At 51.9% G+C, this 131047-nt stretch overlaps 3 protein-coding genes, 1 long non-coding RNA gene and 2 pseudogenes across 7 annotated transcripts; 3 read left to right on the forward strand and 3 right to left on the reverse strand.

The window, feature by feature from the left end:
- Positions 1-3916: 3916 nt before the first annotated feature.
- NOS2 (nitric oxide synthase 2) lies at positions 3917-44387 on the forward strand. Of its 2 annotated transcripts, XM_070482726.1 has the most exons (27): positions 3917-4055; positions 5227-5400; positions 13068-13152; positions 13919-14041; positions 15342-15490; positions 18542-18704; positions 19499-19590; positions 20542-20683; positions 20775-20914; positions 22273-22447; positions 22543-22644; positions 25811-26005; positions 29617-29699; positions 30086-30230; positions 31137-31241; positions 32195-32244; positions 32622-32796; positions 33621-33753; positions 34644-34722; positions 35492-35673; positions 37910-38073; positions 39074-39281; positions 40904-40991; positions 41456-41577; positions 41906-42054; positions 43015-43209; positions 43799-44387. In XM_070482726.1, the coding sequence occupies exons 2-27, from the start codon at positions 5291-5293 to the stop codon at positions 43916-43918; spliced, it is 3474 nt and encodes a 1157-aa protein (XP_070338827.1). In that variant the 5' UTR covers positions 3917-4055; positions 5227-5290; the 3' UTR covers positions 43919-44387. The 2 variants fall into 2 exon arrangements, with proteins under 2 accessions (XP_070338827.1, XP_070338826.1); XM_070482725.1 differs by lacking the exons at positions 3917-4055; positions 5227-5400 and adding an exon at positions 9746-10126.
- Positions 44388-53076: 8689 nt separating this feature from the next.
- LOC106844536 (uncharacterized) lies at positions 53077-58811 on the reverse strand. The gene is made up of 6 exons (XR_011493692.1): positions 56771-58811; positions 56418-56509; positions 55397-55474; positions 54368-54477; positions 53967-54142; positions 53077-53528 (listed from the first exon to the last, which is right to left on the reverse strand). It is a non-coding gene; the product is annotated as an uncharacterized lncRNA (long non-coding RNA).
- Positions 58812-82113: 23302 nt separating this feature from the next.
- LOC106844598 (galectin-9B-like) lies at positions 82114-94423 on the forward strand. 3 transcript variants are annotated; one of them, XM_070482729.1, is made up of 8 exons: positions 82114-82261; positions 84584-84675; positions 85614-85812; positions 86646-86756; positions 90292-90342; positions 91453-91541; positions 91678-91840; positions 92040-93329. In XM_070482729.1, exons 1-8 carry the CDS (start codon positions 82226-82228, stop codon positions 92076-92078), a joined length of 780 nt encoding a protein of 259 aa, XP_070338830.1. In that variant the 5' UTR covers positions 82114-82225; the 3' UTR covers positions 92079-93329. The 3 variants fall into 3 exon arrangements, with proteins under 3 accessions (XP_070338830.1, XP_070338829.1, XP_070338828.1); XM_070482727.1 differs by lacking the exon at positions 92040-93329 and adding an exon at positions 93650-94423 and having other exon boundaries at positions 82119-82261; XM_070482728.1 differs by lacking the exons at positions 90292-90342; positions 92040-93329 and adding an exon at positions 93650-94423 and having other exon boundaries at positions 82115-82261.
- Positions 94424-96391: 1968 nt separating this feature from the next.
- On the reverse strand, positions 96392-102905 carry LOC123276174 (nitric oxide synthase, inducible-like; annotated as a pseudogene).
- Positions 102906-109072: 6167 nt separating this feature from the next.
- LOC106844597 (galectin-9B-like) lies at positions 109073-121390 on the forward strand. Its single transcript, XM_014862127.3, has 8 exons — positions 109073-109207; positions 111588-111679; positions 112648-112849; positions 113681-113791; positions 117312-117362; positions 118463-118551; positions 118690-118852; positions 120612-121390. The coding sequence occupies exons 1-8, from the start codon at positions 109169-109171 to the stop codon at positions 120756-120758; spliced, it is 894 nt and encodes a 297-aa protein (XP_014717613.3). The 5' UTR covers positions 109073-109168; the 3' UTR covers positions 120759-121390.
- Positions 121391-123330: 1940 nt separating this feature from the next.
- LOC106844537 (nitric oxide synthase, inducible-like) overlaps positions 123331-131047 on the reverse strand; it is an 8878-nt pseudogene continuing 1161 nt past the window's right edge.

Raw genomic sequence — 131047 nt, forward strand, 5'->3', positions numbered from 1 at the left:
GTCCTCATGGAGCTCAGGGTGCAGTGAAGGGTGGCCCTCCTTCCCTCACTGTTATGAGTATTCTGGAAGTGAGGAGGACAAGGGCTGTGTCTTCGGGATCACGACTTTGCCCACCATCGTGTTGAGTTTTGCCTAACAGGTACCCCAAAAACACATGCATAGGAAGAACCTGCCTTTGGAGGCTGACAGTTTTAGGTTCAAATCTCAGCTCTGCCCCTCACTCCCTGGGAGACTCAGGCAAGTCTGTTTCCCTCTCTGAACTTCAGATTCCTCCTCTGTAAGTTAGAAACAATGGTAACACTCTCAGAGGTGGATTAAACTGTAGACACATATAAACGCCTTGCTTAGCAAATGTTCTCTCTGATCATTGTTTTTGTAGAAAGAGCTTCAAAGCTGCTAACTCCCAAGGGCCTCCCAGAGCTGAACCATCTCCACAATCTGGCATAGGGACAGATGAACTTTATCTGATGGAAAATCAGTGCTAGAATCGTGAGGCTGAGAAATTCCAGCGCTGGTTGCTATCGGCATGGCGCCCGCGATGGGCCAGTAATGAAGCAAGGGGGGCATTTCCCCACAGCAGCTTTGCAACCTCCATCCCCACCCCCGAGGGGCCCACCTGTCCCCTGCCTGCCCTTGAAGGTACTCTGATTTCTCCTCGGCAGCATTCACCTGCCACATCCATCATCAGAAGAGGCCCAGGAATGCAACCCGTTGGGTGAGCAGGGCCAAACATGAGGCAGCCACACAGGCCCAGAAAGCCATAGGACGTGCAGGGAGGGAAATCCATGAGAACCTCCAGGACAGGGGCCAGCCCTGGACCCTGCAGACTAGAGCTCTGGGGCCCTAGACAGCCGGCCCACTGTTTGGCCCCATCCAGAGGCTGCCTACTGTGTGACCATGGAGAATCTCTTAACCTCTCTGTGTGTCACAATCCTTTCTGCTGTTTTTACTCCTCTCTTCACCGTTAGCCAGGTGAGAGAGTCTGGGGACAGTGGTGATGCTTACGTACAACACTGTGAATAGACTAAAAACTGCTGAAGTGTACATTTTAAAACAGTTTAAATGGTGAATTTTATGTTACGTGAGTTTTATCTCAATTAAAAAATGTAAATGAGGGGCCTGCCGGTGGCGCAGCGGTTTAGGTTGTGCGCTCTGCTTTGGCGGTCCAGGGTTCACCAGTTCGCATCCCAGGTGTGGCCCTACACACCGCTTATCAAGCCATGCTGTGGCAGGCATCCCATATATAGACTAGAGGAAGATGGGCACAGATGTTAGCTCAGGGCCAGTCTGCCTCAAAAAAAAAAAAAAAGTGAATGTAATGTTACAGAGAGACAGAGAATTGGGAATTTAAAAGCAGCTGTCTGTGGTGGAGTACTGACCCATCCGAGGAAGGGTAATTTGGAAGGCAGGTCATGTCACCTGCTTGCTCTTTGTCAAAAGGTAAACTATTATTCTCTGGCCCACAGCAGGGACCAAAAATTCTTACTTGGCTGCCTTTCAGCTCACAGCATTCTCTTGTGTCTTATTTACTCACTTTACCTTGGCCACCATTTGTCGTGTGGAAAGTTGGGCCTGGAGACGCAAGGTCGTTTTTCTGAGGTCACCCAGAAGCTCAGAAGTGGAGCTGTCACTAGAACCCAGGACCTGTCAGGCTAACTGCAGCCATGGCCTCAAAGCCTGGTGCTCAGCTTGGACAGTAACTGCTGATCCAGCTCCTGCCACGGGCCAACAACACCGCCGTTGGCAGGTGCTGGGTTACAGCCAGGCCCGAGGTGACATGGCAGCCTTGAAGCTCAGGATGCGAATGGGAGCAGAATGCAAAGGAGCAGGGAAAGGAAACGAAGAGTTACCCTGCACCAGGCACTTCAGAGGCCCTTTGATGGGTACCACTCATCATTCATTCATTCAGCCAATGCTTCCAGAGTGCCCACTCTGTGCCAGTCAGTGGGTGTTCGGGACATTGGGTGGTGAGGACAGCATGATCTGTACCCCCAAGGGCTCATGACTTAGTGGGGACACAGTCAGGAGAGCTGGGTTCCTGCCTGGCTCTGCTACAGATTCACTTGAAGTCTATACGCCTCAGTTTCCACACCTGTCTGCAGGATGAGGAATCAAAGAAGGCAATGGACCCAGGCAGCGGGGCAGCTGTGAGCACCACACGCTTCAGGGGGCCGTGTAAGGGGAGGCCTCTTGCAGAATTAAGCTGACAACAAGATAATGAGGACATGGAGGCAGTGCCCAGAACCTGCATCTGGGAGCGGCCCTGTTCGTTGGGGGCAGGAGCATCTAAGTGAGCGAGCCGGGCACCAGCCTCAAGGGAGGAGCAATACACACACCCTGGGATTTCACTGCCCCTTTATCCAAAGCCAGACTGTCATATGTTTCACAAATCAAATCACTGAATAACTGCATTTTCTGAAGCAAAACCAATCAGCTGTTCTGATGCCAAGAGATATGATTCTAGAGGAACCCTCATAGGGTTGTTAGAGGAGTTAAAGGAGTTAATACATGTATTTGCTGCAAGTATAGCCAGAATACGTGGAAGCAGTTACAGGGAATAGAAGTTAGGGTGAGGCAAACTCCTAATCATCCCTCAAAACCCTGCCCTGCTGTCCTCTCCTCTGTGAACCTTCCCTGAACAACACCAATTCAGCTATGTCAGCCATGCCTTCCCTCCATCACTGCTTGTATCGCTCTGTACTCTAATTATCCATTCTTTTCTCTGAGCTTTGCACTCCCTGAGCCCTGGGACTCTGTATCTTTCCTCAAGCAGTATTGGTTTCCCTGAACTGAACTGGCTCAAGCATGAGAAAACGATGGCTTTGATATGTTGACACTCATTGCAATCCACTCCTACTTTTCATTCATTCATTCATTCACTCCACAAAGGTCTTTGAGCTCCTATCTGTGACTTTTTTATGACTCAGTTTGTCTCTCCTAGATAAATTCAATCCATGATAAGGCTGCATTTATTTTGGGAAAGACAGGAAGGAAAGGAATGGATGGTGACAGTGATGTGCTAGGATGGTGAGACCAGGGGTGGTTTTTTCCCTCTCTTTTTGCTCCTCTCTAACGTAGCTGTTATTTTACTCTAATAATGGAACAATTCATACCATATAGGAATACTGTATTTGCAGCACTATAGCAAACGGAATTATAGGAAATTATAATTTTCCATATAAGAAGTTACAATTTCTATTAGAAGAGAGGAACATTTTCCTGGTAGAAAATAATTCTGCTTGCCATTCTACCCTAGCTTACTGAGAGCTGGAGGGTGAGACATTAGTCACACCAACTGCTGGGAGGTCTCTCTGTGCCAATGGCTTTCCTTCCCTTCCCAAAACCTCAAGCCGAATATTTCAGGGCCCTGTTTGGAACGCTGACGTCATCCAGCATCACCAGCCTTCCGTAACCTGGGCATTTTCCAGTGTGTTCCATACTGTCAATATTGCCCAGCTTCCTGAACTACTGCCACAAACTAGAAAACTGAGAGGCTGGACAGGAATTAACCAGGGAGCACCCCGCTGAGGAAAAAAAAAAAATCCCCCAGATGCTGAAAGGGAGGCCATGTGACAGTTCAACAGAACCTGGCTCCCTGGTGACTCCCTTGTTGGACCCACCACCCTGCTGACAAGTTGCCCTTGGCCCGGGACCAGGAAGAGGTGAGTTTACTGGGGATGCACTGCGTGGAGTGATGTAACAGGCTCAAGTCAGACACAGGTCAGGAGTCCCAGTCATAAGCTAGCTAACCGCACACCCAGCTGGGGACACTCCCTTTGGAAACAAAAAAGTGACCTTTATGCAAAAACAGCTCCCTGGATGGCACGGGGTGGGTATAAATACTTCTTCGCTGCCTGTGTGATCATAACTTTATAGTGGCTTGAAGACTGAGGCTCCCCGGCCCCCGAGAACTCAGCGTTGCTGGTTTGAAACCTCTCAGCCACCTTTGGCGAAGGGACCAGGCAGTTCTAGGCTGTCCCGAAGTTCTCAAGGTGCACGTTTCCCTGCAGTTTGCGCGTCCACACCCTGCAGAGGCAGGGTAGGCCAGCTGCGAGGTGAGTTGTCTTCATTTCGGGGGAAGCTGCTGTTTTGAGTGGGTTTTGTTTCTTCCTGTTTGCGAAGGCTCAGAAAACTGTGGGGATATTCTGCCTCCAGAGATAAACTGGTAGAAATTCTAAGACATGCCAACACAAGGCTTGGGCCATTTGAACTGGCCATCTTATTCAGATTGTTTTTTCGGCAAAATTTGCTGTGGCTGCTGCATTTTGAGGAAAAACGTTTTGGAAAATTCAGACTGGAGAGTAGGGAGTGATCTGCAAAGAACTGTTTTTAATATAGATTATCCTATCCAGTCCTTATAACATGCACCTCTCTCCTCCCAAACAAATTCTGTTAAGATGGATATTACTAAGCCCATTTTAAGGATGAAAAAATGAGTCCCAGTTGAATAACTGGATCCAGGTCATGTAACTAGTAGAGCCAGGATTTGAACCCAGATTTGGGGGGCTCCAGGATTCTTATATGGGCCCCATCACTGCCCTGCCTTCCAGTGCAAATGGTGTCCCCATTGCAGAGGTGTGCTGGGGGCAAGCCCAGGCCAGACCCAGGCCTCCGCTTAGCTCTCCTTTTTCGTCTTTAGAAAAGATGATCTTGAATATTGAGAGTGGAGTGCATTTTTTTCACAAATAATTATTTCCCTGTTCCCCCCTCCCCAAATAATAAAAAAGAAACAGATGGTCAAGTTGATAACAATTGCAAAATCTTAAAAGAAAGGCAGCTATAACTTGAGTGCTTTCTCCAATGACAGGCATAAATGACGGTTGCTAATAAGAGCTGCTGGAAGCGATGTTGCAGGGCCAGGCCAAGGCGCCCATGTGTCAGTGACCAGAGGCTCCTGCCCCATCACCTGGGGTCAGCAGTGAAGCTGGCCGGGTCAGGTGGGCCAGCAGGTTCCACTAAGGAGGCTCACAGCGGATGCTTTGTCCTTGTGGGTCCAGTGTTCGCCCTTTAGATTGTTATGACTTTGCAGAATTAAAGTCTATGTCCGTAGGATCCCCAAATCCAGCCCCAAAATAGGGACAGAGGTTGCAAAGCATCGATGAGGTGGCTGATCAAGACCTATGTTCACTTTTGCACTGCTTCCTCGGTAAACCAACCGTACCGAGAAGGCCCAGTTCTGTAAACTCTTCCTCAACCTTCCGTCGCTATCTCCTTCTCTTTCCTCAGCCCCACAGCGAAGAATCTCCGAGTTCAAATCCAGACAAGTGACCTGCTTTGCATAGCCACAGAGATGGCCTGTCCCTGGAAGTTTCTGTTTAAGGCCAAATTCAACCAGTATGACTTGACTGAAGAAATGGACCTCAACAACAACGTGTGGAAGAGCACCCAGGCGCCCTCCAGGTAAGCTGCTCCCCGCTGCCACCTGCTCTTGTGTCCTCTCGGCTGCCATCCTCCACTCTCTGCCGACAACTCAGAAGTCCTCTCTTTGCCCCTGGCTTGTCACTGGAAGTCTGATCTTGCCGTTTGCTTCTTGGACGTCCCTCTTGGAATCTGATGTAGCCATTATTTATTGGGCACCTCGCTGCACCTGACACTATGTGAGGAAGGAAGGGACATGGCCCAGTCCTGGCCCTCAATGAGCTTGGAATCTCTGGGAGAAGAATATGGGAGGCGAATATGGAATACCTAACTTGGGAATGGGAGGCAGTGGAGGCCAGTGGTTAGAACCAGGAGGCATCCCGGCTGATGCCTGTTCTGATTCACCAGTGCAAATGCCTTGCTAGTTATTAGACATTTTGAATACCAACCTACTGAAGAGTACCAGGATGTTAGATAGACTTTATCCAAGCCCGGTGCTGTCTCTCACCGGCTGTGTGACCTAGGGCAAGTTAACCTCTCTGAGCCCCAGGTGTTCTCATCTGCAGGATGGGGACACCAATGGGAACCTCCTCGTGGCATGTTGTGGATGAAATGAGAGTGTGCCTGTAATGCACTTTGCAGTGTGCCCGCACAGAGCAGGCGCCCAATCTGCGTTCCGGTTTATTACAGTTGATGTAGCGCGCACTCTGTGCCGGGGCTATACAGGGCGCTTCACGCGCATTGCCTCTCAACGGATCTCCACGGCGGCTCTGTGAAGTGTGAGCTGTTGTCTCATCCTGCAGATGAGGAAATAGAAGCTCTAAGAGGAGGGTGACTTCCTCCGTCACATGACTGGTAATTACAGAGGTGGAATTTGAACCCCTCGTTTGTAGGAGGAGCAAGCGGGAGGCAGAACTGGGAGAACTAGTCAGCCGACCAACCAGTCTGCGGACAGGCTTCCAGAACATGCTAGAAGGGTTCACAGCCTCGGACTGGAGGTTGAGGCTTGCCCAAGTGGAAAGACAACTCCATCTGCAAGAACATGAAACCATGAATGGAAGTAGAGGCCCGGTCCACACAAGGCCGCCCCACAGCCCCAGTGAAGCCTGTCCTGGGGACCGCAGTGGGCAGGGTGCTCCCTGGAGGTGGGCAGCATGACAGACAGAGGTGGCAGGAAAGCAGCAGAAAACGAGAATGGGCTTGGGGATAAGCAGCTGGCTTTGCCGTTTAATAGCCCTGTGGCCTTTGGCAAGTCCCCCAGCCTCTGAGCCTCAGTTTCCCTGTCTGTCAGAAGGGAGTAGTAATGCCTATCTCCTGGGGTGGTGGCAAGACTGAAATGAATTTTCACATGTAAACAGCTTAGCACCATGCCTGGCAGAGACTAGCTGCTCAATAAATGGCACTGTGGCAGGTGTCATCATTGCTATTGCTGTTGGCAGCTAGGATGGGGTTGGGCACCTTAAACAGTCCCCTCTAAGGGCGTCACAGAAGGGAGTGGGCCCGGTGTGGCCTTGGAGGAGGGGTAGAATGTGGAGAGGTGAGGAGAGGTGGTGCAGACACTTCGGGAAGGGGGTGAGGGGCAAAAGCTCAGAGGCAGAAGCCAGCATGACTGTGCTTGGGCCTGGCATGCGGTAGGGGCCGTGGGTAGGGGGCGGGGATAGGAGACGCAAGGCCAGAGCACGCATGGCTTGAACACAGAGTAGGGGACGTGGACTTGCCCTGCTTGGTATCAGGGAGCCATCGTAGATGCCTCAGTGAGACAGATCAGGTGTGGTGTGAGCGTTGAACTGGAGGAGAGAATGTTTAAAGCCTGATGGTGTGGGCTGTAGTGGCCCAGAGACCGAGAGAGGAGAACACAGGGTTGGACGGCCTCTGACTTCCTCCTGGTACTTCTGATTTGAAAGCTGCAGGCTGCCGGTGGCCTCACCGCTCCTCCCAGGATCTTGAGAGGGCTTGAACCCCAGGAATCTGCTTTGGCTCTTCTCGGTCACCAAGTCATACATCCCTTCCCTGGCTTCACCTCACCATTGCAGCCCCTGCTGGCTGGCCTCCCCAGGTGCAGTGCCCCACACTGGCTCTGACTTCTCTCATTCCAACTTGACTTCTAGCAAGTCATGCTGTTGCTCTAGAGTCTGCAGTAGCTCCCCATCACCTGTCACCACACTGAGGCTTGATTGCAGGGTTGTTTCTGCATGATCACCCTTCGCAGACAGAGGGCCCATCCACCTGCCCGGCCCAGCCTTCCTCGGTTTCCCAGTGCCTGTACACAGCACATTCCTCTCTTGACTCATCCAGACCCAATCCCTCCCCTACCTTTTGGGGATCATCCTGAACCCCACCTTCCCCCAGCCCCTACAGTGTGGCCTGCAGCCTTTCTCCCTGAATCCCACACCCTCTAATAGCACCAATGGCTATTCCTGACTTGTGTTTTCCAACCATTCAGGAGACCTGAGCTCAGACCCCAGGCAGGGCCCTGAGCTGTAGGTTGGCCTGAGGCAAACCAGCTGACTTGACCCATCTTTTTAAGCTTGAGCGGACTGGCGGAAGTGCTCAGTCAGATTTTAGAGTCATGGAGAGAAAATACCATGCATTAATCCATTTAACCCTCCCAACAGTCCGTGAAGAAGGGACTTTTGTTATCCTCCTGCTGTAGCGATGAGGATACCGTAGGCTAGAGAGTTGAAGTAATTTTTAAGACCTCACAGTTAGCAAATGACAGAGCCGGAGTGAAACCCGGCGGTCTAGCTCACAACCGCTACACTGGGCTGCCACACTTTTGGTCCTGGGCAGGTTCCAGCCCATGAACAGTTATTGGCTGAGGGCTCCTCACCTGGCACTGTGCTGGGTGTCACTGTCAATGAAGTCCTTCCGTTTATCAATTAGGTAAACAATAAATGGAGCCATTTATTAATTGCATACACAGCAGCTAAAAATAAGAGAGAATGTTTATAAAGTCCTTATTACCGTGTCAGTTATGAGGCAGAAACTATTGTCATCCCTATTTCACAAGGTTGAGTGATTTACTCAGTCAAGGTCAATATCCGGAAAGAGGTGGAGCTGAGGTTTGAACCAAAGCCAGACTCACACCTCCCAGCCCTGGATGGGCTCTCCCTGCAGGCCTACTCTGTGTCTGGGAGGGGATGCGGGAAATGATGCCTTCCCATCTGGTTTGGGCCAGAGTCCATGGACAATGTGACGCTAAAGAGCTCCAGACATCGGAGTGAGGGGGGAGACAGAGGTAGACAGGAGGTGACAGGAGACTGCGGCTGCACTAGGATCTCTTCTGGGGCTCCTGTGGGGTGCCTGGCCTGGCTGTAGTGTGGGGAGGAGTGAGGTGGGAGAAAGCTTTCAGGAGGAGGTAGGCCCAGCTGGACTGCACCCTCCAGCTGGGGGGGCTGTGTGTGGGGAAGACGCTAGTGGAAGAGGAAGCAGCAGTACAAAGGGGATTTTATCCTGAAAGCAACAGGGGCCAATTAATATATTTTGATTTTAAAAAGTAATTTTCAAATCCAATCAGGTGTAATAAGACCAAAAACCGATTATAGGTGACTCATGATGCTATATGTCATGAAAACAAATGATTAGGAAGTGAACATGGTGTCTGTGTGTGTGTGTGTGTTTTAGAGATAAAGGCAAATGTTGGGAACATCTGGGTGAAGATAGATGGAATTCGGAACAAAGCTGAGAGGGGTTGCAGTTGGCTCAGAATAAATATGTACCCTCCTTCATTCCACTGGAATTTGGGTTTGGGATGAAACGTGCTGGAGTATGTCCAGGAGGGCTCCCTGTGCTCTGAGGCCCAGGGCTGCTGCCCTGCCCGTCTGGACCCTAGGAGTTGTCCTGTTCCCAGTGTCCAGAGCAACAAATAGATGGAGCACAGTCAGCAGGTCCCGTGCCTTCCAGGTAGCAAGGACCAGGAGGCTGGAAGGGACCTGAGGGGGCTTCTGGTCCAACCGCCCCCCCCCACATCTCCCACTAAAAGTCACCTGCAGCCCTGAGCTTTCTTTGGCTTTCTTTCTGGAATCACACTGAACACGCAAAACAGAAATAGCATTCCCTGGGGCAGCCTGCGAGGTGAGAGAGTTTGGGCTGTGGCCCTGGGGCTACTGTGTGGCCTTGGGCAAGATCTTTAACCTCTCTGGGTTCCCCAGTTTTCTGCTCCATAAAGTGGGGATAACAATATAGACTTGCCTTCTTGACCGGATTTAGTAAAGGGTGGATGAAATAGACAGGAAAGTTTGTTTGTACACTATAAAGCACTGTACAATGGGAGTTATTATTATGATCGTTATTGTTATTTCATGGGGAAAAACAAACCCCAGGCCGGGTGTACTTGTGCCGGGGTCTTAGCCCAGAGAAAGTCACGCGGCAACCAAAAGGCAGACTTCCCTGGAACTCGCGCTGTGGGCCGCTGGGTGTGGGGGGCCGGGGACGACATCGAGGAAAGAGCAGGCGCGGGGCCAGGCGCGCCCGGCCGGGCCAGGTGGCCGCCCGGGGGGCCGACACTCTGGCCCCGGGCCGGGTGTGGGATGAAGCCGAATCCAGTCCGCCTCTCTGGCTCGCTCCGCCCCGGGGTGGGGGCTGCGGGGTCCGGCGGCGATAAAGCGGCCGGCGCGGCGCGCGGAGCGAGGCGCCCTTGGAGCAGCGCCTGCGCCGGGGCCATGCGCGAGGGCCTGGGCGCGGCGTGTGAGGCCGCCTGGCCCCGACTCTGCCGGCTCCTCCGTAGAATCCTCCGGCCACAGAGCACCTGCGGTCGCCGCCGAGCCAGGTACTCCCGCCGGGTCCGGGCTGGGAGGGAGGCGCGCGGCTCCGCGCTGGGACCGCGCTCGAACCGCGCGCGGCGCTGTTTCTGAGCCTAGGCTTTCCCTGACAACCTGAGGGTTGGAATATTCGCTCTGTAGGATTCCGATGAAGACTTAAGTATTGTCCTCGTTCAGAACGCATAGGAGGTTGCACTTCAGTAGCCACCAAGACCCAGAGAAGCCCCACATGCACCCACGAGAGGCGTCTATGCAGGCTGGTGTAGGACTTGTGGATGTTTGAGCACTTGGGAGCTTTCTAGATTTTTCAGCACCGGGGCTGCTACACCCTTTAGGACAGATATGCTTAAGAGAGCAAAGAGGTTCTTGTTTGACAAATAAGACCCATTTCCCAGAGTGCCTCCTCGCCCCCCACCCTTGGTGTATGGAGAGGTATCGCACAGGAGCGGGACCCATAGGGGCATCAGGCCCCCAGGTCGGCCCCCAAGCCAGCCACAGACCGCAGCTCTGACCTCAGCGTCTTGTGTCGCTCAGGGGCTTGTGGATAGTTGTGGGGCTAAGCAAGCACCACACTCCAGCACCCTTTTTGATGGCACGTCCTTAAGGGTCCTCCATTTCCAGGAAGGACCAAGCGGGACCGCGCACGGCCATAGGTTTAGCCAAACCGCATGAGCATCTGGATAGATGAAGCAATAATTTGTCACTAAGTATCCAGATCCTTAATACACTCACCTGGCTTCTGGTCACCTTATCTCCCAGCAGCTAACCCAAAGAAATCCGCTAGGTGGGGGAGAAAGGGGACTGGGCATAGCTTTGTTTATTCATTTTTCAAATTAAAAAAATGTTCCCAATTATGAAAGGAATTCACGGTTACTGTGAAAAGTTGGAAAATGCGGGCAAATGTAAAGAAAAATTCAAATTGCCCCTGATCTTATCACGTGAGGCTAGTCGCTGTTAACATTCACTGGCATTTCCCTCAAGGGATTTTCTGTGCTTTCATACACATACACGCATGCACACACACGCACGCACACACACACACACAGCCAGCTGCAGACCATGTACACCGTTTGAGGCGTTATTTATAATGGTGGAGAAACTGGACACAATCTAAATATCCAGCCATAGGTAATGGGCTCAGGCTCACTATGGTCCATCTATATAGTGGATTTTCAGGTAGCTTTTTAATATTTGGGGGCAATAGTTATGTTAAGTGTACAAAGACACTGTTTCTCAATCTAAATGTCACTGTGGACCATGAGCTTCTCAAATTCTCCAGTTCTCTGGCCAGAAGTGAGAGGAAGGAAAAACAAACACAGTGGGTTTGGGGTGAGGGGTGACGATACTGAGGACCCCAGCCTCAAAACACCATCCTTTTTCAGCAGCCCCATGATGACCATTCAGCCGTGGCTTATCTGTTCTGAATGTTCAGATTACCCTATATTGGCTTTTTTTCTGGTGGGGCACACCAGTCAGAGGGGTAATGAAAGGTGGTCACATTTTCTCCAACTTGGAAGAACCTACCAACAGATTTTTAAAATGATTGAGAGTGCAGCAAGAATGGTACAGCAAGAACAATTTTTACACTAGCTACATAAATTTGGAAAATTTAGTATTTAAAAAGATGACATTTGTAAGTGAGGGCACTTCACAGGGCTGCTGAATCACTTGATTCAGAGAGAAGTTGCTTTCCAATACGTGCTTATGTTCTCTTAAAGGGACACTATGTCTTTATAGTTATAAGTCATTTAATGCTATGATATGATGTATATAGTTAATTGTAGAGTCATTACTTTTTCCAATAATAAAAGCAATATATGTTCATTTGTCATATTCCAACACCACAGATAGGCATACAGCAGAAAATGAGAGACCCTTGTAATATTCTCTGACTCCCTTTCCCATTGGTGTGCACATGTGTGCAGGCACACCCCAGAAATACTACAAAGAACATGGGGTGCAACAGCTTCCATACTAAAATGGCCCATAGTGCGATTAGCCCGCAGAGGAGGCGTGTTGTGGGGTGTCACTCTTGGAGGGGTGCTCACGGGGATGTGGCTGGGAGGAGTCCCACAGCTTCTCTTCTCTGTAGCACTTGTCAGGAGAGCGAACCTGAAATCCCAAACCAGAACCAAAGGGTTCTGAGTGGCTTCAGACTGTTAGGGCTTTTCCCTCTTCAAAGGACAGGCTAAATTCTTTAAATCTGTTGTTTGAAGGTAAATATAATGAATATGTCTTGTTAAAGAGTTTTGTCTTCCAGAAATAGTTCCTGAGATATTTATGGATGACATGACATCTCAGTCTTTTTTTGAAATGATGGCGGGGCTGGGAGAGTAGAATTGAAACAAGATTGGCCGTGGGTTGACAATTGTTTAACTGGGTTGAATCTGGGTGAAGGGCCCGTGGGGGTTTATTTCACTGTTCTCCCTACCTGTATGTGCTTAACATTTTCCATAATAAAAACTTAGAACAAGTAAAGAAACCAAGATAAATCAAGCGCTTTAAATAAAAAAGCTTAATTCCCCCCAAATGAGTGGGTAGCGGGCAGTGCTGCTGGCCTGGGAGGGCAGGGTTGAAGGAGCCCACGCAGCCCTGTGCCACATTTGTACCTAGCTTTTGAGGGGGCATCTTCCCAGGGCTTCTGTGGCTTACCCTTTGGGCTGCTGGCTTGCCTCAGCTCCCCTTGTGTCTTTTGGCTTTGGACGGGGGAAGCAAGAGAAGAAGAGAAGCAGGGAGGGCGGTGATGGTGCAGAGATTGGATCTGACCGACTGGCCTCCTCCCCCCTGACCCCCAAACGCACATCCTCCTTGACTGGAAGCCATGAAATTCACTCCCACCCTCTGGACCTGAGTTCCCACATCCATCCAATGGGGGATTGGCAGACGGGGCTCCAAGATCCCTCGCTGCCGTCAGATACTCCATCTCATGATAACTGTTTCCTTTCACAGTTCAGTGACACAGGATGACCCCAAGGGTCACAGCCTCGGCAAGCACAGGAATGAGTCCCTGCAGCCCGTCACCGGAATGGCAAAGGTCAGTGAGTCACACGGGTATGGGAAGCCCCTTCCTCCCTCTCCCAGGCAGATGCAGGCTGAGCATCCTGGTGGAAGCTGGGGTCTGGGCAGTGAGTAGAGACCTGGCGGGCTCAAGGGCAGTGAGGAAGGGCTTTGAGAGAGCGGGATGACCCATGATGATTAGGAGTGGTGGCCCCAAGGTGCACTGGCCCCTGGGTGACTTGCCTATGTGGGCTGGCAGGCATGGGTGAGAGGAGACCATCCGTGGAGCCAGAGGTAGGACGCTCCAAAATAATGCCCAACTCAGCCACTGAGCCTTCAGTCCTGGCCCCCAGCCTCTAGCCCACTGGTCCCATCTTCCCTGAGTGCTTTGCACCTCACTGTTCCAGAGAGACGGGCAGAGAAGCGGGTGGGAGAGAAGAAGCTTTTCACATCTGGAGTGTCTCCGTGGAAGGCAGTGGTATACTCTTCCTGGTCCTGATTTCAGTTCACAGCAGTGTTGGCTGTGACAGCAGTCTCCCTTGCATCTAACCTTAGTCCCCCCTGTTGCAGTTCCTCTGAGGGAGCATTTGGCAGGGTGTTGGGTGAGGAGAGAAGCCTGGCCGGTGGCCCAGGCACCTGGAGCTCTTAGCAGGCACTGGCCCAGGTGGCCAGGTTGCCAGGAAGGGAGGAGGGACATGAATGGACACTCCAACCGCCCACAGCTCCGCACCCCACCCAAAGCCAAAGCAGGGCCCAGGGGCCTGGGGTTGGAGGCATTTGGACCGTGGTTTTTCCCTCTCTAGAAGTCTCCAGAATCCCTGGTCAAGCTGGATGTGCCCCCCTCGGCCTGCCCACGGCATGTGAGGATCAAAAACTGGGGTAACGGGATGACTTTCGAGGACATGCTTCACCGCGAGGCCAATGGGGTGAGCAGTCTTGGGCTTGAGGGAGAGCCACCTGGGTCCCAAGCTGGTGAAAGCATCAGGGCCCTTGGTCAATCGAACGGATGTCCCCCTGGGCAAACCACACAGTCATCTGCTTGGGCAAAGGGTGCTGGGAACAGAGATGGAGGTTCCTCACAAATGACAGTAGGAAGTAAATGATGTCAACGCCCTGTTAACCCCTCTAATGGATAATGGCTAATCCAGAAAGTGAGATAAATCATTGCAGGAACAAATTCATTCTTTCTCAGAGGGACAGATTCCAGCATAGTGTCGGGGAGAATTTTCTAAGAGAACTGCTCAAATCTGGACTGAACTACGTCAGGAGATAGGGAGCTCCCTGTCACTAGAAGGACTCGAGGGCCGTTTGATAGTGAGATTGGAAAGGGGTCCAAGTGTCCAGTGAGTAGTTGGATTAAGTGCACTTTAAGACTCCTTCCTATCTTCTGAGTTTCTTTTTTTTTTTTTTCGAGGAAGATTAGCCCTGACCTGACATCTGCTGCCAATCCTCCTCTGTTTGCTGAGGAAGACTGGCTCTGAGCTAACATCTATACCCATCTTCCTCTACTTTATATGTGGGACGCTACCACAGCATGGCTTGCTAAGTGGTGCCATGTCCGCACCCAGGGTCCGAACTTGCTAACCCGGGGCCACCAAAGTGGAACGTGTGCACTTAACCACTGTGCCACCGGGCCAGCCCCATGAATTTCTTATTCTAACTTTAGAGTGCATTCTATGATTGTAAAATGGGAAACAATTGAAAATTTCAAGCCCGTGAAAGCAGATTTCCCACACCTTCCAGAAATTACCACAGTCAACATTTGGGTGTACTTCCTTCCAGTATTTTTTCTGTACCATCCTCTGACTTTGGGGTTTGCACCCTTTCAATTCATTTTGGCCAAACACCGATAAGTGTTCCCGGGAGCCACATCAGCCTCTTTCAATGAGAAAGTAGTTGAGATGTTTCCAGGGATCGAGTTGTTGACTTTGCTCTGGTCTGGGGCCAGCTGGGGAGGAGGGCCAGAGACTGAGCCCAGGGTCAGGGAGCAACCCCAGCTCGCACCCACTGGGGTTCAGCCAGCAGAAGAGAGGAGGTCTGGGAGGGGAGAAAGCCTGGTGGACCCCAAGGAGGAGGTGCCACAGGGGTGGAGAGGGGCATCAGGGAGCCGGAGCAGCTGGAGTAGAAGGAGGTGGCCAGGAGAGCTGGCCCCGGAGGAGGATGGCTGTCGACACCTGTGCCGAGTAGCCAAGCAGCCCGCCTCACTGCCTGCCTCTCTCTTTCCAGGAGGTCGCTTGCAAGTCCAAGTCTTGCCTGGCAGCCGTCATGAACCCCAAAAGTATGACCAGAGGGCCCAGGGACAAGCCTACACCCCCAGATGAGCTTCTACCTCACGCTATCCAATTTGTCAACCAGTATTACAACTCCTTCAAAGAGTAAGGCTCGCTTCCTGCAGGCTGACTGCCTCCCCCTTCCCTGAGCTCTCCTTTCTCCAGCCGCTTCCCTCTGCCCCTAGACCCCTTTCCTTCCTGGACTCACAGTGCATCCAGGGCTGCAGCATAGTTTTCCAAGGGAAAAGAGCCTGGAACAGGTTCTCACAATCATGAGACAAAGAGGTGTAGTGATGGTGGTTAAAGTGTGGGTTGGGAGTATAAGGGAGTTTGAATCCTGGCTCCACCAGTAACCAGTCCGTGTCCTTAGGAAGCCTGTTTACCCTCTCTGTGCCTCAACTTTCTCATCTGTAAAAGGGGGGATGATAGAACCTGGGTTGTAAGATTGCTGTGAGGATCACATTGTGTCCTGGCGCAGAGTCACCTCGACCATGAATTGATGTGCACTCTTGTTATGAAATGTGTGAGATAGAAGGGACCTTCAAGACCACCTAGCCAAGCCCTCCTCCTACAGGTGTGAACAGCAAAGCCCAGTGACATACCTGAGGTCATCCAGCCCCAGCTAGAATCCAGGCCGCTTGACTTGAAGAGGGCAGGCTGTGCTCTTTGCTCTGAACTCTGTGGGCTTCTATATTCATGGATTTCATAAAATATATGGCTATTAATTTAGCCCAACTTTAAAATAAAAATACACAAGGGGATCATATGTCAGGATGGCCGAGGGAATGGCGTTGCTGTTTTGTGGGCGGGGAGGGCAGTGTGGCCTTTATGGTGCAGCCCCCCACAGCACTTCGTTGCATGAAGTGAGCCACAGAAGTGCATCTGGGACCCCCTTGGCGGGAGGAGTGGGTCCTGGTGATACCACATCCCCTCTGCTCTGAGCCTACGGTGTCTGAGCTGGGAGAGACCTTGGGTCTTGACTTAGAAAGAGGCTCTTATCTTTGAGGGCCGTTGATCGTCAGCCCTGGTGGCATAGGAGAGTCACCTGAAGACCTTGCAAAATACTGATGCCAGTGTCCCCTGGGCCAAGGGCGTCAGGGTCTCAGGAATTGGGGCGGGGCAGACATCCCTGTTCTTGAGAAGCTCCCTGGGCGATTCTAATGTCCAGCCGGATTGACAGCCCTGGGGGTTGCCTGCCGTGTGTGCTGTGTAACTAGAAGCTCTGCAGAAGTGCTTTGTGACTGGGAACTTCAAGATCCTTGGGTGTTCAGCTCAGTGTTGACTGATGAGCCTTTCGGGGTCCAGGAATTTGTTGATGGACTTCATTGGGCCGCAGTATTGATGCTAACACTGAATGCTAAGTATGTTCTGGGTCCTAAGTGCCTTAGACATAATAGTCACTGCAAGTCTGTGAGATTGGTACCATTATTGTCCTCCCCATCTTACAGGCAAGGAAACTGAAGCCCATGGAGGAGATGTAACTTGCTCAGAGTCACACCTTCTGAAGTCCCAGAGCTGGGTCTTGAACCCAAATAGTCTGGCACCAGAACTCCTGCTTCAACCGCCATGTTCTAGCATCCAGCTCTTTGACCCTGAAGGTTCCTGACCCCAGGCTGGTCAGGACCTGGGAGGTCCTGCTGGTGTTTGGAAGGCGGTTGGGTGGGTGTTAGCCCAGGAGGCTCCAGGGCTGCTCTTGGTGGCTGTTCAAACCCATTTGCTTCTCACAGAGGGAAGTTCTTTCTTACGTGGTCACGTGTTCACACTACTGAGTGGTGGAGGCATCAGTGTTCTGGTGATCACCACTGTTTTCAGGCTTGGATGCGGAGTGGGGAGTAATTCTAGAAGCTTTGTTTGGGGAGAGAGGGCTTCCAGTGGTGCAGCAGCATCAGCCTCACCCAGTGGGTCCTTATGCCAGGAGTGTCCTTGAAGATAGATAGTGTCAAGTGTTTTGTCTTTGAGCTTTTTTCTTTAATCAACGAAGAGCTGTCAAGACACTCTTCATCCACAGAAAGGGCATTTTGTTCTGAGTTGTCCACTCTTCTTAATCAGGAGTTCGTTCCTTAAATAGTTTTGTTTGTTGCCATTTCAGAAGTCTTTGGTGGTGATTGGAAATCTCAAGGTCGCTCTGTGTGTGTGTGTGTGTGTGTGTGTTTCAAAGTCTTTCTGATTGAATCCCTCCCTGTGGGATATTTCTGAAGTCTGGGAGGGGAGAGGGGAAGCCAGTTGAGAAATCCTATATGGAATTGCGGCTGCGGTGCAGAGGTTGAGAAATAACCCGCTGTACAGACCACGCTGCCTAGGGCTCCTCCTTGAGCAGGCCCTGGGGCCCTGCAGGCCGGGTCCTGGTCCGGTCCTGACCAGGGAAGTGTGGGTAGGCCCTCATCATCTCTGGGCTTGCCATCCCTCCTGGGGTGGAAGGTGGAAGGTTAAGAGCCTGGCCTTGGCATCAGGGCAAGCTGAGTCTGAGTCCTGACTTTGCTGTCTATCACACTTATGTTGCCGGGCCAGTACTTCAACTCCTAGAGCCTTGATGCACCGGTCTATAAAATGGACACAAAAGTGCCTCTCTCACAGACTCAGTGGGCCCCTGACTGTGAGTAGCTTTGCCCAGTACCTGGCTCATATTGAGTACTCAGTACCCAGGAGCTGCCATGGGAGGGGTTGGCTCATCTCTTAACCAAGAGAAGGTGGATGGGTGCTTCCCCGGCTGACAGGCACGATGTGACTGTGGCTTGATGAGGGCTCCTCTGGGTCTTGCAAGTGTCTGAGAAGGATTGCACTGCTTGCTTCTGGTCACCAAGCTGAGATGAATGTGATTAGAGAAAAAGCGCCTGGAAACAAGAGGGGTGCCAATGAGATCAGGACCAACTACGTAATTTGCAGGACCCAGTGTAAAAATGAAAATGTGGGCTCCCTGTTCAAAAATGATTAAGAATTTCAAGACGGTGACAGCATAGCATTTAACCAAGCACGGGGCCCTTCTAAGCTTGGGGCCCTGGTCACACACTCATGAAGCTGGCCCTGGAGGGGGCAGTCTCTGTGAGAGACGTCTTGCCCTCCTGGTGTCCTAGTTCAGTTCCTGCTTCTGTGGATTGAATTAATCTCCATTTAAGGCCATGCCATTGTTGATCTTCCTGATGTCTTCCTGTCCCTCAGAGCAAAAATAGAGGAACATCTGGCCAGGCTGGAAGCCGTAACAAAGGAGATAGAAACAACAGGAACCTACCAGCTGACGGGAGATGAGCTCATCTTTGCCACCAAGCAGGCCTGGCGCAATGCCCCCCGCTGCATCGGGAGGATCCAGTGGTCCAACCTACAGGTGGGCTTCCTTAGATCCGAGTGGGAGAGGAAGCTGGGTGGGGGGGACAGCCAAGCAGAGCTGTGCCCAGGCTGAAGCCAGAGCCCCGAGTTTTCTCTTCACACTCCTGAACATGAGATGGGAGCTCAGAGGGTCCCCGTCTAGATGCCTAGAATCCGATTTCAGCACCAGGATTTCTAGCGGACCTTTCTCTCTTGTTTGAAGTTCGGAAGACTAAATATCATCGTACAACCAAACAACCTTGTTATTATTATTCTTGAGGCCCTGGTCCTGCCAGAGAGGTTGTTTACCTCGACTATTTGAATTCTTGGTCCCTAGAAAACATTTTGTTCATCCTAGTCTCCTAGGCTATCTTTCCACTGGGGGATCATTTCTTGCTGGATAATATTAAAAACACCTGGACAGAGAAATCGATGAGAAATGCCAGTGCAACCTATTCTGGCTGTAAGGAAATGTGCTGGAGGCCCTGTATGAAGTGTGCTCATGTTGTAAAGGAGCTAGGCTGGGACTGTGGGAATCTGGACTCATGTCACTTGAAAATCAAGTTTTCTTGGGATTTGGATTTTGCTAGGGTCTTCCAAGTGGGCTCCCCTAGGAGAGCAGGAGAAAGGATGGATGGGGCAACTGTGAGGTGGGAGGTGTCGATGTAGAGGGAAGATGCCCTTCTCTGCCTGGTGTTGGGTAGTGGAGGTTGGGGCCACTCCTTCGGTCCCCTGTGACTTAGCTTCTGATCACCCCTGAGGCCTCTGTCTTCACAGTCCTTGACGGGCACGGTCTGGGTGGGCTGTGTGCAGGTCTTTGATGCCCGGAGCTGTTCTACTGCCCAGGAAATGTTCGAACACATCTGCAGACACCTGCGTTACTCCACCAACAATGGCAACATCAGGTGGGTGTGCCTTTCCCGAGGCTGCGGCTGGGGTCCACCCTGCCCCCGAGCCTTAGCCAAAAGATGCAGGTGGGTTTAGGGGAGGCATCTCTGGCTCGAGGAGAAACCAGAGAGAAAGAGAAAAGAGAACGAATTCAGCTTCTTCAGAGAGCCCTCGGAGTGAGCCTGGCCTCCAGGAGCTCAGCCCCACTCTGTAGCCCATTTTCTTCCTTTGCTTCCGCCTTGGAACCATTTGGAGGTGATGGGGGGTCTTGAAGAAGCAGCTTCTTCACTGTTCAGGGTTAGGGCTCCCCACTCTTTAGAAGGGACGAGAGGCTGGTTTTGCAGCAGGTTGCTCCAGTGTGGTGTTTTTCTTAGAGGGAGGAGTGTCACTGCTCATCAGTACCTACCCCCCACCGTTCCTTTCCCCACCCCCAACTAAAGAGGTCAAGGCTGATAGGGCTGAACAGCGCATATGGACACTCATTCATTTTTTTGTTCAGCAGACACTCAGTGCCCACTTAATCCCCAACACAGGGCTAGGCGTGGGGGTGGGGAATGCAGACTAAGACCCTAAGATGCTGCTCCAGCCCACTATGAACCTCCGGCTTTCACTAGCCAAGCATCCAACTAACTCGACTGCAAGGAGAGCAATATGGTGCCTCAAGGGAAGTGGCTGGGGCAGCTAGCCCTGCCCCAGGGGTGGGGAGGGCCCCTGCAGGGTGGGGTCCCTCTGCTGGTGTTGAAGGAAGGCTGGAAGCTGGAGGGAGAAGAAAGAGGGAGAGGCTATGTCAGGAAGTGCGGTGGGTCACGGGCTGTCAGAGGCCTGCGAGAGCTTGGCAGGTCAGGGAGCTGTAGGAGTTTGGTTTAGTTAGCTCGGGTGCAGGAAGAGGGGAGGGGGACCAGTGGGGGATGGCTGGGAGCCCCTGCCAGAGCCAGGTGGTAAACAGCACTGTCCTCGTCTTGGGGAAGGTCGGCCATCACCGTGTTCCCCCAGCGGAGTGATGGAAAGCATGACTTCCGGATCTGGAATGCTCAGCTCATCCGGTATGCCGGGTACCAGATGCCTGATGGCACCATCAGAGGGGACCCTGCCTCTGTGGAGTTAACCCAGGTACCAGATCCAGCCTTGGTGGATGTGAACAGAGTCCAGAGAGGTCAAGGTACCTGCTTCTGCAGACTCACTGGGCCTGTCTTGCCCCCAGCTGTGCATCGACCTGGGCTGGAAGCCCAAGTACGGCCGCTTTGATGTGATGCCTCTGGTCCTGCAGGCTGATGGCCGCGACCCTGAGCTCTTTGAAATCCCTCCTGACCTTGTGCTCGAGGTGCCCATGGAACATCCCAAGTAAGCAGGCTGAGGGGGCTGGGGTGTGAATTACCAGGCATGGCTCCCTCCTTTCCTAAGTGACACCTCAGTCCTCAGGCCCTTCTCTGCATCTCCCACAAAGCCCAGCCAGCAGCAGGAGATGCCCAGAAGAGCTGGCTTTCAAGGCCTCCTTGTCAGCTTGTATGCAACTCTGCACGTGTGTCTCTGGCCTGAGTCTTATGAGGCTATGTTGATGGTGAGGGAGGAGCAGAGGTTGAGACAGATGGGGCCCTAGGAGTTTGGGAAGCAGTGACTGCGGGAGAGGAACCCTTCAAAGGCTCTGAGATTCTTCCACTGAGCAGCCTCGGCCTCTTTTGCCTTCCTGCCAATTTTCTTAGCTGCCCCTCTGCCGACTGGTGAGTCCAGGGCTATAGGGACTTCAAGAGCTAGTCCGCTTCAGCCCCTGCTCAGGCAGCTCTCATAATTACAAAAACATATATATACAAATACAAATACAAAATACAAAATACAAAAACATATATATCGAGACTCACTACGTTGCAAGCATCGGGCTCGGCTCTTCTTCTTACCTCTTGAATACACTGAACTCAGACCCACCTTAGGGCCTTGGCACTTGCTGTCCCCTCTGTCTGGCATGCCCTTTCCTCTGAATTTTGCAGGCTCCGTTTCTTCTTGTCAGTGAGCGGTTTCCTGGGATGGCACCCTTCTGAGAAGTCTGTCCTGACCACCCAATCTAGAGCAGGCACCCTCACCCTCCATTGAACACATCACCTTGTTTTGATTTTCCTGTTCATTTGTCGACCTGTTCATAGTCTAGACTCTGGATTGCAAGCTACTTGAGAATAGGGATCTTGCCTTCCTTGCCATCAGCATACTTAGCCAACACCTAGCAGGGTGCCTGGCACATTGCACAGGGTGATCAATTATAAATAGTTATAAAATAAATGAATACACAAATGAATGATACTGTTATCTTCAGAATAATCCCACAAGTTGGATGCTATTATCTGTTTTCCTGGTGGCTCAGACAGGCTCAATAACATCCCCAGGTCACACAGCTAGTAAGCGATGAGGCAGAACTTGAACCCAGGCTTTCTGACTCTAAAGTCCTTAACTGCTATGTCATATTGGATTCTCAGCATTTAGCCCAGGACCTGTCACATGCTTGATGCTTAATCTGTGTTTGCGTGAATGAATGGGTGAATGAATGCATAATTAATAACTGACACCCACTGCGCCCAGTTCACCTCTCGAGGTAGGGTGGACGCTTAGAAAGGAGTTTTCTTGGTTGACTCTTTTTCTGAAGCTTTTTTGGGGGGAGTGAGGCTGGGCAAAAGTGAAGGGCCCCATGGCAGCCGGCTGTGCCTCCCCGCCAGGTACGAGTGGTTCCAGGAGCTGGGGCTGAAGTGGTACGCACTGCCGGCAGTAGCCAACATGCTGCTTGAGGTGGGCGGCCTGGAGTTCCCAGGGTGCCCCTTCAACGGCTGGTACATGGGCACGGAGATCGGGGTCCGAGACTACTGTGATGCCCAGCGCTACAACATCTTGGAGGTAACAAGGACTGTCCCGCTGGGCTGGCTGGAGGTGCAGACCTGGGGGGTGGGTGTCCAGAGGACTGATTCACTCCCATTTCTCTGCCTCCACAGGAAGTGGGCAGAAGGATGGGCCTAGAAACACACAAGCTGGCCTCCCTCTGGAAGGACCGGGCTGTCATCGAGATCAACGTGGCTGTGCTCCACAGTTTCCAGGTGTGTCTGGTGTTTTGTGGGTCTGAAGACTTTTCGGTCAGAAGATCAGCTGGTCTAGCCGCTCATCTTGTGCTTGATTTTCCCCTTACGGCGTTGTTCCATTTATTCATGCATCAAACAAGTATTGAACCCCCGGTTTGTGCCAGGCACTGGGCTAGGTGCTGGGGATACAGAGATAAATGAGCTCTCTCATTCACTCTAGGCCTTCTTGTGTAAACTTGAATGCTTCCAGCAACAGGCAACTCCTTACCTATCAAGACTGATAAATCCCTGAATTGTCCACTGAATCTTGTCCTCTCTCAATTTCTCAAGGAGTTTACTCCTGAAAATTTCCCCCTCTCTCTGCTATATCATTAATGTCTCCCTCTCTGCTGGATCATTCCTATCAGAGTACAATTAGGCTGTAATGGCCCCCAGCTTAAAGAAATAAATGACTAGCTAACTGGATAACTCCTCCAGCTACGACCTTGTTTTTCTGCTTCCCTCTACAGCAAAACCATTGAAAGATCTCATTACCCTCCCTCAGCCCCCAGCCACTCCTGTAATGGCACTCCTTCTCTTATCCTCCACCACTCTTCCAATCACACTGGGATTCTTGCTGATCTTCAAACTCACCGAGATGGTTCCCACCTCAGGGCCTTTGCACTTGCTTTTCCCTCTGCCTAGAATACTCTTCCCACAAGTCAGCCCATGTCCAGCTCCTTACCTTCATCGAGTCGCCATTGTCAGCTCCTCAGCTGCCCACACCGTGTAAAATGGCACCCTCACCCCACCTCCATCCTGTCTCTCTCTCTTATTCCTTTAACTCTGTCTTTATTTTTCTTCATAATACTTATTAGCTCCTGACACTATGTGGTACATCTACTTCTTTCTTTTTTATTGTTTTGTAAGCTCCATGGGGCAGGGGCCTTGTCTCTCTTGTTCACTGCTCAACCCTCAGAATCTAGAAGAGTATCTGGCACATGGTAGATGCTAAATATATATGTATATTGAATGAATGAACGAGAGCCCATTCAGCATGGGCAGTGGTTCTCTTGCTGCCCTATACTGAGTGACAGCCTCCACCCCTTGGGCCCTCACACAGCATGTTGGTTCCTGGGCGGGACTGAGCCCTCTGATCCATCTCCTGCTCTTCCTCAGATAAACACTCCCCTTCCTTTTGGGAAGGAGGCGTGGGAAGTATGAATATATTACTTTAGAAGCTGGGACCATCTCCACAAAGCTGGCAGATGCCCTGGGGGCCAGACCACTGGGCAGAGTCATTCATTCATTCAGCAGAGTATCCTGAGCATTTCCCATGTGCCAGGTTCTCAGCTGGACCTAGGATAGGAGTGGTCAACAAAACAGACACACCCCTGTCCTTGTGGAGTGTCATGGGGAGCTGAGCTTAAACAGTCACCAGTAAATACACATGATCGCACATGGTTCCCCAGGGCTGGTCACCCACGGGCAGGTCAAGCTTGTGCCTGATGGGGGTGGGGTTCTGGGACTGAGCAGGAAGAGCTCCCTGGGGCTGGCTCGGCTTGGGAAGGCCCCTCCTGCCGGCCTTGGACCACACTTCCTGACTCCTGGGAAGTCCAAGCACCAGCCTTGACACTGCAGGATACAGATATGTCCCAGAAAATCTGCTGAACCTCAGCTCTCTCCTGACATGGCTGACCACGTCCCTCCACTGCTTGAGAGTCTCCGGGACTTCCTGGTCGCCCTCCTTCAGGATAAACTTCAAAGACTTAGCCTTATGTTTTCATCTGTAAGACGAGAATAGTAATAGTACCTCCCTCACTAGGTTACTCTTAGCATTAAATGCAAATGCATGCACAATGTTTAGCTGCACTGCCTGGCCCATAGTGAATATTCAGCTTTAGTTTTGTTGTTATATTATTATTTTTTATTGTTACCGCCATTAGCACAGCTATTATCATCAGCTCCTGAGCTTAAAACTGATCTGGCACCAGGAGTTGCTGTATGTGTATGGATAAAATTTTAAAAGGTGTGGCTGGGCCTCCTGGGCCCTCCCTCAGCTGGCTCCTCTTGTGCCTCCAGCCTCATCTCATGCTGTGTCCTCCTCCGGGAATGCCCGTCCCCTGTCTGACTTGTACCCATCTCTCAAGACTCACCTCCCCTTAGGAACTGTCTCTGAAGGCCTCTGTCTCCTGCAGACCTCTGTCTGAGCCGAGGCCTCTCCTCTGCCCTCCGTCAGCACCGGCGCTCCCCCATCCTAGCTTCTATCAGGCCACACGAAACAGCAGACTTTCTTCTGCCTCCCCTACTTGGAATATAATCTAATGCAGAGAAGGGGCCACGTCTTTCGCCTCTGTAGTGCCTGTGCCTTACGTAATGCCTGGCGGATAGAAGTCATAATAGCAGCTAACATGTATTGAGCACATTCTATGCTTTGCTTGTATTAACTTATTGCCATCCTTTCAACAACCTCATGATGTAGAAACTGTTATTATCCCCATTTCACAGATGAGGAAACTGAGGCTTACTGAGGTTAAGGAACTAATAGCTCTAGGTCATATGGCCAATAAGAGGCCAAGATTTGAACCACTGCATTAAACAAATATCCATTGACTGGATGAGTTGCCCCAGACATTGATGGGTGTGGCTGCTCTTGTTGGATCATCCCAGGAAGGCTCAGACCCCTTGGCTCCTAACTGTAGGATGTGGACATTGTGGTGGTTTGTCTTCCATGCGCCACGGTTCCCTGAGTGCTTCAGTCCTCTTCAGAGGTGTCTAGCTTCTTTTTGGCCGAGAGCCACATCCTTGGGAAGCGACTCTTGCAACTTTCTACCAAGTCACAAAGGGGCGCTGAGGTTTGATTATCAGCATCCAGAGAGAGCCATTTGTTGGGAGTTTGTGGAGACTTATGGGTGTGGCTCGAGAAGCTGAACACTGCCCCCAGAGGGCCAGGGGGAGGCAACCGTGGGACCTGTGGGCTGACCATGGCTGTGGTGACTTCTTGGGCTCCTTCAGAGCCTCTGAAAGCGCCTTCCATTTGGATAGTTATTTTCAGCAGTGAGGAGGGGCCAGGAGGGCCTGCTCTTCCATTTTATAGATTCCCAGGCTTCCCATAGTCCATCTGGGAACCCTGTAGCCCACGGGCTACTCTCCTGGTTTCCCCACCCCTCGCCTCAACTCCCCTTCTTGCCTTATTCTGATTTAGAAGCAAAATGTGACCATCATGGACCACCACTCAGCTGCAGAGTCCTTCATGAAGCACATGCAGAATGAGTACCGGTCCCGTGGGGGCTGCCCGGCCGACTGGGTTTGGCTGGTACCCCCGATTTCTGGGAGCATCACCCCCGTGTTCCACCAGGAGATGTTAAACTATGTCCTGTCCCCTTTCTACTACTACCAGGTAAGGGAGGGGCCTTCCTCTCCTCTCCATCTTAGAAGCTCAGGGGTGGAAAGAATGTGCATGTGTGTATGTACACATGTGTGCGCATGTGTGCAAATGTTCATCTGTGTGTGTGCGCATGCGTGCAAATGTTCATCTGTGTGTGTGCATGTGTGCAAATGTTCATCTGTGTGTGTGCATGTGTGCAAATGTTCATCTGTGTGTGCGCGCATGTGTGCAAATGTTCATCTGTGTGTGCGCATGTGTGCAAATGTTCATCTGTGTGTGCGCATGTGTGCAAATGTTCATCTGTGTGTGCGCGCATGTGTGCAAATGTTCATCTGTGTGTGTGCGCATGCGTGCAAATGTTCATCTGTGTGTGCGCATGTGTGCAAATGTTCATCTGTGTGTGTGCATGTGTGCAAATGTTCATCTGTGTGTGCGCGCATGTGTGCAAATGTTCATCTGTGTGTGCGCATGTGTGCAAATGTTCATCTGTGTGTGCGCATGTGTGCAAATGTTCATCTGTGTGTGCGCATGTGTGCAAATGTTCATCTGTGTGTGCGCGCATGTGTGCAAATGTTCATCTGTGTGTGTGCGCATGTGTGCAAATGTTCATCTGTGTGTGCGCATGTGTGCAAATGTTCATCTGTGTGTGCGCATGTGTGCAAATGTTCATCTGTGTGTGTGCGCATGTGTGCAAATGTTCATCTGTGTGTGCGCGCATGTGTGCAAATGTTCATCTGTGTGTGCGCATGTGTGCAAATGTTCATCTGTGTGTGCGCGCATGTGTGCAAATGTTCATCTGTGTGTGCGCGCATGTGTGCAAATGTTCATCTGTGTGTGTGCGCATGTGTGCAAATGTTCATCTGTGTGTGCGCATGTGTGCAAATGTTCATCTGTGTGTGCGCATGTGTGCAAATGTTCATCTGTGTGTGCGCGCATGTGTGCAAATGTTCATCTGTGTGTGCGCATGTGTGCAAATGTTCATCTGTGTGTGCGCGCATGTGTGCAAATGTTCATCTGTGTGTGCGCATGTGTGCAAATGTTCATCTGTGTGTGTGCGCATGTGTGCAAATGTTCATCTGTGTGTGCGCGCATGTGTGCAAATGTTCATCTGTGTGTGCGCATGTGTGCAAATGTTCATCTGTGTGTGCGCATGTGTGCAAATGTTCATCTGTGTGTGTGCGCATGTGTGCAAATGTTCATCTGTGTGTGCGCATGTGTGCAAATGTTCATCTGTGTGTGCGCGCATGTGTGCAAATGTTCATCTGTGTGTGCGCATGTGTGCAAATGTTCATCTGTGTGTGCGCATGTGTGCAAATGTTCATCTGTGTGTGCGCATGTGTGCAAATGTTCATCTGTGTGTGTGCGCATGTGTGCAAATGTTCACCTGTGTGTGTGCATGTGTGCAAATGTTCACCTGTGTGTGCGCATGTGTGCAAATGTTCATCTGTGTGTGCGCGCATGTGTGCAAATGTTCATCTGTGTGTGCGCGCATGCGTGCAAATGTTCATCTGTGTGTGCGCGCATGCGTGCAAATGTTCATCTGTGTGTGCGCGCATGCGTGCAAATGTTCATCTGTGTGTGCGCGCATGCGTGCAAATGTTCATCTGTGTGTGCGCGCATGCGTGCAAATGTTCATCTGTGTGTGTGCGCATGCGTGCAAATGTTCATCTGTGTGTGTGCGCATGCGTGCAAATGTTCATCTGTGTGTGCGCGCATGCGTGCAAATGTTCATCTGTGTGTGCGCGCATGTGTGCAAATGTTCATCTGTGTGTGCGCGCATGTGTGCAAATGTTCATCTGTGTGTGCGCATGCGTGCAAATGTTCATCTGTGTGTGCGCGCATGTGTGCAAATGTTCATCTGTGTGTGCGCGCATGTGTGCAAATGTTCATCTGTGTGTGCGCACATGTGTGCAAATGTTCATCTGTGTGTGCGCGCGCGTGCAAATGTTCATCTGTGTGTGCGCGCATGCGCGCAAATGTTCATCTGTGTGTGCGCATGTGTGCAAATGTTCATCTGTGTGTGTGCACATGTGTGCAAATGTTCGTGTGTGTGTGCACATGTGTGCAAATGTTCATCTGTGTGTGCACATGTGTGCAAATGTTCATCTGTGTGTGCACATGTGTGCAAATGTTCATCTGTGTGTGTGCGCATGTGTGCAAATGTTCATCTGTGTGTGCACATGTGTGCAAATGTTCATCTGTGTGTGTGCGCATGTGTGCAAATGTTCACCTGTGTGCGCGCATGTGTGCAAATGTTCATCTGTGTGTGCGCATGTGTGCAAATGTTCATCTGTGTGTGTGCGCATGCGCGCAAATGTTCATCTGTGTGTGTGCGCATGTGTGCAAATGTTCATCTGTGTGTGTGCGCATGCGTGCAAATGTTCATCTGTGTGTGTGCGCATGTGTGCAAATGTTCATCTGTGTGTGCGCATGCGCGCAAATGTTCATCTGTGTGTGCACATGTGTGCAAATGTTCATCTGTGTGTGTGCACATGTGTGCAAATGTTCACCTGTGTGTGCGCATGTGTGCAAATGTTCATCTGTGTGTGCACATGTGTGCAAATGTTCGTGTGTGTGTGCACATGTGTGCAAATGTTCATCTGTGTGTGTGCGCATGTGTGCAAATGTTCATCTGTGTGTGCGCATGTGTGCAAATGTTCGTGTGTGTGTGCGCGTACATGTATGCTCACTCATGCAGGACATATCGGGGAGGATCAGGGACACAGAAGCATATTTTTAATGCTTTTCAGGCTTCACTTAAGGATGCTGAGCAGCTTCTGTCCATTTCTACAGACAGTGGAACTGAAGGAAATACCTTGTATTATACCTTTAGTGTCCCATTGCTCTGATGGGGTTTAAGCTCCTGAGGGTGACCACATTGTGCCCGCCTCCATGGGAGTCCTGTGAACGGCCACACAACCTAACAGCAAAGAGCTTAGCTCTCGGGTCGGACGCGCCTGGCGGTGACTCTGCCACTTCCTAGCTGTGTGATCTTGGGGGGGTCATTTCCCTCATCTAAGCCCCGGTTTTCTCATCTCTAAAAGGCATGGGCACTAACTCCACGATAGGAGGTTGCATGGGTCACATGAGCCGGTGTATGTAACAGCTCAGCCCAGCGCCCAAGCCAAGATGCCCTCAGTAACTGTTTTCTATTGAAACAAGTTCATTTTTTGTCAAAAGAGACTTTGGCTCGATTTGGGGAAGAACTTCTTTACTCTAAAAGTGATAAATAAGGTGACTTATTGCCTGGGACAATTTGTGTCTGTTGTCACAGCACCTCCTTTTACTCTCAAAGGTTTCCCACTTTGGACTATACATTGTATAGTCTTCCTAGTAACAAGACACTGAAAACAAAACAGAAGTGACGCCTCTTCCTTCCAGGGGGACATTAATGAGAATAAAATCAACTGACCACCTGATATGTGCAGGCTGTCTGCTGGACGCTGAGCTGCAGCTCTGAGCGAGACAGACAGACAGCCCTCCCCTGTGGGGATTTCAGTGAGGTGGGGGTGAGGATAGGGCCTGCTCTCCTCCTCAACTCACGACGGGCACGAAGGGTCCTCTGTCTGTCCAGCATCCCGCCAGGGCCCGCCTTGTCCTCACATCTGCCTTCTTTTCTGAAGGTGGAGGCCTGGAAAACCCACGTCTGGCAGGATGAGAAGCAGAGCCCCCGGAGAAGACAGATTCGATTCAAGGTCTTGGTTAAGTAAGTGGGAGTGGCCAGTGTTGACGTCTGAACTGCAGCCCTTCCTTCCCGTCAGCGGGCCCTTCTAGCCTCGAAGGGCAGGGAACAAAGTGAAAAGATGATCTTTGTGGAGTTTGGCTCCCAGAGGTCCGGACACCAATTCCGAGGGTCACCTGCCACCATTTACCCAGCCTTCTCTCCTCCGTTTTCCCAAGGGGCTGAATAGTGCATTGAGCAGGTGGTGAGAGGAGAAGGGCGGTGAGGCGGGGTTGATAGCTGGTGAGAAATATGGATTCTTTTTTCTCAACCTGCCCCACTTAAAAGCTGCCCCCTCCCATTCTGCTGGGCCCCCATCCCCCTCTGGAAGGCTGACTCAGCACACAGTGTCTATCTCTCTGTCCTCACAGAGCCGTGCTCTTTGCCTCCATGCTGATGCGCAAGACCATGGCGTCCCGAGTCAGAGCCACAATCCTCTTTGCCACGGAGACGGGAAAATCGGAAACGCTGGCCCGGGACCTGGGGACTTTGTTCAGTTGTGCTTTCAACCCCAAGGTACCGACTCAACTGGACTCATGCTGTTTTCTCTGCCTGTGTGCAGAGAAGTCTGGGGAAACTTAAAATGGTTAAAGTGCTCCTGGATGTCCCAGAGCCTTGGCTGTACTGACATACATTGTAAATCTGTGATAGAAGGATAGATTTGTGTCCAGGGATTCCCAAACTTACACAGTGAATAGGTTTTTCATAGTGTTCCAGGGAACACAGTTTGGGAAACACTTTCCTGGTAAATCCAAGCCTCAATATACATGAGCTGCTCTAGATGAATTTTATTCACATTTGCTGAACACCTGCTATCCAGGGTGCAGTGCTAAATGTGAAGGGGGCAAAGGATGAGTAAGATGCAGACGAATAAAACAGTACCCCAGAGGGTGACTAATTCATTCTGTCAGTGTTGGGTTTTGCCCTTCATCGCTGAAGGCCTTCCACGTCAGGGGGTCCTGCGGGCAACAGCGAGGCAGTGACACATTTCACCTGAGATCAGCTTCAGGCAAAGCATTTGGGTTCCTGAGGCGCCAAAGGGGTCATCATTTTTGTAACTGACTCATCCCCTTTTTGTGGAAAATACATCCACACTCAGAATTCAAAATAGCCGTGGAAGTGGTGAGCAGTGCTTGACCTGGGACATGCAGTATTTTGGCAGCAAGCCCTGCAGGGCGTGCAAATGTGTTAGCGGCAGGGGGTGAGAGGGGCAGGGAATCCAGGATGTGTCCGGCTAGGTTCCTTTGACAGGGGTTCCTGAGCACTCACCCCCACAGTGCCACGCCTGTGCTGGGTTCAGAGATGACGAAGGGGGCTCCTGGCCTGGGGACGGGGAGGGAAGCACAGAGTGTCTGTGGGGGGAGGGGGTGGAGGGCCCCAGCCTGGCTGCCGAGCGCTGATGTCCACCTCGGTGCCCGGCAGGTTCTCTGTATGGACGAGTACCAGCTGAGATACCTAGAAGAGGAGCAGCTTCTGCTGGTGGTGACCAGCACGTTTGGGAACGGAGACTCCCCCGGCAACGGAGAGGTGGGTGGCCCGGGTCCTGGTGGTCTAGGGCTGGTAGGGCCTGAGAGGACTAAGGAAAGGATCTGGGGGGATTCAGTGTGTCCTAAGGATGATGTTGGGGCTGAGTGCTCAGGTCACTCTGGGCTGCCCTTTGGTCAGTCACTTGCCTTCCTCCTGCGTGTATCTCCATCCGTGTGTGCCACCTTTCCTATGACCTACTTAATATGTGTCAGTAAGTTGACCTCCCTTAATTGGCAAATTCATGTTTAAAGGAAACTCTGTATCACTCTCACAAATGGAAAGCCAGCAAAAAGTAAAGCCAATGAAAACCAAAGTTATTGAATTTTAGCTAGATACTGTTGCCTAACCGTGGCTTCCTTTGTTTTTTAAAAAGAGTAATAAGCATTAGAGAGTTGTTAAGGTTCCATTAGCACCAGTCTGAGATTTTCTGTCTAGTGTTCCAAAGGACCAAAAAAAAAAAAAAAATCAAAACAGGAATAACTAAAAAAAATACAGAAACGTGAATACTTTCTTACCGTATGATTTGATACTATCTGCTGGGTCACATACCACCTAAGATTATGTTGAGCTCCTAGGAAGTCAGGGTTATTTTAGAGAATGTGGGACCAGTTGTCACTCTCATCAGGTTCCAAACAAGAAGAGAGCCTCGCGCTCCATTAGGAGACCCTCTGGAGAGGCCCTGCTGTGAGGCGGCCCCCTCTACCACGGCTGGATGGGTTGGGGGCTGGCTGTTCTGGGTCCCCCACCGAGGGTCAGGCGCACATGGGTTGCTAAGACTGAACTTGTCCCTGAGCCCCAGCCAGGTGGCTCCGCATATAAACCAACTTCCATTGTGGTTCTGGAACCTTCTCCTGCCAGATGTGGCCAATTTTTAAATGGCCATCAGAAGAAAAGAAAGAGCAGTGCTTTTATTAACCCTGTCCTGAGAACTCTGTGGTTCTCTCTCTTTCTAGAAATTGAAGAAATCCCTCTTCATGCTGAAAAAGCTCACGAACAAGTTCAGGTGAGGCTCTTCCCCTCTCCAACTTATCTGAGTCCAGCCCTGTGGGCCCAGAGCCTGGATTCCGGAATGGAAGTGGGTGTGTCTGAGGGGGTCTTCTCTGGGATGTCCAGGCACGGAGAGAGTCTGTCCTCAGAGTGCCCTCAAGGGTCAAGTCAGGGAAACCAAGTCCCTCTCATAGGTCTGCAGGCCAAGCACAGGGTTGGTCCTGGGAGGCTTGGGAACCATGGAGGACCAGAAGAAGGTGTGCCCTGGCGGGTCCTGTGCCCAGCCCAGCTGGAATGGGAGTGTCTTAGGCTGGCCTTACTGGCTGTGGGTGCTGGGTGGGGCTTGCGTGGGTTGGCTCACCCCAGGCTCTGTGTGTGTTTCCTCCCGGGCAGGTATGCTGTGTTTGGCCTTGGCTCCAGCATGTACCCTCAGTTCTGTGCCTTCGCTCATGACATCGACCAGAAGTTGTCTCACCTGGGGGCCTCGCAGCTCACCCCCACAGGGGAAGGGGATGAGCTCGGTGGCCAGGAGGATGCCTTCCGCAGCTGGGCCGTGCAAACCTTCAAGGTCAGTTCTCAGCCGGGGCTGCCTCCCAGCACGGACAGGGATGCTGTGGTGCACTCACTTCTGTGCCAGCCATCCCGGGTGGCATGACGCCTGCCTGGTCCTGTAGGCATGGTCCCTGGCTTGGACTGGAGTTGTGGGCCTGAGGACTGAGGTCACTGCTTCTCTCCCTCAACCCCCTAGAGAGCTCCCTTCAAGCATGCTTCCCCTGGGTGAGAGAAGGTGGCCAAGACACCCCCTGCCCTCGGGCAGCTTTGATTTAAGATCTTTCCCCCTCTGATTATCCACGTCACCCCTTGACCACCTTGTCTTGCTTCAGTCTCCCAGCCACAGAGAGCTTGGGGACAGGGACCATGCAGTTGACTTCTTTAGAGCTGTGTCAATATCTCAGTAGGTCTTTATCACCTGTGGCTTGACCCCACTGGTTTGGAGAACTCCTTGTTTAAACAAAATGCTTCACCCAGCGGTGGTGCTCTGGAGCCTCGGCTTGAGTCAGGACAGACGTGGTTCCCAAGCCCAGGCCTCCTCCGCATGATGCCACAGGAGGAAAATGGGAGCAATCAAGCCTACCTCATGGTGTGGGCATGTGGATAAAATGAGATACTGTCAATATTAATATTCTTAATAGTAGCAATAGCTCCTCTGTGCCAAGCCCGGCCACCTTTCTGAGTCCTCACAATAGCCCCCTCAGATAAATATGCTTGGTAAATTATGTGAAGCACTGAGCTCAGCTGTAAGGACCTACAAAATGGTGGCCCCAATGGTGGCAGTGCTGCTGCTGCTGACAATGACAATTATTAACACTCATCTGCTCCGGCTTCTTCCAGACAGCCTGTGAGACGTTCAACGTCCGAGGCAAACACCAAATTCAGATCCCCAAGCTCTACACCTCCAATGAGACCTGGGACCCACATCACTACAGGCTCGTGCAGGACCCGCAGCCTTTGGACCTCAGCAAAGGTGCCTGCCTCCCTGCGCCACACAGGGCTCGTTTGCCCTTCCTGCTGGGGGAGCGTCTCTGAGCCCTGAGCCTGTGGTCGGGGAGACCACTAGGACTCTGAGCAGAGGCAGCTGGCCTTCCAGTCATCTCCCTTTTGTTGTGTCCCAGACCCTGTTGGGATGCAAGCCACGGGGGCTTGCTTCGTCTCTGAGGGAGGCTGTTTCAGGAAGAAGCTCTGGGAGGGTGGTGGAGAGAGAAGGGAGCCAGCACCAAGTGAGGGCCTCCTGTGGGCTGGGCACTGTGCTGGGCTCTTTGCACACCCACTGTAAGTGAGCCCTGACAAGTGTCCTGCGAGAAAAGCACAGGCAGAGAAACTGAAGGTCAGGGAGGTGAAGCTAGTTGCTAGCATGTGGCCAAGTTGGTATTTGAGCCCCAGCCTTCCAGCTCCAATGGCAGCCGAGTATTGTAAGAACGTGTTGTGAGGCAATTCTAGACTGTGATGCGTGAACTCTCGATGGTGCCCTCTGGAAGCTGTGCCTCTGAGAGGCCTCCTTTCTTGTACCATGGGGACAGCGGTCCTGCAGGTTTCTGCATGTTCAGGACATCCCCAACTTCACCTGTGCTCTTCTGTGCATCCCAAGCATGGGGATAGCCTAGAAATTGCCATATTTGGGCTTCTAAATTACATTTCCCAGCACCTAGCATCAGCACCACCACCCTATGTCAGACCAGGGGTCGTTATTTGTGATTCAGAAACTCACTAGCAAAATGGACAGGAAAGAAAACCCACCATCACCCGGTGGGACATCCCATGGGTGGTGTCCGGGCATAGTTGACTAAAACCGTGGAGGCTGCCCCCACCAGTGCTAAGAGTGACTTTGCCATTTCACCATCTCTCTGTCCCCCACAGCCCTCAGCAGTATGCACGCCAAGAATGTGTTCACCATGAGGCTCAAATCGCGGCAGAATCTACAGAGTCCGAAGTCCAGGTAGGGTCGAATTACAGGGCCTCTTGGGTGCTCTTCTGCAGATTTTATCTGAATGAAGGAAAGACCAGAGCAAGTCATTCTTTGAAAGACAGGAGAGAAGTGGCCGCTGGCATTAGCAACGATGCATCAGTAGGACCAGCTTGACCGGTAACCCCTGTGGCCGCCAGTGCCTTGACTCTGGTCTCCACTAACCACGGGCCAGCTTTCCAGCCTGGGAGCTCGGCACCTGCTTCACTTCCTGTCCTTCGTCACTTAACTCTTTCCCCAAAAGGGCAGGGCCAGAGAAGCTCAAACACTTGGCTCTTCGTTCAGGACTTTCAGGGAAGTTTTGGCAGGAAAGGACCTTTCCCTGCCAGGACAGGCAGGTGCTGTGAACTCTGTGGGTTTTATCTGTGTTGTCCTCCCCCTTCGTTAGGAAAACTGGGCTTGGTTCTAATGACTGCAGACAAGGAAAGGTTTGTCCCGATGTCCACGTGTCTCCCAGCGGGATGCTCTCTTTAGGCAGAGTCTGTGGTCAAGTCCTGTGGGGCTCGGAGAGCTGCACAGGGAGGGGTGCAGCCCACCCTCTCCCCAAGGAGAAGCCACAGGCCTGGTCAGCCCCAGACCCTCTTGAGTGCTCCAGCCTGAGGGGATGCTGGCCATCCATGCTCATGGAACAGGGCAGGAAAACGAAAGGAGGGCATGTTTCCTGGGGAAACTGGCCCGCCCGTCAGGGAGCTCTGGAGGAAATCCTGCTTGCATCACCTGAGGCTTCTTTTTCCTTCTCCAGCCGCACCACCCTCCTGATAGAACTCTCCAGTGAGGCCAGCCAAGGTCTGAGCTACCTGCCAGGGGAGCATCTGGGGGTTTTCCCAGGCAACCAGCCAGCTCTGGTCCAAGGTATCTTGGAGCGAGTGGAGGATGGCCCTGCACCCGACCAACCCGTGCGCCTGGAGACCCTTGATGAGAGCGGTGAGCCCTCTGCACGGGAGCCTCGGCTGAGGTGGCCCCTGCATCTTCTTGCATACCTCTCAATCTGGCTGACAGGCTGGGCCCAGGCCTGTGCCGTGGGCAGCTAACCCTGTCCTTCCTGCTGAGTGGGTGGGCCACCCCAGCCTGCAGTAAAGCACCTTTGCCAACAGTCCTCACCTGGCTGGAGGCCAGCAAGAAAGGATGCTTCTTTGGGACCATCTGCCCAACACCAGAGGCTGGAGAGTCTTTTTCCATTCATTCTTTTGCCCACCCAGACACTTTTTTGTTGATTGACTAGTTTATTTATTTTTCCTTCAAAATTTAACTGGTCACATCTATATACCAAGCAGGTCTTGGGCTACAAAGAGGAATGAGACTCAGTGTCTGCCCTCAGAAGGCTCACTACCTGTACAGGAGGCTGACATAAAGAATACTCATAATAAATATTATTATAATAATAATAACAGTAGCAGCTGGCATTTGTTGTATAATTACTACATGCCAGCATTTTACGTGCATTGTCTCTTTAGTCCCCACAATAGACCTGTGTGTGCAGCTTGCTAGGTGACATAATAGAGAAATGTGGAAACAGTGTAAAAAGGGTGAGCTCTGAAGGTTCAAGCCCCTGACCCATCACTTACTAGCTGTGACCTTGGGCACAGGAGTCAACCTCTCAGGATTTCTTCCCTTGTCTGTAAAATAGAGGTAACAGAGCCTTGCTTGTGGGGTTGTTGTGAAGAACAGATGAGTACATACAAGTGCAACCGTCACAGTTCCTGGCACCAAATACATGCAGGAGTGGAGGAATGTCCGTGCCCCACAGGCTAATGCACATGTGTCCAGAGGGTCGGAGAAGGGGCTTAACACACCCTGGGGATCTTCTCGGATCCCAGAGTTTATAACCTCCGTGCATTCTCACGGCGTCTAATTTCATTCTAGTTCGCCACTGAGGGTCTCAATTGCCTCCACCTTCCCTGGGTGATGGGCAGGGGCAGGCCACAGGTGACAGGAGAGTGGGCTTCTCCTGGCCATCCTCCCCTGGAGAAGATTCTGTCCTGGAGGGGATCCGGAGCACCCCCTTCCTATGCTGAGGGGAGGCTCTCAGTCCATGTGGGGAGCACAGCACAGGGGTGACAGGCCCCAGAAGAGGAGAACTAATGGAATCCACCATCACGGGCACCCCCCCAGCCCAGAGGACTAGCTCCCTGGCCTTGGCTTCCTCAGTGATAATGACGCCTCCAAAGACTGTGTCCCCCTAAAGAGAGTGGCCACAATAGGAAAGTGGGGGTCAGAGAAGAAAAGTCTGGCATTGACCCCCACTGTCCAGGAGAACATGAGAGAGCCTGAAACTCAGGGGCTAGGGGACAGGGATGTCTGCATTACTATAGGGAGACACATATGGCTCATCAGGCCTTGGGTCCTGATGAAATAATCTAATACTAATATTTTACCTAATATTTCTGGAGCCACCTGTGTACCAGACACTGTACCATTGCACATGCGCTGTTTCAGTCAATGCTCCTACAAACCCAGAGAGACAGGTTTTGTGATCATGTCCATTCACAGAGATGGAACCAGGGCTCAGAGGGTTCAGTTGCCAGCTAGTAAGTGGGGAGCCAGAGTTTGAAACCATGTCTCCTGGCTCCAGGGTCCATGCTGTGACAGGTCGTCTCAGCACCCTGGACAGCACCTGGAACTTCCAAGTGTTTGTTGAGGGAGGGAATGAATAAATGAATGAATACTGGATTGTAACAGCCTGGACGCTGCCTCTGGGGACTCCTTGAGACTTTCCACCTCACTTTGGGCTGATTGTTGCTCACCCAGCACCTCTGGATGTGGCACCCCAGGGGACTGCAGTCATGGGCTTTTCTCTCAATGAACACCTGCCCTCAGGGGTGCACATCAGTCTTTGGTGGCTTTAGTCACTGTGAGTCTGTAGTTCACTTGTGAGTATCCTGCTAAAGGTCAGATCTGGGTCAGAGAGGTACTGGACTCTGGTTCATAGTTTTGCAGGATTGTGTCAATGTGGGTGCCCTTTGGAGGGCTGCTGATCAGTCTTTCCTGGCAGCATTATCTCTGGGCACCACCTTCCTGAACACAAGTTGGGCACATGAGCTCTTTTGCTGTTCCTGGAGTCAGAACTCCTGTGTCTTCTCTCCCCTGCAGGAGAGGTGTCTGCCTCAGAGGCCTCAATGGGGCTTTATTTTCCATCCTGATTTCTTCCTTCTCTATCCAGGCAGCTACTGGGTCAAGGACAAGCGGCTGCCCCCCTGCTCACTCATCCAGGCACTCACCTATTTCCTGGACATCACCACACCCCCAACCCAACAGCTTCTCCGAAAGCTGGCCCAGCTGGCCACCAAAGAGGCTGAGAGGCAGAGACTGGAGACCCTGTGCCAGGTGAAGATCTGGGCTGGTGGGTGAGGTAGGGACAATTTTCCAGAGTTGGGGGAGCCAGAGCCCAGAGCTGGTCTTTAAGGTCCAACGGGGGGTCCCCCCAGGATCCCAGAGTGAGACTTTTCAAAGGCTGGCGGGATATCATCCATTGTCTACTATCCTATCTCTAAGACACAGTTGGGTTGAGTGAACTGAATTTTTCTGAGTGTCTGCAGGATGCAACTGAAGTGCTTCTTCAGAAATTAGCTAGAAAAGGGGAGCTGCTTTTTCTTGTCTGTCTTTGTATTCCCCAAACCTGGAACACGCCTAGAACTTAGGAAGTGTTAGAGGATGGATGGTGTGGATGAATGGATTAATGGACATAGTGACAGATGAGTAGTTATACTAATAAATTAATGGGAGAGTGCATTAACTCATCTGCCACTTTCTAAACCCCAGTCTTTGTGAAAGGCACTGAATGTTATTATTACTGTCATCATATTATTATTACCTTATTGCTAAGTATGTTGATTCCAGACACCTCCACTGCCATTATCCTACGGCTTCACTGTACTATCTTGGTGCACATTTTCTTGTTTAATTCTCACAGTGTCTCTGTGAGGTAGGTTATACTATCCTCATCTCACAAAGGTTAAGTAACTGAGACAAGATGCCAGAGCTAGTAAGGGCATTCAGTCAAGATTTGACCTGAGGTCTGTAGGATTCCAAAGCCTTGCCCAAAATTATAACAAAGATCTGACTCCTGCCCACAAGTTGCTGACAGTGAAGTTCCAAGCACATGAGTTAGATGAATGCTACTCGCTGGCCTGTGTTCCTCAGGACAGGAACTGTTTCCTCTCCAGCTTGGTCGTCTCAGCACCCTGGACAGCGCCCCGAACTTCCGGGTGTTTGTTGAAGAAGGGAGGGAATGAATAAATGAATGAATGAATACTGGATTGTGACAGCCTCTTTCCTCGGTGTGGGGCAGGAACCCTGAGTGACTCACACTGCTGTTGGCTTTCAGCCCTCAGAGTACAACAAGTGGAAGTTGACCAACAGCCCCTCATTCCTGGAGGTGTTGGAGGAGTTCCCATCCCTGCGGGTGTCTGCTGGCTTCCTGCTCTCCCAGCTCCCTATTCTGAAACCCCGGTACTACTCCATCAGCTCCTCCAGGGACCGCACACCCATGGAGGTCCACCTCACTGTGGCTGTGCTCACGTACCGCACCCGAGGTAAGGCTGGGGCACAGGCTCTGGGGCCGTCCAACTCTGCTATTTACGGACAGCTCTCCAACATCTCTGAGCTTTGGTCTCATCAGTTAGACACCCACCTTCCAGAGTTGTTAACAGCAGGAGGAGGCGAGTGGGAGAGATTACTATGAACTAGGCACTGAGCTAACCCTATTGTATGTGTATTATCAATAACCACGTGAGATGGGGACTGTGTGCGTTTTACAGGTGAGGAAACTGAGGCACAATGAGTTTAAGCCATTTGCTTAAAGTCACACTCTTAGCAAGTAATAACTGAGATTCAGACCCAGGTAGTCTGACTGCTGAGTCAAAGTTCTTCACAACCCCACTCCACTCTTACTACTATGGGGACGATTTAGTGGGATCAAATGTGAAAAGCACCCAGTCCCAGCAGGAGCCCAATGAGTCTTCATCTTCCTGAGAGTCCAGCTGAATACAGGGGTGATTCTGTCTGGATTGTTCATTGACGCCCTCACTCAGCGATGATTTATTTCATACGTCTCTATGCGTGGCACCACCATGGCTGTGGAAATAGAACACATGTAGCCTCTGCCCTCATGGAGCTTCTCAACTAGAGGGGACAATGAAGAGAGGGCATGGAAATAGACGATTGTCATGTGAGTGATAAGGAGATCATAGGCGGCTTTGAGGAAAGAGGATGTGGGATCGGCTCACATAGGCTGGAAGGTCCAAACCGTGACCAGTAGGGTTGGCTCCACTGCTGGGTGAACCATGCCCCTGCCCTGCCCTCTGTAACTGAGTGTTTCCTGGGTTGGCAAACCTGGGAGCTGGCCCACACCTCAGAGCCCTCTGGGCTCTGAGAGGCTCAGTCACACAACTTCTAAAACCTGGGCAGAGGCTCTCTGTGTCCTGCTGGAGACCATCCGCCCAGGCCAAGTCTCCATCCTCAGACCAGGAGACCACAGGCAGGCACGTCCTGTGAGAACAAGATTCCAGCTAGAGGAAAGCCAAAGGGACTTCTCAAGTGGGTTGAAGGTCCCCCCTAATGTTGGGTCATTGGGAAGGGAATGTGACCCAGAGAAAGGCGGGGTTTCCACAAGCCCAGGAGGGGCCACTGCGGGAGACAAGGAGATGTCAGAGCATACAAGAGTGCTCAGGAGGTTGTCCACCACCCAGGCCTCCTACCAGCAAGGGCTACACTCGTGGAGACGCTCTGGGGCAGTGACTGTGGCCACCCTGTGGGGCCACTTTATGCTACTGTCATCGGAGCTGAGTGGTGGGCTGGGCGGGTCCTGGAGAAGCTCTTGGAGGGAGCACTGGAGTAGGAGTCGGGGAAGCTGAGCTGTGACCTGACTCCACTGCTGCCTGAGTGACCTTCTACAGGTCACTGTCCCTCTCTGAGACCCAGTTTCTGCAGTGGCCACGGGAGAGGTTTGCACACTCTCTAGGCCCTTCCAGGTTTCACCAGCTCTGGGTGTATAGAGGGTGGATCTCAGAACCAGGAGATAAACAGCCCCTCATTAAATCAGCAGAGCTCCTGAGTGGGCTGTGGGAGGAGGCGCATCAGTGTGGGAGGAGCTGCTGGGACAGGTCCCGCATGGCCATTGGGGGCGACGTTGGTCAGGTCTGTACTGTCTTTGCAGATGGTCAGGGTCCCCTGCATCATGGTGTCTGCAGCACATGGCTCAGCAGCCTGAAGCCCCAAGACCCAGTGCCCTGCTTTGTGCGAAGGTAAGCCCTTCTCTGCTCTCTCCATTGTGGAGCCACTGGCCCAGGGGCATTCTGGGTCGAAAGGGAGGGATCTGAGGACTGGATGCCACTCTGGACCTCTTGGCCCATGAAGAAGGCGCTGGGCTCACACTGGGCCTCTCCATCTTACTGCCTGCTATGGAGCATGACCCAATCTCTAGCGGGGACAGAGATGCCAGTTGTGGGGGGGGGGGCCAGAGAACAATGACGCTTAGCCCTTTCTCAAAAGGCCCCCAGGGTGAGGTGATGGTGTGCCTGGACAGGGGAATGACGCAGCCTGCTGGGCTTGGGAAATCTAATTTAAGCTCTTTGTCCCCACTGCTGAACACCCGCCCCCCCGCCCCTTCCGCTGCCAACTACAGCCCCAGCTCCCCAGCCCCTGTCCTGGATGTGCATCGGGCCAGTGTGTCTGAGGACTAGGGCCTCTCTCCTTCTGTCCCCTTCAGTGCCACTGGCTTCCGGCTCCCTGAGAACCCGTCTCATCCTTGCATCCTCGTCGGGCCTGGCACAGGCATTGCCCCCTTCCGCAGTTTCTGGCTGCAGCGGCTCCATGATGCCGAGAACAGAGGTACAGCTGGAGGGCTCCTGGGGGTTGGGGAGGGGGCATCTGTTGACCAGCACCAGCCTGGGAGCAGGACTGGAGCTGTGGGGCAGTTGTGCCATGCTCCCACAAAAGTCTCCTGGCCCCTCTCCCAAGTTTGCCTCAGCCTGTGTGGACAAGTGATCTGAACGCCCTGGGGCTCAGTTTCCTCATCTGTGAAGCGGGGACAATACTAGATGAGATGCTTGTGGGAATGAAACGAGATTTCAAGTTGGGCGCCCAGCTCCTCAGGCCCTAAGCCGGAGCCCGCCCTCTGGTGGCCACCCTGGTAACTGCATCCTGCTGGGTCTTGCAGGGCTCCAAGGTGGCCGCATGACCCTGGTGTTCGGGTGCCGCCACCCAGATGAGGACCACCTCTATCAGGAGGAGATGCTGGAGATGGCCCGGAAAGGGGTGCTGCATGAGGTGCACACGGCCTATTCTCGCCTCCCTGGACAGCCCAAGGTAAAGACAGCAGCTGCCCAGGCAGTGGGGGAGCCTTCAAAGCACAGACTATGGGGGGTGCCTGACTCCCCACACACCCCTCACCCCTCTGAGCCTTCATCTCCTCAGCTCTAAAAGGGAGGTGGGTAGATATTACGTTCACTCTTCCAGGAGAAGAGACAGGCCCCGAGACGTTCAGGACTGAGTCAGGGACACACGGTGGGTTCATCCCAGTGCCCAGCCCCCTGAAGGTCCTCCTCCCAGGATATGTGACTGCTGGGGAGAGGTGGTCCAGGCTGGCTTCACGCTGAAGCACAGCAAGGCTGGGGGGCAACTGCTGCTCCCACCATGGCCCACTGGCTCTGCTGCCCTGGGGGCACTTTGTCTTGTGAGCCTGGAGAGTCGGGGCAGACTCCTGGATCGGCCCTTGTGCACTTGCCCCATCAGAGCTCCTCCCAGACCCAGCGCCCTGGCCCATTGCTGGGGTCACTGGCATCTTGTGTGGAGCAAGAGCAGAGAGTCCCTGATGGACTCCTGGGCTTCTGTGCAACTGGGGAGCCCAGGGCTCCGTGCCCTGCTCTGAATGACAGTGGGGACCCCAGGGATGGTCTGTCCCAAGAGGCTCCCTTCTGTGGGAAGTGGGCACCTGGGCCTCACTGGACAGGGGGAGTGGCTCGAATGATGCCTTTTTGAAGCCTGGAGAATTCTGAGTCAATCTGGGAGCCCTACTGGGTGGTCAGCTCCTTGTGGTCAATGTCCATGTCTGCAGCCACAGCCCAGGCCTGGCCAGGCAGGGTGTCAGTGCACCTCCACATCCCAAGCCTGGTTCCCTGTGCAAGGTCCTGGCTGGGAGAGTGCTCACTCTGCTCCTGAGAGTGCAGCCCATCGTGCCCCTGCCCACCTCCTCATGGCCAGCAGGCCTGACTGCAAGCTTCACCCCCAGCGACAGGGGCCTGGACCCACCATCTCCCCTGGTTTCAGGTCTATGTTCAAGACATCCTGCGGCAGCAACTGGTCAGCGAGGTGCTCCGTGTGCTCCATGAGGAACAAGGCCACATCTATGTCTGTGGGGACGTGCGCATGGCCCGGGACGTGGCCCACACCCTGAAGCAGCTGGTGGCTGCCAAGTTGAGCCTGAGTGAGGAGCAGGTCGAGGACTATTTCTTCCAGCTTAAGGTATGGCAGCTGGTGTGTGGGCTACGGATAGAGGTCAAGGGCATGGGCCAGGGAGCCTGGACTCGAGAGTCAGGCTCAGAACAGTCCTGGACCCCAAAGGAATCCTACAGGTGGCTGCAGGTCGGGGCTGGCTGGACAGTGAGAGGCCTGACTGGGCATCCTGGTCTGTTGCTCAGTTCAACAGAGGCAAATGCCTTGCTTTACGACGACTTCTCAGAGCCTCTAACATGCTATGTGCATTGTGACATTTCAAGATGGGAGCAAGTACACAGTATCTCCCAAATGCATTTATCTCAGAGCCACATTTCCTGGAGTCTCTGGAGGGACAAGCTCTAGGCAGGCCTTACTGTCCATCATAAGCTTGGGGAGATGCTTAGACGGTCCACACCAGAGCAGGTGCCGATGGGAGGGAAAGATCCCAGTTTAGATCCCACATGATCTAGGCTCGGCAGTGGGAAGGCAATGGCTCAGGGGTGTACGTGTGACAGGGAAGTGGGGAACCCCAGGGGCTCGTCCCAGCCTGGACCTGATGAACGAGAGGTGGCTGGAGCAGCAGAGCTGACACCCTGGTCTCTGTTTCCCTGTAAAGAGCCAGAAGCGCTACCATGAAGACATCTTTGGTGCTGCAGTTCCCTACAAGCTGAGAAAGGATGGGGCCGCAGGGCAGCCCAGCCATCCCAGAGCGCCATCAGCCCCCAGGAAAAGTTAAAGTTGCTGCCACAGAATTCATGACGGAGCCAACTCTGGATTACAGCCTGCGGAGATGGAGGGAAATTATAACCAGCCTCACATCTTATTTCCCCATCTCTTTCCCCAAAACCCTTTGCTTGACCTGCTACCAAGTAGCAGCCTGGACTGAGTGGAACCTCCTTTCTCCCTTGAGTCCACTCGCCCTCGGATAATGGAGAGTTGGGGCCTCCCTGGTCCATTGGAGACAATCTGCAATGCCGGGCACATCGAGTGGGTGAAGATGGAACTGGCTTCTGATTGCACCTGTTGGAGTGACCACCAGGAGGCGCTGTCGTACCGCTCTGTATTACTTGCCCCATGTACAGTTATTTATGAGTCTGTATTTAAGAAAAACAAACCCCAATCTGCTCCTGACAGGCACTTGGGTCTTCCTTGTATGACTCCTTGATGGAGATATTTATATGAAATGCATTTTATTTTAACCACAGTGTGAGTGTGGGTGTGGTTGTTTTATAGGTAAAGCAGCCCTAAATTATGTAGGAGTGGGTACTGGTGGTGCCACAGCCTGGACAAATATCCCTCACAACGGGACGTAACAGCTTGTGCACACTGCTTCTCTGAAGTGGCCAGCAGATTCAGGGGCAGCGCACGGAGTTTTGTGTACATCTGAAAGCCTGAGACAGGTCAAGGGAGCACAGGCTTTCCTGTGGGGCCTGAGCTCACCTCCCCCAGGAGGCCTCTCCCCTGGGGCTGTGGTCGGTGCCATTGCACGTGATGCCAGTTCTCTAGTGAAGGCCTGGACCACAGTCCTGACTTAGAAAGTCACTGTACTTTGTTCTGGGGCCGCCTGTGTCACATGGGTGTAGCCAACAAGGATTTGGCACCTGGGTGAGAAAGCAGGTGAGTTCGGGCTGTGTGTCGAGGACTCGGAAGAGTGTGAAGGACACACATCTTCCCTGGGGAAGGCTTCTCAGGGGCTGAGCCAGGTTTCCTTCTCCAGTGAGAACGAGGAAGGAACTCAGCCGGGGGCTCAGTGGGGTCTGGACAAATCTGGCCCCAGCTTGGCTTTGGTCTCTGCTTCATTGGCTCCCTGCCCACTTCTCCCCTCCCCGCTCCTACTCAGATGGGGAGAGAGGGGCATGCCAACCTCCAGTGTCCCAGCAGTGCATCTGGGACGTGGTCAACAATTTGGTCACCTAGCCCGGTGCCTCCCAGCCTCGAATGTGCACACAAACCCCCTGGGCTCTCGTTACAGTGCAGACTCTGACCCAGCAGGTCTGCCCTGGGCCCGAGCTGCTGCGTTTCTAACAAGCTCCCGGGTGCTGCTGCTGCTGCTGCTGGGCTGAGGGCTACGCTTTGAGCCCCACCGTGGTTCCTGAGGCGCTAGACTCTTCATGGAAGTGGCAGGACGTGTTGACATGATGTGGACACAGAGCTGGGTCCCCTGCACTGGCCCAGTGGCTGGCAGAACCCCACACTCCACACCCCAAGCACTAAGGCCGGGGGACGCAGAGAGGAACCCCACAAATAGGCCTATCTTCCGATTCAGCTTCTTCAGACCCCACTGCCACCTTCTCTCACCAGGACGCAGGGTTCTGATGAGCTGGCCCTGCCATCTGGCCCCCTGGCCTTGCCTCGGCCCAGCCCTTGGCCCATCTAGGGCCTGTTTCCTGGGTTCACCTCTGTTCCCCAGCTTCCTGCATCAGAGATTCCTGCCCAAGAGACCTGAGCCCGGCCCGCTCTCTCCCACACCCCTGAGGGGTTTGTGGGGACCCATGGGGAGCAGGTGTGGATGTCAGGACGTCCCCCAGATCAAAATGAGCCCACACTGTCTCCTCCCACTTCCCTTAGCCAGGACCCCTCAATTCCAGAGATTCCAAATTCTTTTAATAAACCACCATCAACCCATAGGTCTGCCAGACAAGCCCTTTTCCTTCTTTCTTTGAAGGACACAGGGAGGGGAGAGCCCCCTGCTGAGAAGGGTCCCATCGGTTGGTGGAAACCAGCAGGGTGTCATCAGGGAGCTTTCCTGGATCCGGGGAAGGGCTGGTGCAGATGCAGGAGAGGCTGAAGCTGGGAGACAGGGAGGGGTCAAGGAGACCACCTCCCCCAGGGAGTGAAGAGCTGCTGGCCTCGGACTGACTGGAGCTGAACGGGCTGGGGATGCAGCTGAGAGGCAGACGGGGTGTGGGCCTGGGCCGGGTGCTTGGGAAGGCCCAGTAGCCTCCCTTTCTGCCAAGGGGACTGAACCTGGGGGTGTAGCCTGTGTGGACCACCCCTCTCCTCGGATGGATGGATTTGGGCAGCTGGAGCCCCAGGTCCTGCCCCGACCAAGGAAGGTGGTCCCAGCCAGCTGCCCTCGGCACTCTTGGCTGTCTGCAGTCTCAGCAGGACCAGACAAGGGCGTGGTCTCCCCAGAAAAGAGACCTCTGTAGGCTGGGAAGGGCTGGGGCTGGGGCAGGGACGGGGAAGGTGGAGGTGATGAGCAGATCCAGACAGCAACGTGCCCCAGCCCTCGACCCAGGCCAGGGATCCCAAATACATCTGAACATGGGTCAGCTGGATGTTGCCTGCCACTTCCAGGTTGTTGATGGCGGGTAGGTTCTTCAGGTGGTCCTCATAGTCACACAGGTGCCCACCATCCACGGCCACCATGAGGCGGTGGGCTTCACACGTGATGCACACCTAGACAGAGAGGCCACGTCATTTGCACTCCACTTGGGAAGTCCTCATAACTAAAGGCAGGCTCGTGTCTCCCTCCCTCCTTCCTGCCTTTCCCACACCTTAATGGAGCAGGCCCCACACCTGCCTTCTAGCCACTCTGAAGGGTTCACTCTTCACTCAACATGCCCTGGGGTCTCCTGTCCCTGTGCTTTTGCATATTCTGTTCCCACCACCCAGAATGCCCTTCCTCCTGTGCTCCCCACTCTGCACACCACGCCCACACAGATGACTGCGCATCCCCCTTCAGGAATCTTCCCCCTCCCTCCAGGAAGGCGAACCCTCCCTGCCTTCCCCACCTCCTGACGCCCTCCTAGTTGAGTCAGGAGCCCCCTCAGGCCATGTCCCCACCCCATCCTCATTCTCCAACTGGACCCTGAGCCTCCAAGGCAGGGACGCTGGCTTGTCCGTCCTCGTCCCTATAACCCAGTGCACAGGAGGGCTCCGCGCCTGCACTCCTGCAACGCCAGCCTCCTAATTTGTCTTTTCACCTGAAACTTTCTCCAGTAGGCCCTTAGAGCACGTCTGTGAAAATGTCATCATCCCCCATTGCAACAGCTGACACTTGCACACTTACTGCTCACCAAAGAGTGTCCTAAAAGCATGTTATAAACACGAATGTCATCTCATTCGTACATCTCTATGAGATAGATCTTATTATTGGTCCATTTTTTAGATGAGGAAACTGAGGCACAGAGCAGTTCAGTCACTTGCTCGAAGTCACACAGCTATCTAGAAATCAACGTATATTGCCCTCTGGCTTGAAACACACCAACACACTGTATTAAAATCCAATCTCCTTTGCATGGCCCTCACAGCCCTACATCTATCATTTTGACTGTGGGTGAAGAGTATCAGGGTGGATTTATAAATGCAGAGGCCAGGGGCTGGCCCCATGGCTGAGTGGTTAAGTTCACGTTCTCTGCTTCAGGGGTCCAGGGGTTCCCCAGTATGGATCCTGGGTGCGGAGCTGGCACCGCTCATCTGACCATGCTGAGGCGGCATCCCACATAGCAGAACTAGAAGGACCTGCAACTAGAATATACGACTGTGTACTGGGGGGCTTTGGGGAGAAGAGGAAGAGGAAGAAAACAAAAAGATTGGCAATAGATGTTAGCTCAGGTGTCAATCTTAAAAAAAAAAAAGTGCCCACACATTCCGTGTCTGCTGAGAATCTGAAAAAGAAAAAATATATGGAGGCCCAGGCTTACCCCCTCATTGGCCGGGGGCAGGCCCAGGCATTGATTTTCCTTCTTTAAGCTCCCAGGGGGTTGACTGTGTGGTTGACGCTGAGAACACCTGCTCTGTGTGAGCCTGGTCTCAGCCGCCCCACCCACACCTCTCTGTCCTCACTGTCCACCTGGGAGCCCCCAGCCTCTGCTCCCAGACAGGCCACGCCCAGGATCCACCTCTGGAGTAACAGCGGCTCCCTCCGCTGCCTGCCCCAACGCACCCGCAGATCTTTGTCAGGCGGGTCCTTCTGCCACTGGGGTCTCAGTGTCACGGTGGCCTCCTGGGAGAGCTGTCCCGTCTAAGGCAGCGCGGCCCCTGCCCCGGGGCTCACTCTGTCCCTCTATTCTGTTTGATTTCTGCAGAGCATCTGTTCTTATCTGCAAGGGTCTGTCCATGCATTTGTGTCCTGGTTCCTCTGCCTCCTAAACTGCAGACTCTGTGGTGCAGGGAGTCTGTCTGCTCCATGCTGTAACCCCAGCACTTGGGGTGCTTCCTGCACAAAGTGCATCCTGACAGAATAGCTGATGAATGATTGCGGAATGAGTGAGTGAGTGAATAAAGGGATGACACCTCCTTCTTGGGCTCCACCTGGCACTTATCGCTATGTGACCTCAGGCCAGTAACCTGCACTTGTGAGTCTGTTTCCTCATCTGTAAAGAGCAGATAAAACCACCTTCCCCATGTGGGACAGTAATAGGAAAATAATAACAACCACTGGCTGAACACTTTCTCTTCCTCTGTGCGCAGCCCTCACCACAGAGGCATCAGCTCCCATCTCATTTAAGGGGCCCCAAGATACCCCCACCCCTGCTCTGTTTAGCCCATGAGAGCCCCTCTGAGCTGTGGGCTGGGGCAGCTTACCGAGAATCTCCGGCCTCCGGTGAAGGGCATTTTTCCAGACAGGCGTTGCTCCTCAGACCCCCAAGAGCCGTTGATCTGCGTGTTGTGGACCACACTGTTCTCACTGAAAAGGGGGTTCAGGTGGAAGGCGACGTCACTCCCAGAGCGCAGGTTGATGTGGAACCTGGGGGTGGGCAGCTAACATGGACCTCCTCTGACCACAGAACTCTGGGTCCCTGCCACTCCCCAGCCCGCCCAGAGCCAGAGCGATGGCCAGAATGACCCTGGGCTGTCTCTCTCCTGCCCAAGAGCCCTAGCTTATCACTGAGCACTGTGCAGGACTGTGCCTGACACCATGATGCGCTTGGAGGGGTACAGGCCACCCGGGATGCTGGTGAAGAAAGGCATCAGCTGTCGGGAGGAGAGGACCAGGTCAGCCAGCGGCAGCCACAGCAGCCGCCATGGTAGGGGGCACCTTGTGCCAATTTCCATGAATTTGGACTGTCAACTGAGTTTGACAACTGTGCCTGTGAGTAACATATTTGCAAGAAAGAACTCCATGATATCTCTACTTGGTTTGGTAAATGCCAGATGAAAACTTCCCAGCCTTTCTCAAATGAATGGGCTTAAACTGTCATGAAAAGATCTTTAGCCAGACATAGAAGGACACTTGGGCTGAGAAGGGAAGGCCACTTCCTATGCTCACAGTGAAGGGACGATTTTAAATGTGAAGCTCCTGTCAAGAGTCTTCTCGTTTACTTGGGTGTTTTTAGGAACCTCAGCTTCCTGGAGGACTGCTTCACTGCTGCCACTGCTCTTCGTCTCCCACCCTGCCCAAAGCCAACAGAACCTCCACCCCTCCTGGGAACACAGTTACGTATGCTGGGTTGGCATAGGCCGTAGGAGGGAAGGCGGGATTCTGTTGAAAAGAGACCAGAATTCACATGGGAGTGACACACACACGGGCCCCACACAGTCGAGAGGGGACGCTGCAATGTGACACTGAGGTCCTGAAGCTTTAGTCCTTGGATTCTCCGTCACCTTCCTTCTCATGTCAGCCTTGCGGGACTCCCTGCCATGTCCCAGACCCCAACACACTCACCTGCCTCTCCACCCAGGGCAGCCCCACTGACTCCAGGCCTCCCGTCTGATGTGCACTGGCAGGAGGAGGAGCAGCAGCTCCATCCTGTGAGCCTCAGTGACATCCTGGGGCTTGTCCTCGGGATGAAGGGCCTCCTCTCCAGATGCTGGACCACTGCACTCCCTCTCAGTTACAGAAGGAGTCAATTTTCTGCTGGTCCCTAAGGACTTGGCTCTGGGGCCGCTGGGTGAGTCCAGCCTGCTGCAGACTCTGCTGTCCCCAGGAGAGTTTCACTCCCTGTCTCCTGAGCAGAGGGCTTGGCCCCAATGTCTCCATAGCCTTGCTAAATAAACCATTTTCTCCCTGAGTCTGGGACCAGAGAATTCAGTGCCTGGGGAAGAGGGATTGGTGGGGCTGTGAGCTGACCAGAGCTTTCAGACTCACCGGGTACATCTCTTGAGGGGCGCTCAGTGCCCTGTGGATGTTTGCTTCTGCAAGAAAGAAATCACTTTTAACTAGCCCTCTCCAACATGGAGACCACCATCTGCCACCAGAGGGCACCACCCAGCACAATTCTCTGAGGTGAGTGAATCCTGAGCAGGTAACCAGCCCTATGGCTCTGATCAGACGCCCAAAATTGGAGGAAAGGGGTGTTTCTTCTCTCAGGGGATGAGGGAGGGGCAACGGTTTCCTCTGGAGAAGAAATATGGCTGCACTGTGGCCTCTGGCCCAATTGGAGTTTCACCAGTACAGCCTCATTTGGCAGGGGGATGGAAGATGGGGCCTCGGTCTTCTGTGGCTGCCCACAGTGGCAGAGGACTGAGCCAAGAAGTGAGTTCTGGGTGTTTCCCAATTCATCAGCATCCACTCCACCAACTCCCCCATGCCCCACCACCCCAGCCAGGCAGATGGTCAGGAGTTGCCCCATCCTCCTATAGGGGGCCCGATGCCTGGTGCTGCCTCCTCCTTTTCACCCACAGGAAGAACCAAAATGGAGATGCTCTGAAGAGAGAGCAAGAGACTGGAAATGGGAGCAGGGTTGGCCAGCCTTTTCCCTGGAGACGAAGGGGATGAGGAAATCAAAATGGCCGTGAACATTTGGTGCCCCATGATAGTGAGACCATGGCAGAAATGTGGTCAGAAATGCCCCCCTGACTCGCCCTCGCCTCCTTCCTGCTCCCATCAGCCTTCCTGAGCCTGTGGCCCCAGATCTCCCCACCCTCCCAGGTTCACTGTGCTTAGGAAGGGGGCGGGGCCAGGGTTGCAGGAGGGGAACATCCCCACTGGCTCCTCCAGAGGGAGAGGAGGACCTGTCCGATGTAGACCAGTCAGCTTCCCTCAGCTCCCATTGCTTCCAGGGCCGTATTTCACCCAGAAGGTGAAGACTAGCGTTTACTGAGGACCTGTCGTTTGCCAGGCTCGGGCTCCAGTGCTCTCTGAGGGAGGCAAGCTTAGCTCCTGTTCCACTAGTGAGGCATCCAGGCTCAGAAGGGTTAAGCAACTTGCCCAAGCTCACCCAGGGAGCAAGTGATAAAGTCCAAAATGGTGCCCCGTTCTGTCCGGTTGTGTCCACCCACTTGTCCTCCCCAGGCCAGGGCCCAAGTGAGGCTGCCATGCAAGGGCTCCTTGGGGCCCCACCAGGCCTGCAGCCAGTGTGGCAGGATGCAGGTGCCCAGGCTGGTGCATAATGGGCCAAAGGAAGGCTGAGTGGACAGACATCCTTTCCCCAGCCCTGACTACTCCAGGAGCCCAAGAAGGGGCCAGACTCTGCTCTGCTTCCTGTCCTGGACCCTGTGCCCCCTGCAACTGACTGATCTTCTTGCCCTGACTGGTTTCCTCTTCTACTGCCTGTGCAAACCACACTCCACATTCACTTACCTGGTGCCTCCTGCATGCCCAGCACTGTGCACAGTGCTGGAGATACACACTGAACAAGCCACAGTCCCGGCCTGAGGGGCTCAGGGGCAGAGGGAAGTTGTGGGTGGAGTGACAGGGAGACACACATAAGGACAGTTACACTGGGACGTGGTGACTGGCATGGCACAGAGACTTAGAGTCCACGGGGACGTGGGGGGAGGGTTGAGGGGGGATCCAGTGATCCTCCAGACAGGGAAGATGTCCCCAAGGAGCAACATATAAGCAGAGCATTGAAGGGCCTTTAGTGGTTGGCTCCAGGTGAGGTGGCAAATGGTGCTTTCAGCCCCAGGACAGTGTGTGCAAAAGCCTGGTGGCCCCAGAGAGCCCCAAGTTAGCAGTGGAGGCTGCATGAGCTTCATGGCAGAGGGCTGAGGCCAGGAGGTGCTCTGTTGCAAGACTGGGGAGGATGCTGCACTTCTTGCTGGTGAGGGTTGGCTTTATTTAGAAGGACGTGGGGCCTTCAGGATTTCTAAGCAGAGAGAGGATGCGATCAGATTTTCTTATAGGAAGGTCCCTGCGGTCCTCGTGATGTGGGGTCAGGTGGCCTGGACCAGGGCAGTGGCTTTGGGAGGGAGAGGTGTTGGTGCCTTGGAGAGAGATTAGGGGACGGAGGAAGAACCAGGACGACTCCCTGGTCCCGGCTCTGGGTGCCTGATGGAGGGAGACAGGGAACATTTGGTGGGTCCTCAGGCCAGGCTGGCCTGCTGGCCAGAACCAGCCTCTCATCTCTCTGTCCTTCCTGCTAACTGCTCTACTTCCCAGACTCTCCATGGGTAACTCATGTGTGGCTTGTGCCCCTCGGGCTTGTGTGGGAAACGGGCAGCGTAGGAGAATGGCCTCGTGGAGAAGACAGGCTGGACAGGGCTTTGGGTGTGTCCTGTTAAAACAAATGGCACCACAGGGTGAAGAGAAGCATTAATGAAGCCAAGGAAGAGCTGAAAGGCAGGGACGGGGGCCAGAGGGAGAGAGCCAGGCAGGCGGGTGACGCCAGGGTGTTCAAGACCATGTGGAGGGGTGCGGAGATGATTAGGCTCCTGTAGGTGACTGCAGGATGATGCTTTCTCTCTCTCTCTGCACCCCTTTCTCTTTCTCTCTCACTCTCTCTCTCCATCTGTCACTCTGTCTCTGTCCCTCTCCTTCCCATCTCTCTCTCTCTTCCTACCCCTGCAGGAGAGACAGTTGGGTAGGGAGGAATATGAGTGATGAGAGCGAAAGAGAGAGGAGCTAATATTTGCTGAGGGCCTCTGTGTGTTGACCTTATCTCAGGAGTGCACACAAATACGGAAAGTGGTAACAACAGCTCCAGTCCAGCCTCCTGATGTTACCGGACCAAAGGGAGTCCACTCCTTGGTGAGCTAAAATCAAAACCTACACCAGGGTTCGCTGTCACAGAAAGCAAGACTTTATTCACAGCATGCAGCAAACAAAAGGAGACCACAGGGAATAATTTCACAAAGCTATGTCTCCCTGAGCACAGGGAGGTGGGTACCTTTATTCTGGGTTGGGAATGAACATTCAAAAGAGGAAGTTTCGTCAGTGCATGTAGAAGTGGGCATAAGCTTGCACTTGTGTGGTTTGAAAACATGCTCTTGCATACATTGCATGCTCTACAAATGGCTGCTTCATCCCTCCCAGAGGAGGAGAATTGAGGATGTTCATGAGGGCGGGTTGCTTTAGTACATCTTTCTGTCCATTTGCACAGGTGTCACTCTTGCACTTGTGGTCTGGACCCATCTGGTTGGGTCTGAGTGATCGTGTTCAGGGCTTTTAGATCTTGTTTGGGTTTAGATCTGAAACCAACAACCTCAAAGTTGCTGGAGAAAAGAGTATCCACACCCTGTTGACAAGACAAGACTAGGTTAGACAAGTCAAGGAAAAATGAGGTTACAGTCCATGGCTGGTGACACTGGGGCTCTATGAGAATGTGGGCCCAGCACCCTAAATCTCCCAGTTTTCTTGAAAGGCCAGAAATCCACATTTCTGTGTGATATTTCCTAACAGTTTTTTAAAAAATTGTGGTAAAATACACATCAAACGCACCATCTTAACCATTTTTAAGTTTACAGTTCAGTGGCTCTGGTACATTCACATTGTTCTATAAATACCACCACCATCCAGCTCGAGAACTTTCTCTTCTTGCAAAACTTCCCCTGACCTTTCAGTTGTTGGCAACACGTCCAAAATTTTTAAAATACAGAGGTGGTCAAGAAGACCTTGGAGTGGGCCTACGGGGGCCATTTTGTAACCTCTGATATACATCACCTCGTGAACTCACACAATAACCTGTGGGGCAATGGTGACTGTGCCGCTTCCACAGATGAGGCAACTGAGGCAGGAGAGGCCAAGCCGCTTGTCTAAGATCCCACAGCCAATGAGGACGGCAGAGCTGGGAACTGAGCTGGATTCAGTTCAATTCCAAAACCTGGGTTCTTTCTGGAACCACACGGCCTCCTAACCAGAGTGGAAATAGAGAGTGACAGAGAGGAGTGGCCTAGGAGTCTGGGAGACTGAGGCAGGTGTTCTGGAGAGAGAGAGTAACACAAGAAGGACAGGACACGGGAGCTGGAGATGTGCCCCCAGAGTCACCTTGGTTTGGGCTCCCCCAAGGGGGCCTAGTTACAGCTACACTGGGCCTGCCTCCAGCCCCTGGGACAGGTGCCAGGTGGACCATCTGACCTGAAGCTGATGGAGAACAGCTGCAGAGGGCCAGTGACAGAGAGGGTGTCCATGCCATGGAAGAGCAAACGGTGTGTGTACTGCACAAAGAGGCTCCCATTCACCACCACCTGCTGAGACGAGCGCATGCTTTAGGAGAGGGGTCCCAGGCCAGGAAGGGGAGCACACATGAGGCTCTGCTTCTAGAAATTAAGGCGTACGTCTGATCTTCACATCCATCCCCTGTAGGTCAGAGGCACCAGCCTTCAGAGCTGTGCCAGTTATAGGAACATGTGTGTGATCCAAAGGGCATCCACACTCAGTCTTCTGCTTGGCTCTACTCGTTGGCTTTTTAGTGCTTATGGTTGTTCGTTTATTGCAGGAAGTTTGTCTTTCCAATCACAACTCACTTGGGCTGTTATTTAAATATGCCTAAAAATGTTCATACGGGACAGAGGAGAGGCGACCTGGGCTGCACGTGGGGAGATGGGAACATGCACCTTCACAGAGATGTGGGGATACAGATATGCTCACCTTCCCCTGCCCGGATAATAGAACCCAGATAAAGGCTGCAACAATGTTGCCAAAAATAAATCTCAGAGACCTGGAGTTGACGAATGGCTACAGCACCAGAATGTAATTAACTTGAAGTTTAAAGACCCAGGAGGTCAAAATACACCATGGTGACGTATCTGGTTCTTACTCCCTGAGTGAAAGAAGCAACAGGTGCACCTGTGGGTGCAGGTGAAGGTGCGTAAGGAGCCTGCAGCCATCAGTAACACCCTTAAAGGAAATGGTCCTGTCATCTGTCTATGGTGTTGCTCAGCCAGATCTCAATGGGTGTGAATATTTCAAGGCTCTTCCCCAGGCCTGTTAGCGCTGAGGGGACGGGCAGCGGGAGAGAGGGGAGGAGAGCTCCTGCTCACCTGGAAACATGAGCTCTGCACCAGGAAGCTGAACTCAAAGGGACTGTCCCACTGAAGGGGTAGTGGCATCTTCCTCACCTCTGACCCCCAGCTTCCTTTCTGCTTCGTGTTGCAGACCACATACCTGTTCTCTTCAAAGTGTGGGTCGAAATGGAAGGCAATGTCATTGTCACTGCAGCCAGTCTGAAAGTCCACAGCAAACCTAGACGAGGGAAATCAGAGTCACCTGTAGCCTGGTTTACGCCAGTGGCAGGAATGGGAGGGCTTTGTCTTTGACTGTCGTCTGTCTGGGAACTTGCATGTGACCTGCGATCCTCAGTTTGTTGCCATCCTTTCTGTTGACCTAATTTGCACTTACTGTGTTCTTCTCCAGTTACTGCATTTTGCCTTTACCGTGTGATTTTCTAAAAATAAGTAGAAAATGGGTAAAGAAAAATAGTGATGCTAGCAAGAAGCAGCATAGGTCTTGGAAACTAATCATAAATTTGTGTCAAAGATGGAAGCTGGGAAATGTGCCTAGAAGAGCCTTCAGCACCCAGCGGACATTCACTGGAGGCCGGCCCATGTCTGCTCAATTGGGAAGTGAGATAACAAATTTAAAAAACATGTGAAATTGTTTGGACTATACCCTACAAAGACAGAGTCTAAAAGGGGAGGCACAACCAAAAAATCAAATCAAATCAAATCAAAGAGGTGACAGAATAAATATGAACTCTCCAGGCATGAGAACTTCCATCAAATTACATTTGACGGCAAGTATAATATTTCCGCATACACTGAATGAGGGTTCTGAGGCAGATGAGGGCAGTTACAGAAAATAGAGGAAGGGACATTTTGCCTCTCTGGGCCACAGTGTGCAGAGTTCAACCCTATAACATGATCACCCGCCACAGGGCTTGCCGGCTTCTCTCCCTAGCCTGTGAGCTCCCATCATCCCTATGTCTACAGGGACTCCGCGTTAACAGTGCCCACACGCTGTTGGCAGATGGCAGTGGTGCCATTCAGTGTTGGCAGGGGCCAGGCCCTCCTCATCTGGCATGTCCAGGTGCAGGCAGCTCAAAAGGTGCTGGGTGAACCATCCTGAGCTGGCAGGCACCATGGTTTGCTAAGGGGTGAGGCTGCAGAGAAACCGCAGTTCCGGATACCTGGTTCCACTGGAGGTTAAAACAATTCCACGGACAGCGATCTGAAGTCCCTCCTGGAGATCCCCTTGGATTGTCGAAGAGAAGGGGGCGACCTGCAGAGAGAAGATAGATTCTCCTCTGAAATCTCCAGAAGGAAACAGCCTTGCTGACCCTTTGAGTTTAGATTTCTGACCTTCAGAACCAAGAAAACAAATTTGTGTTGTTTTAAGCCCGGCCAGGCCATGCTGCTGTGGAATTCAGACCAGTATGTGTGTGTGTGTGTGTGTGTGTGTTTGTATGTGTGTGTGCATGTGTGAGTGTGTGTGTCTGACAGTGTGTGTGAGGGAGGGATCTCAGCAGGCAACAACACTCACTCTTGCTCTGTATGGCGCAGGAGGGTGGGTTTTGCACTGGTTTTCTGGTCCACAGGCCTGGGCTCGCCTCCAGCTCCTGTGCTGGCGCCTCTGCTGTTGGGCAGTCACTGACCTGTCTTCACGCAGTTTCCTCCGTGGGACGGCAGCACCAGAACCCCAGCCTGGCCGGCGTCTTGGGAGGATTAGATGAGGAGTTGCCTGGAAAGCCCTTGGCTCTCGGGCCTGACAGCGGCAGCTGTTCGCATCAGGGTGACTTCATCCCTGTGCCGGGTCAGAACTGCTCTCTCCTCTGGCCGTGCCTGGAGCCTGAGAACTTTTTCCTTCACTTCCTGTCCAGAAGTGCAGACATCAGAGCCTGGCCCTACAGGCCAGAGGGTGGGCAGCCTCCTTCTGGAGGCCCAGTGTCACCAGAGTGTGCCCAGGCCCCCGGGCAGAGGGAGCTCACCTGCAGGAGGCAGTGCGAGGCTTACAGCCAGAGGGCGCTGCTGCCCAGAGGTCCCGAGGCCCTTCTGGTGGCAACCTTCCCTGTCTGTGTTACCTCGTTATCCTCACAACAACCCAGGCTGTTAGTGTCACCTCCACAGATGAGGAGACTGAGGCACAGAAAGTTTTGGTAACTTGCCCAAAGCCACACAGCTGGTGAGTGATAGAGTGGGGTTTGAACCCCAGCACCCATGCTTGTAACCGCCACATAGCCTCCTCCTCACCATAAAGCACAGAACATCCTGGCTCCTGGCTCACCGAGCGCTTCCCTGGACCAAACAGCGAGTCCTATCCTGCCTGTGGCCACAGCCTCGTCCCAGCCCTCTGAGGAGCTGGGACTGAGCAGAACAGCTGACCGCCTGCCCTTCCTGCCGCACTTCAGAGGCAGCAGCGTAGTCCCTGCTGCTGGAGGTCAGCGGTTCCCCAGGGAGCTCCCTCTGCCCATGGTGACCGCACTCGTCCTCTGTTCTCTCCAGACTCCAAGGCCCTGTCTGAGGTCTGTCCTGCCCACAGGAGGATTGTCCTTCAGATTTGAACAACCTGGCTTTGGAATGCCAGGACTGGAAAGTAAAAACCAGTCACCAGAATGTACAGTGGCGGGGCCTGGCTGGGGCTCCAGGATCCCCATCTGATGGAGAATACACCCAGGGGCACCGTTCTGCCCTGGAGGTCCTGCCGCTTGCCTCCCTTCCCATTATTGCTCTCTGTGGGCACCTCCCTCCTCTGGGGTGAATCAAGTCACTGTCCGTCTCTGCCACTTACCATCAAGCACCTGTGTCCAGTGGCCCCAACCTCTCTGAGCTTCAGTTCTTCCCTGTGTGATGTGGGGGTGACAAGCCTCATGGGGCTGAAATAAGGCCGCTTGCACACAGGGCCTCCACACAGTTGACACAAAGGTGCAAAAGGCCACCGTCTGTGCCCACACTGCAGGGACAGCCCCACTCCTCTCACTCCAGAGACGGCCCCTCTGCAGGCACCCTGGATCTACCCTGGCCTCGTGACCTCACCTCAGGGAGCACCAGCTCCTCAGGGGCCTTCCCTGCTGCGCCCAGACTCCTGCCAACACTGAGCCCTTCCGAAGCCCCGTGTGTGCCGGGCATGTGCAGGCACCCTAGAGATGCTGCCTCCCTTCATCCTCACCCCAACCCTGGGAGGGGAACAGGATCACCTCATTCTACAGATGTGGAAACTGAGGCCCACAGAGGTCATATGAGCTTGCCTGAGGTCATCCAACTAGTCAGTGGCTGAACCCAGCAAGGCCAGCTCCAAAGTAAGTGCCCTCGACTGCCATGCTGGGTTGTCACCTTCCCCAGAAGTCCTGTTTACTGCCCTTCATGCAAACAAAACATCACTCTTCTCATCATTACTCGTGACTGTCTTCTACCCCCTCCACCAGCAGTAGGACCAGGCCCCCAGAGGGAGCTCAGGAACCCTTTGTTACACTCACGAGTCCTGGTGCTCATCACCGTCCAGTCCTGAGAGGTGCAGGGGAGACCAGCATGGAGCAGAGGCTGTGTCAGGATTGCCCCATCTGGCGTTCCTCCCCTTCTTGTGTTCTCTTTAGGATGCCCCCCTCCCCCACCTCCTGCCTCCCAAGAACTGTTTCCTCAGAGACCCAGAGCTGCTTCACCCGGGCCAGCACTGCCTCACGCCCATAGCCTGGGACTCCCTGGGTTCAGGTTAGGTGCCACTGAAGGCCGTCTCTCCACCACCTCCATGGCCGCCACTGCTTTTCATACCAGCCAGGCAGTTGTCTGCACTGGAGAGAATTAACCATGAAAGAGATACCAACGCGATTTTGTTACTGAGCTGTGGGCAGCTCTGCTCGCCGCAATTTGTGCCAGTTAATCACATGAGTTAGAGATCGAGAAAGAAAACTTTTATCCATTAGCCACCATAACCAGAAGATGGCAGACTAATGTCTCAGAAAAACTATCGTAAAGAATTACAGGATCTTTAGGCAGTTGTATAGGGACAATGGGCAGTAAGGAGGGGGTTTAGAAATGTCAGCCTTCAGGCATGATGGACTCCAATGTCCCTCATTCATCTTTTCTCCTGTCAGTGATGATGAATACCCTACAGGTGTTCCTTCTTCCTGGAGGCCTTCATGTACCTTGGGGGAGATTGTTAAGATTGTTAAAAACAAGACTATCCAAGTCCCTCAGCAGGCATATGTGAAAATCATGAAATTGTGTAGGAATTTATAATGATTACAAGCAAAAAGGGTTTTAACTAGGAAAGGGTCATTTAGTGTGATAAGACGTCCTCACTTACGTTCACTTACAATTCGGCAGTTATTCAATGGAGAGGAGCCAGGAGCAAGAGGGAGAGTACGTAGAGAAAGAGAGAAGGGTAGAGTCCTGGGGAAGGAAGGGTGATGGGGGGACTTGGGGAGAGGGAGGCGGACATTCTTCACCCTGGTGACCCTTCCCTCCTCTCTCCTCCTGTGCTCCACCCCAGAGACTGGATCAAATCTGGCTTATATAGATCCAAAGAGCCTGACCACACTGACATGACAGTGAGTTTCTAGAAGATACTGCCCATTAGTATGTAACTGTCTCCTGAGGATGCTCGGTCAGTGTCCAGAAAACTGTGGGGCTACTTGACAGGCCCTGTGTGGCTGGACAAACCTGTGCCCAGAGTGGTGGTAGGGGGAGAAGGCCTGTTTACACTCATTTTACACACAGAGAAACTGATGCTCAGAGAGTCTAAGGGACATGCCCAAGGTCACACAGCTCACTAGTGGCAGCCTGAGCTATATGAGGATACTTAGGTTCTCAAAAAAATAATTCTCCCCTTAAAATTCTATTCCTAGTATAAAAACATAATCACTTACAAAGAGATGTTTTGCAAAGAGAAAACATCTTAATGGAGATTGTTGTCCTAGAGTATTGTGGTGCCCTTGAAGCTTCTGACCCACCTATCTATGAATTTATCTCCTCCTTCTCTTCTCACTCTCTTCTACTGTCTCTCTTTTTTCTTGGTTTCAGAATGGAGAGAGGAGATGCTTGGACATAATAGGACATTCCAAGTGACATGGAGGTGGGGGTACTCATAAATAAAGTGTCCTTAAATGGCTCTAGCACCCATTTAAGGGACATGATTGACTGAAAGAGACTAGCAGGACAGGCTGGCTTGGAGTATTGGGGAGGGGAGGAGGGGAGCAGTGAAGTCAAGCAGGTCCCTGCAGTGAGCTAGAGAGAAGCCCAGGGGTCAAGGTGAGGATGAGCAATTCAGGGCCATTCAGGCCCCAGTGGGTAGAAGGTGCCCCAGGACCATACATCTGTCTGCACCACTCTTCCTTCTTCCACCTTGCTAGATGCACCAGAATTTACAAGGACTTATTTGATCTTGTCTGACCAAGTGTTTTAAAACCTTCTGATATTTTCGACAAGCTTGCTGCAAATTCAAATCCTAATTGAAGTCTTTCTAGTGTCTTAAAAATTTCTCTGAGAATTTTTGGAAGGCCCTGGGGACTTCTGAAAGGAATTTGTTCTCTCTTCCTATAAAGTGGAAGATACTAAACTAATTGGGCTCGTTTCATATGCTACATTGCATGTGGAGCATTGTAAAGTAAATGATGACAAACCTTCTTAGGTTATATTGCGTAGGTAAATATTATTCACTATCTTAACCCTGCTACCTTGCTTCTAGCACCACAGGAGGAAAATGATCATGACTGCATTCTATTATGTAATTTGGTTTACAGATGGGTCTTACTTAAAGGATAGCAAGGACATTATCAAGCTGGATATGACACCCAGTCTCCAGAATGCCCACTACTTTCTATGAACTCTGCTAACCCAGTAAAAGATTTCTTTCTGCAAGTCCAAGAAATTGCCATGGAAGAAGACAAACAAAGGTAGCAACAAAAACAGGGAATTGCCACTTCTCCAGCATATACATCAACTAGCCCACTAAGCACCTGAAAAGATGTTTTTACGGGGAGAACAATAGTTTTGGAAATTTCTCCCACAGTGGCTCAGAAAGCATATGCTCATTGTCCTATATGTCCTAAATATAATCTCGAGAAACCACTTCATGGGTCACAAGGCCACTTTCCCCTTCCTAAGGGATGCTTTGATGTTTGGCAATTGTAATTAGTTTGTAAGAAATAAGTAGAAAGTCTGAATAATTATGGCAAGAAGAAAAAGGACAACATACCAAAAGGAGGCTGGCGAAGGTGTGTCAGGGACAGGAGTCTGAAATCAAGGAGGTAGCGGTGACTGGTTAGGCAGTGCAGGTGAGCGTACATGAGAACGAGGTGAAATTAAGTGGCACCAATCCGGGCCTGGTCCAGGCTCTTGGGTGAGCTGCCTCCTTCAGCCATCGGCTGCTGCTGGCCTCTCAACCTGATGAGAGAGAGGCTGGCTTTAGAGGTAGCAATGGCATCTTACTTATCTGGACATCCGAGTTCCCTCAGTTTCGTTGTTTCTTCTCTTGCAGAGCTTCTTCAGGGGCTTCTGGTTGAGGGCTTCTCCCTATTGTAATAGCACTGCTTGGAGGGCACAGGCTTCATCTGGGAGGACTTTGTCTACTTTTTTAGTGAAAAAGTCACTCAGGCATTCATTTTATCAGTAGATCTCATCCCAACTATGGGACAGGGCCCTCAGGTACATACAGAAAGCTGGACTTTGGATGCGTTCTCCCCAAGTGATGCTCGAGCAGTTGTGGGAAAGGTTTATGAGAGATTCCCCCAGATTAAGCAGTAATGGATGGGGTCTTGGGGGCGAGGGGACCTTGTCTGGCGTCCACCACAGAATAAGTAGCTCTGGTGTCAATTAGAAAGTCTACAAGTTTCCTTCCCACCGCTGTTGTTACCTGGGGCTCCTTGTGGGAAATGTTGCTGGAGTTGGCAGAGTCTAGAGGCACCCCGGGCCCGTCATCCTTGGTCGCTGTCAGCAACCTGGTGCACCTGGGAGTTAGGGATGTTAGTGTCCTCTCTAGACCTCTGAGAACAGTTAGGACATTCCTTTTTCCAATGGCCCTCCTGCTCGTTGTCTTGGCCCCAGGGCTGAGTGTCCCTTGCAGTTGGAAGGTGGAGGCCCCCGAGGGTCTTACCCATGGCCATTTCTCTTTTCTCGTTGGCCTTTGCTGATGGTGACTGAGGGCTACTGCAGTTTTCTGTCGCATCTCCCATTGTTTCGGTTTCTCTGGCTCCTGCTCACGGCTATTGAGCACTTTAAAAGCAATCTCAACGAGTTGAGACTTGGGCATCCCCAATCCCCCTTTCAGTCTTTGTGACTTTTTCCTTATACCAGGGGCACTCTGGTTGCTAAAAGTCATATTGATCAGCCTCTTGTTATCTGGATGTTCTGGGTCAATATCAGTATTACTTTCTCTAGGCTTCAAAGACTCTCTCTAGAAAGATCAAAGGATTTCCTTTTGGCTCTGACTGTACCTCTTGGGCCTCAGTTAGGCTCTTCAGTCTTGGGACCCCATTTCTGCATTCCAGTTATTAAACATGCTTTGTAATGATTTAACCTCACCCAGTCTCTGGGGTCACTGGGGTCGCAGCCTGGCTCCACCCCAGCTGTAGCCTCTGCTTCTGGAGCACTGATTGGATGATTAGGTTGTAACTCACGGAGTTTCTCGGCTTCCTAAGGAGCCTCGTCCCATATCATCCTCTGTTCCTCTGGGGTGAGGAGGGTCTTCATAAGGGCCTGAATGTCAGCCCAGTTGGGGTTATGAGTAGCAAAGATGGACGTAAATAAACTTTACATCTTTTGGGGATTGTCATGGTCATTGGGCATGTTGTCTCTCCAGTTGTATAAATCTGAGGTTGAGAAAGGGGTATGCACATACAAAAATCCTCTGGGCCGACTTCAGTCATCGAGACCTGCAAGGACTTGCCTTAGCGGAATTTGCCCTGTCTGGGGTGGAACATTCCTGGGGCCAAATTGAGTACATCGACAAGTATGAGGCGGGGAAAACATATCTGTCTGATTATTAGGTAAAAGGGGCTACGGAGCTGAGCTAGAGGCTTCGTGTTGGTCATTATGCTCTTCCTGGTTATCTCCAGTTGCACCTCGGCACATAGTGGAGGCAATGCAGGGGATAGCAAAAAAGGAAGGACAAGGTCATCATCTGACTTTGATTCTGGGAAGACAGGGTTTTCTCTGTGGAGCCTCCCTCTGAATCATAATCTTGCATCTCTTTTGCAAGTTCTTATTCTGATCTAGAGACACAAAAGATTGCACATAGGGGATCTCATCCCATTTTTCTTCCCTTTTACAGAATAGGTCTAACTGCAAGATGGTATTATAGTTCAGAGACTCGTTCTCAGGCCATACGTCATCTGACCCCAGTGAGTACTGGGCCAGGCCACATTACAGAAGAACGTCATTTTCTTTTTCTTCACCGGATTGTAACTGAACATCACCCAGTTTTGAAGAATGCATGCCAACAGGCCGCCTTTTGGTGTACTATTTACATTTCCCATTTTAGGAGTGCTTTTATCGAGATGGCCACAACAAATGAAGTCTTTCTAGGGGATGGTGTTTTGATATGTGTTTGTGGGAATGCCTCTCCCAAGAATAACCAAGGGGTCAGCTTTTTCCCTTACATAATCTGGTACCCACAAAGTTCTGGCAATTTGACCCCCAGACAAGCTGCCACTGCTGATTGCCTCACAGCAAATAATGAGAGCCCAATAAGTTATATTCTTCCAAAGGGGTCCCTATGAGATTACTGCACTTCACAGGCCGGCTCCCCGTCACCTCTGTAAAGTCTCCAGGACCTGGGAATGTCTAAAGGGTCCAGAGGGAACAGTGCCTCTATTCTTCAGAGTCAGAAGGTCTTCATAAGGTTAATTTGTAAAGGGATTTTGTTACAGTGGTCACTGACCAACTCAGTCCCCAAATGACCAATTCAATTCAGACAAACGTTAACACACAATACAATTCTACATATAACATACAGCATAGAACAGAATACTGGCAGGTTTTTCAGGACCTATTCAAAAGTAGGTTGCCAGGGGCAGCCCAGAACCAGTGCCAGGAGTTGCCCAGATCCGGGAGCAATTACATGAGTGAAACTTTTATCCTGCTTCTAATTACCTTGGGTGGTTCGGGCCCAAGGTTCAGGACTCAGCCCACCAGGATTCCCCAGAATACACGCTAAACCTGTGTTTCCAGGAGGGCAAACCAGAGGGACGAGGTAAGGGACAGTTGTTTTCTTAAAGTTACTCGCCCAGAACCTAGTGATGTCTAGATCCAGAAACTGTTTCTTCTCTCAAAGAAAAAAGTGCTGTGGAGTCCAGAACACCATAGCAGGAAATGGGAATCCACTCAGCCAAGCCTCTAGACCAAATGGTCTAGGCAGCCACTTAGGGTCAGTGAAAAGATGTTGTGCCCTGCCTGGGGCTCCAGAGCCATGGGTGGGTGGTCACAGGACCTTGTCCCTCCTTGTTCTTCAGAATTGATATGGAACAAGGGCTCTCTCCACCTGTGCTTGCAGAAGCTGATACTGTGTACACTGGTCTTTGAGGGAACAAAATTTATTATGCAATCGAATGGTAAGGAGACAGGAGGGCAGCCCCTCCACGCTGCCTCTCCGAGGTAGGGTATGGGGTCGGGTTGAAGAGATCAGGGAGGGCAGGCTGGTGTGCAGAATTGCTGGCTGGATGAGTTTTGATTGGCAGATCAAGATTTTCTCTCCTGCGCATGCTCCTGGCTGGCTTGCCGCCCCTGAAAAGTAACCTTAACATTCTGTTGTTAGAACGAGGTCAGCGCAGTGAAGGAGAGTAATGTTGTCATGTAGATTTAAGATTGTCTTCCTACTGATAGGAGTTTCTAAAGACTTAGTCATCCTCTCCTTCCTGGCACAGAGAGGGAGGCACCCTTACAAATGGAGATTTCTCTTATAAAAGTAAATTTCCTTACAAATGAGTAACTTCTACTAGGTTTTCAGAACTTTTTCCCTGTGTTAACTGTTTCTTAAAAATAATCCACCTAAAATAATTCCTATACCAAAGAGGCATATTTTGAGGTGACGAATACAGTTCCTGACCTGTGGTTACATTGTCTGGTGACCAAGAACCTAGTGGGAGTGTCTGAAGTGAAGCATGGAGATGTACAGCGGTCCCATAGAGAATTCTATTGTGTATTTTCACTTTAAGTAATTGAGTGTTCGTGAGGGCATGTGCGCCAGATCATTTTTCATCCCCTCTCTCTGAGTCCCCAGTGTAGTTTGAACTGCTGGCAGGAGACGTGAAAGAGAGAGTTTATGACCTTTTTAGGGAGAGACACTCACAAGAAGCACATTTTGATGCACTATACTGTCCTTAGGTATTTTTCAGAATTTATGGTAAAATGAACCTAAAATAAAATGGGAAATCTTGCTTCTAAGGCCAACCATCTCCAGGTGGGCAGCCTCACTCTGGAAATCTGACTGGCTTCATATTTAATACATACAGTGGAGGGGACACTTGCAAGTTCTTAACAAATGGGGAAAACTGTAAATGGTTGGATCTTGGATCAAGCTGAACCAGGATAATTTAAAATTATAGTGGCCACTTTGGAGCTCCTTTGAACCTCCAAAACTTGTACATTGGCCATTTGATGAAAGGTTCCAATTAGATGAGATCTTTTAGGAAGTCCACTAGTGTTTTTTCTTTTTTTTTGGAAAGATTAGCCCGGAGCTGACATCTGTCACCTATCTTCCTCTTTTTGCTGAGGAAGACTGGCCTTGAGCTAACATCCATGCCCATCTTCCCCTACTTTATATGTGGGACGCCTGCCACTGCATGGACTGATAAGTGGTGTGTAGGTCCATGCCTGGGATCTGGACTGTGAACCCTGGGCCACTGCAGCAGAGCATGCAAAACTAACTGCTTTGCGACTGGGCTGTCCCCAAGAAGTACACTTATTAACCCTGCCTACCTTCCAAGGAAGACCCAATATGAGCCCCTCCCAAGGTTAACAAGATGCTGAGAGATTTTCTGGGGAACTTCTACCCTTAAACAGTCAAGGGGAAATTAAAATTAAAAAATTAATGGAGTTGTTTAATGCTGTCAGGAATAGTCACTCTTTCTCCCAGCTGAAACCTGACAAGACAGTTGAAATAATTTAGTAACTTATGATCGGAAATGTGACCAAATTGGAAGCATGTATTCAAAATCTGATAGGAATTTTGTTCTAGGCCTTCTCTCCTAAGCTAAGATAAAACTAAGTACCCAGAGGGAAAGAAGCAAATTAAGGAAAATGTAATTGGATGGATGTGTCAGTCCTTTGATAAATAACTAACCTCCGCTGTTCATTTCAAAAAATATCTTGTGACCTCTCTGGGAACTATTATCTAGACCATTCCAGATTCCTAAGGCTGAAAACAAAAGTAGGAGATGGGGCAAGAGGAGGGGAAAGAAGATTTTGGAGATGCAGACTGCTATGAAAGCATCCTTGCCCGAAAAATCTAAGGAAAATTTTTTAAATGGAGCCTATAAAATCCTTGTTGCATCAACAATAACTTAAACAGATAAGAGGAAAGGGATGGGACTTTCTTTGGTTAAGGAGATAAGAGGCTATCAGAAAGTGGACTATCTCCTCTATGAGATCTTTTATACAAACCTCACAGTAACCACTAAACAAAAAATCAAAACAGAGACACATGTGATAAATACAGAGAAAACTGAGGAAACCATCATAAAAAATCACCAAACTGAAATGGCAGTTGGAAAGACATGTTATGAGAAACAAGGGCAATACAGGACAACCAGAAATCAAGAGATAATATGGCAGCATTAAGTTCTCATATATCAATAATCACTCTAAATGTAAATGGATTGAATTCTCCAATCAAAAGACACAGAGTGGCTAGATAGATTAAAAAACAAGACCCAACAATATGCTGAAAGTAAGAGCTGGTTCTTTGAGAAGACTAAGAAAACTGACAAAGCCTTAGCCAGAGCCACTAAGAAAAGAAGAGAGAGGCTCAAAAAAATAAAATTAGAAAGGAAAGAGGAGAAATTACAATGGATACTACAGAAATACAACGGATTGTAAGAGAATGCTGTGAAAAACTACGTGACAACAAATTGGACAATCCAGAAGAAATGGACCAATTCTTATTCATACAACATCCCGAAATTGAATCCAAAAGAAATGAAGAATCTGATTAGACTGATCACAAGTAAAGAGATTGAAGCACTAATCAAAAACCTCCCAAAAAATAAAAGCCCAGGTCCAGATGGCTTCTCTGAAGAATTCTACCAAACATTCAAATGAAATTTAATACCTATCCTTCTCAAACTGTTCCAAAAGATGGAAGAAGATGGAACACTTCCTAACTCATTCTATGTGGCCATATCACCCTGATCCCAAAGCCAGACAAGGACAACATAAAGAAGGAACATGACAGGCCGATATCACTGATAAACATAGATGCAAAGATCTTCAACAAAATATTGGCAAACCAAGTACAGTGAAACATTAAAAAGATCATACACCATGATCAAGTGGAATTTATACCAGGGATTCAAAAATGGTTCAACATCTGCAAATCAATCAATGTGGTATACTACATTAACAAAATGAGAAATAAATATCACACGATCATATCAATAGATGCAGAGAAAGCATTTGACAAGATCCAACAACCATTTATGATAAAAAAAATTTCAGTGAAACGGATATAGAAGAAAATACCTTAGCATAATAAAGGCCATATTTGACACACCCACAGCAAACATCATACTCAGCAGGGAAAAACAGAAAGTCATCCCTCTAAGAACGGGAGTAAGACAAGGGTGCTCGCTTTTACCACTCGTATTCAACATAGTGCTGGAGGTTCTGGCCAAAGCAATTAGGCAAGAAAAAGAAATAAAAGAAATCCAAATTGGTAGGGAAGAGGTGAAACTCTTGCTGGTTGCAGACAACATGATTCTATACATAGGAAACACTAAAGAATCTATCAGGAAACTATTAGAAATAATAAACAACTACAGCAAAGTTTGAGGGTATAAAATCAATTTCAAAAAAAAATCAGTTGCATTTCTACACACTAACAATGAGCTAGCAGAAAGAGAAATCAAGAATGCAATCACATTTACAAGCATGACAAAAAGAATAAACTATCTAGGAATAAACTTAACCAGGGAGGTGAAAGATCTGTACACTGAAAACTATAAGACATTATGGAAAGAAATTGAAGAAGACATAAAGAATTGGAAAGATATTCCATGTTCATGGATTGGAAGAATACACATAGTTAAAATGTCCATACTACCCAAAGCAACCCACAGATTCAATGCAATCTCAATCAGAATCCCAATGACATTCTTCACAGAAATAAAACAGAGAATTCTAAAATTTATATGGGGCAACAAACTACCTCTAATAGCTAAAGCAACCCTGAGAAAAGAGAACAAAGCTGGAGGCATCACAATCCCTGACTTCAAAATATACTACAAAGCTATAGTAATGAAAACAACATGGTACTGATACAAAAACAGACAAACAGATCAATGGAACAGAGCTGAAATCCCAGAAATAAAACCACACATCTATGGAAAGCTAATCTTAGACAGAGGAGCCAAGAACACACAATGGAGAAAGGAAAGTCTGTTCAATAAATGGTGTTGGGAAAACTTGACAGCCACATGTAAAAGAAGGAAAGTAGGCCATTATCTTATGCCACACACAAAAATTAACTCAAAATGGATTAAAGACTTGAAGGTCAGATGTGAAAGCATAAAACTCCTTGAAGAAAACATAGGCAGTACACTCTTTGACATCAGTCTTAGAAGGATATTTTCAAACACCATGTCTAGTCAGGCACAGGAAACAAAAGAAAAAATAAACCAATGGGACTACATGAGACTAAAGCACTTCTGCAAGGCAAAGAAACCAGGAACAAAACAAAACACAACCCACCAAGTGGGAGAAAATATTTGCAAATTGTATATCTGACAAGGGGTTAATCTCCAAAATATATAAAGAACACATACAACTCAACAACAAACAAACAACCCAATCAAAAAATGGACAGAGAATATGAATGAACATTTTTCCAAAGAAGATAAACAGATAGTCAATAGGCACATAAAAAGATGTTCGACATCACTAAACATTGGGGAAATGCACATCTAAACCACAATGAGATATCACCTTACCCCTGTCGAATGGCTGTAATTACCAAGACAAAAAATAACAAATGTTGGAGAAGATGTGGAGAAAACGGAACCCTCATACCTCATACACTGCTGGTGGGAATGCAAACTAGTACAGCCACCATGGAAAACAGTATGGATATTTCTCAAAAAACTAAAAATAGAAATACCATAAGACCCAGCCATCCCACAACTGGGTATTTATCCAAAGAACTTGAAATGAACAATTCACAGAGAATTATGCACCCCTATGTTTGTTGCAGCACTATTCACAATAGCCAAGACCTGGAAGCAATCCAAGTGCCCATTAACTAATGGATGGATAAGGAAGATGTGGTATATACAGACAGTGGAATACTACTCAGTCATAAAAAAGACAAAATCATCCCATTTGCAACAACATAGATGGACCTTGAGGGTATTATGTTAAGTGAAATAAGCCAGACAGAGAATGATAAACACCACATGATTTCACTCATATTCAGAAATAAACAAACATATGGATAATGTGAACATATTAGTGGTTACCAGAGGGGAAGGGGGTTGAGAATGAGCAACAGGGGTAAAGGGGCACATATATATGGTGACTGATAAACAGTCATGTACATCTGAAATTTTGCAATGTTTTAAACTATTATGACCTTAATAAATATAAAATAAAATAAATATTTCTAAATTTGCCAAGCCACAGAATGCTAATATAAAAGACAGTTTATAATTCCTTACTTCTTAGTTTTCACAAAAATTAAGGTCTGTAAGTGCTAAAAATTCTAATATATGTAATTAAACCTACTAAAATAAGAAAGGTATCTTTTAGTTGGCTCTTGATATTGAGATTATAAAAGATTTTTCTTGACCTTTGAGTAAGTCTATCTAAAAGGTAGAAATTCTATGCCTTGTCAAAATAATTTCCTACATTTAAGAGGCTGAAATCTCTCTAACAAAAGACCTATGAGATTTTTTTAACCATTTTCTTTTAACATCTGTTGTCACATTGGTTAAATGGAGAACTAAGCGTTATTTCACAGTGACCAGTGTTTCACAGAGACACAAGATCAGCAAACTTGATCTTGTTTGACCAAGTGTTTTGAAACCTTCTGATATTTTTCACAAGCTTCCCCCAAATTCAAATCCTAAATGAAGTCTTTCTTTTGACTTAAAAATTTCTCTGAGAATTTTCAGAGGGTCCTGGGGACTTCTCAAAGAAATTTGTTCTCTCTTCCTATAAAGATGGAGATACTAAACCAATCAGACTTTGGTATGCTACACGGCAAGGTAAGCATAGTCAAGTAAATAATGATAAACATTCTTAGGTTATACTGCATAGGAAATATTATTCAACATCTTAACCCTGCTCCCTTGCCTCCAACACCACAGGAGGGAAATGACAATGACTGCATTGTATTATCTGATTTGGTTTGCAGATGGGTCTTACTTAAAGGATATCAAGGATATTATCAAGCAGGATATGCTGTCCTGACTTAAGAATGCCAACTACTTTCTATTAACTCTGCTAATCCAGTAAAATATTTCCTTCTTCAGACTAAGGAAATCACTAAGAAGAAGAGAAACAAAGGTGGCAACAAAAAGGGAGAATGTTTGACACCACCACAGAGAGGTAGTTCAGGCTTGATAATAAACCAGGGTGCCTATTGGAGCACAACTGCCACTCCTCCAGCACATACATCACCTAATCCATTGGGCACCTGAAAAGATGTTTTTATGGGGAGAACAACATTTTGGAAACTTTCTCCCACAGTCACTCATAAAGCAGATGCTCGTTGTACTATATGTTCTAAGTATAATCCGGGAAAACCATTTCATGAGTCCCAAGGCCACTTTATCTTTCCTAAGGGACCCTTGGAGGAATGGTAAATGAACTTGGATCAAATGCCACCATCTCAAGGATAAAAATATCTTAGTAATGATCTGTGTGTTCTCACATTGGGTTGAGGCCTTTCCTTGCAGAAGAGCGATGACTTTAGTAGTAGGTAAATTACTGGAAAAGATAATTCCTATTGGGGATTCCTACTGAGTTATTCAGTGACTGGGGAACTCATCCCACCAGACAAATAATTAAATCTATTTGTGACATTTGGCCAATAATGCAACATTTTAACTAATGGTACAATCCAAACTCAATTGGCAAAGCTTACAGAAGTGTTTAATCTCTCACAGCCTAAAGCTCTTCTGCTAGCACTTCTCAATCTTAGATCTATACCTTTTGGTAAACATCAGCTGCCTCCTTTTGATTTAACAACAGGACAGCCTAAGCAATTAGAAGAGGAAATGTATGAGCCAACTTTGCTTAAGGAAGATATATTACATTGTTGTCAGAGTCTCACTGAGGTGCCTAAAAGAAATGAAAGGTGGGCAGCTGATTCCTTCCACAGAGAGCTCCTGAGAGACGAAGGCCTTAAGGATCATAGAGTACAATGCAGAGATTTTATTTGCTGGAAGAAGCATCAAATAAAAGACTCTATGCAGCTCCATTGGAAAGAACCATAACAGGTACTTTTAACCAATCCATGTGCTGCAAAATTAAAGGGACAGACTCATGGATTCACATTTCCCATTAAAAAAGTCTCCTCTGCCTGAGTGGATTTCAACTCCTGCTTCTGACACCTGACTTCGACTGACCAAGAGAAATACCTCCAAATCAGGATGAGAAAAAGATGGCATCTGTGGTAGACAGCTGTCGCAAGATCAGGACCAGGCCTGTATTCTCAACCTTGTATCTCCTCATTTAAACCCTTGTAATGCTGAAACCATTTATCCATTTTATAACTGTTCTGTTTAAGCTTTTCAGAATACTATCATACTTAAAGAAAGTGATTGGTTTGCAACAGATGGGTCTTGACGGCCAAGCTTTCCTTGGGTGACTCCTAATGGAATTCAATGGTTATGTGGAACAAACCTCTGGCCTTGGCTACCACCTGGATGGCTAGGAGGCTGAACCCTGGGGTTCGCTTGGATGCAGGGAAGGATTCACCTCAAACTAACAAATGTTGCACATCTTCCTCCCCTTAAGGCCAGATGGGCTCCTTCAGTGTTCCACTGGCATGACCATCTAGCTGTTAAATTTATTTCTTCCTTGGGGCTAGCATATATCATATCACATACAGAAGTCCTGACTAAATATACTTGAGAAGACCTTAAAGATAGTCAAGCAGGAGTACTCTTATAAAATACCAAAATATCTTTAGTGAGAACAGCTGTCCTTCAAAATAGAATGGCCTTAGATATTTTAAATGCATCCCTAGGTGGTATGTATGCAATCATTCCAACTGGATGCTGTGTTTTTATATCTGATGAAGCTTCCCGTGTGTCATCTCTGTTAAAGCACGTGAGAAGGAGATGAATGGCCTAAGCGACCCTACACCTAGGCCTGATTTGTTTAGTTGGTTCCCTTCTGGTATTGGTCCCCTTTTTCAATAATGGATTACAATTTCTATTTCTATTACTCCTTGGAATTCTTCCATTAGTCATAATATTCAAACTAATTAGTGTTTTCTTTTCTCAAACTTATAAGACTGGCATGCAGGCTAGATTAATGATTGCTCAGCAACTTGAGATGTTCAATCGATCCTACAACCCTGGCCAAAATTCCTTTTCTGATAAATACTATTCTATAACCTAATTCTAAGATTGTTCTATAATTGTTATAAACAATGTAACTATAGGAAGTCAAGTCAAAGCACTTGTACAAAGTTTGTGTGATAATCTAGAAATTATGGACAAATTACATAACCTATCAAACACTTCCCCGGTTAATATATTCCTCTATGTGTGTCTACTGTATCTGATTATTTCACCCCAATGTAGATAACTGGGGAAATCAATGACATAAAAGCCTAGCACCAAGGGGTGTGATGGATCCAGGGCAGGCAGCAACCACCCTCGCACTGGGGGACAATATTTTGATCACCAATACTTTCTATCAAAAGATTATTGAATGAAAGGGAAAAATGACAGGAGATTTTCACATATTGAGGTGTATGGGGTAACTATTTGGGTTCAAAACCAATTCAGCTTGTACTGAAGAAGCCTGACTTATGGTCTATCAAACATTCATTGTACATCTGCTTTAACCATTAAAGTAAAGAACAACTCTCTAAGGTAGAATGCATACTTCCCTTCATATGCCCTATTGGCAATGTCCATATTAGTCCCTTTCCTGACATCTGGGTCATGTTGATCTGCTACTTTGCAAGTGAATACCTCTGTGAAACTTTGATAAAATGTATCCTAGGTGATTAACGTATCTTCCTGGTTCTAAAAAGATATAAGACTGTACTGAATACCATGCTTCTCCAAACTCTTTCTTCCTTTCCTGGAAAAGGCCTTCCTGGGTTATAACCTTCACTGTGACTCGAGTAAAACTCACCTATCTCTCTTATCTATGGAATGGTTATTTGTTATTTTGCATTGACAGCATGTAAGCTCATTCGTCTTCTCATCACCAGGTAGGAACTGAGTGTCTACTATCTTCCCCCCTTGAGCACATGGTGGGTCCGACGCCCCTCGGGAATAGAAGTGGTTGGGGAGGAGGTGCAGGCGGCTAGGTTCTGAATCTCACCTGGTCCCTCCTTTGTTGGGTGGATTGGGCTAGCCTTCCATGGCAGTGTGGAAGAAAGGCCTGAGTCATGGAGGAAGTGGCCTGGGATTTGCCATGTGTCTTGAACACCACAGCCATCACTCTCTGCCACTGGACCCGTTATCATGGCTGCTGGGAGGGGGCTGAGGAGCAGATGCTACATGTGGGAAGAACTGGAGGATTTTAGTTTGTGAGAACCACTGAGTGATACAGCTGCCGAAAAGAATAAAATTATCTTAGGCTGCCTTCCTAGAGGAAGAACCTCTAGCTAAAGGGAGGTGAAAGCCCCATACTGTTATCTGTTGGTCAGATTCATTGGGACAGTGTTCAGTTCTGGACATACACCAAGAGGGCTGGGCAAAGCAAGAGAACATTAACGAGTGCCTACTTATGTGGCAGGGCCATTGCAATATTGTGATTTAAAAGGAATATATATTCGGCCATTCAGATGATCAAAATATATTTCTCATATATATGTGGTCTTCATCCACAGTTCCTGGCTGACAGCTCTCAAAACCCTTGGAATTTCTTGTTTATGTTACTGAAGGTGCCTTTTGGACCCCAGCCAAGGGTGGGGGCTGGCTGCCAGGAGAACCAGCCAGTTGATAAAAGGATTGGAACTTTCAGTGCCACCCCCTGATTTCCAGGGAGGGGAGGGGAGCTTGAAGTTGACTCAGTTGCCAACAGCCAATGACTTTCTCAATCATGACTCCATAATGAAGGCTCCATTAAGACCTGAAAGCTCAGCTAGTCTATCTTTTTCTAACAGTTTCCAGGTTGGTGAATACATGGAGGTGCTGGGAGAGTGGTGCCCAGAGAGGGCAGGGAAGCTCCACACCCCTTCATTCATACCTTTCTCAACCCACCTATTCCATCCGGATGTTCATATGTGTCCTTTATCATATCCTTCAAAAAACTGGTAAATGTAAGTAACTATTTCCCTGAGTTCTGTGAGCCTTTCTAGCAAACTAACTGAACCTGAGCAGGAGTCATGAGAACCTCTGATTTACAGCCAGTCAGTCAGAGGCATGGATAATAACATGGACTTGCAACTGGCATCCTGAGGTGGAGGGCTTGTTGGAACCTCCAGTCTACAGCCAACCGGTCAGAAGCACAGTAAGAACTTGGGCTTGAGACTGGCGTCTGAAGAGGAGGCTGGTCTTCTGGGGCTGAGTCATTTACCTGCGGACTCTGATGCTATCTCTGTGTAGATAGTGACAGAACTGAGTTGAAGTCTCAGACACACTGCTGGCAGCCAAGAACTGCTGTTGGTGTGGAGAAGCCTACACACACACACACACACACACATGTTGGGATGGGGTCCAGGAACCTTTTGTGGCCATGTAAGCTGCTTTTCCTGTGATATCTCATTTGACATCAGGTAAATGATGTGAGACAAGTATTACCACCATTTACAGAAGGAGAAACTTGGGGTCACTGAGGTGAAGGAACCTGCTCAGGTCGTCCAACCAGCAAGTGAGGAAACTTGGATCTGAAGCCAAGTCTTGCTGCTTCCCAAAGTGTGTACTCTTGCTTCCGACCTGGCCTCTTATTTCCTTTGTCCGTGGCTCCTTTTGACTGCTGAGGGCATTCCATCGTATGAATACTACAATTCACTTCGTCTTTCTCCTGGGGGTGAACATTTGTGTTTTTTCCAGTTTGGGGCTATGGTGAGTCAGACTGGTATGAACACATGTATGTGTTTTTACCTCTCTTGGGTAAATATCTAGGAGTAGAATAGCCCGGACATAGGAGAGGTAGATATTTGACTTTGCTACAATCCACCAAGAAGACTTTTGGGACTTTTGTCAACTGCTATGGTCTGAATGTTTGTGTTCCCCCCAAATTCATGTTACCACCATCACCCATTTCACCCACCATTAGTTTTTATTTGTGGAAGCAGCAATGGTTTTTGTTTATGGTAATGACATAAAGTTTGCTTCTAGAATAAATGCACTGAGGTTTATTTAAAAGAAATAGGGAAGTAAGTCTAGTCTCAGACTAGTCCCACAAGGACTAAAGGCAGAGGCAAGCTGTGTATCTGGCTAACTAACCAATATGACACTAATCTTTGCACATCTGGTGCTAAAGGTTTGCTCACATGAGGTCCCCAGTGAGGAAGTGTGGACAGTGACTCTGAGTGTGCTCGATTCCACGGAGCTCCATGCTCTTCCACTCCTCATCCTGACACCCATAGAAGGGACACCACAGATCCTCCAAGACTCAGCCCCAGGGCCACCTACTCTCTGAACTCCATCCTGGCCCCACCACCCACAGGTGAGATACGTGAGAACACAGATGCGATTTGTGGCGTGCTCCCTCTGCCAGGCATTTACTTCAGTGCCTTAGCTCATTTCATCCTCACAGTAACCTTATGGAATATGGCCTGTGATTAGCTCCATTTTACAGATGAGGAAACTGAGGCCTAGAGAGTTCAAGTAACTTGCCCAGCTTCCCCCAGCTGCTGTGCCCCACTGGAAGTTCAGTACACTTCTTTCATAGCACATTGGGGCATTTAATAATTTGTATCACCAGGAACCCTAATGATTTTTTAATCTTTGGAGGGAACTGACAATGTCCTCTTAGTCTGTGGTCCCCAGAGCCAACAACAAAGCATCCAGCAAGTGCACAGTAAATGCTTATAAATGAAGTGCTGGTCTGTGCTTACTCAAGGGAGTTTCACTGTCCCCTCCCATCAGAATCCTCTGGGCTCAGAGGTGGACTCACAGGCAGGTCTATGAGGCGTGGACTGCAGGGACCCTCATTTTTGGGGACCCTGGGGAGGGCTCTAGCAACGTGTTTCCACGGTCATCAATTTTTAAAAAGTAAGACCTGTTTTTTCTTAAAGATGCTCCACAAAACCCACATCTGCCTAGGGTGCTTGGTATTTTGTTTTTTGGGTTTTTTTGCAGGGGAAGATTTTCCCTAAGCTGACATCTGTTGCCTACCTTCCTCCTTTTTTCTTCCTTTTCCCCCCTGAAGCCACAGTCCATAGTTGTACATAGTTGTAAGTTTTTCTGGTTCTTCCATGTGAGCTGCTGCCACAGCATGGCCACTGACGGACGAGTGGTGTGGTTTTGCACCCAGGAACCGAACCTGGACCACCGAAGCAGAGCACACTGACCTTTAACCCCTAGGCCATAGGGCTGGTTCCTGTGGTGTTTGTTGAAAATGCAGATATCCGGCCCTACCCGCAAACTACCGAACCCCGGGCCCTGGGAGACAGTCTTGATTCACCAAAGTTCGAGTGTCACTATGCTGTTTCTTCTCTTCCTCCAGTGCTTGCAATATTAGCTTGAGGGCTGAAAAGGGGGTAGGTGTCATGGTGGTATGTGCACCCTGCTTTTCCTGGAAAACAACTGATTCCAGTGGGAAGGGGCTCCTGAGCTCTGACTAGTTTAAATCCCTCTCCTCAGGCCAAGACCTGCCCTGCCCGGCTCTGCTAATGAGAGCTCAGCTGGAGGGAGGGGTGGGAAGGGGCTGGGGGCCAAGCCAGGGGAAGCCTGCCACCCTGCCCTGCCAGGGTCCCTTCTCTGCCCCAACTAGGGGTCCTCGTGTCCTTCCCCTTCCAAGCCAAGCCTCCTCCCTCCTTCCCCTTTCCTCCAAAGAAATGTTCAGTTTCCATTCCTGATGGGGGAAGGAGTGACTCAGGCAGCAGCCCCTGTGGACAAAGGGCCGGCCTGGGTGCAGGTGGGGCTCATCACTGGGTCTCAGGGAGTCAGTCCCAGGAAACCCAGCTGCCCTTTGATTGGCCCTGTCCACAACCTGGGTGCCAGAGCCCTTGTGAGCCTTTGCCAGGCAGAGGCCAAGAGAAGGAGCGTGAGAGCTGGAGCAGGGCCTTCACTAAGGAGGCGGGAAGATTCTGCTGATGGAGCGTGTTGTCTGCATGTCGATGCTCCTCCTTGAATTCCCAGGCCAGTGGGAGAGTCAGCCGGGGCATGGAAGTGGTCCGTCCAGGTTGGAAGATGATTCGGGGACCTCACATTGCATGGTCTCTCCTGGGTGACATAGGGCATCTCTCCATCCTCACTGTCTCTCTTGCTGACATACAGCAGGGCCGGCTGTGCGCTTTTTTTAAAACAAAAAATTTGAAACACACACTGGATTGAGTTCCTTGGGCCCATCTCAAACTATTTCTTAGAAATTGAGGTGGACTTCACAGTGAAAAGCACAGCACCCTCATGTATAGAATGGTGAGTTTGACAAGTACATACATGCAAATAGCCTATTTCCTTTCTGAGAAAGGGAACATTTCTATTGCCGCAGAAAGATCCCTCCGGCCCCTTCTCAGGTCACTCCTACTCCTCCAGCGGCAACCACTGTCTGATTTCCTTCACCACAGATTTCTTGTGTCTGTTCTAGAACTTCCTATAAATAGAGGCATTCAGTGTGCACATTTTGTGTCTGCCTTCTTTTTCTCAGCAGCTTTTTTGAAACTTCTCTCTGTTGTGTTTATCAGCAGTGTGTTCTTTTATTACCACATGGTGTTCTGTTGTATGATCGCATTAGGATTGTTCATCCATCTGCTTTCCGTTGGACACTCGCGCTATTTATGAACAAAGCTGTGATGAAATTCTTGCACAGGTCTTTGTGTGGACATACGAGTTTATTTACTTTGAGTAAATACCTAGGGGTGGAATTTCTAGGTTATAAGGAAGGCATGCTTAACTTTATGAGAAACTACCGGAACAATTTCCAATGCAGCTTACCGTTGTGGTGTGGTTTACCACTCTCACCAGCAGTTAGTGAAAGTTCCAGTTGCTCCACACTCTTGCTAACATTTGGTGTTGTCAGTCTTTATAACCATAATGATTTTAGCAGGTTGATGAACAGGAGTTTTTAACCTGATGAAATCTATTTTATCTTCTTTTCTTTTATGGTTGTGAGCTTTCGGGTGCTGTCCGGGAAGGCTTTGCCTGTCCTAAGCTTACGGACAATCTCCTAATTTCTTTCCTAAAAGCTTCATAGTTTTGGGTTTTACATTTACATCCATGATCCATTTTGAGATTATTTTTTGTGTATGGTGAGCTTTGGATCAAGCTTCACCATTTTGCATGTAGCTAGCTAGTGTGTGTAGCACCATTTGTTAAGAAGGAGTTTCTTTCCACATTAAGTTGCTTTGGTGTCTTTGTTGAAAGTCAATTGACCAAATAAGTGTGGGTCTATTTCAGGACTTTCTATTCTGACTGACCTAATTGTCTATCTTTACAACAATACCTTGCCATCCTGATTAGGCTAGCACTGGAGTAAGTCATGAAATCAAAATATTGTAAGCGAACCTTGTTTCTTTTTTTTAAGATTGCTTTTCTCATCTAGATCCTCTGCCTTTTCATAGAAACTTTAGAATCAGCTTGTTAATTCCCCCCAAGCCCCAGAAAAAAGTCTGCTGTGGTTTTGGCTTGATTTTGATGTGTGCTTGAGAAGAAGGTATACCCTACTGTTGTTGAGAGCACCGTTCCGTAAATGACAGTTAGGTTGGGTTAGTTGTGTTTCAATCATCCATCTCTTTAGTGATTTTCTATTAGTCCTGTCAGTTACAGTCGTCCCTTGGTATCTGTAGGGAATTGGTTCCAAGACCACTGCAGATACCAAAATCCACAGATGCTCTAGTCCCAAGGATGGGCTCGCTGGGTGGGCATTAGGGGGCAGGAAGAGAAGAGCAGGGTCGCCCCTCGGTCAGTGATCTAGGTCCCCCAGGGCTTTGTGAGAGGGAGAACTTCATGGATGGGGACAGAGCAGTTCCTCATCTGGTTGTTTTGCAAGTGGCTGTGTCATACAGCTGGCAGTGTGTTAATCTGAGATGGATATCTTTGAAACGGATGCCTCAACGATCAGCAGCTTATTGTCAGGCACTTACATCACCTTTTCCACAACAGCCACATCATTTGACCTGTCCACCAACAGTGCCGAAGTTTTCCTTCTCCACATCCTAAGCAACCTGTCACTTTCTGGTTTTTTTGACAGTCGCCATCCTAACGGGTGCGAGGTGGCAGACTCACACTTTGAACAGACCCTTCGGTCTACAGTGCAGAGAACACAGAGCCTCAGACAGATGTCTGGGGCTTTGAATAACAGAGCTCTGAGAGGGAACTTTCCCAAGGGCTGCCTCTCACTTCCTTTAGCCCAGAGCAAGGGGATCATGGTGACCCCACAGTGATGCCAATCTGCTGAGGTCAACTGTGCCCTGGCACAGTGTCTTGAAGATGCCTCCCTACTGTCTTAATTAGAAAAATCACTGGCCTTGGGTTTGACTGTCAGACCTCCCTACAGGGTAGAGGCAGAGGACCCTGGGGCTCTCCGTTTTGGGCTGAACTCACTGTGACTCGCCTCCAAGGTCCATGGTGACAGCAAAGTGCTGATTTGCTCCAACTTCTGCTGTCCCTGTGTCTCCCTGGGCTCTGGGAGTTTGTTGCTTTTTTAAAAGAACTTTATTGAGATGTTATATATGCAGAGTAAAATGCACAGATTCTAATTTGCTGGCTGAGCTTTTACGTACGTAAACAGTTGTGTGACCACCATCCAGATCAAGCTCAGAACACTTCCAGCCCCAGAAGTTTCCTCGGGCCCCTGCAAGGGAAATCGTCATTCTGACCTGTGAGCACAGCATGTACTAACGTGTTTCTGGCTTTTCTGCTCAACCGTGAGATTCATTGATGTTGTTTCCTGTGTCCGTGGCTCCTTTTGATTGCTGAGGGTATTCCATTGTGCGAATACTACAATTTGCTTCCCCTTTCACCTGGTGGTGAGCATTTGTGTTTTTTCCAGTTTGGGCCTATGGTGAGTCAAGCTGCTGTGAACACACATGTGCGTCTTTACCTCTCTTGGGTAAACGTCTAGCCGGGACATAGGAGAAGTAGATATTTGACTTTGATACAATCTGCCAAGAAGTTTCCAAAGTTATGTTATTTTACACTCCAACCTGGCAGTGAATGGGAGTTCCAGTTGTTCTATATGCCAATCAATGATGACATTGTTCCTGGTGTCCCAAAGAACTTCCCTTCCTTTCCCTCTTTTCTTCTCCAACTGTGCTGTCTGCCCCTTAAATCCTTTCAAACTCTGGTGGATGCAGGAATATAGTGGGGATGGAGGGTGAGCAAGGGGACACGTGGCCTCAGTCTATAGAAGTGTCTCAAAGAAGTCTGTCTTTGCAAATTCTGGGACATCAAGCCAGGTGCCATGAGGAAGAGGGGTGTAGACAGATGTTCGGCCTAGGGTTTCCTTCTACCCACCGGGGCCTGAATGACCCTGAACTGCTTCCCTTGGCTTGACCCCTGGGGCTCTGCCTAGCACATTACAAGGAGCTGCTTGACTTCACCCTCCCCCTCCCCACTGCCCGACCCAGCCTATCCTGCTCGACGCTCTCACGCAATCCTGTCCCTGAACCAGGTGCTAGAGCCAATGAAGGACAGTTTATTTAATATGTCTCCCCCACCCCCATGTCACTTGGAATGTTCTCTTATGTCCAAGACTTCTCCTGTCTCTCCATTCTGAAGCCCAGAAAAAACAGAGAAGAAAAGAAAAGAAGGAGATAAACTCGTAGAGAGATGCTCAGAAGCTCCCAGGGCACCACAATACTCCTGGGCGACAATCTCCATTATGATGTTTTCTCTTTGCAAACATTTCTTTCTACATGATTATGTTTTTGTACAAGAAATAAAATCTTAAAAGGGAGAAATACTTTTCTGAGACCCTAAGTATCCTCCTATAGCTCAGGCTGCCACTAGTGAGCTGTGTGACCTTGAGCATGGCCCTTAGACTCTTTGAGCCTCAATTTACTGTGTGCCAGATGGGAATCACCAGGCCTTCCCACCACCACCACCAGCCTGGGCACAGGCATGTGCAGCCCCACAGGCCCTGTCAAGTAGCCCCACTGCTTTCTGGACACTGACAGAGCATCCTCAGGAGACAGTTACATACTAATGGGCAGTATCATCTAGAAACTCAGTCATGTCAGTGTGGTCAGGCAGTTTGAACCTCTATGACCAGATATGAGTCAGTCTCAGGGGGGCATCACAGGAGGGGGGAGGAGGAAGGGTCAGTGGGGTGGGCAATGTCCACTTCCCTCTCCCCGGGTCCCACCATCACCTCACCTTCCCCGGGACTCTACCCTTCTCTCTTTCTCTAGATCCACCTCCTCTTGCTTCTGGCTCCTCCCCATTGAATAACTGCCAAATCGCATTAGTATCTATGTCTTTGCAAAGTCCTCCCCAGTGCAGATGACTGGCCGGCTGGTGTGAAAAGCAGCGGTGGCCACAGAGGTGGCGGAGAGATGGCCAGCAGCACACAGCCCCCCTACCTGAACCCAGTGAGTGCCGGGCTGTGGGCATGGGGTAGAGCTGGCCCGGGGGAAGCAGCTCTGGGGCTCTGAGGAAACAAATCTTGGGAGGCAGGGGGCAGGGGAGAGGGGCATCCTAAAGAGAACACAAGAAGGGCAGGAATACCAGATGGGGCGATCCTGACACAGCCTCTCCTCCACACTGCTCTCCCCTGTGCCTCTCAGGACTGGAGGGTGATGAGCACCAGGACTCCTGCGTGTGACAAAGGGTTTCTCAGCTCCCTCTGGGGGTCTGATCCTACTGCTGGTGGAGGGGGTAGAAGACAGGCGTGAGTAGTGATGAGAAGAGCGATGTTTTGTTTGCATGAAGGGCAGTAAACAGGACTTCTGGGGAGGGTGACAACCCAGCACGGCAGTCGAGGGAACTTATGTTGGTGTTGGCCTTCCTGGGTTCAGACACCGACTAGCTGGATGACCTCAGGCAAGTTCCTTTGACCTCTGTGGGCCTCAGTTTCCAGGTCTGTAGAATGGGGTGACCCTGTCCCCCTCCCAGGGTTGGGGTGAGGATGAAGGGAGGCAGCATCTCTAGAGTGCCTGCACATGCCCGGCACACACGGGGCTTCGGAAGGGCTCAGTGTTAGCAGGAGTCTGGGCACAGCAGGGAAGGCCCCCGAGGAGATGGTGCTCCCTGAGGGGAGGTCACGAGGCCAGGGCTGGTCCAGGGTGCCCGCAGAGGGGCCGTCTTGGGAGTGAGAGGAAAGGGGCTGTCCCTGCAGTGTGGGCACAGAGGGCAGCCTTTTGCACTTTGTGCCACCTGTGTGGAGGCCCTGTCTGCAGGCAGCCTCATTTCAACCCCGTGAGGCTTGTCATCCCTGTGTCACACAGCGAAGAACTGCAGCTCAGAGAGGATGGGGCCACTGGAGACAGGTCCCGATGGTAAGAGGCAGAGAAGGAAGGTGACTTGATTTACCCCAGTGGAGGGAGGTGCCCACAGAGAGCGTTAATGGGGAAGGTAGGAAGGCAGCAGGGCCTCTGGGGCAGAACATGTCCCCCTGGGCGTGTTCTCCATCAGTTGGGGATCCTGGAGCCCTGGCCAGGCCCTGCCACTGTATCATTCTGGTGACTGGTTTTTACTTTCCAGTCCTTGGATTCAAAAGCCAGGTTTTTCAAATCAGAAGGACAGTCCTCCGGTGGGCAACAGAGAGCTCAGACAGGGCTTTGGAGTCCGGACAGGAAAGGGGACTGGTGTGGTCCCCATGGGCACCAGGAGCTCCCTGGGGACCCGCTGACCTCCAGCAGCAGGGACCATGCTGCTGCCTCCAAAGTGCAGCGGGAAGGGCAGGCGGCCAGCTGTTCTGCTCAGTCCCAGCTCCCCAGAGGGCCTGGACGAGGCTGCGACCACAGACAGAACAGGACTCGCTGTTTGGTCTGGGGAAGTGCTCAGTGAGCCAGGAGCCAGGATGCCAGCTGTGTGGCTTTGGGCAAGTTACCACACTTTTCTGTGCCTCGGTCTCCTCATCTGTGAAGGTGGCACTAACAATGGCCTGGGTTGTTGTGAGGATAACGAGGTAATGCAGACAGGGAAGTTCGCCACCAGAAGGGCCTCGGGACCTCTGGGCAGCAGCGCCCTCTGGCTGTAAGCCTCGCACTGCCTCCTGTAGGTGAGCCCCCTCTGCCAGGCGGGCTGGGCGCCCTCTGGTGACACTGGGCCTCCAGAAGGAGGCTGCCCACCCTCTGGCCTGTAGGGCCTGACTCTGCTGTCTGCACTTCTGGATAGGAAGGGAAGGAAAACATTCTCAGGCTCCAGGCACGGCCAGAGGAGAGAGCAGTTCTGAGCTGGCACAGGGATGAAGTCACCCTGATACCAACAGCAGCTGCTGTCAGGGCTTTCCAGGTGGCTCCTCATCTAATCCTCCCAAGACCACAGCCAGGCTGGGGCTCTGGTGCCACCGTCCCACGGAGGGAAGTGGGTGCAGACAGGTCAGTGACCGCCCAACAGCAGAGCTGCCAGCACAGGAGCTGGAGGCGAGCCCAGGCCTGTGGACCATACAACCAGCACAAAAACCACCCTCCTGTGCCATACAGAGCAAGAGTGAGTGTTGTTGCCTGCCGAGATCCCTGCCTCACACACACTCACACGCAGGCAAACACACTCACACACACACTCACGCGCACACACTCTCACACATATACACTCACACACTGGTCCAAATTCCATAGCAGCCTAGTGGCCAGGCTTAAAACAACACAAATTTGTTGTCTCAGTTCTAGAGGTCAGAAATCTAAACTCAAAGTGTCAGCAAGCCTGTTCCCTCCGGAGGCTTCAGTGGAGAATCTGTCTTTTCTCTGCAGGTCGCCCCCTTCTCTGCGACAATCCAAGGGGGTCTCCAGGAGGGACTTCAGATCACTGTCCGTGGAACTGTTTTAGCCTCCAGTGGAACCAGGTACCTGGAACTGTGGTTTCTCTGCAGCCTCGCCCCTTAGCAACCCATGGTGCCTGTCAGCTCAGGATGGTTCACCCAGCACCCTCCAAGCTGCCTGCACCTGGACATGCCGGATGAGTATGACCTGGCCCTTGCCAACACTGAATGGCATGACTGCCATCTGCCAATAGCGTGCTGGCACCATTAACATAGAGTCCCCGTAGACATAGGGATGACGGGAGCTCTCAGCCTAAGGAGAGAAGCAGGCAAGCCCAGAGGCAGGTGATCATGTTACAGGGTTGAAGTCTGCACACTATGACCCGGACGTGCAAGAACTCCCTTCCTCTGTTTCCCGTAACTGCCCTGGTCTACCTCAGAACCACCATTTGGCTAAAGTTGAAATATTTAAATTTGCCATTAAATGTAATTTGATAAAGTTCTCACACCTGGAGTTTCACATTTGTTCTACGCCTCCTATTTTATCTCATTTTATTTCATTTTTTGGTATGCCTCCCTTTTTAGACCTTGTCTTTGTTGGTATAGTTCCATCAATTTCACATGTGCTTTAAGTTTGTTCTCTTCTTTCCCAGTTGAGCAGACGTGGGCCGGCCTCCAACCAGTGTCGACCTGGTGCTGAGGGCTCTTCTAGGCACGTTTCCCGACTTCCATCTTTGACACAAATTTATAATTAGTTTCCAAGACCTATGCTTCCTCTATCTGGTATCAACACTTTACCCTCTTTCTACTTATTTTTAAAAAGTCACACTGTAAATGCAAAATGCAATAATTGCACAAAAATACACTAAGTGGTAATTAGGTGAACAGAAAAGATGATGACAGACTGAGGATCACTGGTCGCATGCAAGTTCCCAGACAGACGCCAATCGAAGGTGAGGCCCCCCGTTCCCGCCACTGGCGTAAACCAGGCTACAGGTGACTCTCTGATTTCCCTCGTCTAGGTTTGCTGTGAACTTTCAGACTGGCCGCAGTGACGATGACATTGCCTTCCACTTCAACCCTCAATTTGAAGAAGGCGGCTATTTGGTCTGCAACACGAAGGAGAAAGGACGCTGGGGGCAGGAGGAGAAGACGCACCTGCCCTTTCAGAGGAGGAGCCCTTTTGAGCTCAGCTTCCTGGTGCTGAGCTCATGTTTCCAGGTGAGCAGGAGCTCTCCTCCCCTCCCTCCCGCTGCCTGTCCCCTCAGCGCCAACAGGCCTGGGGAAGAGCCTTGAAATATTCACACCCATTGAGATCTGGCTGATTAGACAGATGACAGGACCATTTCCTTTAAGGGTGTTACTGATGGCTGCAGTCTCCGTTTGCACCTTCACCTGCATCTAAAGGTGCCCCTGTTGCTTCTTTTCCTCAGGGAATAAGAACCAGACAAGTCACCATGGGCTTTTTTGGCCTCCTGGGTCTTTAAAGTCCAAATTCATTCTGTTCCTCTGCTGTATTTGTTGATCCATCCAGGTCCCTGAGAACATCATTTTTTGGCAATATTGTTGCAGCCTTTCTCTAGGTTCTAGTAATGCCTTAGTTTTGCAAGGGGTTGCAAATTGCTTTTTCAACAGAGTCCTGTCTCTGGGCTTAGGAATATGGGTGGCAGTGTGTATATCCGTATGCACACATCTCTGTGAAGGTGCGTGTTCCCATCCCCTCCATGTGCAGCCTGAGGTCGCCTCTCCTCTGTTCCCTATGAACATTTTTACACGTATTTAAATAACACCCAGGTGAGCTATGATTAGACGCACAAACCTACTGCAATAAACGAACAACCATAAAAACTAAAAAGCCAACAACGAAAGCAAGGCAGAGATTGAGTTTGGATCACAGGCATGTTCCTGTAACTGACATACCTCTGAAGCCTGGTGCCCCTGACCTACAAGACATGGATGGTCTTAGTTTCTAGAAGCAGGGGTCCCGGAGGCCCAAGTGTGCTCCCCGCCCGGGCCTGGGACCCCTCTCCTGAAACACGTGCTTGTCTTGGCAGGTGATGTTGAACGGGAGCCCCTTTGTGCGGTACCCACACCGTGTGCCCTTCCACCGCGTGGACACCCTCTCTGTCACCGGCACTGTGCAGCTGTCCTCCATCAGCTTCCAGGTCAGATGGTCCACCTGGCACCTGTCCCAGGGGCTCAGGGTGGACTCAGTCTAGCTGTGTCTAGGCCCTGTTGGGTGAGCCCAAACCCCATGTGTGACTCTGGGGATAAACCTCCAGCTCCCGTGTCCCATCCTTCTTGTGTCACTGTCTCTGTCTGGAACACCTGTCTCCATCTCCCAGACTTCTAAGCCACTCCTCTCTGTCACTCTCTATTTCCACCTGGGTTAGGAAGCCGTGTGGGTCCAGAAAGAACCAAGGTCTAGGAATCAAACTGAATCCAGCTCAGATTCCAGCTCTGCCATCCTCATTGGCTGTGGGATCTTAGACTAGCGACTTGGCCTCTCGCAGCCTGTTTCCTCATCTGTGGAAGGGGCATAGTTGCTGCTGCCCCACGAGTTTTTGTGTGAGTTCACAGAGCAATAAATGTCAGAGGTTGTGAAATGGACCACATGGGACTACACCAGGGTCTGCTTGACCTTCTCTGTGTTTTAAAAGTTTTGCACGTGTTGCCAACATCTAAAAGGTCAGAGAAGTTTTGCAAGATGAGAAAGTTCTCGAGCTGGATGGTGGTGGTGTTTACACAACAATGTGACTGCACTGTAAACTTAATATTGGTTAAGATGGTACATTTGACGTATGTTTTACCACAATTTTTTTTAAAAAATCAAGAAATATCACATGCAAATCTTGATTTCTGGACTTTCCGTGAAATTATGAGGACTGGGGTATGCTGGGCCCACATTCCTGCAGGGCCCAGGAGGCTGGATTGGACACGTTGTTACCACTTTCGATATTTCCATTCGCTCCTGAGATGGGGACAACACAGAGAAGCCCTCAGCGAATATCAGCTCCTCTCTCTTTGGTCCTCATCTCTCATATTCCTCATATTCAACTGTTTCCTCTACAGGGGTGAGAGAGAGAGATGGAGAGAGAGAGAGAGAGAGGAGAATGAGAGAAAGAGAAAGGTGCATATATATATAGAGAGAGAGGGGGGACCATCCTGCTGTCACCCACGGGAGCCTAATGATCCCCACTGCCCCTCCACGCGGTCCTGAAAACCCTCCCCACCCCACACCTGCCTGGCTCTCTCCTTCTGGCCCCTGTCCGTGCCTTTCCGCTCTTCTTTGGTTTCATTAATGCTTCTCTTCACCCCGTGGTGCCTTTTACTTTAACAGAACACCCGCACAGCCCTGTCCCGCCTTCTCCACGAGGCAGTTCTCCCAGGCTGCCCATTTCCCACACAAACCCAACGGGCACAAACCCCAAGTGAGTTAAACAAGAAAAGTCCGGGAAGTGGAGCAGTTAGCAGGAAGGACAGAGGGTCCCAGGGGCTGGTTCCAGCCAGCAGGCCAGCCAGGGCCTAGGGCCCCGCCAAAGGGTCCCTGTCTCCCTCCGCCAGGCACCCAGAGCTGGGACCCAGGAGTCGTCCTGGTTCTTCCCTCCCTCCCCTAATCTCTCTCCAGGGCACCAACGCCTCTCCCTCCTGAAACCACTGCCCCGGTCCAGGCCACCTGACCCCACATCACGAGGACCGTGGTCTAGCTCCCCCCTCCCCCCACACCCTCCCACTGCAGCAGTGCCCTTCCTATAAGCAAATCTGGTCACATCCTCTCTCTGCTTAGAAATCCTGAAGGCCCCAAGTCGTTCCAAACAAAGGCAAACTCCCCAGCAGGATGTGCAGCATCCTCCCCAGTCTTGCCCCGGCGCACCTTCCAGCCTCAGCCCTCCCCTATGATGCTCACGCAGCTTCCACTGCTCACTCAAGGCTCACTGGGGCCACCAGATTTTCCACATGCTGTCCCGGGGCTGAAAGCACCCTAAGCTACCTCACCTGGAGCCAACCCCTAAAGGCCCTTCAATGCTCTGCTTAAATGTCACTCCTCTGGGACGTCTTCCCTGAATGGGGAATCGCTGGATGCCCTGCCGCCCCGCCCCTCATGTCCCAGTGGACAATGTATATCTCTGTGCAGTGCCAGTCACCACATCCCAGTATAACTATGCTTACGTGTCTGTCCTCATCACTCCATCCGCTCCTTCCCTCTGCCCCTGAGCCTTGCAGGCTGGGACTGTGGTTTGTTCAGTGTGTATCCCCAGCATCTTGCACAGTGCCGGGCACACAGGAGGCACCAGTATGTGAATGTGGAATGTGGTTTGCAGAGCCAGTAGAAGAGGAAACCAGTAAGGGCAAGAAGATCAGTCAGCTGTGGGGGCACAGGGTCCAGGACAGGAAGGGGAGCAGGGCCCGGCCCCTCCTTAGGCTCCTGGAGTAGTGGGAGCGGGGGAAGGGGTGTCTGTCCACCCAGCCTTCCTGTGGTCCATCACAGTCCAGCTCGGGCACTTGCCTCCTGCCTCCTGCCACACTGGCTGCAGGACTGATGGGGCTCCTGGGAGCCCTTGCAGGGCAGTCCGACTTGGGCCTGGGCCTGGGGAGGACAGGGTGGGTGGACACAACCAGGCAGAACTGGGAACCATTTTGGACGTTATTGCTTGCTCCCTGGACGAGCTTGGGCAAGTCGCTTAACCCTTCTGAGCCTCATTTCCTCGCTAGTGGAACAGGAGCTAAGCTTGCCTCCCTCGGAGAGCACTGGAGCCCGAGCCTCATACACAACAGGCCCTCAGTAAATGCCAGTTTTCACCTTCTGGGAGAAATGTGGCCCTGGAAGCAATGGGAGTTCAGGGAAGCTGGCTGGGCTGCATCAGACAGGTCCTCCTCTCCCTCTAGAGGCTCCAATGGGGATGCTCTGGTCCTCCAATCCTGGCCCCACCCCCTTCCTAAGCACTGTGAACCTGGGATGGTGGGGAAATCCAGGCCACAGGCTCAGGAAGGCTGATGGGAGCAGGAAGGAGGCGAGGGCCAGTCAGGGGGTCATTTCTGACCACATTTTTGCCGTGGTCTCACCCTTGTGTGGCACCGATGTAAACCGCCATTTTGATTTCCTCATCCCTTCAGACTCCAGGGATCAGGCCGGCCAATCCTGCTCCCATTTCCAGTCTGTTGTTCTCTCTTCAGACCCTCTTCATTTTGGTTCTTCCTGTGGATTAAAAGGTGGAGGCAGGACAGGCATCAGGTCCTCCCTGTCCATAAGGAGGGTGGTCGACCCCCTGACCATCTGTCTGGCTGAGTGCTGGGGAGAGGAAGTTGGGGGTGGACCCTGATGAATTGGGAAACACCCAGAAGTCACTTCTTGGCTCAGTCCTCTGCCACTGCCGCAGCCACAGAAGACCGAGGCCCCACCTTCCATCCCTCCTGCCAAGTGAGGCTGTGCTGGAGAAACTCCACTGAGAAGAAAGACAGGCCAGGGGCCACAGTGCAGCCATATTTCTTCTCCAGAGGAAACCTTTGCCCCAACTTCCTGCCCTGAGAGAAGAAACACCCCTTTCTTCCAATTTAGGGGGTCTGTTCGGGGTCATAGGGCTGGTTACTCCCTCAGGATTAACTCACATCAGAGGATTGTGTTATGTGGTGCCCTCTGGGGGCAGGTGGTGGTCTCCATGCTGGTAAGGGCTGCTTAAAACCTGGTTTTCTTTCTTCCAGAAGCAATCAATGATTAACTCAAAGCTAAACGCCACTGAACAGATGTCACCAGTAAGTCTGAAAGCTCTGGTCAGCTCACAGCACCACAGCATCCCCCTTACCCAAGGGCTGAATTCTCTGGTCCCAGATTCAGGGAGAAAGCAGTGTAGCAGGGCACGGGGGACATTGGGGAAGGGCCCTCTGCTCAGGCGACAGAGAGTGAAACTCTCCTGAGGACAGCAGAGTCTGCCCCAGGCTGGACTCACCCAGTCGCCCCAGAGGTAGGTCCCCTAGGCACCAGCAGGAAATTGGCTCCTTCTGTCACTGAGAGAGAGTGCAATGGTCCAGCATGTGGAGAGGAGGCCCTGCATCCTGAGGACGAGCCCCAGGATGTCACTGTTGCTCACAGGATGGAGCTGCTGCTCCTCCTCCTGCCAGTGCACATCAGACGGGAGGCCTGGAGTCAGTGGGGCTTCCCTGGGTGGAGGGGCAGGTGACTGTGATGGGGTCCAGGACATGGCAGGGAGTCCCGCAAGGCTGACATGAGAAGGAAGTGATGGAGAATCCAAGGGCTGAAGCCTCACAACCTCAGTGTCACATTGGAGCATCCCCTTTCGACTGTGTGGGGCCCGTGTGTGTGTCACTCCCACACTGAAGTTCCTGGTCTCTTTTCAACAGAATCCCACACCCCTCCTATGGGCTATCCCAACCCAGCCTACATAACTGTGTTCCCAGGAGGGGTGGAGGTTTTGTCTCTGTTGGGCAGGGTGGGAGGCGAGGGGCAGTGCCAGCAGTGAAGCAGTCCTCTAGGAAGCTGAGGTTCCTAAAAACACCCAAGTAAACAAGAAGACTGTTAACAGGAGCTTCACATTTAAAATTGTCCCTTCATATGAACACACTATATGGCCTTCCCTTTCAGCCCAAGTGTCCTTTTGTGTCCGGCCAAAGGTATTTTCATGACAGTTTAAGCTCATTCATTTGAGAAAGGGTGGAAAGTTTTCATCTGGCATTTACCGAATCAAGTAAAGATGTCATGGAGTTCTTTCCTAAAAATATGTTACTCACAGGCATGGTTGTCAAACTCAGTTGACCGTCCAAATTTATGGAAATTGGCACAAGGTGTGCCTGCCGTGGCGGCTGCTCTGGCTGCCACTGGCTGACCTGGTCCTCTTCTCCCGACAGCTGATGCCTTTCTTCACCAGCATCCCGGGTGGCCTGTACCCCTCCAAGAGCATTGTCGTGTCAGGCACCGTCCTGCACAGCGCTCAGTCGTAAGCCAGGGCTCGTGGGGAGGAGAGACAGCCCAGGGTCATTCTGGCCATCACCCTGGCTCTGGGCAGGCGGGGGAGGGGCAGAGACCTAGAGCTCAGTGGTCAGAGGAGGTCCATGTAAGCTACCCACCCCCTTGTTCCACATCAACCTGCGCTCTGGGAGTGACGTCGCCTTCCACCTGAAACCCCTTTTCAAAGAGAAAACCGTGGTCCTCAACACACAGATCGATGGCTCTTGGGGACATGTGGAGAAAACTCTATCTGGAAAAATGCCCTTCATCCGAGGCCGGAGCTTCTCGGTAAGCTGCCCCAGCCTGCAGCTCAGAGGGGCTCTCATGGGGCAAATGGAGCACGGGTGGGGGTGTCTGGGGGCCCCTCGAATGAGATGGGAGCTGATGCCTCTGCGGTGAGGGCTGCGTACAGAAGAGAAAGTGTTCAACCACTTGTTGTTATTATTTTACTATTACTGTCCCACTGTCCCACATCTGCTCTTTACAGATGAGGAAACAGACTCACAAGTGCGGGTTACTGGCCTGAGGTCACACAGCGATAAGTGCCAAGTGGAGCCCCAGAATGAGGTGTCCTCCCTTTATTCACCCATTCATTCATTCCATTCACTCACTCATTCATTCCACAATCATTTCAGCTACTCTCTCAGGGCCCACTTTGTGCAGGAAGCACCCCAGGGGCTGGGGGTACAGCATGGAGCAGACAGACGAGGTCCTGCCCCATGGAGTCTGCAGTTTAGGAGGCAGAGGAAGCAGGAAAGAAACGCACGGCCAGACCCTTGCTGATAAGAACAGGTGCTCTGCAGAAAGCAAACAGAATAGAGGGATAGAGTGAGCCCCGGGGCAGGGGCCACGCTGCCTTAGACGAGGACAGCTCTCCGAGGAGGCCACCGTGCCATTGAGACCCCAGTTGTAGAAGGAGCTGCCTGGCAAAGAACTGCGAGTGCGTTGGGGTGGGCAGTGGAGGGAGCAGCTGTTACTGCGGGGGCGGAGTCCTGGGTGTAGCCTGTCTGGGACCAGGCGACTGGGGCTCCCAGGTGAACAGTGAGGACAGAGAGGTGTGGGTGGGGCGTCTGAGGCCCGGCTCACATACAGCAGGTGTTCTCAGCCCCGACCACACAGTCAAATCCCCAGGAGCTTAAAGAAGGAAAATCAATGCCTGGGCCTGCCTGAGCCATTGAGGGGGTGACGCTGGACCTCTCAATCTTTAAATATGCCTTGATACTCTCCACCCAGGGTTGAATGACAGATGTGGGCTGTGAGGGCTATGGAAAGGAGTTTGGATTTTAATACAGTGTTTTGGTGTGTTTCAAGCCAGAGGGTGATACACTTTGATTTCCAAATAGCTGTGTGAGTGTGAGCAAGATACTTAACTGCTCTGTGTCTTAGTTTCCTCATCTAAGAAATGAGCTAATAGTAACATCAATCTCATAGAGAAGTAAGAATGAAATTAAATTGTGTTTGTGACACACTTAGCATCATGCCTGGTGAGCAGGAAGTATGCAAGTGTCAGCCATCGAGATGGGGATGATGACATTTTCACAGACGTGCTCCGAGGGGCTCCTGGAGAAAGTTTGGGGTGAAAAGACAGGTTAGGAGGCTGGCGTTGCAGGAGTGCAGGCACAGAGCCCTCCTGTGCACCGGGTTCTAGGGATGTGGACTGACAAGCCAGCATTCCTGCCCTGGAGGCTCAGGGTCCAGCTGGAGAATGAGGATGGGGTGGGGACATGGCCTGAGGGGGCACCTGACTCGACTAGAAGGGTGTTAGGAGGTGGGGAAGGGAGGGAGGGCTCGCCTTCCTGGAGGGAGGGGGAAGAATCCTGAAGGGGGATGCGCAGTCATCTGTGTGGGCATGGGGTGCAGAGTTGGGAGCAAAAGAGGAAGGGCATTCTGGGCGGTGGGAACAGAATATGCAGAAGCACGGGGGCAGGAGAGCCCGGGGCACGTTGAGTGAAGAATGAATCCTTCAGCGGGGTAGAAGGCAGGTGTGGGGCCTGCTCGATTAAGATGTAAGGAAGGCAGGAGGGATGGAGACAGAAGCCTGCATTTAGGTCTGAGGACTTTAAAAGTTGGTGCAAATGACGTGGCCACTGTGTCCAGGTGTGGATCACATGTGAAGCCCGTTGCCTCAGGGTAGACGTGGATGGTAAGCACCTGTGTGATTACAACCACCGCCTGAGGAACCTGCATGCCATCAACGTCCTCGAAGTGGCTGGTGACATCAAGCTGACTCGTTTGCAGACATAGGAGGGATCCCTGGCCTGGGGTCGAGGGCTGGGGCACGTTGCTGTCTGGATCTGCTCATCACCTCCACCTTCCCCGTCCCTGCCCCAGCCCCAGCCCTCCCCAGCCTGCCGAGGTCTCTTTTCTGGGGAGACCATGCCCTTGTCTGGTCCTGCTGAGATTGCAGACAGCCAAGAGTGCCGAGGCAGCTGGCTGGGACCACCTTCCTTGGTCGGGGCAGGACCTGGGGTTCCAGCTGCCCCAAATCCCTCCCTCCGAGGAGAGGGGTGGTCCACACAGGCTGCAGCCCCAGGTTCAGTCCCCTTGGCAGAAAGGGAGGGTGCTGGGCCTTCCCAAGCGCCTGGCCCAGGCCTACACCCTGTCTGCCTCTCAGCTGCATCCCCAGCCCAGTCAGCTCCAGTCAGTCCCAGGCCAGCTGCTCTTCACTCCCCAGGGGAGGTGGTCTCCTCGGCCCCTCCCTGTCTCCCAGCTTCAGCCTCTCCTGCACCTGCACCAGCCCTTCGCCCACTCCAGGAACGCTCCCTGATGACACCCCACTGGTTTCCTCCAACTGATGGGACCCCTCTCAGCAGGGGGCTCTCCCCTCCCCACGTCCTTCAAAGAAATAAAGAAAAAGGCTTGTTAGCACACATACGGGCTGGTTGTGGTTTATTAAATGTGCTTGGAGACATTTGGAGTCTGGAATTGGGGAGACCCTTGCTGACGGATTGAGAGAGTGAGTATGTTCTCATTTTGATCAGGGGCTGGGGGGGTCCTGTTATCAACACCTGCTCCCCGTGGGTCCCCCACAAACCCACAAGGCTGTGGGAGAAAGCAAGCTGGGCTCAGGCCTCTTGGGCAGGACTCTGTGACGCAGGAAACTTGGGAACAGAAGTGAACCCAGGAAATAGCCCCGAGATGGGCCAAGGGCTGGGCCAGAGACCATGGGGTCTGAGGCAGGGCTGGGAGGCCAGATGGCAGGGCCAGCTCATCAGAACCCCTTGTCCTAGTGGGAGGAGGCAGCAGGTGGGGTCAGGAGAAGCTGACTCGGAAGAAAAGCCTGTTTATGGGGTTCTGCTGTGGGCCCCTTGGCCTTAGTATTTGGGGTGTGTTGGGGAAAGTGGCTCCGTGTGTGGGGTTCTGCCCGCCGCTGAGCCAGTGCAGGGGGCCCGGGTCTGTGCCCACATGATGCCAACACGTCCTGCCACCTCCATCAAGAGTCTAGCGCCTCGGGAACCAGGGTGGGGCTCAAAGCGTAGTCCTCAGCCCAGCAGCAGCAGCACCTGGGAGCTTGTTAGAAACGCAGCAGCTCGGGCCCGGGGCAGACCTGCTGGGTCAGAGTCTGCACTGTAACGAGAGCCCAGGGGGTTTGCATACACGTAGGAGGGTGAGAGGCAAGAGGCTAGGTGACCACGTTCTTGACCTTGTCCTGGATGCCCTGCTGGACACTGGAGGCTGGCATGTCCCTCTCTCCACACCCCCACCCCCCTACCATCTGAGTAGGAGCGGGGAGGGGAGAAGTGGGCAGGGAGCCAATGAAGCAGAGACCAAAGCCAGGCTGGGGCCAGATTTGTCCAGACCCCACTGAGCCCCCGGCTGAGTTCCTTCCTCGTTCTCACTGGAGAAGGAAACCTGGCTCAGCCCCTGAGAAGCCTTCCCCAGGGAAGATGTGTGTCCTTCACTCTCTGTCCAGTCCTTTACACACAGCCCGACCTCACCTGCTTTCTCACCCAGACGCCAAATCCTTGTTGGCTACACCCACGTGCCACAGGCGGCCCCCAGAGCAAAGTACAGTGACTTTCTAAGTCGGGGTGTGGTCCAGGCCTTCACTAGAGAGCTGGCATCCCGTGCAATGGCACCTGCCACAGCCCCAAGGGAGAGGCCTCCTGGGGGAGGTGAGCTCAGGCCCTGCAGGCGAGCCTGTGCTCCCTCAGCCCATCCAGGCTCTCAGATGTGCACACAACTCCATGTGCTGCCCCTGTACCTGGGGGCCATTTCAGAGAAGCAGTGTGGCCAAGCTGGTACGACCCATTGTGGGGGATATTTGTCCAGGCTGTGGCACCACCGGTGCCCACTCCTACATAATTTAGGGCTGCTTTCCCTATAAAACAACTGCTCACACACACACACACACACACACACACACACACACACTGTGGTTAAAATACAATGCATTTCACATAAATATCTTCATCAAGGAGTCATACAAGGAAGGTCCAAGTGCCTGTCAGGAGCAGACTTGGGTTTGCTTTTCTTAAATACAGACTCATAAATAACTGTACTTGGGGCAGCTAATACAGAGTGGTACGACAGCTGCCTGGTGGTCACTCCAAGAGGTGCAATCAGAAACAGGTTCCATCTGCTCCCACTCGATGTGCCTGGCATTGCAGATTGTCTCCAAGGGACCAGGGAGACCCAACTCTCCATTATCCAGGGACGGGTGGACTCAAGACAGACAGGAGGTTCCACTCAGTCCAGGCTACGACTTGGTATGTGGTCAAGAAAAGGGTTGGGGGGAAGGAGATGGGGAATAAGATGTGAGGCTGGGGATAATTTCCCTCCATCTCCGCAGGCTGTAATCCAGAGTTGGCTCCGTCACTGAATTCTGTGGCAGCAGCTTTAACTTTTCCCTGGGGCTGATGGCACTCTGGGATGGCTGGGCTGCCCTGTGGCCCCATCCTTTCTCAGCTTGTAGGGAACTGTGGCACCAAAGATGTCTTCATGGTAGCGCTTCTGGCTCTTTACAGGGAAACAGAGACCAGGGTGTCAGCTCTGTTGCTCCAGCCACCTCTCGTTCATCAGGTCCAGGCTGGGACGAGCCCCTGGGGTTCCCCACTTCCCTGTCACATGTACACCCCTGAGCCATTGCCTTCCCACTGCCGAGCCTAGATCATGTGGGATCTAAACTGGGATCTTTCCCTCCCATCGGCGCCTGCTGTGATGTGGACGTCTAAGCGTCTCCCCAAGCTTATGATGAACAGTGAGGCCTGCCCAGAACTTGTCCCTCCAGAGGCTCCAGGAAATGTGGCTCTGAGATAAATGCATTTGGGACATGCTGCGTACTTGCTACCACCTTGAAGTGTCACGATGCACAGAGTATGTTAGAGGCTCTGAGAAGTCTTGTCATAAAGCAAGGCATTTGCCTCTGTTGAACTAAATAACAGACCAGGATGCACAGTCAGGCCTCTCACTGCCCGGCCAGCCCTGACCTCCAGCCACCTGTAGGATTCCTTTGGGGTCCAGGACTGTTCTGAGCCCGACTCTCGAGTCCTAGCTCCCTGGCCCGTGTCCTTGACCTCCATCCCTAGTCCACACGCCAGCTGCTGTGCCTTAAGCTGGAAAAAATGGCCCCTGCCCAGCTCCTCACTCAGACTCAGATTAGCAGCCACCAGCTGCTTCAGGTTGTGGGTCGCGTCCCGGGCAATGCGCACGTCCCCACAGACATAGATGTGGCCTTGCTCCTCATGGAGTACGTGAGGCACCTCGCCAGCCAGCTGCTGGCGCAGCATGTCTTGAACGTAGACCTGAAACCAGAGGAGATGGTGGGTCCCGGCCCCTGCCGCTGGGTGAAAAGCTTGCAGTCGGGCCTGCTGGCCATGGGGAGGTGGGCAGGGGCATGATGGGCTGCACCCTCAGGAGCAGAGTGAGCACCCTCCCAGCCAGGACCTTGCACAGGGACCAGTATTGGGATGCGGAGGTGCACTGACACCCTGACTGGCAAGGGCTGGGCTGGGACTGTGGTGATGGACTGTCACAAGGAGCTGACCATCCAGTGGGGCTCCTGGATTGATTCAGAATTCACCATGCTTCAAAGAGGCATCACTCGAGCCATTTCCCCTGCCCAGTGAGGCCCAGGTACCCACCCCCCATAGAAGGGAGCCTCTCGGGGCCGACTGTCCCTGGGAACCCCACTGTCATTCAGAGCAGGGCACAGAGCCCTGGGCTCCCCATTACACAGAAGCCCAGAAGTCCATCGGCGACTCTCTGCTCTTGTTCCACACAAGATGCCCGTGACCTCAGCAATAGGCGTGGAGCAGTGGATCTGTGAGGAGCTCTGATGGGGCAAATTCACAAGGAATGAGCCAAGAATCAGTCCCAACTCCCCAGGCTCACACGGCAAAGTGCCCCCTGGGGCAGTAGAGCCCACAGGCCGTGGTGGGAGCAGCAGCTGTCCTCCAGCCTTGCTGTGCTTGAGCGTGAAGCTGGCCTGGACCAGCTCTCCCTGGGTAGTCACATATCCTGGGAGGAGGACCTTCATGGGGCTGGGCACTGGGATGAACCCACTATGTGCCCCTGACTGGATCCTGAACGTCTCAGGCCCTGTCTCTTCTCCTGGAAGAGTGAACGTAATATCTACCCGCCTCCCTTTAGAGCTGAGGAGATGAAGGCTCAGAGGTGTGAGGGGCGTGTGGGGAGCCAGGCATCCCCCATAGTCTGAGCTTTGAAGGCTCCCCCACGACCCCAGCAGCTGCTGCCTTTACCTTGGGCTGGCCAGGCGGGTGAGGACAAGCTGTGTGCACCTCATGTAGCACCCCTTTCCGGGCCATTTCCAGCATCTCCTCCTGATAGAGGTGGTCCTCATCTGGGTGGCTGCACCCGAACATCAGGGTCATGGGGCCACCTTGGAGCCCTGCAAGACCCAGCGGGGTGCAGTTACCAGGGTGGCCACCAAGGGCAGGTCCCGGCTCAAGGCCTGAGGAGCTGGGGCCTCAACCTGAAATCTCATTTCATCCCCCTAAGCATCCAATGTAGTACTTTCCCACTTTACAGATGAGGAACCTGAGGCCCAGGGTGTTCAGATCACTTGTCCACACAGGCTGAGGCAAAGTTGGGAGAGGGGCCAGTGACTGTTTGTTGGGTGGTGGCACAACTCTCCCACAGCTCCAGTCCTGCTCCCAGGCGGGTGCTGGTCAACAGGTGCCCCCTTCCCACCTCCAAGGAGCCCTCCAGCTGTACCTCTCTTCTCGGCATCATGGAGCCACTGCAGTCAGAAACTGCAGAAGTAGGCGATGCCCATGCTAGGCCCGATGAGGGTGCAAGGATGGGAGTGGTCCTCAGGGAGCTAGAAGCCACCGTCACTGAGGGGGACAGAAAGAGAGAGGCCCCAGTCCTCAGGCACTGTCGACTGATGCACACACAGGAGAAGGACTGAGGACCTGGGGGTGTGGTTAGGGGTCATAGTGGTGGGGGGATGGAGACAATGAGCTCAAATAATTTTTCTCAACTCCTGCAGGCTGCTTCATTCCCCTGTCTAGAGACACCGTCACTTCACCATGGGGACCCTTTGAGAAAAAGCTGGGCCTCATTGTTCCCTGGGCTCCACCACCACTGGCATCTCTGTCCATGCCCCTGCTAGAGACTTGGCCATACTCTATAGCAGGAGATAGAACGGAGAGGCCCAGTGTGAGCCCAGTGCCTTCTCATGGGCTAAGGGGCCCAGAGTGGCACCTAAACCCCAGATCCCTCCCTTTCAACCCAGAAGTCCCACGGCCCAGTGACTCCACATTGGACAAACCAGAGGGGGACTTACCTCCGCACAAAGCAGCTCACGGGGTCAAGCAGCTTAAGGCTACAGAACCATGTGCTGCAGATGCCCTGGTGCAGGGGGGCCCTGGCCATCGGCAGGGATAGGACAGATCTGACAACATCGCCCCCTAGCGCCCGTGCGGCACCTGTCCCAGCAGCTCCTGCCACACTGACTTGCCTCCTCCAACAGCCCACTCAGGAGCTCTGCCGGCTTTAAGGAGGGGCTGTTTTCCTCCTGGTTCTGAGATCCACCCTCTATACACCCAGAGCTGGTAATGGCTGGAAGGGACCAGAGAGTCTGAAAACCTCTCCTTTGGCCACTTCAGAAACTGGGTCTCAGAGGGAAAATGACCTGTACAAGGTCACTCAGGCAGCAGTGGAGTCAGGTCACAGCTCGGCTTCCCCGACTCCTACTCCAGTGCTCCCTCCAAGAGTTTCTCTGGGACTCGCCCAGCCTGGCACTCAGCTCCAATGACAGTAGCATAAAGTGGTCCCACAGGGTGGCCACAGTCATTGCCTCAGAGTGTCTCTATGAGTATAGCCCTTGCTGGTAGGAGGCCTGGATGGTGGACAACGTGCTGAGCATTCAGTTGCTCTGAAATGTCTCTGTCTCCTCGAGTGTCCCCTCCTGGGCTTGTGGAAGCTCCATCTTTCTCTGGGTTACATTCCATTCCCAACGGCCCAGCATTATAGGGGACCTCCACCCAACTTGAGAAGTCCCTTTGGTTTTCCTCTGGATGGAATCTTGCTCTCAAAGCATGTGCCTGCCTGTCCTCTCTTGATCTGATGATGGAGACTTGGTCTGGGCTGATGGTCTCCGGCAAAGCAATTAGGCCTCTGCCCAGTTTTTAGAAACTGTGTGACTGTGCTGCTCCCAGCACAGAGGGCTCTGAGGTGTGGGCCAGCTCCCAGGTTTCCAACCCAGGCAACGCTCAGTTATGGAGGGCACAGCAGGGGCACGGTTCATCCAGCGGAGGAGCCCGCCCTAATTGACAAGGTTTGGACCTTCCAGCCTATGTGAGCCCATCCCTCATCCTCTGCCCTCACAGCCCCTGCGCTCCTCTTCCTAGCACCCACATAATGAGTCGTCTATTTCCATGCTCTCTCTTCATTGTCCCCTCTAGATGGGAAGCTCCATGAAGCAGGGGCAACATGCGCTGTTTCCACCATGGTGCCAAGCACAGAGACCTGTGAAATACATCACTGCTGAGTGAGTGAGTGAGGGAGTCAATGAACAATCCGGACAGAATCACCCCTGTTTTTGGCTGGACTTTCAGGAAGATGAAGACTCATTGGGCTCCCACTAAGAAACAAGCCTGGAGCTTAGGAAGTTTTAGAAGATGGATGGCTTAGATGAATGGATAAATGGACATAGTGACAGATGAGTAGCTGAATGAATAAATTAATGGGAGAATGCGTTAACTCACCTGCTGCTTTCTAGGCCCAAGTCTTTGCAAAAGGTGCTGAATATCATTATTACTATCATCTTCCTAGCTAATTCGATCCCACTAAATCGTCCTCACAGTAGTATGACAGCAGAGTGAAGCAGGATGGTTAAGAACTTGGACTCAGCAGTCAGACAACTTGGGTTTGAATCTCACTTATTACCTGCTAATAGTATGGCTTTACGCAAGTGGCTTAACCTCTTTGTGCCTCAGTTTCCTCACCTGTAAAATGCACACAGCCCCATCTCACATGGTTACCGATAATACACATACAAAAGGGTTAGCTCAGCGCCTGGTTCATAGTAATCTCTCCCTCACACCTCCTCCTTCTGTGAACAGCAAAGGTGAGTGTTTAACACATGAGGAGACAAAAGCTCAGAGATGTTGGAGAGCTGTCTGTAAATAGCAGAGTTGAACGGCCCCAGAGCCTCTGCCCCAGCCTTACCTCAGGTGTGGTACGGGAGCACAGCTATGGTGAGGTGGACCTCTGTGGGTGTGCGGTCCCTGGAGGAGCTGATGGAGTAGCACCGGGGTTTCAAAATATAGAGATGGAAGGGGAGGAAGCCAGCAGACACCCGCAGGGACGGGGAACTCTTCCAGGACGTCCAGGAATGTGGGGCTGTTGGTGAACTTCCACTTGTTGTACTCCGAGGGCTGAAAGCCAAGAGCAGTGTGAGCCACTCAGGGTTCCTGCCCCACACTGAGGGAAGAGGCTGTCACAATCCGGTATTAATTCATTGTTTTATTCATTCCCTCCCTCAACAAACACTTGGAAGTTCCAGGCGCTGTCCAGGGTGCTGAGTTGACAAAGCTGGAAATGGAACCATTCAGGTATTGGGGGAACTCAGGCCAGCGAGTAGCATTTACTGAACTCGTGTGCTCGGAACTTCACTGTCAGCCACTTGTGGGCAGGAGTCAGATCTTTACTATAATCTAATTTGGGGCTGGGCTTTGAAATCATACAGAACTGGGTTCAAAGTTTGACTGGATTCGAACTGTGGGACCTGGCCCCAATTACTTAATCTTTGTCACATGAGGATAGTATAACCTACCTTCAGGGGATGCTGTGAGAATTAAATGAGAAATTGTGTGCCAAGTTAATACACTGTACCCACAGGATAATGGCAGTGGAGGTGCCTGGAATCAGCATAATTAGCTATGAAGGTGATAGTAATAACGATATTCAGCACCTTTTGCAAAGACTTGGGCCTAGAAAGCGGCAGGTGAGTTAATGCATTCTCCCATTAATTTATTCATTCAACTACTCATCTGTCACTATGTCCATTTATCCATTCATCTAAACCATCCATCTTCTAACACTTCCTAAGCTCCAGGTTTGTTCCAGGCTTGGGGAATACAAGACAGACGAGAAATAGCAGCTCTCCTTTGCTAGCTAATTTCTGAAGAAGCACTTCAGTTGTGTCCTGGAGACACTCAGAAAAATTCAGTTCAGTCAATGCAACTGTGTCCTAGAGATGGGATGAGAGAAGATGCCTGACGTCTCACCAGCCTTGGACAGTCTCACTTTGGAAAGCTGGGGTGGATCCCCATCAGAGCTTAAAGAACAGCTCTGAGCTCTGGCTCCCCCAACTCTGGAACCCTGTCCCTGCCTCACCGGCCAGCCCTGACCTTCACCTGACACGGGGTCTCCAGCCTCTGGTCTTGGCCTCTGGGCCAGCTTTCAGAGCAGCAGCTGGTTTGGGGGAGTTGTGATGTCCAGGAAGTAGGTGAGGGCCTGGCTGAGAGCAGGGAGGCAGCCACTTGTCCTTGACCCAGTAGCTGCCTGGATACAGATGGAAGAAATCGGAATGGAAAATGAAGCCCCACTGAGGCCTCTGGAGCAGACACTGTCCTCCTTCCAGCTGCAGGGGAGAGAAGACCCTGAAGTCCTGGCTCCATCAACATCAAAAGAGCTCATGTGCCTGACTCATGTTCAGAAAAGTGGTGCCCAGAAACAGGGCTGCCAGGGAAGGGTGATCAGCAGCCCTCCAAGTTGACACGATCCTGCAAAACTAATCATGCACCAGAGTCCTGTCCCTCTCTGACCCAGATCTGAACTTTAGCAGGACTCCCACTGGTGAACTACAGACTCACAGTGACTAAATCCACCAAACACCGATGTATGCCACAGAGGCCAGGTGTCCATTCAGAGAAGAGCCCATGACTGCAGGCCCCTGGGGTGCCACACCCAGAGGTGCTGGGTGAGCAGCAAAGCAGCGCAAAGTGAGGGGGCAAGTCGCAAGGAGTCTCCAGAGGCAGTTTACAGGGTGGTCACAGTGTGGACACTGGAGCCAGGAGATGCGGTTTCAAACTCTGGCTCTCCACTTACTAGCTGGTGACTGAACCCTCTGAGCCCTGGTCCCATCTCTGTGAATGAACATGATCACAAAACCTGTCTCTCTGGGCTTGTACGAGCATTGTCTGAAATACTACATGTGTAATGGTACTGTGTCTGGTAAACAGGTGCTCCATAAATGGTAAAAATATTAGTATTATGTTATTTCATCTAGAAAGAAGGCCTGATGAGCCACATCTGTCTCCCTACAGTCGTAATGACTCCCTGTCCCCTTGTCCCCGAGTTTCAGGCTCTCTCATTTTCTCCTGGACAGTGGGGATCAATGCCAGACTCTGCTTCTCTGACCGTCACTTTCCTATTGTGGCCACTCTCCTTAGGGGGGCACAGTCTTTGGAGGTGTTATTATCACTGAGGACACCAAGGCCAGAGAGCTAGTCCTCTGGGCTGGGAGGCCCGTGATCGTTGATTTCATTAGTTCTCCTCTCCTGGGGCCAGTCACCCCCGTGCTATGCTCCCCACACAGACTGAGAGCCTTCCCTCGGCACAGGAAGAGGGTGCTCTGGACCCTCCCTAGGACAGTATCTGTCCCCGGGGAGGATGGCCAGGAGGAGCCACACTCGCCTGTCACCTGTGACCTGCCCCTGCCCATTGCCCAGGGAAGTTGGGGGCAAATGAGACCCTTCATGGTGAAACAGAATGAAATTAGATGGCATGAAAATGCACTGAGGTTATAAACTCTGGGATCCGAGGAGACCCTCAGGGTGTGTTAGCCCCCTTCTCTGACCCTCTGGACACATGTGCATTAGCCTGTGGGACGTGGATGTTCCTCCACCCCTGCAGTTATTTGGTGCCAGGAATTGTGACGGTTGCATGTGTATCCACTCATTTGTTCTTCACAACAACCCCACAAGCAAGGCTCTGTTACTTCTATTGTAGAGACAAGGGAAGAAATCCTGAGAGGTTGACTCCTGTGCCCAAGGTCACAGCTAGTGAGTGGTGGGTCAGGGACTTGAACCTTCAGAGCTCACCCTTTTTACACTGTTTCCACATTTCTCTATTATGTCACTAAGCAAGCTGCACACACAGGTCTGTTGTGGGGACTAAGAGACGATGCATGTAAAATGCTGGCATATACTAATTACCTAACAAACACCAGCCGCTACTATTATTATTATAATAATACTGATTATGAATATTGCTGCTTGTCTGCCTCCTGTTCTAGGTAATGTGCTGTCTGAGCTTCACTGAGTTTCCTTCCCCGGATAGTTTAAATCCCTCTCCTCAGGCCGAGACCTGCCCTGCTGGGCTCTGCTAATGAGAGCTCAGCTGGAGGGAGGAGCGGGAAGGGGCTGGGGGCCAAGCCAGGGGGAAGCCTGCCACCCTGCCCTGCCAGGGTCCCTTCTCTGCCCCAACTAGGGGTCCTCATGTCCTTCCCCTTCCAAGCCAAGCCTCCTCCCTCCTTCCCCTTTCCTCCAAAGAAATGTTCAGTTTCCATTCCTGATGGAGGAAGGAGTGACTCAGGCAGCAGCCCCTGTGGACAAAGGGCAGGCCTGGGTGCAGGTGGGGCTCATCACTGGGTCTCAGGGAGTCAGTCCCAGGAAGCCCGCCTGCCCTTTGATTGGCCCTGTCCACAACGTGGGTACCAGAGCCCTTGTGAGCCTTTGCCAAGCAGAGGCTAAGAGAAGGAGCGTGAGAGTTGGAGCAGGGCCTTCTCTAAGGCAGCGGGATGATTCTTCTGTTGGAGCATGTTGTCCGCATGCCGATGCTCCCCCTTGAATTCCCAGGCCAGTGGGAGAGTCAGCCCAGGCCTGGAGGTGGTCCGGTCCAGGCTGGAAGACGATTCGGCGACCTCATGTTGCATGGTCTCTCCTGGGTGACATATGGCATCTCTCCATCCTCACCATCTCTCCTGCTGACATACAGAAGGGCCGGTTCTGTGCTTTTTTTTTTTTTAATTTTGAAATACACATGGGATTGAGCTCCTTGGGCCTATCTGAGGCTATTTCTTAGAAATTTGAGGTGGACTTCACAGTGAAAAGCATAGCACCACATGTATAGAATGGTGAGTTTGACAAGTACATACATGCAAATAGCCCCTTCTCTTATTGAGATAGAGATCGTTTCTATCACCCCAGAAAGATCCCTCTGGCCCCTTCACAGGCCACCCCTACTCCTCCAGTGGCAACCAGTCTGATGTCCTTCGTCACAGATTTCTTGTGTCTGTTCTAGAACTTCCTATGAACGGAAGCATTCAGTGTGCACATTTTGTGTCTGCCTTCTTTTTCTCAGCAGAACATTTTCTCTCTTGTTCATCAGCGGTTTGTTCTTTTATTACCGCATGGTGTTCTGTTGTATGACCGCACTAGGATTGTTCATACATCTGCTTTGCGTTGGACACTTGGGCTATTTATGTGTAAAGCTGCGAAGAAATTGTTGCACAGATCTTTGTGTGGACATATGAGTTTATTTACTTTGAGTACATACCTAGGGGTGGATTTTCTAGGTTATAAGGAAGTCATGCTTAACTTTACGAGAAAGTACCAGAACAATTTGCAATGTGGGTCACCGTTGTGGTGTGGTTTACCACTCTCCCCAGCAGTTAGTGAAGGTTGCAGTTGCTCCACACTCTTGCTAACATTTGGTGTTGTCAGTCTTTATAACTGTAGCGATTTTAGCCGGGTGATGAACAGGAGTTTTTAATCTGATGAAATCTATGTTACCTTTTTTTTTCCTTCATGGTTGTGAGGTTTTGGGTGCTGTGTGGGAAGGCCTTGCCCATCCTCAGGATACAGGTAGCCTCCTCTATTTCTTTCCTAAAGGCTGTATAGCTTTAGGTTTTACATTTCCATCTATGATCCATTTCTAGGTTATTTTGTGTGTGTGGTGAGCTGTGGATCAAAGTTCGCTGTTTTCCATATACGTAACTAGAGTGTGTAGCAGCAGTTGTTAAGAAGGGTTGCCTTTGCACATTGAGTTGCTTTGGTGTCTTTGTTCAAAATCAATTGACCAAATAAGTGTGGGTCTGTTTCAGGACTCTCTATTCTGTCTGACCAAATTGTCTGTCTTCACAGCAATACCTTACCATCCTGCTTAGGCTAGCATTAGAGTAAGTCATGGAATCAAGATAGTGTAAATGATCTCTGTTTCTCTTTGTTTAAAGATTGTTTTCATTCATCTAGATCCTCTAACGTTTCACATAAATCTTAGAATCAGCTTGCTAATTCCCCCCAACCCTCAAGAACACAGCCTGCTGAGATTTTGATTTCATTTTGATGTGTGCTTGAGAAGAAGGTATATCCTACTACTGTTGAGAGCACAGTTCCATAAATGACAACTACATTGGGGTGATAGTGTTTAAATCATCCAACTCTTTAGAGATTTGCTGTCTATTTGTTCTATAGATTATTGATTGGTTCCAGGACCCCCACAGATACCAAAATCCACAGATGCTCAAGTCCCAAGGGTGGGGTAGCTGGGTGCGAATTAGGGGACAGCAAAGGAAGAGTACGGTCACTCACTCAGTCAGTTATCTAGGTCACCAGGGCTTTGTGAAAGAGAGAACCTCATGTGTAGGGACAGAGCAGTTCCTCATCTGGTTGTTTTGCAAGCAGTTGTGTCATCCAGCCTGGCAATACGTTTATTTGAGATGGGTATCTTTGAAACGGATGCCTCAGCGATCCAAAGCTTATCGTCAGGCACTCAACCACCTTTTCCACAGCAGTCGCACCATTTGACCTGCCCATCAACAGTGCCCAAGGCCGCCTCCTCCACATCCTCAGCAACCTGTCATCTTCTGGTTTTTTGACAGTCGCCATCCTAAGGGGTGTGAAGTGGCAGACTCACACTTTGCACAGACCCTTCGGTCTACAGTGCAGAGAACAGAGAGCGTCAGACACGTGTCAGGGACTTTGACTGACAGAGCTCTGAGATGGAACTTTCCCAAGGGCTGCCTCCCACCTCCTTTAGCCCAGAGCGAGGCCCAGGTACTGGATCGTGGTGACCCCACAGTGATGCCAGGCTGCCCAGGTCAACTGTGCCCTGGCACTCTGTCTTGAAGATGCCTCCCTACTGTCTTAATTCATCCGAAAACTCACTAGCCTTGGGTTTGACTGTCGTCCCTCCCTGCAGGCTGGGGGCAGAGGTCCCTGGGGCTCTCCTTTATGGGCTAGAGTCACTGTGACTCACCACCAAGGTATGTGGTGACCCCAAAGTGCTTGTGGCTGGTACTCTAGCTGTCCCTATATATCCCTGCACTCTGGGAGTTTTTTGGTTTTTTTAACAGAACTTTATTGAGATATTATACAGGTAGAGTAAAATGCACGGATCTAGTTTGCTGGATAAGTTTTTACCTATGTAAAACAGCTTCATGACCAGCATCCAGATCAAGCTCAAAACCTGCCAACCCCAGAAGGCTTCTGAGGCCCCTCCAAGGGAAATCGCTATTCTGACCTGTGAGCACAGCACATGCTCACGTGTGTCTGACTTCTTCTGCTCGACTGTGAGCTTCATTGATGTTGTTTCCTGTGTCTGTGGCTCATATTCCATCATATGAATACTGCAATTTGCTTCTTCTTTTCCTTGGTGGTGAACATTTGTGTTGTTTCCAGTAGGGGACTCTGGTGAGTCAAGCTGGTATGAACATGTGTATGTGTCTTTACCTCTCTTGGGTAAATATCTAGGAGTAGAATAGCCAGGACAAGGATAAGTAGATATTTGAACTTACCGCAATCCACCAAGAAGTTTCCAAAGTTATATTATTTTACATTCCAACCAGGTAGTGAATGGGAGTTCCATATCCCAATGATAACATTGTCCCTGTGGTCCCTGGTGTCAGCAAGGATTGCAAAGAATTTCCCCCCTGTTCCCTCCTTTCTGCTCCAGCTGTGCCTTCTGCCCCTTAAATCCAGTCAAATTCTGGTGGATCCAGGAATATGGTGGGGATGGAGGGTAAGTAGGGGGGACATGTAGCTTCAGTCTATGGGAGCACCTCAGAGAAGTCAGTCTTTGCAAATTCTGGTGCATCGAGTGAAGGGTAAGAAGGAAGACGGGTGCAGACAGATGTGCGGCCCTGGGGCGCCTTCTACCCACTGGGGCCTGAATGACCCTGAACTTCTCATCCCTGGCTTGACCCCTGGGCCTCTCCCTAGCTCACTGCAGCGACCTGCTTGATATCAACATTCCCAACCCACCCCCACTGCCCCGACCCAGCCTCTCCTGCTGGACTCTCTCATCAATCATGTCTCTTAACCAGGTGCTAGAGCCAATGAAGGACAGTTTATTTAATATGTCTCCCCTATCCCATATCACTTGGGATGTTCTCTTATGTCCAAGACTTCTCCTGTCTCAATTCTGAAGCCCAGACAAGGCGAGGGAAGAGACGAGAAAAAGGAAATGAGTTCATAGAGAGGGCGCAGAAGCTCCCAGGGCACCACAATACTCCTGGACAACAATCTCCATTATGACGCTTTCTCTTTGCAAAACATTTCTTCCTAATGATTATGTTTTTATACAAAGAATAGAATTGAAAAGGGAGACATACTTTTTTGAGAACCTAAGTATCCTCATATAGCTCAGGCTGCCACATGTGAGCTGTGTGACCTTGAGTATGACCCTTAGACTCTCTGAGCATTGGTTACTCTGTGTGTAAAATGGATATAACCAGGCCTTCTCACCACCACCACCAGCCCGGGCTCAGGCATGTGCAACTACACAGGCCCTGTCCAAAATCCCCAATGTTTTCGGAACGCTGACTGAGCATCCTCAGGAGACAGTTACATACTAATGGGCAGAATCGTCTAGAAACTCACAGTCATGTCAGTGTGGTCAGGCTCTTTGAACTTCTATGAGCCAGATATGATTCAGTCTCAGGGGTGCAACACAGGAGGAGAGAGGAGGAAGGGTCACTGGGGTGGGGAATTTCCACTTCCCTCTCTCCAGGTCCCCCCTCGCCCCTCCTGCCCCAGGACTCAACATTTATCTCTCTAGATCCGCTTCCTCTTGCTCCTGGCTCCCTCCCATTGAATAACTGCCAAATCGCAATCACATTTATATCTCTGTGGAGTCCTCCCCAGTGCAGACAACTGTCCAGCTGGTGTGAAAAACAGTGGTGGCCACAGAGGCGGTGGAGAGATGGTCTTCACCTGTGCCCAGCCTCCCTACCTGAACCCAGTGAGTGCTGGGCTGTGGGTGTGGGGCAGTGCTGGCCCGGGGAAAGCAGCTCTGGGGTTCTGAGGTAAAGACTCTTGGGAGGCAGGAGGTGGGTGAGGGGGCATCCTAAAGAGAACACAAGAAAGGCAGGAACGCCAGATGGGGAGATCCTGACACAGCCTCTGCTCCACGCTGGTCTCCCCTGTGCCTCTCAGGACTGGAGGGTGATGAGCACCAGGACTCCTGCGTGTGACAAAGGGTTCCTGAGCTCCCTCTGGGGGCCTGGTCCTATTGCTGGTGGAGGGGGTAGAAGACAGGCGTGAGTACTGACGAGAAGAGTGATGCTTTGTTTGCATGAAGAGCAGTAAACAGGACTTCTGGGGAGGGTGACAACACAGCATGGCAGTCGAGGGCACTTACTTTGGAGCTGGCCTTCCTGGGTTCAGACACCGACTAGCTGGATGACCTCAGGCAAGTTCCTTTGACCTCTGTGGGCCTCAGTTTCCATGTCCGTAGAATGGGGTGACCCTGTCCCCCTCCCAGGGTTGGGGTGAGGATAGAGGGAGGCAGCATCTCTAGGGTGCCTGCATGTGCCCGGCACACATGGGGCTTCGGAAGGGCTCAGTATTGGCAGGAGTCTGAGCACAGCAGGGAAGGCCCCTGAGGAGCTGGTGCTCCCTGAGGTGAGGTAATGATGCCAGGGCGGGTCCAGGGTGTCTGCAGAGGGGCCGTCTCGGGAGTGAGAGGAGTGGGGCTGTCCCTGCAGTGTGGGGCACAGAGGGCGGTCTTTTGCACCTTTGTGTCAACTGTGTGGAGGCCCTGTCTGCAGGTGGCCTCATTTCAACCCCGTGAGGCTTGTCATCCCCGCGTCACACAGGGAAGAACTGCGGCTCTAAGAGGTTGGGGCCACTGGACCCAGATCCCCGATGGTAAGAGGCAGATAAGGAAGGTGCCTTGATTTACCACAGAGGAGAGAGGTACCTGCAGAGAGTGATAATGGGGAAGGCAGGCAGGCGGCAGGGCCTCCGGGACAGAATGTGTCCCCCTGGGTGTGTTCTCCATCAGATGGGGACCCTGGAGACTAGGCCAGGCCCTGCAACTGTATCATTCTGCTGACTGGTTTTTACTTTCCAGTCCTTGAATTCAAAGCCAGATTTTTCAAATCAGGACAGTCCTCCTGTGGGCAGCAGAGAGCTCAGACAGGGCCTTGGAGTCTGGACAGGAAAGCGGACGGGTGCAGTCCCCACGGGCACCAGGAGCTCCCTGGGGACCTGGTGACCTCCAGCAGCTGGGACCACCCTGCTGCCTCCTAAGTGCTGCGGGAAGGGCAGGCGGCCAGCTGTGCTGCTGAGACCCAGCTCCTCAGAGGGCCGGGACGAGGCTGTGACTACAGGCAGGACAGGACGCACTGTTTGGTCCAGGGAAGCGATCAGTGAGCCAAGAGGGAGGATGTTCTGTGCTTCATGGTGAGAAGGAGGCTGTGTGGCGGTTACAGGCACAGGTGCTGGGCTTCAAACCCCACTCTATCACTCACCAGCTGTGTGACTTTGGGAAAGTTACCACACCTTCCTGTGCTTCAGTTTCCTCATCTGTGGAGGTGGCACTAATGGCCTGGGTTGTTGTGAGAATAATGAGGAAATGCAGACAGCGAAGGTCGCCACCAGAAGGGCCTCGGGACCTCTGGGCAGCAGCGCCCTCTGGCGGTAAGCCTCGCACTGCCTCCTGCAGGTGAGCCCCTCTGCCAGGGGGGCTGGGGGCCCTCTGGTGACACTGAGCCTCCAGAAGGAGGCTGCCCACCCTCTGGCCTGTAGGGCCTGGCTCTGCTGTCTGCACTTCTGGACAGGAAGGGAAGGAAAAGTTCTCAGGCTCCAGGCATGGCCAGAGGAGAGAGCAGTCCTGACCCGGCACAGGGATGAAGTCACCCTCATGCCAACAGCGGCCGCTGTCAGGCCCGAGAGCCAAGGGCTTTCCGGCTGGCTCCTCGTCTAATCCTCCCAAGACCACGGCCAGGCTGGGGCTCTGGTGCCGCCATCCCACGGAGGGAACTGGGTGCAGACAGGTCAGTGACCGCCTAACAGCAGAGCTGCCAGCACAGGAGCTGGAGGCGAGCCCAGGCCTGTGGACCAGAAAACCAGTGCAAAACCCACCCTCCTGCGCCATACAGAGCAAGAGTGAGTGTTGTTGCCTGCCGAGATCCCTGCCTCACACACACACACACACACTCACACTCAGACACACACTAACACACACTGGTCATAAGTCCACAGCAGCCCGGTTGGCCAGGCTTAAAACAACACAAATTTGTTCTCTCAGTTCTGGAGGTCAGAAATCGAAAACCAAAGTGTCAGCAAGGCTGGTTCCTTCTGGAGATTTCAGAGGAGAATGTGTCTTCTCTCTGCAGGTCACCCCCTTCTCTGGGATAATCCAAGGGGGTCTCCAGGAGGGACTTGAGATCACTGTCCGTGGAACTGTTTTACCCTCCAGTGGAACCAGGTACCTGGAACTGTGGTTTCTCTGCAGCCTCGCCCCTTAGCAACCCATGGTGCCTGTCAGTTCAGGATGGTTCACCCAGCACCCTCCGAGCTACCTGCACCTGGACATGCCAGATGAGTAGGACCCGGCCCCTGCCAACACTGAATGGCAGCACTGCCATCTGCCAATAGCGTGCTGGCACCATTAACATAGAGTCCCCGTAGACATAGGGATGACGGGAGCTCTCAGCCTAAGGAGAGAAGCGGGCAAGCCCAGAGGCAGGTGATCATGTTACAGGGTTGAACTCTGTGCACTCTGACCCAGACGTGCAAGATCTCCCTTCCTCTGTTTCCCGTAACTGCCCTCATCTTTGGAACCCTCATTCAGCTAATGTTCAAACATTTAAAGTTGCCATCAAATGTAATTTGATGAAAATTCTCATGCCAGGAGAGCTCATATTTGTTCGACACCTCCTATTGTATCTCATTTTATTTCATTTTTATTTTATTTTAGTTTTTAGTCATGCCTCCCCGTTTAGACCCTGTGTTTGTAGGTATATTCCCATCAATTCCACCTGTGCTTTGAATTTCTTCTCTTCTTTCCCAGTTGAGCAGACATGGGTACACCTCCAACCAGTGTCCACTTGGTGCCGAAGGCTCTTTTAGGCACTTTTCCCATTTCTGTCTTTGTTTCCCATTCTGTCCCATGAATTTTTAATTAGTGTCCAAGACCTATGCTTCTTGCTGGTGGTATCAACAATTTACCCAATTTGTACTTATTTTTAGGAAAATCACACTGTGAAGGCAAAATGCAATAATTGTACAAAAACACACTAAGCGCTACATGGTAACGAGAGTGACAACAGACTGACGATCGCCAGTCACCTGCAAGTTCCCAGAGAGACACCCGTCAAAGTCGATCGAGGCTCCCCCGTTCCTGCCATTGTTGTAAACCAGGCTACAGGTGACTCTCTGATTTCCCTCGTCTAGGTTTGCTGTGGACTTTCAGACAGGCCGCAGTGACGATGACATTGCCTTCCACTTCAACCCACGGTTTGAAGAGGGCGGGTCTGTGGTCTGCAACACGAAGAAGAAAGGACTCTGGGGGCTGGAGGAGAAGAAGACACACCTGCCCTTTCAGAGGGGGAGTCCCTTTGAGCTCAGCTTCCTGGTGCTGAGCTCTTGTTTCCAGGTGAGCAGGAGCTCTCCTCCCCTCCCTCCCGCTGCCCATCCCCTCAGCGCTAACAGACCTGGGGAAGAGCCTTTAAATAACCACACCCATTGAGATCTGGCTGAGCAGCACCATCCACAGATGACAGGACCATTTCCTTTAAGGGTGTTACTGATGGCTGCACCTCATTACGCACCTTCACTGGCTCGTCCAGGAGCACCTGTTGCTTCTTTTACTCAGGGACTAAGAACCAGATAAGTCACCATGGGCTTTTTTGGCCTCCTGGGGCTTTAAAAACTGAGTTCATTCTGTTCTTCTGCTGTAGCCATTGGTCCATCCAAGTCCCTGAGAACATTTGTTTTTTGGCCATATTGTTGCAAGCTTTATCCAGGTTCTAGTAATGGCTAGCAAGGCATTGCAAATTGCTTTTGCGAGCAGAGTCCTGTCTCTGGGCTTAGGAAGATGGGTGGAGATGAGTATATCGGTGTCCACGCATCTCTGTGAAGGTGCATGTTCCCATCCCTGCCATATGCAGCCTGAGGTCGCCTCTCCTCTGTTCCCTATGAACATTTTTATGCATATTTAAATAACACCCAGGGGAGCTATGATTAGACAGAAAACAGACTGCAATAAACAACCATAAGAACTAAAAAGCCAACAAGGAGAGCCAAGCACAGATTGAGGTTGGATCACAGGCATGTTCCTGTAACTGACACAGCTCTGGAGCCCGGTGCCCCTGACCTACAAGGCATGGATGGTCTTAGTTTCTAGAAGCAGGGGTCCCGGAGGCCCAGGTGTGTTCCCTGCCCTGGCCTGGGACCCCTCTCCTGGAACATGCGTTCAACTTGGCAGGTGATGTTGAACGGGAGCCTCTTTGTGCAGTACCCACACCGTGTGCCCTTCCACCGCGTGGACACCCTCTCTGTCACCGGCGCTGTGCAACTGTCCTCCATCAGCTTCCAGGTCAGATGGTCCACCTGGCACCTGTCCCAGGGGCTCGGGGCAGGCTCAGCCTAGCTGTGTCTAGGCCCTGTTGGGGGAGCCCAAACCCCACGTGTGACTCTGGGGACACATCTTCAGCTCTTGTGTCTCATCCTTCATGTGTCACTGTCTCTGTCTGGAACCTGTGCTTCAGTCTCCAGATTCCTAGTCCACTCCTCTCTGTCACTCTCTATTTCCACTCTGGTTAGGAGGCCGTGTGGGTCTAGAAAGAACCAGGCTTGAGAGTCCAACTGAATCCAGCTCAGATCCCAGCTCTGCCGTCCTCATTGGCTCTGGGATCTTACACAAGCGACTTGGCCTCTCCCAGCCTCAGTTTCCCCATCTGTGGAAGGGGCATAGTTGCTGATGCCCCTCGAGGTTTTGTGTGAGTTCATGGGGCAATAAATGTCAGAGGCTACAAAATGGACCACATGGGACTATACCAGGGTCTACTTGACCTTCTCTGTGTTTTAAAATTTTTGCACATTTTGCCAGCGTTTAAAAGGTCAGAGCAAGTTATGCGATCTGAGAAAGTTGTCCAGGCAGGATGGTGGTGGTGCTTACCCATCAATGTGAATGGACTTAGAGCCACGAACTGTAAACTTAAAAATGGTTAAGATGGTAGGTTTTCTGTGTATTTTACCTCAATTTTTAAAATTGTCAGGAAATAGCACATGGAAACCTTGATTTCTGGCCTTTCATGAAAACTGAGAGGACTGGGCTGTGCTGGGCCCACATTCCCGCAGGGCCCCGGAGGCTGGACTGGAGCTGTTGTTACCACTTTCGGTATCGAGTATGCTCCTGAGATGGGGACAACACACAGAGGCCCTGGGCAAATACGAGCTCATCTCTCTTACTTCCCCCTCTCTCTTATTTCTCCCTACCCAACTGTCTCCCCTACAGGGGTAGGAGGAGAGAGAAGGAGAGAGATGGAGAGAGAGAGAGAGGAGAATGAGAGAAAGAGAAAGGTGCATATATATAGAGAGAGAGGGGGGACCATCCTGCTGTCACCTCCTGGAGCCTAATCATCCCCACTGCCCCTCCACGAGGTCCTGAGCACCCTCCCGCCCCCCACCTGCCTGACTCTCTCCCTCTCAGCTCAGTCCCTGCCTTTCTTGGCTCCATTAATGCTTCTCTTCACCCCGTGGTGCCTTTTACTTTAACAGAACATCCACACAGCCCTGTCCCGCCTTCTCCACAAGGCAGTTCTCCCAGGCTGCCCATTTCCCACACAAACCCAATGGGCACAAACCCCAAGTGAGTTAAACAAGAAAAGTCCTGGAAGTGGAGCTGTTAGCAGGAAGGTCAGAGGGTCCCAGGGGCTGGCTCCGGCCAGCAGGCCAGCCAGGGCCTAGGGCCCCACCAAAGGTTGCTTGTCTCCCTCGACCAGGCGCCCAGAGCCAGGACCTGGGAGTCGTTCTGGTTCTTCCCTCCCTCCCCTAACCTCTCTCCAGGGCACCAACGCCTCTCCCTCCCAAAGCCACTGCCCTGGTCCAGGCCCCCTGACCCCACGTCACGAGGACCGTGGTCTAGTTCCCAGTTCCCTCACACCCACCCACTGTGGCAGGGACCTTCCTGTAAGCAAATCTGGTCACATCCTCTCCCAGCTGAAAAATCCTGAAGGCCCCATGTCCTTTTAAACAAAGGCAAACTCCCCAGCAGGACATGCCACATCCTCCCCAGTCTGGCCCCAGGGCAGCTCCCGGCCTCAGCCCTCCCCCATGAAGCTCACGCATCCTCCACTCTTCACTCGAGGCTCCCTGGGGCCACCAGGCTTTTGCACAGGCTGTCCCGGTGCTGACAGCACCCTTAGCCACCTCACCTTGAGCCAACCCTTAAAGGCCCTTCAATGCTCTGCTGAAATGTCGCTCCTAGGGGGCGTCTTCCCTGCTTGGGGGATGGCTGGACGCCCCCCTGCCACTGCGTCTCCATAGACTTTGCATGTCACTGTACAATGACCACATCCCATTGTAACTGTGCTTCTGTGTCTGTCCCCGTCACTCCACCCACTCTTTCTCTCCACCCCTGAGCCTTGCAGGCTGGGACTGTGGCTTGTTCAGTGTGTATCCCTAGCACTCTGCACAGTGCCGGGCACACAGGAGGCACCGGGTAAGTGAATGTGGAGTGTGGTTTGCACGGGCAGTAGAAGAGGAAACCAGTCAGGGCAAGAAGATCAGTCAGCTCAGGGGCACAGGGTCCAGGACAGGAAGGGGAGCAGGGCCCGGCCCCTCCTTTGGCTCCCCAACAGTGGGGGCTGGGGAACGGGTATCTGTCCACCCAGCCTTCCTTTGGCACATCGCAGTCCAGCTCAGGCATCTGCCTCCTGCCACGCTGGCTGCAGGCCTGGTGCGGCTCCAGGGAGCCCTTGCAGGGCAGCCCCACTTGGGCCCTGGCCTGGGGAGGACAGGGTGGGTGGACACAACCACACAGAACTGGGCACCATTTTGGATTTTATCACTTGCTCCCTGGGTGAGCTTGGGCAAGTTGCTTAACCCTCCTGAGCCTGGATGCCTCACTAGAGGAACAGGAGCTAAGCTTGCCTCCCTCGGAGAGCACTGGAACCTGAGCCTGGCACACGACAGGCCTCAGTAAATGCTGGTCTTCACCTTCTGGGTGAAATACGGCCCTGGAAGCAATGAGCTGAGGGAAGCTGGCTGGTCTACATCAGACAGGTCCTCCTCTCCCTCTGGAGGAGCCAATGGGGATGCTCCTGTCCTCCAACCCTGGCCCCGCCCCTTCCTGAGCACAGTGATCTTGGGAGGGCGAGCAGATCCAGGCCTCAGGCTCAGGAAGGCTGATGGGAGCAGGAAGGAGGCAAGGAAGAATCAGGGGGGCATTTCTGACCACAGTTTCTGCCATGGTCTCACCCTCGTGTGGTACCGAGGTTAACCTCCATTTTGATTTCCTCATCCTGTTCGTCTCCAGGAATCAGGCTGGCCAAATAAGCTCCCCCATTTCCAGTCTCTTGCTCTCTCTTCGTGGCTTTTCATTTTGCTTCTTCCTGTGGGTTAAAAGGAGGATGCAGGGCCAGGCTTCAGTCCCCACCCACAGGAAAGGTGGGGCTGAACCCCTGAGCATCTGCCAGGCTGAGTGATGAGGGGAGGGAGTAGGGGTGTGGACCCTGATGAATTAGGAAACACCCGGAACTCACTTCTTGGCTCAGTCCTCTGCCACTGTGGCCGCCACAGAAGACCGAGGCCTCAACTTCCATCCTCCTGCCAAGTGAGGCTGTGCTGGAGAAACTCCCCTGAGAAGAAAGGTGGGCCAGAGGCCACAGTGCAGCCAAATTCCTTCTCTACAGGAAATTTTTGCCCCTCCCTTATCCCCTGAGAGAGGAAACACCCATATCCTCCAATTTTGGGGGTCTGGTTGGGGCCATAGAGCCAGTTACCCCCTCAGGATTAACTGACTTCAGATATTGTGTTATGTGGTGCCCTCTGGTGGCAGGTGGTGGTCTCTATGCTGGGGAGGGCTGCTTAAAACCTGGTTTTCTTTCTTCCAGAAGCAAACAATGATCCACAGGGAGCTGAGCGCCCCTCAACAGATGTCAGAGGTGAGTCTGAAAGCTCTGGTCAGATCACAGCCTCAGGTGTCCCCCTTCCCCAAGGGCTGAATTCTCTAGTCCCAGAGTCACGAAGAAAGCAGTTTAGCAAGGGAATGGGGATACTGGGGCCGGGCCTCTGCTCAGAAGACACAGAGTGAAACTCTCCCAGGGACAGCAGATTCTGGAGGTGGCTGGACTCACCCAGTGGTCCCAGAGGCAGGTCCCCTAGGGACCAGCAGGAAATCGTCTCCTTCTGTCACTGAGAGGGAGTGCAGTGGTCCAGCATGTGGAGAGGAGGCCCTGCATCCCGAGGACGAACACCAGCATGTCCCTGCTGCTCACAGGATGGAGCTGCTGCTCCTCCTCCTGCCAGTGCACGTCATACGGGAGGCCTGGAGTCAGTGGGGCTGCCCTGGGTGGAGGGGCAGTTGACTGTGATGGGGCCTGGGACATGACAGGAAGTCCTGCCAAGGCTGACATGAGAAGGAAGTCATGGAGAATCCAAGGGCTGAAGCCTCACGACCTCAGTGTCACATTGAAGCATCCCCTCTCGAATGTGTGGGGCTCGTGCATATGTCACTCGCACATGAATTATCTGTTTTCAACAGAATCCCACCTTCCCTCCTACGGGCTATCCCAACCCAGCCTACGTAACTGTGTTCCCAGGAGGGGTGGAGGTTCTGTTGGCTTTGGGCAGGGTGGGAGGCGGGGGGCAGTGACAGCAGTGAAGCAGTGCTCTAGTGAGCTGAGCTTCCTAAAATCACCCAAGTAAACGAGAAGACTCTTGACAGGAGCTTCACTTTTAAAATTGTCCCTTCACAGTGAGCATAGGAAGTGGCCTTCCCTTCTCAGCCCGAGTGTCCTACGTCCGCCTAAAGTTCTTTCCATGGCAGTTTAAGCCCATTCATTTGAAGAAGGCTGGGAAGTTTTCATCTGGCATTTACTGAATTAAGAAATGATACCATGGAGTTCTTTCTTGAAAATATGTTACAGGCACGGTTGTCAAACTCAGTTGACTGTCCAAATTCATGGAAATAGGCACAAAGTGCCCCCTGCCATGGTGGCTGCTCTGGCTGCCGCTGGCTGACCCTTCCCTCTCCTCCCAATAGATGAATCCATTCTTCACCTGCATCCCGGGTGGCCTGTACCCCTCCAGGAGAATCATTGTGTCGGGCACCATCCTGCCCAACGCTCAATGGTAAGCTAGGGCTCTCGGGGAGGAGAGAGACAGTCCAGGGTCATTCTGGCCATCGCCCTGGCTCTGGGTGGGCTGGGGAGGGGCAGGGACCCAGAGCTCAGTGGTGAGAGGAGGTCCATGTGAGCTGCCCGCTCCCAGGTTCCGCATCAACCTGCGCTCTGGGAGTGACATCGCCTTCCACCTGAACCCCCGTTTCAATCAGAACTCTGTGGTCCGCAACACAATGATCAACGGCTCTTGGGGGCATGAGGAGAAATATCTGTGCGGACCAATGCCCTTCATCCGAGGCCAGAGCTTCACGGTAAGCTGCCACAGCCCGCAGCACTCATGGGGCAAATGGAGCAGGGGTGGGAGGCGTCTGGGGGCCCCTTGAACCAGATGGGAGCTGATGCCTCTGTGGTGAGGGCTGTGCACAGAATAAGAAAAAGTGTTCAACAAATTGTTGCCATTATTTTACTGTTACTGTCCCACATGGGGCAGGTGGTGCTATCTGCTCTTTACAGATGAGGAAACAGACTCACAAGTGCAGGTTACTGGCCTGAGGTCACACAGCCGATAAGTGCCAGATGGAGCCCAAGAAGGAGTCGTCATTCCTTTATTCACTCACTCATTCCACAATCATTTCAGCTATTCTCTCAGGGCCCACTTTGAGCAGGAAGCACCCCAGGTGCTGGGGGTACAGCATGGAGCAGACAGACGAGGTCCTGCCCCACGGAGTCTGCAGTTTAGGAGGCAGAGGAACAAGAAGACAACAGATAAGAACAGACGCTCTGTAGAACGGAAACAGAATAGAGGGACAGAGTGAGCCCCGGGGCAGGGGCTGCGCTGCCTTAGACGGGACAGCTCTCCGTGGTGGCCACCGCGCCTTTGAGACCCATATGGCAGAGGGAGCCGCCTCGCAAAGATCTGCAGGCGCATTGGGGCTGGCAGCGGAGGGAGCGGCCATTACTGCAGAGGCGGAGTCTGGGCGTGGCCTGTCTGGGACCAGGGGCCGGGGCCTCCCAGGTGGACCTTGAGGACAGGGACGTGTGGGTGGGGCGGCCGAGGCCTGGCTCACAGAGAGCAGGTGTTCTCAGCCCCGACCATAGAGTCAAATCCCCAGGAGCTTAAAGAAGGGAAGTCAATGCCTGGGCCGGTAAAGGCCAACGAGGGGGCGAGCCTGGGCCTCCGTATTTGTAAATCCACCCTGATGCTCCTCCCCCAGGGTTGAAACGACTGATGTCGGGCTCTGAGGGCCATGGAAGGGAGCTGGGATTTTAATACAGTGTGTTGGTGTGTTTCAAGCCAGGGGGACACTGTACTTTGATTTCTAGATAGCTGGGTGACTGTGAGCAAGTGACTTAACTGTGCCTCAGTTTCCTCATCTAAAAATGGGCTAATAGTAACATCACTCTCATAGACGTGTAAGAATGAAATGATATTTGTGTTTATAACATGCTTAGGACAGTGTGTGCATGTGTGCAAGTGTCAGCTATTGCAATGGGGGTGATGACATTTTCACGTGCTCTGAGGGCCTCCAGGAGAAAGTTTGGGGTGGAAAAGACAGGTTAGGAGGCTGGCGCTGCAGGAGTGCAGGCACGGAGCCCTCCTGTGCGCCAGGTTCTGGGGACGAGAACAGACAAGCCAGCGTTTCTGCCCTGGAGGCTCAGGGTCCAGTTGGAGAATGAAGATGGGGTGGGGACATGGCCTGGGGGGCTCCTGACTCGCCTAGGAGGGCATCAGGATGTGGGGAAGACAGGCAGGGCTCAGTTTCCTGGAGGGAGGGGGGAGAATCCTGAAGGGCGATGAGCCATCATCCGTGTGGGCAAGGGGAGCAGAGTTGGGAGCACAAGAGGAAGGGCATTCTGGGCGGCGGGAACAGAATGTGCAAAAGCACGGGGGCAGGAGAGTCCAGGGCGTGTTGAGTGAAGAATGGATCCTTCAGAGCTGCTAGAAGGCAGGTGTGGGGTCTGCTCGATTAAGGTGCCAGGAAGGCAGGAGGGAGGGAGGGAGACCCGAGCCTGCATTGAGTCCTGAGGAATTTCCAAGTAGAGGGCAAATGACGTGGCCTCTGTGTCCAGGTGCGCATCACATGTAAAGCCCATCGCCTCAGGGTGGCCGTGAATGGAGTGCACAAGTTTGACTACAACCACCGCATGAAGAACTTTTGCGCCATCAACGTCCTGGATGTAGCGGGTCACATCCGGCTGACCCATGTGCAGTTATAGGCGGGATCCCTGGCCTGGGCTCGAGGGCTGGGGCACGTTGCTGTCTGGATCTGCTCATCACCTCCACCTTCCCCGTCCCTGCCCCAGCCCCAGCCCTGCCCAGCCTGCCGAGGGTCTCTTTCCTGGGGAGACCACGCTCTTGTCTGGCCCTGCTGAGGCTGCTGCAGCCAGCCTGGAGTGCCGAGGGCAGCTGGCTGGGACCATTTTCCTCAGTAGGGGCAGGACCGGGGGCCCCAGCTGCCCAAATCCATCCATCTGAGGAGAGGGGTGGTCCACACAGGCTGCAGCCCCAGGTTCAGTTCCCTCGGCAGAAAGGGAGGGTGCTGGGCCTTCCCAAGTGCCCGGCCCAGGCCCACACCCCATCTGCCTCTCAGCTGCATCCCCAGCCCAGTCAGCTCCAGTCAGCCCCAGGCCAGCAGCTCTTCACTCCCCGGGGGAGGCGGTCTCCTCGGCCCCTCCCTGTCTCCCAGCTTCAGCCTCTCCTGCACCTGCACCAGCCCTTCGCCTGCTCCAGGAAAGCTCCCTGATGACACCCTGCTGGTTTCCACCAACTGATGGGACCCTTCTCAGCAGGGGGCTCTCCCCTCCCTGTGTCCTTCAAAGAAATAAAGAAAAAGGCTTGTTAGCACACATATGGGCTGGTTGTGGTTTATTAAAAGACAGTTTGGAGCCTCTGGAATTGGGGTATCCTGGCTGAGGGGAGTGGGAGGAGACAGTGTGAGCTCATTCTGATGGGGGGGTGGGTCCTGACATCCATACCTGCTCCTAGTGGGTCCCCCACAAACCCTTCACGGGTGTGGGAGAAAGCAGGCCAGGCTCAGGCCTCTTGGGCAGGAATCTCTGAGGCAGGAAGCTGGGGAACAGAGGTGAACCCAGGAAACAGGCCCAGATGGGCCAAGGGCTGGGCCAGAGCCTATGGGGGCCAAAGCAGGGCCAGGAGGCCAGGTGGCAGGGCCAGCTCATCAGAACCCTGTGTCCCAGTGGGAGGAGGTGGCAGTGGGGTCAGAAGAAGCTGACTCAGAAGAGAGGCCTTTTTGTGGCTTCCACTATGGGTCCCCCGGGCTTAGTGGTTGGAGTGTGGTGGGGAAAGTAGCTCCTTGTGTAGTGTTCTGCCAGCCACTGGGCCAGGACAGGGGGCCTGGCTCAGTGTCCACATGGTGCCAACATGTCCTGCCAGCTCCATCAAGAGTCTAGCACCTCGGGAACCAGGGTGGGGCTCAAAGTGTAGCCCTCAGCCCAGCAGCAGCAGCACCTGGGAGCTTGTTAGTAACGCAGCAGCTCGGGCCCGGGGCAGACCTGCTGGGTCAGAGTCTGCACTGTGACGAGAGCCCAGGGGGTTCGTGTGCACGTAGGAGGGTAGGAGGGTGGGAGTTTGGGAGGCACCATGCTAGGTGACCACCTTCTTGACTTCATCCTGGATGCCCTGCTGGACACTGGAGCCTGGCATGTCCCTCTCTCCACACCTCCAACCCCCTACCATCTGAGTAGGAGCGGGGAGGGGAGAAGCGGGCATGGAGCCAATGAAGCAGAGACCAAACCCAAGCTGGGGCCAGATTTGTCCAGACCCCACTGAGCCCCTGGCTGAGTTCCTTCCTCCCTCTCACCAAGAAGGAAACCTGGCTCATCCCCTGAGAAGCCTTCCCCAGGGAACACGTGTGTCCTTCACTCTCTGCCGAGTCCTTGACACGCAGCCCAGCCTCACCTGCTTTCTCACCCAGATGCCAAATCCTTGTTGGCTACACCCATGTGACACAGGCAGCCCCAGAGCAAAGCACAGTGACTTTCTAAATCAGGACTGTGGTCCACTAGAGAGCTGGCATCCCGTGCAATGGCACCTGCCACAGCCCCAGGGGAGAGGCCTCCTGGGGGAGGTGAGCTCAGGCCCTGCAGGTGAGCCTGTGCTCCCTCAGCCCATCCAGGCTTTCAGATGTGCTCACAACTCCATGTGCTGCCCCGTACCTGCTGACCATTTCAGAGAGGCAGTGTGGCCAAGCTGGTACGACCCGTTGTGGGGGATATTTGTCCAGGCTGTGGCACCACCAGTGCCCCCTCCTACATAATTTAGGACTGCTTTCCCTATAAAACAACCACACCCACACTCACACTGTGGTTAAAATAGAATGCATTTCATATAAATATCTCCATCAAGGAGTCATACAAGGAAGGCCCAAGTGGCTGTCAGGAGCCTACTGGTGTTTGTTTTTCTTAAATACAGACTCATAAATAACTGTACATGGGGCAGCTAATACAGAGTGGTACGACACCGCCTCCTGGTGGTCACTCCAAGAGGTGCAATCAGAAGCCGGTTCCATCCTCTCCCACTTGACGTGCCTGGCATTGCAGATTGTCTCCAAGGACCAGGGAGGCCCCAGCTCTGCATTATCCGGGGACGGGTGGACTCAAGACAGACAGGAGGTTCCACTCAGTCCAGGCTGCTACTTTGTAGCAGGTCAAGTAAAGGGTTAGGGGGAAGGAGATGGGGAATAAGATGTGAGGCTGGGGATAATTTCCCTCCATCTCTGCCGGCTGTAATCCAGAGTTGACTCTGTCACTGAATTCTGCGGCAGCAGCTTTAACTTTTCCTGGGGGCCGATGGCGCTCTGGGATGGCTCGGCTGCCCTGTGGCCCCATCCTTTCTCAGCTTGTAGGGAACTACGGCACCAAAGATGTCTTCATGGTAGCGCTTTTGGCTCTTTACGGGAAAACAGAGACCAGTGTGTCAGCTCTGCTGCTCCAGCTGCCTCTCGTTTATCAGGTCCAGGCTGGGACGAGCCCCTGGTCTCCCTGCTTCCCTGTCACACGTACACTCCTGAGCCATTGCCTTCCCACTGACCTGCTTAGATCATGCTGGACCTAAACTCGGCTCTTTCCTTCCCATAGGCCCCTGCTCTGGTGTGAACGTCTAAGCATCTCCCCAAGCTTATGATGACCAGTGAGGCCTGCCTAGAACTTGTCCCTCCAGAGGCTCCAGGAAATGTGGCTCTGAGATAAATGCATCTGGGACATGCTGCATACTTGCTCCCACCTCGAAATGTCACGATGCACAGAGGCTCTGAGAAGTCTTGTCATAAAGCAAGGCGTTTGCCTCTGTTAAACTGAGCAACATACCAGGATGCACAGTCTGGCCTCTCATTACCCAGCCAGCCCTGACCTCCAGCCACCTGTAGGATTCCTTTGGGGTCCAGGACTGTTCTGAGCCTAACTCTGGAGTCCTGGCTCCCTGGCCAGTGCCCTTGACCTCCATCCTTAGCCCGCATGCCAGCTGCTGTGCCTTAAGCTGGAAAAAGTGGCCCCTGCCCTGCTCCTCACTCAGGCTCAGCTTGGCAGCCACCAGCTGCTTCAGGGTGTGGGCCATGTCCCGGGCCATGAGCACATCCCCACAGACATAGATGTGGCCTTACTCCTCATGCAGCACATGGAGCACCTCGCTGGCCAGCTGTTGCAGCAGGATGTCTTGAACGTAGACCTGAAACCAGAGGAGATGGTGGGTCCGGGCCCCTGTCGCTGGGGGTGAAGCTTGCAATCAGGCCTGCTGGCCATGGGGAGGTGGGCAAGGGGCACGATTGGTTGCATCTTCGAGTGCAGGGTGAGCACCCTCAAAGCCAGGCATGGGGACCAGGCTTGGGATGCGGAGGTGCACTGACACCCTACCCAGCCAGGCCTGGGCTGGGGCTGCAGAGATGGACATTGACCACAAGGAGCTGACCGCCCAGTGGGGCTCCCGGATTTACTCAGAATTTTCCAGATTTCAAAGAAGCATCCCTCGACCCACTGCCCCTGCCCAGTGAGGCCCAGGTGCCCACTCCCTACAAAAGGGAGCCTCTTGGGGCAGACTGTCCCTGGGATCCCCACTGTCATTCAGAGCAGGGCACAGAGCCCTGGGCTGCCCAGTCACATGGAAGTCCAGGAGTCCATCGGGGACTCTCTGTTCTTGTTCCACACAAGATGCCAGTGACCTCAGCAATTGGTGTGGAGCGCTGGGTCTGGGAGGAGCTGGGATGGGGCAAGTGCACAAGGGCTGAGCCAAGAGCCTTCCTGACTCCCCACACTCATGGTGCAAAGTGCCCCCTGGGGCAGCAGAGCTCATGGGCCATGGTGGGAGCAGCGGCTGCCCTCCAGCCTTGCTGTGCTTGAGCGTGAAGCTGGCCTGCACCACCTCTCCCTGGGCAGTCACATATCCCGGGAGGAGGACCTTCAGGGGGCTGGGCACTGGGATGAACCCACCGTGTGTCCCTGACTCAGTCCTGAACGTCTCGGGGCCTGTCTCTTCTCCTGGAAGAGTGAACGTAATATCTACCCATCTCCCATTTAGAGCTGAGGAGATGAAGGCTCAGAGGGGTGAGGGGTGTGTGGGGAGTCAGGCACCCCCCATAGTCTGTGCTTTGAAGGCTCCCCCACTGCCTGGGCAGTGGCTGTCTTTACCTTGGGCTGGCCAGACAGGCGAGGACAGGCTGTGTGCACTTCATGCAGCACCCCCTTCCAGGCCATCTCCAGCATCTCCTCCTGATAGAGGTGGTCCTCATCTGGGTGGTGGCACCCGAACATCAGGGTCATGTGGCCACCTTGGAGCCCTGCAAGACCCAGCGAGATGCAGTTACCAGGGTGGCCACCAGAGGGCGGGCTCCTGCTCAGGGCCTGAGGAGCTGGACGCGCAACTTGAAATCTCATTTCATCCCCACAAGCATCTGGTCTAGTATTGTCCCCCCTTTACAGATGAGGAAACTGAGGCCCAGGGCGTTCAGATCACTTGTCCACACAGGCTGAGGCAAACTTGGGAGCGGGCCCAGGAGACTTTTGTGGGAGCATGGCACAACTGCCCCACAGCGCCTGTCCTGCTCCCAGGCTGGTGCTGGCCAACAAGTGCCCCCACCCCGCCCCCCAGGAGCCCTCCAGCTGTATCTCTGTTCTCACCATCCTGGAGCCGCTGCAGGCAGAAACTGTGGAAGGGGGCAATGCCCGTACTAGGCCCGATGAGGATGCAAGGATGAGACGGGTTCTCAGGGAGCAGAAAGCCACTGGCCCTGAAGGGGACAGAAGGATAGAGACCCTAGTCCTCAGACACCCTGGCCTGATGCACATCCAGGACAGGGGCTGGGGAGCTGGGGCTGTAGTTGGCAGCGGAAGGGGCCGGGGGGGGGGGTGTTCAGCAGTGGGGACATGGAGCTTAAATTAGATTTCCCAAGTCCAGCAGGCTGCATCATTCCCCTGTCCAGGCACACCATCACCTCTCCCTGGGGGCCTTTTGAGAAAGGGCTGAGTGTCATTGTTCTCTGGGCCCCCCCACAACTGGCATCTCTGTCCCCGCTAGAGATTGGGTCGCGCTCCATAGCAGGCTGTAGGATGGAGAGGCCCAGTGTGAGCCCAGCGCCTTCTTCATGGGCCAAGAGGCCCAGAGTGGCATCCAGTCCTCAGATCCCTCCCTTTCGACCCAGAATGCCCCTGGGCCAGTGGCTCCACAATGGAGAGAGCGGAGAAGGACTTACCTTCGCACAAAGCAGGGCTCTTGGTCTTGGGGCTTAAGGCTGCTGAGCCATGTGCTGCAGACACCATGATGCAGGGGACCCTGACCATCTGCAAAGACAGTACAGACCTGACCAACATCACCCCCAATGGCCATGCGGGACCTGTCCCAGCAGCTCCTCCCACAGTGATGCGCCTCCTGCAACAGCCCACTCAGGAGCTCTGCTGATTTAATGAGGGGCTGTTTTCCTCCGGGTTCTGAGATCCACCCTCTAGACACCCAGAGCTGGTGATGGCTGGAAGGGACTAGACAGTGTGCAAACCTCTCCCGTTGCCACTGCAGAAACTGGGTCTCAGAGAGGGAAAGTGGGCTGTACAAGGTCACTCAGGCAGCAGTGGAGTCAGGTCACAGCTCAGCTTCCCCGACTCCTACCCCAGTGCTCCCTCCAAGAGCTTCTCCAGGACCCGCCCAGCCTGGCACTCAGCTCCGATGACAGTAGCATAAAGTGGCCCCACAGGGTAGCCACAGTCACTGCCCCAGAGCGTCTCACCAGTATGGCCCCTGCTGGTAGGAACCCTGCGTGAGGGACAACCTCCTGAGCATTCCGTCTGCTCTCTCTGTCTCCCCCAGTGTTCCCTCTTGGGCTTCCAGAAATCCCACCTTTCTCTGGGTTACATTCCCTTCCCAATGGCCCACTATTAGAAGGGACCTTCAACCAACTTGAGAAATCCCTTTTCTTTTCCTCTGGGTGGAATCTTGTTCTCACAGGACGTGCCTGCCTGTAGTCTCCTGGTCTGAGGATGGAGACTTGGCCTGGGCGGATGGTCTCCAGCAGGACACAGACAGCCTCTGCCCACTTTTTAGAAGTTATGTGACTGAGCCTCTCAGAGTCCAGAGGGCTCTGAGGTGTGGGCCAGCTCCCAGGTTTGCCAACCCAGGAAACACTCAGTTACAGAGGGCAGGGCAGGGGCATGGTTCACCCAGCAGTGGAGCCAACCCTACTGGTCACGGTTTCGACCTTCCAGCCTATGTGAGTCCATCCCACATCCTCTTTCCTCAAAGCCGCCTATGATCTCCTTATCACTCACATAATGACAATCGTCTATTTCCATGCCCTCTCTTCATTGTCCCCTCTAGTTGAGAAGCTCCATGAGGGCAGAGGCTACATGTGCTATATTTCCACAGCCATGGTGGTGCCACGCATAGAGACTTATGAAATAAATCATCGCTGAGTGAGGGCGTCAATGAACAATCCAGACAGAATCACCCCTGTATTCAGCTGGACTCTCAGGAAGATGAAGACTCATTGGGCTCCTGCTGGGACTGGGGGTTTTTCACGTTTGATCCCACTAAATCCTCCCCATAGTAGTAAGAGTGGAGTGGGGTGGTGAAGAACTTTGACTCAGCAGTCAGACTACCTGGGTCTGAATCTCAGTTATTACTTGCTAATAGTGTGACTTTAAGCAAATGGCTTAAACTCATTGTGCCTCAGTTTCCTCACCTGTAAAATGCACACAGTCCCCATCTCACGTGGTTACTGATAATACACATACAATAGGGTTAGCTCAGTGCCTAGTTCATAGTAATCTCTCCCACACGCCTCCTCCTGCTGTTAACTACTCTGGAAGGTGGGTGTCTAACTGATGAGACCAAAGCTCAGAGATGTTGGAGAGCTGTCCGTAAATAGCAGAGTTGGACGGCCCCAGAGCCTGTGCCCCAGCCTTACCTCGGGTGCGGTACCTGAGCACGGCCATGGTGAGGTGGACCTCCTTGGGTGTGCAGTCCCTGGAGGAGCTGATGGAGTAGCACCGGGGTTTCAGAATAGGGAGCTGGGAGAGCAGGAAGCCAGCAGACGCCCGCAGGGACGCGAACTCCTCCAACACCTCCAGGAATGAGGGGCTGTTGGTCAACTTCTACTTGTTGTACTCTGAGGGCTGAAAGCCAACAGCAGTGTGAGTCACTCAGGGTGCCTGCCCCACACTGAGGGAAGAGGCTGTCACAATCCAGTATTCATTCATTCATTTATTCATTCCCTCCCTCACCAAACACCTGGAAGTTCGAGGCGCTGTCCAGGGTGCTGAGACGACCAAGCTGGAGAGGAAACAGTTCCTGTCCTGAGGAACACAGGCCAGAGAGAAGCATTCATCTAATTCATGTGCTTGGAACTTCACTATCAGCAACTTGTGGGCAGGAGTCAGATCTTTATTATAATTTTGGGAAAGGCTTTGGAATCATACAGACCTCAGTTCAAATCTTTACTGAATGCCCTCACTAGCTCTGGCATCTTGTCTCAGTTACTTAACCTTTGTGAGATGAGGATAGTATAACCTACCTCACAGAGACACTGTGAGAATTAAACAAGAAAATGTGCACCAAGATAGTACAGTGAAGCCATAGGATAATGGCAGTGGAGGTGACTGGAATCAATATAATTAGCAATAATGATGATGGTAATAATAACATTCAGTGCCTTCACAAAGACTGGGGCTTAGAAAGTGGCCAGTGAGTTAATGCATTCTCCCATTAGTTTATTAATACAATTACTCATCTGTCACTATGTCCACTTATCCATTCATCCACACCATCCATCCTTTAACACTTCCTAAGTTCCAGGCGTGTTCCAGGTTTGGGGAATATAAAGACAGACAAGAAATAGCAGCTCCCCTTTTCTAGCTAATTTCTGAAGAAGCACTTCAGTTGCATCCTGCAGACACTCAGAAAAATTCAGTTCACTCAACACAACTCTGTTTTAGAGATAGGATGGTAGACAATGGCTGATGTCCCAGCAGCCTTTGACAGGTCTCACTCTGGGATCCTGGCGGGGATCCCCCTTGGACGTTAAAGACCATCTCTGGGCTCTGGCTCCCCCAACTCTGAAAAACGTCCCTACCTCACCCACCAGCCCCCTCCTTCACTTGGCACAGGATCTCAAGCCTCTGCTTCTCAGCGTCTTTCGTGGCCAGCTGGGCCAGCTTTCAGAGAAGCTCTTGGGTTGGGGGTGTGGTGATGTCCAGTAAGTAGGTGAGGGCCTGGCTGAGTGAGCAGGGGCCAGACGCTTGTCCTTGACCCAGTAGCTGCCTGGATAGAGACGGAAGAAATCAGGATGGAAAATGAAGCCCCATTGAGACCTCTGGGGCGCACACCCTCCACCTTCCAGCTGCAGGGGAGAGAAGACACAGTTCTGACTCCAGGAACAGCAAAAGGGCTCATGTGCCCAAATTGTGTTTATGAAGGTGGTGCCCAGAGATAGCGCTATCAGGAAAGGCTGAATAACAGCCCTCCAAAGGGCACCCATGTTGACACAATCCTGCAAAATGAACCGTGGACCAGAGTCCAGTCCCTCTCGGACCCAGATCTGACCTTTAGCAGGATACTCACAGGTGAACAACAGACTCACAGTGACTAAAGCCACCAAACACTGATGTACACCCCAGAGGGCAGGTATTCATTTAGAGAAAAGCCCGTGACTGCAGTCCCCTGGGATGCCATTCCCAGAGGTGCTGGATAAGCAACAAATCAGCTCAAAGTGATGTGGTCAGTCTCAATGTGCCCCAGAGACAGCATCCAGGGTGGTAACAGCATGGACCGTGGAGCCAGGAGACACGGTTTCAAACTCTGGCTCCCCACTTACCAGCTGGCGACTGATCCCTCTGTGCCCTGGTTCCATCTCTGTGAAATGGATGTGATCACAAAGCCTGTATCTCTGGGTTTTTAGGAGCATTGACTGAAATAGTGCGTGTGCAAGGGTACAGTGTCTGGTACTCAAGTGCTCCAGAAATATTAGGTAAAATATTAGTATTACGTTATTTCATCAGGATCCAACAACCCCACAAGCAAGGCTCTGCTATCTCTGTTTTGGAGACAAGGGAAGAAATCCTGAGAGGTTGCCTCCTGTGCCCAAGGTCACAGCTAGTAAGTGATGGGTCAGGGACTTGAACCTTCAGAGCTCACCCTTTTTACACTGTTTCCACATTTCTCTATTCTGTCACCAAGCAAGCTGCACACACAGGTCTATTGTGGGGACTAAAGAGACAATGCATGTAAAATACTGGCATGTAGTAATTACCCAGCAAATGCTAGCTGCTACTGTTTGTATTATAATAATATTTATTATGAATATTCTTTATGTCTGTCTCCGGTACTAGGTAGTGAGACTTCTGAGGGCAGACACTGAGTCTCATTCCTTTTTGTACCCCAGGGCCTGCCTGGTATATAGATGTGACCAGTTATAATTTCAAAGGAAAAATAATTGAATCAGTCGATCAAAAACAAAAGTGTCTGGGTGGGCAAAAGAACGAATGGAAAAAGACTCCCCAGCTTTTGATGTTGGGCAGATGGCCCCAAAGAAGCGTCCCTTCTTTCTGTCCTGCCCGCCGGGTGAGGAGTGTTTGCAAAGCTGCTTTATTGCTGGCTGGGGTGGCCCACCCACTCAGCAGGAAGGACAGGGTTAGCTGCCCGCAGCACAGGCCTGGGCCCAGCCCGTCAGCCAGATTGGGGGGTATGCGAGGAGATGCTGGGGCTGCCTCAGCTGAGGCTCCCGTGCAGAGGGTTCACCGCTCTCGTCGAGGGTCTCCAGGCACACAGGCTGGTGGGGTGCAGGGCCATCCAGCACTCCCTCTAAGATGCCTTGGACCTGAACCAGCTGGTTGCCTGGTAAAACCTCGAGGTGCTCCCCTGGCAGGTAGCTCAGACCCCAGCTGATCTCGCTGGAGAATTCCTCCAGGAGGGTGGTGTGGCTGGAGAAGGGAAAAAGAAGCCTCTGGTGATGCCAGCAGGATTCCTCCAGAGCTCCCTGATGAGTGGGCCAGTTTCCCCAGGAAATGTGCCC

Source organism: Equus asinus, chromosome 13 (assembly GCF_041296235.1).
Source record: "Equus asinus isolate D_3611 breed Donkey chromosome 13, EquAss-T2T_v2, whole genome shotgun sequence".
In the NCBI taxonomy this organism is placed as follows: Eukaryota; Metazoa; Chordata; class Mammalia; order Perissodactyla; family Equidae; genus Equus; species Equus asinus.

What these genes read in the sequence shown, in the direction of transcription:
- LOC106844597 (XM_014862127.3), top strand. Translation starts at nt 109,169, where the DNA reads ATGGTCTTCACCTGTGCCCAGCCTCCCTACCTGAACCCA. An exon ending in TGCTGAGCTCTTGTTTCCAG is followed by an intron (nt 112,850 to 113,680) that starts GTGAGCAGGAGC and finishes TCAACTTGGCAG; the next exon opens with GTGATGTTGAACGGGAGCCT. An exon ending in CCCCTCAACAGATGTCAGAG is followed by an intron (nt 117,363 to 118,462) that starts GTGAGTCTGAAA and finishes TCCTCCCAATAG; the next exon opens with ATGAATCCATTCTTCACCTG.
- NOS2 (XM_070482725.1), top strand. Translation starts at nt 9,888, where the DNA reads ATGAAGCCGAATCCAGTCCGCCTCTCTGGCTCGCTCCGCCCCGGGGTG. An exon ending in GTGCCCATGGAACATCCCAA is followed by an intron (nt 20,915 to 22,272) that starts GTAAGCAGGCTG and finishes CCTCCCCGCCAG; the next exon opens with GTACGAGTGGTTCCAGGAGC. An exon ending in GACTGGAGACCCTGTGCCAG is followed by an intron (nt 38,074 to 39,073) that starts GTGAAGATCTGG and finishes GTTGGCTTTCAG; the next exon opens with CCCTCAGAGTACAACAAGTG.
- LOC106844598 (XM_070482727.1), top strand. Translation starts at nt 82,226, where the DNA reads ATGGCCAGCAGCACACAGCCCCCCTACCTGAACCCA. An exon ending in CCACTGAACAGATGTCACCA is followed by an intron (nt 90,343 to 91,452) that starts GTAAGTCTGAAA and finishes TTCTCCCGACAG; the next exon opens with CTGATGCCTTTCTTCACCAG. An exon ending in TCCGAGGCCGGAGCTTCTCG is followed by an intron (nt 91,841 to 93,649) that starts GTAAGCTGCCCC and finishes CACTGTGTCCAG; the next exon opens with GTGTGGATCACATGTGAAGC.